Source organism: Peromyscus leucopus, chromosome 2, assembly GCF_004664715.2.
Source record: "Peromyscus leucopus breed LL Stock chromosome 2, UCI_PerLeu_2.1, whole genome shotgun sequence".
Classification (NCBI taxonomy): Eukaryota; Metazoa; Chordata; class Mammalia; order Rodentia; family Cricetidae; genus Peromyscus; species Peromyscus leucopus.
The window spans coordinates 124861918-125006096 of NC_051064.1; positions in this window are offsets into that span (position 1 = coordinate 124861918).

Genomic DNA, 144179 nt, shown 5'->3' on the forward strand with positions numbered 1-144179 from the left:
GTAACTGTAGGCCTCCATCTCACCCATACGTCTGGGTTCGGGACACATTATGCGAGATCCTGGGAACAGATTTTAGAACGAGCAGAGCACAGAAGGGATATCCGGTTAAGGACTAAACATTTCCTCGCTGGAAACGCACTTCCATATCTTGCATTGAAGGCATCACGAAAAAGCGCAGATTCATCAATACACTACAGGGTCTTAACATAGTCATGTCTAAAGCTGCCCTCAGATTGGTGGCTAGCAGGTGGGAAACATCGAAACCACGTCAACCTCTCTTAGCTATAGGAGGGGACCTGAGTGAAGTACTAAAAATTGTTGAATTTTATCATTAAACGCAAATTAATCTTTCTACAAAATATGGAATATAGAGGAGTGGTTTTACAAAATTTTAGAGCCTAGGAATCGTGGCGTAACTATATAATAAGGTAGAGATCAGCGACATCTTTTTCGTTGCTCAATTGCTGAACACCTGCGCAAGTAAAGTGAATAGAGTTCTACAATGAGGACGCTGTCGCTGGATTATCTACGTGAGGCACAATTGTGCTCTCCAGATTTGCATGTGTTATTACATAAAACGGCTTTTAATAAAATGAATATCTTAATTCCACTGCAGGCTCTAATAAGTCCTGCAATTAGGTCTATCGGAGGTAAGAAGGGTCCTCTCTACAACGGTGCCGTAAGGGTGGATTCATTTTTTTTCGCGCGGCACCACCTTCCCGGAAGAGTCACCAGGGGGACAAATATCGAGCTAGATACTCTTTAATCTGGACTTGTCTTCTATCTCTTCCAGGCCTAATAGATTAACGCTGGGTTGTGCGGTGAGTTGTGAAACTGTGGGACTGCCTTCATATGCGCTGAAGGCCTATGGCGATAGTGAATACTCGGGTCTACTTGGGATCCTTCTGCTGGAGCAAATTGGTTCTGGTGGCAACACTCGATCGCACTAGAGTCTTGGATCACTTTCAACACACGCACCCTTGACACATCAATTTATCTCAAGTCCATTATCAGGAGAGTGGTCATTTGTTCCTGGGGGGACAACCGAGTGGAAACTGAGGGCACAACTTTCCACCGACCTGTACATGAGGTCCTCTGTCTGCCAATCTCTCAAGTGAGAAGCAGTTCTTGTACCACTATCTTCCCTCCTATACTATAGGCCAGGTTGAGCTCTGCTGAGATTAGGCTGAGTCATGTAAGACTGGTTCCGGCAGATGCGGTTGGCAGGTGGATATCGAGCTTCCCAGCCATAGTTCTTGTGACAGGAGGGAGGCAGACCATTAAGGCCAGTTAGGATTCTCGGTCAGGGATATGAGCTGCAGGAATCTGTCTTATCATAGTCACTATATGAAATATTATTTGGGCCGGCTGCCCTTCTGTGTGTACAAATTTGAGGGTTTTCCCATTCGTCTGTACCTGGAGACATTGTCTCGGAAAAGAGAACTTAGCCTCGTTGCATTATAATCTCATGGCTGAAGGCGACTCTTCATACTATGAGTGACTATTTGGGCTTTTGTGGGAACTCTTATGAGGAAAACGGCATTAACAACAACAGGGATCAAATATGAATTCACTCTGGGCCTGGTAGCTCTGGTTGAGAACTTAGGTGTGTATCTTAGAGCAACCGATTATAGATAACAAAGAAGCTAAATCTCCTACTCGTGACCGGCCTAAGTAAGGAGAATGGAGAGAGGATTCTTAGGGGAGGGAGAGAGCGACAAGAGCTTGTTGCGATCGATCCGTTAAGGGACATTGAGTTCAAATCTCTAATGCTACCCTCAATATAAGAAGGCTAGGCACGCTGGCCGTTGAAGTCACCTGTGAGAGATAGCGCGCGAGCCTACGAGTATAGGAAGGGACGGTGAATATTTAGTGGGATCTGTATCCAGGTCGGTGGTAGGTAGAATCCGAAAACCTAATGACTTATACAAAGGGTCAGAACACTCTCGCAGGTCTATCTGGGATCCAATATGTTAACAACGGAAATTATAGCTGGGAGAGGTAGATTATGGGAGTCAGACAATCCCAATCAATCTTCTTTTCTGGTGTCTCACAATAGATAAAGCAGCAGGACACACACGGGATCACAGCACACTACACCACCATCACAAACCACACAGCGAGAGGATTAACATGGTAATCGCAACACAACACATGAAGTACATAAAAACTTAATCAACAACACACGAATAACATTTTAAAAAGGCAAGAAATAAGGCAGGCAGTGGTGGCAGCAGCTACGCCTTAGTAATTCACACAAGATTTAGGATCAGTTAGACTGCTTCATCTTGGGATGAATTTGTACAAATGGGACGTAAAGGACATGCTTTCTTTTCTTGTTCTAGACCACACCCGCCAGCAAATACATGCATACTCTCTCTCACACACACACTAACACATGTGCACACTCACATATACTATAGTGAACTAAATGACCACCAAAGATAGAAGATCCTTGCTCCTGGGTCCTCTGAGAGCTATCTATGTGGCAAAGATGGTGCAGATGAGAGTCAGTGACCGATCTTGAAGTGAGGCAGTACTGGATCCCCCGGATGGTCTGGAAATCCCCTAAACAAGGGTCTTTTCTGAGGAGGCAGAGACCTGCCCCACAGGAGGAAGGTCATGTCTGGTACTGTAAATACAATGAGAACCCATGGCTGGGTAGCTCATGTACCCTAGAGGTGAACCCACTACTGTCCTTTGCTAAATGAATGTAACATCAAAGCGCCTTCTAAATATGCATCTCTGTACCTGGAGGTCTGGGCAGCAGTCCTCACCGAAGGCAGTGGGCGGCAGTTAATGCAAAGACTCACAATTGATTAAAAGGCAGAGAACGGGTGTCTGTGGAGTACACAGTCATCAACAGGGCATCTGTACCACACCCCCTCTCTCCAAGGCTCAGAGAAGATCACAGAAGAGGGGGTGCAAAGATGGTAAGAACCAGGGTTTGGAGAGGACCGGAGCAAACACTGGTTTCTGGACATGACCGAACTGCTGCATTCATGAACTAGTGGCGGCTGTGGCTGCCTACAGAAGACTTGTCCAAGATCAAGCCAGCCAGCATTCTAGCATGGATGGGGGCAGGGGGTGGTGGTGGACCACACAGTCCCCAATCCTAGTTAGGAGACACTGACAGTGACAGCCGCTAGAGGAAGGAAAGCCAACTTGCTTTATGGGTGTGGTCTCTGGTAGGCTGACCATGTTCCAGTGGATGGCCCCCTACATGTGCATTAGTAGAACTAATTGGACTCAGTGTGTGTGTGTGTGTGTGTGTGTGTGTGTGTGTGTGTGTGTGTGTGTGAAGATAGAAGTGGAACTGGGCAGGGGGGACCAGGGAGGAGCTGGAGGTGGGGATGGAGGGCAAATATGGTCAAAGTCATCGTATGCATGAATGAAATTCTCAAAGGATAAATACTTTTTAAAAAGAAAAGGTAGAGATGGGAGCTATGAAGCCACAAGCATCCAATATGCTGCCAGCCACCCGGAGTGGGAAGAGGCCAATCCCAAGCCTTAGAAGGATGTGTGGTTCAGCTGGCACACAGCCGTGGACTAATTCCTAGGCTTTAACACTGCAGGATGACACATCGCTGTTGTTTTAAGCCACCAGGTTGTGCGGCTTTGTTATAGCCGCCAAACAAAACTAATACACATTCTCTCCCGTTGGAGCCGCTGATGATTCTTACCCGCTGTCAACTACAAATGAGAAAAAACAAAACAAAACAAAAAAACGAGATGCATACATACCCTGGGAGAGGGGTGGGTGGAGCAGGAAACTAGAAACGGAAGTGGAACAGGTCAGAACTCAGATCTTATTGTTTGAGATCTGCACCACAGTCAAAGCTAAAGGCTGGATCAGACACAATGACTTCAGGGGAGTGGGAGCTCAGAGAAGGCTAGGGTCAAATTAGATTCTGTGAAAAAAAAAAAAAAGGCCCTTTGAAATGAAATGATACTGCTCAGACATGGCTTGGATCCACTTGGTGAGGGTTTTGTTGTGTCCTCTGTCTGGGTAGCTGACAGATCCCATCTGAAGGAGAATTCTGACAAGGGATGAGTAGCTCCCCTGAGAGTTGAACCCAGTCTGTAACCAGGGCTTCTATGAACACTGCAGGTAACTGGTTGGAGGCATGTGCAGAAAGCCTGGGGAGGTTCTCTGATTGGCTAGTTCAAAATTTCTTCCATCACAGCACACCTGGAGAGCCCAGGCAGCTGGTATCCTGACAGCCTCTTGTGTGCATGAGTATGGAGGAGCAGTCCTAGGTGGGAATTGACTCTATTCCAAAGCTCGGCCATCGTCGGAATCATAACTGTGCCAGTGAGGAATCCACTAGTGTAGACCATCATTTATTGCAAACCCCAAATGAGTTCTTTACCCCAGGATCCTCTGAGGACCACAGCTGTATTGATTGAGAGTGATGAACAACCCTCACTAAGAAAGGCTGATGTAAACAATTTATTAGACCTTTAATCCAAGCACATTTATTTCCAGCAATCCCAAGTGGCATATCGTATGGTGTTCTGAGGTTGCAGAGCCTGACTACTTATTTTCAAAGCTTATTAGAGAGCGAATAATAACTAAGACAATGAGGGGTTTGCATAAGGACACACAAAGAAGTCAATGGGGCAGAAGAGAGTCAAGAAAACAGATCTATACAGATGCCTTCAGCTGGGACCGAGGAGACAATTTCGTGGTTAAGAGTGCTTGCTAACCTTTCAGAGGACTGAGACTTGAGTCCCAGCACGTATGTGGGATGACTTAAAAACCACCTGTAACTTCAGTACAGGGGGTCAGATGCCCTCTTCTGGCCTCCACGAGCACCGCACTCATGTGCTCAGACCAACATAAAGACACATTTTTTTTATTTATTTTATTTTATTTTACAATACCATTCAGTTCTACATATCAGCCACGGGTTTCCCCTATTCTCCCCCCTCCCACCCTCTCCCCTTACTCCCAGCCCACCCCCCATTCCCACCTCCTCCAGGGCAAATCCTCCCCAGAGGACTGCGATCAACCTGGTAGACTCAGTCCAGGCAGGTCCAGTCTCTTCCTCCCAGACTGAGCCAAGTGTCCCTACATAAGCTCCATGTTTCAAACAGCCAACTCATGCAATGAGCACAGGACTCGGTCCCACTGCCTAGTTGCCTCCCAAACTGATCAAGCCAATCAACTGAAAGACACATTTTTTAATTAAATTAAAATTTAAAAATATGTTCAGTTGACTTTTGACAAAAGCGCTAGCATGATTAGGTGGAGGAAAGAACAGTCCTTCTCAGCAAACAGAGACGGAATGACTAGGTCTCCTCAGCCTCTGCTTCACACCACAGAGAATAGCCTGAGGGCTCAGAGACCAAAACAGATTTTAAAACTATAAGCCATAAAAAGAGTATAACTGTCTAAAGGACTTCTATGCAGAATATAAAAAGAACACCTGAAACTTAATAAGAAGACAAACTAATTACAAAGAGACAAAATATTTGATCAAATGCTTCACAAATATATATATATATTTAGATTTTTATGTATATATCATACATGTGTGCATATGTATCACTACAAAATTCATCAAAAGACACTCAGCATCATTAGTCACTATCTTAGTCTCAGATTCTACTGCTGTGAAGAGACACCATGACCACAGCAACTCTTATAAAAGAAACATTTAACTGAAGTGGCTAGTTTGCAGTTTAGAGGTTCGGTTCATTATCATGGTGGGGAGCATGGCAGCGTGCAGGCAGATGTGGTGCTGGAGAAGTAGCTGAGAGTCCTACATCTTGCAGGCCACAGGAAGTCAACTGAGACACTGGGTAGTATCCTGAACATAGGAAACCTCAAAGCCCACCTCCATGGTGACACACTTCCTTCAACAAGGCCACACCTACTCCAACAAGGCCACACCTCCTGAAAGTGCCATTCACATTGGGGGTCATTTTCTTTCAAATCACTGTAGTCACTATGGAAATGCAAATTAAAACCTAGGTGAAGGCTGAGCATGGTGTTGTACCTCAGCAATCCCAGTGTTCAGGAAACTAAGGCAAGAGGACATCAAATTTAAAGACAGTCAAGTTCAAAGGTGAGACTTGGACTCAAAAGATAAAAAACAGTGGAAACGACCCGAGTCCATCAGTAGGTGAGTGGTCAAATTGTGATACAATAAACAATAAAATACTACTCAGCAGGAAAAACTGAAATGAGCAAGCATGCTGTAAATACTGTAAATGTGTAGGTGCTGTATTCTAGAACAGATGACATTCGTTTGCAGTGATAGAAATCACATCAGCAGCTGGCTGAGAAAACTGTTTGGATATGACATTTACCCAGGGTAGGGTGTGAGGATACTTTTTGAGGAAATGGAAATGTACTTTATATATCGATTGGGTTGGTGTGTGTGTGTGTGTGTGTGTGTGTGTGTGTGTGTGTGTATTTGCCAAAACTCAGATTGGTTCTTATTGTCATATGTACTCTATTATCTTAATACTGTAAGGAAATTTATTTTTAATATATGAACACTGTGGGGTTTTAATAATTTCCAAATCTTCCCCCAAATAAATTTGTGGAGAAAAATAACATACCTCAGACGACCACCTCAAGACAAATTCACCACCACTGCTGCCGCCGCCACCGCCGCCGCCGCCGCCACCACCACCACCCTCCATCCTTACCGACATGCCACTTCTGAAACCCCTGGCCCTGTTTAGGGCAGATGCTGAGGTTTTCTGTGGGGAGTGAGAGCCGCTTTCTGCTTTGAGTGCAGGATCAGCTGGGCAGGAGTTCCTAGCTCAAGGGGACTGAAGTGGAAATACCAGGCCTGGCTTCTCTAAGGCGGATTGAAGGCACTGAGCAATGGCGAAAAGTCAGGCTCCCTCCTCAGTCTCAGGCCACTTGGCCAGCGTGGGCCAGAGGCAGGCCTGCCCCTCCGGTTAATGGCATGAAGGGAGAAAGGGTGTGGGAGTGATGAGGACCACTGCTCCACAAAAAAAAAAAAAAAAAAGACAGAAAGGAGGAGGAGGAGAGAGGAGGAGGAGGAGGAGGAGGAGGAGGAGGAGGAGGAGGAGGAGGAGGGGGGGGGGGGGGGGGGGGGGAGGAGGAGGAGGAGGAGGAGGAGGAGGAGGAGAAGAAGAAGAAGAAGAAGAAGAAGAAGAAGAAGAAGAAGAAGAAGAAGAAGAAGAAGAAGAAGAAGAAGAAGAAGAAGAAGAAGACGCAGCTAGAAAGGGCTGGGCCATACCCCACACCCACCCTTCCACTTCCCAGTTCCCATCAATGAATTCTGGGAGGGGCAATGTCAGGAACAGGGAGGCCCTGTCACCTGTAAGCCATGAGCAGCTGGAGGGGCAGGAGGCCCTCTTCTAGAGGTTTGCATCTTCAGTACAAGCATGCTCATTCTCTAAGAGTCTGCCTCCCTCCTCTCCAGTCCTTCTCCAACTCCTGCCGGCTCCCGGGTCCTCCCCTTTCTGCTTCTCCCACTGCGTTCCGGATGCCCTTGTCTGGTAGCTCCCAGCTGTCTGTGGTAGCCTTTTGTCAGTACTGAGAAGAGAGTCGCGGGTCAATGCTGTCACCCTCAGTATCTTAAGGAGACTCTCTAGGCCTCTAAGGACCTTAACTCAGACAAACTTGGATTCTTGACTTCGATGGAGAAGAGTTTCAGAACCAACCGGTATGTGACAGAGTAGAGGTTTCATTAAAAGATGTTTTAATATAATCCCTGAGAGAATGAGAGATGTTCAGAAAAATACACCCCGTGCACATGGGTGTGAGCTTCTCGAAGCATCACCCAGCCCTTGTTTGTCATCACAACAGTCACGCATACCTTTTTAGTGAATTCTAAAGCTACTGTCTTTAGAGAGTTGTAAGGAATCTCAATGAGACTGCAGGATGACTCCTGAGGGGCACCTGGCAGGATTATAACCAATGGGATCACAGGAATGCAAGAAGGTAGGATGTCTTCACTGCAAACCAAGCTAACTTCCGGTTTGAGATTCCCAGAAAGCCTTTGGGGAAAGAAATGAAGCCCCACCCAAGGACATATACTCCTTAAGCTGAATTTGTTGTTAATTAAGCACTTAGAAATCCATATAGGAAAAGTATTATTTTGACGTCAGCAATCTTCTCAGCAAGTGTTGGCTGCGCTGGGATCTTGTCCCCCAGCTGGCCAGAGGCCTCCCCATACTCCAGGATGGGTGGTCCACTCCCTCCCCACGTCCCCATCATTTTCATCACTTTCCTGGATCTTCCTGTCCTGCCTCTCATTTGTTGACTTTGTGTCCCTTCTCCGGTCACCCCATGTGGGGCTGCAGCTGGGTGCTCCAGTTCTCCTTCTTCAGGGCTGGGCTGGGCGCCAATTAAGATATGCTGGAACAGGAAGCATCCTGCAGAACAGCGCCCACTGCTCATCAGCACACAGCTGCTTTCTCCTCCTGTGCCCCGTCCATGCCCAGGACCCTGAGAGGTCTTGAGGAACCAAGCAGGCCTTCCCTGGTTCCACCCTCTGGGTAGAAGTGTAGGGAAAGGCTGAAGCATATTAGGTTGTTGCTTAATCCCGGCTCCCCTAGAGCAGAGCCAAATCTAAAGTGAATATTGATGACTTTGCAAAGCCCAGTGTTTGGTATGCTCTGAAAAACCATCGTGTATTCCCTAAATAGTTCGTTTTGTTTTCGAAAGTTCTAAAAAACTCACTGTATTGAAATGCATGTTGTTGCATCGATTTTTCTAAAATACACCTTGTTATCTTTTCTTTGGTAATTGGTGACTGGTAATGACTTTGGCAATTTAACATGTTCTTGCAGACACTTTTCCCATTCCCCTTGATAACTGAAGTCAGGAGCGAGGGCCTGTCTGTCAATCTCTGACGCCTGTCAGCCTGCGTGATTGACGGCTTTTGGTCCCACAATAGAGACCATTTTTGCAGCCCCCATTCTGTTATTTTCCCCTCCTTTAATACTTGTGGGGGATGGTGTTTGCTTTATAATCTGCGTTTAAAATCCAACTTGGAATGAGGCCAGCTCCAGAGAAATTATCACAATGTCTTGTTAGCTTTACATCAGGAAAATTCCCAGGAGAGTTCCTTTAAGCTATGATTCTACCTTCTGAAATTACCTCTGCTCAAAAACCTAAGCTTCAGCCTCTTCATCCTGATCCCTTCAAATTCCAGGAGAAAGGCTGCGGGGTCTGCCCAGCCGTGCTTTAATAGAGGGCAGGACCAGGGGGACACTGTGCATCTGCAGTGAAGCCCAGCCATCCCCCTCCTGGGTCTTCGGTGTGTAAGCCCCCACATAATGAATGTGGTCTGTAAGCAGAAGGGCCAGCATGGTGGCTTTGCTGGGCAATTATATCCCTCAAAATCAGAGCGGGCAGGAACCTCTCCCATCTAAGATCAGCAGGCTCTGTTGGGCTCCAGCCGGTCACGTGATGAGGAGGGGGGAAAGTTCTTGATAAACGAGGAAACAGCAAGATCCACGAGGGGCGAGGATTTAAGTGGTAATGTGTCTCCCTGTAGCTGGGAGCAGTTGGTGGGGGTCACAGTTCCACTTTAAAATCTGATCAGATGTGGTCTCTCTCCCCAGAGCAGTGGTTCTGAACCTTCCTAATGCTGTGACTCTTTAATTCAGTTCCTCATGTTGTAGTGACCCTCAACCACAAAATTATTTTCATTGCTGCTTCTTAATTGTAATTTTGTTATGAATTGTAATGTAAATATCTGATATGCATACTATCTGATATGTGACCCCTGTGAAAGGGTCATTTGACCTCTGGGGATCATGACCCACTGGTTGAGAACCACTGCCCTAGAGGGAGGAAAGTCCTTCTATGAAGAAATCCCCACAAGGTTTCAGGGGATGCCCTGGTCTGTGCTGTAGTAGTGGCAGCTTCATGCCTCTGCAGTGTTGGGTAATGACTTGGAGGCATCTATGGGCAGAGTCTGTTCAAGGCTCTCTGGGACGAGAGCCAGACACCCTTAATGGGAGCTGCCTGTAGGGAGTACCACTGGAGAGGGAGGCTTCTGGTCAGGTCTGTCTAAGCCTGGGACTGTTCTCAGCCAAGTTCCTAGGCAGTAGAGACTCTAGGCAGGTGACAGAGGCTTATCAGACCTAAGAGCACAGGGAATGAAAACTGCAAATTTCATCAAACTGAAAAGCAACCCAGTAACGAGGGACCTGAGAAGAAGAGGCTTGGTGCATCCACGGTGGCCGGTTTTGGAGTCAATTTTATGTGAATTTATGTGACTTTGCCCAGAGCTCTGACACTTGCAAGTCTGCATTCAACAACCCCAGACTCCCTTGTCTATGCTCCTGGCACATCTTGGGAGTCAAAGTTGTTCTTAAAGAGACCCGCATCATTGTAAGAAAAGAAAAAAAGTTCAAACCTTAGTCTCGTTCCCTCCCTGCTCAGAACCCCACAGTACTGCCCACACTGCCACTCTCTCTGTTTTAAAACCTGCCTAATGGAGGCCATTTTCATCTCCGCTGATTCAGAGTCTCAATTTACAGGGCAGGCACCACACTGGGAATTCACATAGGTCATGGCAGGTTATTTTGATCACTCGGGGAGGCAGATGGCTATAATAGGCAGAATAATGGGTCCCTACAGATGTCCACACCCCGATCCTCAGCACTTGGGACTGTGTTACCTCGAACAACAACAGAGGCTTTTCCGATGGGATTGAGTCAAGACCCCGAAGAGGGATGGTGGTCCTGCTTATGTGTCTGGATGGTTCTAGGAGACAGGGAGGAGATCAAGTCCAAGGAATAAGCCAATGGAACAGGTGCAACCAGTGTCAACACAAGCCAGTAAACGCTGGGAGCTGCAAAGAAACAGGAAAGATGGCCTCTCCCCAGAAAGACACCTCAGTCTCAGAGTCAGCGGACCCACTTGGGACTTCTGAGCTGTTCATTCACCATGTTGGTGGCATTTTGGTACAGCCACCTTAAGGAGTGAATACAGCGTGGGTTTCCAGGCTTTTCTACTCAATTACAGATATAGGATCTCATTGAATTGATGTGACTTTGCCCAGAGTTTTGAATTGAATCAAAGTCTGCCTTCAGCAAACCCCTGTCTGGTTCTAGGATGTCAGAGCCTTAACTGTCCAACCACAGGCCTCAGCGGGCCCAGCCACCTCACCAGACTCATGTCTTGCTTCTCTTCCTACCCTTGAATATCTCATTGCAAAACACCCTTTTCTTCCTCTCACATGCCACGTACAACCCCAGAGATGGGCTCCCTACCTGTCTAGAATGGGAAAAAAACCTCAATCAGTCAAGCTATCACAGAAGTAAACAAAAGGAAGTCTTCCTAGAAAGACAACTCCTCTCTTACAGTCTGGGGAGATGGCTCAGTCAGTAAACTGCTGGCCATGGAAGCATGAGGACCTGAGTTCAGATCTCCAGCATCCTTGTAAAAGTATGTGCATCCTTAACCCCAGCACTGGGAAGCCTGAAACAGGAGGATCTCTGGAGCTCATCAGGCATACACAGTCTAGCAATGGGAAATGCTAGGTTCAGTGAGAGATCCTGCATTAAAAATAAGATGGAGCCAGGTAGTGGTGGTGCACATCTTTAATCCCAGCAGAGGCAAATGGATCTCTATGAGTTTGAGGACAACCTGGTCTACAGAGCAAGTTCCAGGACAGCCAGAGCTACAGGAAAAAAACTCTATCTCGAAAACCCCAAAAAGATAAATAAATAAAATAAGATGAGGAGCAACTGAGGAAGATGCTCAACATTGACTGCTGGCCTCCTCACATGTGCAAACACACATGCACTGCACATACACACACACACACACACACACACACACACACACACACACACACACGAGATGAGTTGTGGGGAGAGAACCACACATTCCTGTCTACACTTGCCATTTGCTCAGAATCCCCCTGCTTCCTGCCTCCAAACCATCTACCCTGGGCATAGCTCTAAAAACTGGTTTGAGTTTTTTACTGGACAGTACATTTAAGAACCATTAAGACCGTGGTTTTGTTTGCTTTGTATTCGCCTCCCAGTTAGAATGTGAATTTTACAAGTGTGGTATCTTCCTCTTTAAGTTCTCTGTATTGGCCCACGGTGGTGATTACTTTTGTGAGACAAATCACCCACCTACACAGCCCAGATATTTAGTTTTTACATTTCTATGAGGGCATTTTTGGGGGGGGGTTAACCTTTAAGTCGTTAAATTTAACTTTAAATTGTTCAACTAAACCAGATTCCTGCTGTGGTGGTTTGAAAGAAAATGGTCCCCAAAGAGAGCGGCACTAATGGGAGGTGTGGCCTTTTTGAAGTAGGTGTGGCCTTGTTGAAGAAGTTGACACTGTGGAGGTGGGCTTTGAGGTCTGCTAGGCTGCTCAAGATACAGCCCAGAGTCTCAGTTCACTTCCTGTTGCCTGCAGATCAAGATGTAGAACTCTCAGCTACCTCTCCTGCACCATGTCTACCTGCACGCCTCCCTGTCCCACCATAGTAATGAACTGAACCTCTGAACTGTAAGCCACCCAATTAAATGTTTTCCTTTATAAGAGTTGCCGTGGTCATGGTGTCTCTTCACAGCAATAGAAACTCTAACTAAGACTCTGCACACACCCATGCACACACACATACTCATACACACACACATGCACACACATACCTCTCTCTCTCTCTCTCTCTCTCTCTCTCTCTCTCTTCTCTCTCTCTCCCTGCCTCCCTTCCTCTCCACACAACCGAGAACTATAAAGTCTACACCCTTTGCACGCTGCACACACGCACATCCACACATCTCCTTGGTCCCGTTTCTCTGGAGCACTCCAACTAATGCACTCGTTCCTTAACAAGTGTTTGCTGGATGAGGTCAGAGTGGTGGTGGTCAAAAAAAGCCCTTTAAATAAAAAGCTTAGAACAATGTTCTTTTCAGGCCCAGAGCCCAGCAAAACTTATTCCACAGAAAGAATAGATGACACTTTCCCCAAATCAGGTTTCCTGAGAAAATTATACATGTTTGACTCTGCTTGAAGTTTCCTGGAAATTGCTGGAAACCAAGGTGACCTGGAGATAAGTACTGGGGGAGGGGTGTTAGTCTCCCTGGGGAGCTTCAGGTGTGAACAGGAACTTCTGGTGTGTGTGTGTGTGTGTGTGTGCGTGTGTGCGTGTGCGTGTGCGTGTGCTTGCGTTCACCCTGGAGGGGCATGGAGTGGGGGTTGGAGATGCGGTTGACAACACTCAGATGAATGAACACAAGGACCCCAGCACACAAACCCTGAAAATGTCTTTCAGAGTTTCCAGTGCTGCCGTCGAGTCACTACAGAAAATACTGAGCTGCAAGTACCTACCTGTCAAGGCGTAAGAGTGCTATGGGCAGAGGGGAGGGCAACGGTCCCAAAGCAGTGACACCAGGAAGCTCACAGAGGAGCACGAGACCATGTGGCTAGGGTGTCATAAATGAGTGAGAGCAGGCCAAGAAAAGCTCAGAAGGGTGGGAAGGAGGCAAATCACGGAGGGCCTTCTAGCCCACGTGATCAGATGTCCCAGGCTGCCCGGCATAGCTGTAATTAGTTAGATGATTTTTTTTCTATTGTTGTTTGGTTTTGTTCTGCTGTGTTTTGTTACTGTGACGAGTAGAAAAACAACGTAAGGAAAGAACGAGCTGCTTTAGCTCATGACCCCATTGCTTTAGGCTCGAGGCAGGGTGAGCATCCTGGTGGCGGCAGCCTGGGCAGAGGGGACTGATCATCTCATGGTGTCCAAGAAGCAGAAAGAATGGAACTGAAAAGGGCTGAGGACAAGGCACTTCTTTCCAGGGCACACCCACAGTGACATGTCTGCTCCAACTAGGCTCCACTTTCTGGTTGGGGCCACCTTCCAACAGCACCACCATATAGCACGAAGCCCCCACAGCATTCACTGATTGACAAAGCCAGAGCCCTGAGAATCCAATTACTTCTCCATGACTGGACCACCAGCGGGGCCCAAGCCGTCAATACAGAAGGAGAACACTTTATGTACAGAGCACACCAGCAGTCCTGGTTCAGGCTTCTTGTTCCAGCATGAATAGACATTCGACCTACAGCTACTGTGACGAGCTCAGAGATCTCACAGAGATCTCATGCTGTGCTTTCTCTCCAGCCTCTCCAGTCTCCAAGCCGACTCCTGTGTTCCTCACTCTCCCTTCCGCACTCCACCTAAGTTGAAGAGACAGCTCCTTGCTTTAATGCGTCCCTCTGCTAACAGCACTGTTCATTTCTTTTCATTCTTAGCCACTTTGGAGACAGCTAGGTCTATTCCTTCCATGGTCCCAGACACATCATTATGCCTTCAACTTAACTGCCTGGAATGATCATTCCAAGTCCAGGGTTCTGGGTTCCTGTTCTAAACACATCATGAGCAGCCTGTGAGTTTTCAGGCAGCTTGCTTTCCTTTCTTATGTCCTAAGATCCTAATTTTTCAGGCAGAGATTAAGCATGTATGCTTCACAGGGTGTCACAAAAAAGGAAAAAAACTAAAACAAACAACAGCAATAAAAACAGAAGACTGTACCAACTAAAAGTTTGTTTCAGGGGCAGGAGAGAGGGCTCAGTGGTTAATAATGCTTGCTGTTCTCAACAAAAAAGAGTTCAGTTCCCAGCAACCATGTCAAGTGACTTTAAACTACCTGCAACTCCAGCTCCAGGGGGATCTACTGCCCTTTTCTGGCCCCCACAGGCACCTGTAGATGTATTATGGCATGTGTACGTACACACACACATACGCACACACACGCACACACACACGCACACAAAATTGTTTAAATGAATCTTTTTTTAAAAGAGTTTGTTTCAAAGTCAAGGAAGCATAAAGGAGGAGAAAAATCTTAAATTAAAAAGAAAAAGATGATTGGACACGAATGCCTGATGTTGGGATGGATGAAAGTATTGGAGGTTCATCCTGAAGAGCTTACCATCAAAACAGCTGGCTGCCCAGGGACCAGTCAGGCTGGAGCTCCAGGCAGAGAAGTGGGGATCTGGAGTGGATAATCTCAAATCAATTCTGTTTATTTTCATTACTGAACAAAATAGTGGGTTTCATTGTGACATTTTCATACATATATATTACCATACTTAATTCATATTGCCCCCTTTCCTCCTCTTCCTACTGGTCCCCTTAGATCCTATAAACACATATGTGTCTGTCTGTCTGCCCGTATCTGTACATAAATGTATATGTAGCACGGGCTACTACTTCTGTGTATTAATGAGTCCACATATTCACTCAAACAGACCTGGGTTCAGGTCCCAATCCTCTCACTTGCTGGGCAAAGTACTACCTTGATGTACTCATCCACAGAATGGGAGGCATAATAGTACCTGTTCTTGGAGAGGTTATTGGGAAGTTAAAACAAGAATATGCAAACACAAATTCCTGTTCATCCTCTATGTACTCCAGCTTATTTCCTATGAATGTTGTCAGCTTACTCCTGTTTACAATGTAGGAGGCACGACTCAGACCTTGACAGGGAATATAAATAGGAGTGTGTGGCCATGGTCATGTGGCAGAAGTTAAGTACTGTACATAAGTGTTGTGTAGCTGAACTGAAACACTTCCTTCTGGAGGGAAGAGAGAGGTTTATGAGACTCAGGCTGTGGAGGAAGCTTATTAAGGCTTTGGAAATAAGGAAACTCACAAGGCTCAGAAAGTTCTTGAAACTTACAAAAACCAGAAAGCCCCTCCCTGGTGTTATTTAAACAGTATTTGATTGCTGTGGGTTGGAGGAGCAGACCCTGGTTGGCTGCCTACAAGTTGGGCAGAGTGATTCAGGGGTATGGCTTTTGTGAGTTGTCACCTATGCTGGGTAGATTTTTACAGCAATACAGCTGCCTGTGAGTGACCCGTGTTCCCATAAATAGCCCTTTGCCGACACCCCATAAGTAACTCCGTTACACTAGCTCACTAAGCTATACTTGAGTGGCATAGTTTCCTTGGCCTGTTGTTGGTACCCTCTCTGTAGTGAGCAAACTCTTCTTGTTCATCTCTCTGCAGGAAGAGTCACAACAGTAAACTGTCATCACTCAGATGTACATCAGTCAAAGGAAAACTATCAGCCCAAGACCAAGTTCTCAGCACAAAAGAAATTTGTTTGCCCCAGAGGGATGGCGGACAGAGAATAAGAGACAAAAACAGGAGACAGAGGATATGTGGGAGAAGGGGAAGGGAACAGGGGAGGGAGGGAGCCAGGGAGGGAGGGGTAATTGTCCCAGATATTTGGATAGAGAGGAGACAGACGTGGCACACAGGAAATGGCAGTTTATGAAGGTACAAGGGGAAACCCTGTGTTAGGATGAGCTGTTTAATTTTAATTGGGCAAGTTAATTAGGCTAGCAAAAGGGGGCTTGTGACTTCTGGTCTTCAGCACTTTGGTAACTGGATCTCGGGAGTCAGCCTCAGGAGAAGGAAGTGGACAAACATGGGAATGGACCTTGGTGTCCAGCTTTAGGAATGTAATCTAACAGTTTTTCACCAAGGCAGAGGGAATAGTGAGAAGGGCAAGGCCTGACAGAGCCATGCTCACCACACTTGAGCTGGCCAGAGTCCCTTAAGGGTAGAGACAGGAAGGTGGGTAGCCATGAAGATATGGAAAGAGTCACTATCACCCCTGGTGACATCTCTAACCCTAGTTTCCATTTCCCATTAGATGTGCCTGAGTTAGTTTCTGTGGGACTTCCAAGCCATTACAGTGCCCACTGCTGGCCCCCAGTCTGAGCTGGCTCCTTTATAACTAGTGTTCTCCAAGAAATATAAAAATAATAGAAAATGGCTGGGTGTAGGGAGCTGCAAGGAAGACAAAATGAAGTATTCCCTATAAGTGCTGGGGGCTTGGAGAATAGCTGCTTGCAGCTTGCAGCTTGCAGCTTGCAGCTTGCAGCTTGCAGCTTGCATAAGAATTGGGCCTAAAGATTTGGCAGCCAACCTTCTGTGGAGTCAAGAGCAGTAACAGAGAGTGGACACTGGAAAATGAGGAAGAGGTAAATACATCAGAAATCTGGTACATGAGAGAGAGGGATGCCTCAGGGTTGGAGGGTAAGGAGCAGCCAGGTCCCCTCCTCTCCAGATGGCCGATGGGGGAATAGGGCTTTATGCAGAGAAGCATCACTCAGGTCTTGACACGCAGGAATGACAAGGTCAGGGAAGATGAGCAGCTGGCTGATGAAGAAGATGGCTGTGCCTCCCTGGAAGCAGAGACTGTAGACAAAGGATGCGGGGAGGATGGGCCCAGGACTGGAGTAGGACCAATGAGGATGGGTGGCAGAAACAGATTGGATTAGCCTGGGCCAACAGTAAGGCATGCTGTGGTTGGCCAACTTGGTTAGGTACTTTGCCTGGGTCTGGAGACATTCTGGTGGCCCCACAAGACCACATGGAGCAAGAAGAGAGTGTTCAAAGAACCCAGAAGGAAGTGCTGTCAGACATGAAGCTAGAACAGTCAAATGTAGATCAAGTTCAGAGGTCAATATGGAGGGGAAGGAAAGGGCATAAAATTTCAAAGTCATCGTAGCCTTGTTCTTAGTAGCAATGTGGATACGACCACAATGCTTTGCAACAAAGGACAGACCATACTCCATGAGCGGGACCCTAGTCCGTAAGAAAGACCGGTAGCTTTCTCTCTTTTCTCTTTTAATAAGATCTCATTCTATGGCCTGGCTCTACTCCTGAACTCAGTATATAGACCAGGCTGTCCTCAAACTCTCAGCCATCCTCCTGCCTCTGCCTCCCAAGAGCTAGAATGAAAGTCAGACAGGCATGTGGTCAGCATGCCCAAGTAGGAGTAGTGGCTTTGAATGGCCAGACATGGGGATGTACCTGTGAGTTTGCAGGCTGAGGGGTCGGGGCGGTGGTTCACTAAACAATATGTGTAACCCAATCCTATTTATGTGGAGAGAGGCAGTAAATTCTTTCCTTAAAATTTCAGCAAGGCTGCCTTTTGTAAGACAGCACTCTGGGGGAGCCGCACTTTCTGGAAGATGTTCTTAGGAGGGAGGGCTCCTGTCAATAGAGTTCAGGAGGGCACAGCCCAAAGAAAGCAGAGCTGAGTGGGAGGATGCCGGCAGGGACTTTTAGCAGCTGCTGGGAGTGAGACATGGGGGAGAACAGACGTGTCTCTCCAGACACTGCGAGAAGCCCTGCACCACCTATTTAAAGAAACCAACAATGAAGATTTACATTCTTCTTTAGGCTCCCAGAGTCCCATTCGGGTTATTTTGAATGACTGTGGAGCAGAAAGCCGCCTTGAAGGCTTCTGAGATAGATTTGTATCACATCCATATTATGTGAGTGCTAAAAACAAAAGTGAAAGAATATATACTCATCTGTCAACAGCGGTTATCTCTGAACAACGAAATGTCCAAGGTCAAGGGTCAAGGGGCATTAACTTTCTCTGCATTATTTTTTACTTAATCATACATTATTAGAATAAGCAATACAGAGATAAAGAGAGGACAGGGGAAATCTACTGAACTCAGATGAAGTGCACAGTAAATAAATACATGTTGGCTGTAAGCAGAGTCAGTAAACAGTAATTAAGTGACAAATTAAATAAAACTAGTAACAAAGACTGGAATAAGGAAAATGCAACACAATGGAGGATCTCCCACCTCTGTCCCACCCCCACAGGGCCACAAAGTCCTGCTTGGGAGCAAGGAGGAGCCTTAAATTGGAAAGATTTGGCTCCCAAACTGTGGTTTCTCCCAGAAAGGACTGCTGGGAGAGGAGCCACAGACCAGATCTGTGGGAGTCGGGAGTCAGAACCAGATGTGTGGAGTCCCTGGGCTCCGGTTACTGTGTAGCAAGTAGCCTTGAAAGCTAGAGACAGTTTCTCTCCAGGGCAACAGGGTGGTTGGTAGTCATGGGAGGCCAGAGGTCAGTCTCCCATATCATTCCTTGGGGCTCCATCCCCTTGAGGTTTTTTGGTTTGGTTTTTTTGGTTTTGTTGTTTTGGTTTTTTTTGTTTGTTTGTTTTTTGTTTTAGATAAGGTCTCTAATTTGACCTGAAACTCACCAAATAGGCTAGGCTGACTGGCCAGAGAGCCTCAGAGACCCTCAGGTCTCTGCTGCTCCACCAGGCCTGGCTTGAGGAGCTAGGAAATTGCAGGATCTGGGAATTGAACTCCTGTCTTTCTGCGTGGGCACCAAACATTTTAGCGACTAGTCATCTCCCCTGCCTTCTGGGGCAAATCTTAAGCAGGCTTACTGCTCAGAATTAAAGATTTGAGTTCCTACTGTGAGAGCCTCTGCATGGATGGGCTCTTTAACAGTTTCCCCAAACTTCCATTTCTAGCTTCTGCTGAGAGGCAGGGTGAGGGGAGGAGGTTCATTCACCATAACCGTAGCCATGGGTAGGAAAAAGGGTAAGGTAGACATGGTTTTTTGTTTGGTTTGGTTTTTCCAGAAAAGTCAGTGGGTCATGCTACCTCTTCTCAGTGCTATTAGAGTTTCCACAAGGAAACAATAAAACTCTAAACTGGGAGGGGGGCAGGAGGGGAAATAAAAGATTTGTGTTCTTCAGTGAGGGGTTCCTTTTTATGGTGAGCCCAGTGTTCCTGCTGTGGGTGTCTGTTGGCTCCCCTGCGTCACCCCACAGGAATCCTGTGAACCCTGACACTGTAACTGCTGTTGCCACAGCCATGAAGTCCTTCATCTTTTACCTGACATCACACATCTTCTGTCAACATCCATGATACTCTCGGTAGGCTGGTACCATAGTCTGGAAGCAGAGGGCACCTCAGGCGATTCATAGTCATTGCTGTGTACCCATTCAGAACTATTTATTTTAACTCCACAAAGCCTTAGTCGGTGAGGTATTTCACTCAAGATTCATTGGAGGACAAAAGAAAGCTTTCCTCCCATACCCAACAGAAACCCCCGAGAAGCCTTTCTTCATTTGAGTTGATTGCTTTTCCCCTCACTCTAACAAAGTGCCCAATGGAGACAACTAACGGACTGAGGCTTTATTTGGGATAATGGTTTCGGGGGTTCTGTCCATGACTGTTTGGCTCCATGCACTTGGCCAGAACATCGCAGCAGAGAGAGCGTGTGACAGAGTGACATCCATGGCCAACACGGAGAAGTGAAGGAACAGCAGAGACCCAGGACATGAACCTGTAGGAACTGTTTCACATTCAAACCAGAACATCCACATAGCCTCCTGTGGTGGTTTGGAAGAAAATAAACCCCAAAGGGAGCAGCACTATTAGGAGGTGTGGCCTTGTCGGAGGAAGTGTGTCACTATGGGTGTGGACTTTGAGGTCTCTTTTTCTCAAGCTTCCCTCAGTGTGATGTAGCACTCTCAACTCCAGCACCACATCTGCCTGCACACCGCCATGTTCCCTGTCATGGTTATAATGGACCACCCAATCAAATGCTTTCTTTATAAGCGTTGCAGTGGTCATGGTGTCTCTTCACAGCAATAGTAAAGCCTAACTAAGACACCTCCCGAACTTCTTCTTGGGCCTCCAGCTGTCTTTTGACGTCCTGTCCCCTCTTCAGGCTCTGATGTGTGGCTGCCAACCAGCCCAGATCTGCATGCCCAACCTCAGGCCTTTCTATAGCTCTTCAATGCACATGTCTACCCTGGTTTTTCTAGGCCAACCTCCCCCATACTCTTCCCACAGTACAACAACCAAGAACCCTTAACAGGCTCCACTCTTCTTAGCAGTTGACCGGAGAGATTAAAAAATATTTCCCCAGCACAATCTATACTTGTCATAATGATTTAAAGTAAAGATCCGGCAGGGTGGCACATGACTCTCACCCCAGCATCTAGGGGGCTGAGGGGAGAGCACTGGGAGTCTGGACTATAAAGTAGGAGTCTGTCTCGGCAAAAGAATCCTAAGATGTAGGAGTGTGCTTCGAAGGTAGAAAGAAGAGACAAGTATTCCCAAGGAGGAGACTAATTAAAAGATGAGTTTAGGGAAGATGGACCAGTAGGAAAAGCATCTGCCATGAAAGCATGAGGACATGAGTTCACATCCCCAGTACCCTCATACAAGCCAGGCTCAATGGCATACATCTATAGCCGCAGTCCCGGGATCAAATAGACAGATCCCTCGAACTCCAGGTTCGGTGAGAGACCCGGTTTCAGAAAATAAGGTAGAGAATGATCGAGGAAGATACTCAGTCTAGACTTCTGGCCTCCACACCCATGCGCGCGCACGCGCGCACACACACACACACACACACACACACACACACACACACACACACACAGATGGGTTGTGGGTGCAAACTCAAAGGGCACAGGGGCAATGAAATTTGGAGACTGGATTGCCCGTTGGAGCCATGGTGAAATGCGGCCTGTCTCTGAATGCCAGGCATATCCTTAAATTCACACATGAAATATCAAAGCACAAGGACTTGTAACCAAAGGAAACACCCACTAATCATAGTTTTCGCCAGGAACACCCTAACTGACATTTTAATTAACAAGCTGTTCTCCCCCCACTCCGTTTTTAATATAAGGACTTCTTGTTGCTTTAAATCTAAAATTAATTAAGTGAGAGTTCTCCTCTGGAGGGGAGTGTGCGGCTCCCACTAAATGGACTGGAGTGATAAGGTGAGATATACAGCTGGGAGTGAGAGGGGTGGGTGCTGAAAAATCCCACACCTCTGCAGTGGAGGACCAAACCCCCCAGGCACAGCCCATCCCTTCACCGAAGACGGGGCGATGCTGAGCTTTTCCCAAGAAATCCTCCATTAGAATTGACAGCCCAGCTCAGGCTTGGGATTACAGAAGCTTAAAATGGTGCTACAAGCCCCTGTGAGACCCAGTTCCTGCCTGACTCGAATCTCCGCACACTCCCCCTTGTTCTGAAGCCCGAGTCACGCTTTCTTCCTTGCTGCTTCTGAACATGACAGGCTTATTCCCAGCCATCTGCTCACAGGTCTCAGGAGTCACCCACCTCTCCTGATGTCCGTCCTCATCGCGCCATCTAATGTATTCACTGGCCCCTCTCTCCACCATTACCCTCAGTTGTCCCCTTCTTGGCGAGCATCACTAACTGAAACCCGGTGTCATTCATGTGCCCACCCCGTCTCCCTCCATCACAATGACAACCTCAGGCAGGCAGGGGCCATGCTTTGCTGCTGCTGCTGCTGCAACCCCACACCTAGGACACTGCTGGTGCTCAGCAGCCCTTGGTTGGATCAATGCAAGCTCTTCCTTCCACTTCCCCTTCCCGTTTTCCCCTCCCCGTATCTGTCTGGCTGACTCCTGCACCGCTTCTGCATTAAACATTTCTCAACCCTTCTAGACTGTTCTAGGTTTGTCTTTGATCTCTCCTTTGCCGCATCTGTCATCGCCGAGATAAGCTTGTTCGAACGGTTTATTTAACGTCTTCCTAGGACATACGCTCTGTGAGGGCAGCACACATGATGAAACCATCCTTAGTTAGTAGCTGCATTTCTCATTTTATTTCAGCCATCATCACAATGCAGGGCATACTGACCAAGGAAAACTGAAGGACGACTTACGGAGATAGCCACAGTCGTAGCTTTGTTCTTCTTGGGATGTGTGAAGCCATTTGAGGATAGCAGGCCTGTTAAAGGCTTTGTGTTCTGGGTACCAGGGCAGCACCCTGGGAGATAATGGAAACTTTAAGAGGTGGGGGCTGGTCTGGGCGGTGGTGGCACACACCTTTAATCCCAGCACTTGGGAGGCAGAGGCAGGCGAATCTCTCTGAGTTCGAGGCCAGCCTGGTCTACAGAGCGAGATCCAGGACAGGCACCAAAACTACACAGAGAAACCCTGTCTTGAAAAGCAAAACAAAACAAAAAGAGGTGTGGGCTGTGGGAGAATTTATGTCACGGGGGGGGGGGGGGGGTGAGATTCCAAAGGGAGTTTGGGAGACATGGCTCCTTCCTCCCCTCTCTATTTGCTTCCTCGGTGGTGAGATGAATGATTTTGCTCTGCCATGTGCTCCCATGTGCTCCCATGTGCTCCCATGTGCCGTGTGCTCTTCAGTCAGGATGTGCTGCCAGGCCATAGGCCTACAGCAATGGGGCTGATGTGTCATGGCCCAGAACCCTCAAAGCTGTGAGCTGAAATGAACCATTTCTCAGCATGGGTTGATGAGCTAGGGCATTTGCTATGGTAACGCCTAGGGGCGTGGCCTCGAGGTCTGGGTTCAGTTGGCCATACAGGAGCTCTTGGCAGGAACATCAGAAAGCAATAGAGCCCTGGTCTCTCCCTGCTGTTGAAATCCTCCTTCCAGGCAGTGAGTCAGCTGCCTGAGATTCATTATTTTGAATATAACATATTTTATTCATCTATTCTCCTCTTGATGGACATTTTAGGCTGTTTCTCTTTTTTTGCTGTGACAAATAATTCAGTAATTATCCCTTCAATTTCCCTGCATCATCAGATCTTCTCCTTTCTCCCAGATTGTTCTCACCAGCCAACAAATGCATTGCGATTCCTCTCATCTCGGCAAAAATAGTGGAAAAAAGGGAAAAAATTCAAAGACTCTTTGTCCTCTTACACCGTGTTCCAGCGACTCGTCTACTTCTCTGCCCTTCTTTGCGCTGCATTTATTTATTGGGGGGCGGGCACACAGCACCGCCGCATATGGATGGAAGGCAGAGGACAACTTGCCGGAGTCTGTGCTCTCCCTCCACTGTGTGGGGCCGTGGATCAGCTCAATCAGCTCAGTCAGGCTTCATGGCTGCCACTTTTCCCTGCTGAGTGCTCCATCCTCTCGAAAACAAAGCCACCCAGAGTTGCTTCGGGTCACACCTCCACAGCACCTCGTTCTTACTCTCCCTGACCTGCTTCCAGAAGGTCCTTGCCCAGCACCCCACCAAGACAACACCTACTGAGGTGGCCAGCAACTTCCATGTGGTTTAATCAAAAGTCAGCTCTCAGGCCTCCTCAGTCATCCTCACCCACTACTTTGTGACTCATTGTTAGGCTCATGGGTTCAATCTTTTTATTCAAATATATTATTAATTTTACATAACAATGGGATTCACATCTATGAATGTAATAAGTGTTGATCAAATTCACACACACACACACACACCAGCATCCATGTATACAATGTACTTTGGCTAAATCCACATACACCCAATACCTCTGTCCTCACTATTCCTCCTCTCCCCGATCCTCTTGTTTTTCTCTGGAATAGTTCTTTCTTGGGAGTTTCCATCACATCCCTTCATCTTCATCCTAAGGTAGGCCATTTCTTCTCATCTCTTTTTCTGATTCTCTTTATCTCCCTCTACTCTGAGCTCCAGCAGGTCTCAGGTCTCAGTTCTGAGACTTCGCCTCTTCACCATTTGCTCTCGTTTCCTGGAGTCCATCTGAGCCCACAGCTCTGTACTTCTGTATCTTGCTGACTCCAGGTCCTGTCCACCTACCCTGACCTCATGGGTCCAGCTGACATCTCAGTGTCTTTACTTGCGTGTCCAGTGGACATATTAAATTTAGCATGCTCACACAGCCTGACCTGGATAGTTTTTATTGTCAATTTCACATGAACTTAGAGATACCTGGGGAGAGGGAACCTCAGCTGAAGAATTATCTCAATCAGACAAGCCAGTGACCATGTCTGTGAGACCATTGTCTTGATTGATGATTGATGTGGGAGGGCCCAGCCCACGGTGGGTAGCGTCATCCCTAGGCAGGTGAGTTTATAAGAAAGCTAGCTGAGAATAAACCAGCAAGCTAGTAAACAGCATTCCTCCATTCCTCCTCCTTCAGTTCCTGCCCTGACTTCCCTCAGTGGTGGGCTGTGACCTGAAAAGGTAAGTTGAAATAAGCCTTTTCCTCCCACCCAGTTGTTTTGTGCTGTGGTGTTTACCACCACAGCACAAAGCAAAGTAGGACACACCCCTACTCCTGCAGCCTCCCATTCTCCTCCAGAGTAGGCAATCCCAGTCTCCCCCACGGTCCAGCCTGGGCTCCTCTTCCCACAGCATCTCTCCCCTGAAGATCCGCAGCAGCCCCTCATCTCCAGCTGTATCCTACCCCAGGCTATTTTCAGGGCAGCCAGGGCCGCTAGAACAAGCTCTTTAAAACAACAGAGATCACAGTGCTGCTCCAGCTAATGCTCTCCGAGGCCTCCCCTCTCCCCACGGATGAAAGAAAAATCCCTGAACCCCCCCCCAAATGCTGTCTCCCCCACTGAAACTCTCCTTCCTCTGGGTACGCTGACCTACTTGCCGTTCATCAAATTCATCAGGGCCCCAGTCGCCTCAGGACCTTTGCGTTGACTAGTCACGGTGTCCCAAATCATCCTCTCTCCTCCCATACGCATGCATATCCCTCATGTCTTTATTAAGAGGTTCTCTCTGGCAGGGCTATATGAGTCGGCTTAGGCTGCTGTCATCAGATGTATTCCTCACAGTTCTGGAAGCTTCAAAGTCCAAGATCAGGGTGCCAGCATGGTGGGGTTCTTTGGGAAGGTCCTCATCTGGGTTCCTTCCTCCGGCAGAGAGAATGAGAACAGGTTTCCTCATCCCTTGGCATCAGTCCCATCCTGAGTGCTGGATCACATGATCTCCAAACTTAATTACCTCCCAAAGTCCCACTCCTAACGCCATCACACTGGGGACCAAGGCTTCAACATAAATCAGGGGGTCCGTCAACAGCACGGCCATGCAGAGCACAGGAACCCTCCTCCAGTGTGCCCTTCCTGGCTGGTCTCACTGCACTGTCCTCTGTAGCCTTTCCCATCATCTGACAAGATCAGCATTGGCTGATAGACTGACTATGGCCTGTCTCTCCCCAACTAGAAGGTAAGTGGTGAGAGAAAGGGCCAAGGATGTCTACGGCCACATCACCCAGAGCATGCCCAATCATGTCTGATCCCGGAAACTTAGCAGGGTCAGGCCTGGTTGGTACTGGAACGGGACAAAGGGCTGGGGAGCGCACTGCTTACTGTCAAATCACGTAGTGAACGCAGGCATGGTGAGTATCTGTCAGTGCATGTGCCTCCGTGTGCTAACTCTGTGCACCGTGGACCTCTCCAGGGCAGACACAGGAAGAGAACTGCTCTTTGGCAGTGTGACCTTCTAACGTCCTTAGACAGCTGTAGGAAGCATCTGGGACATGAGCTTCACCTTTTCCCAGATCCTCGCCAACGTGTTCAAGTTCAGCCAGACTGATGGGTGAAGGAGGCAGCCTGCTGTTGAACTGATACATCCCGGTTATGGATGAAGCTGAGCATCTCATTACAGTTTCTTACAAGTCGCCTTCCTTCTTCTGTGCGCATTCCCATTTGGGTGGATCATTCTAGGCCTTGGTATCCTCTCACACTGAAGAAATAGTGGTCTTTAAAGCTATTCACGTGACTGGTTTGTTTGTTTGTTCTTTAACAGCCCCAATGCTTGGTTCTAGACACTAAGGGTGTGTTGGTGATGGGGAGAGATGAAGATTTGCTCTCATGGCGTTTGCCTGCTAGGAAAGCAAGTTTAAAAAATAACCAACACCACAAACAAGGAAATGATATAAATTCAGACCACGCTCCAGTGCCTTGAGGAAGAGAGACAGGGTGGGTGTGTGGTTGCAAAAAGCCTTTCTGAGAAGGTGGAATGTGAGCCGGCAGCTGAATGATGAGATAGAGCCAGCAGCGGGGTGATCTGGGGAGACACGCTGAACACCAGCACCAGGAAATTAGGGGTCCCCAAAGCCAGCTTGGCGATTTTAAGGAAAAGGAAAAAGCCAGGCCAGCTACAATGCAAATTATCTGGAGAACATTCCAGCCTGAAGGAACAGTGGGTACCCAGGCTCTCGGGAGGTGGAGAGACCAGGCTGGCTGAGGGGACCAAGAGGGATACTGAGGGGGAAGAAAGAGGAGAGAAGAGAGAGGCACATCAGGAGGGAGGAACGGCTGAGCCCAGAGCCTGGCAGCACGGGATCCTGGGAGAATGCAAGGGTCTCCTCTGTGAGAGAACAGAGTGCTCACATCTCTTCCTTAGGAGAGGCTGAGGTGACTGCACCAGCGTGGAACAAAAGCTGCTGCCGGGAAATGGGCAAGAGGGCTGGGTGGGGTACTGGACGTGTGTGTGATGCTTAGGCTCTAAAAACCCTCTGAAAATTTGGGGAGCAGCCATCCTTGGGCTCCTAGGAAGAGCAGGGCATGCCCTGTGTGCTAGAAACTAAATGACAAGGACTTGTTTTCTTTTCCCTCCCCAGCCAGGAGGAAGGGGAAGCCAGTCAACTAGCTGTGTCTGCCTGGGATAGGTCTAGAGACCGTGGCACAGAACAAGCAGGTCTGTCGGGAAGTCGTGATGGAGGGGATAGCATCTGGTGTCGTTCACCGTGGCCATCAAAGCGGGTGCTGCCCCGTCCCAAGGCACGGAGGATGAGCAGGACATGAGCTTTTGGGAAAAGTATGAGTCCCATTCAAAGGGTTCAATAGATGCCCAGCCCTTCCCACGAGGGCCAGGCTGACCACAGAACCCACTGTGGCCAGAGCCTCAGATTGTTCAAAAGCAGCTGGAAGGGTACATTTTTTTTAAATGTAAAATCTCTACAATTTTATGCAGATTATAAATTCAAATTGAGGCAGAGGTCAGAGGGAGCTCATCAACCACCAGTTTATAACCTTGCTTCTCATGTCGTATCCTTTTGAGATAAGGAAGTTCTTCCTTACATCTAACAAGGTCAAAGGGGAAGCATCTTAGCAGAAGGTTGGGAAACTGCCCCCTAGAGATGGGAGCATCCTGACCGAAATGAAACAGCCGAACTCCATGGCTGCCCAACGCATAGGTGTCCAAGGGTAGACCGGCTGAGTACGGAGTGCGGGGAGTTGTGATTTCCCTGGATTACAGTGGTTCGAGCTGGGGTGGAGAAGGCTGCAGGTAGGGAAGTTGAGCAAATACGAAGAGAAGCCACCCTCAACTGTAGGTGACCCCCCACCCCACCCCAGAGCACCTCAGTTTCTCTGGAGAGAGAAAGAATAGCATCAAGATGGGAAGCAACAGTCTATGAGACCTGGACTCTGCCCGAAATTCCCAAATGACCCTGGACCCCAAGCCTGCCTACCCTGGTTCCCTGTACCCCGTCTACACTGGGGAGGGATGGGACTAAAAGAACCTTCTGTGTGTAGTCCCTTCGCAGTTCCCCGCTGCTGGCACAGCCTAGGAGAGGCAGCCTTCTTAGAGCTGGCCCATGGGGCTGCTGGGGAAGCACACTGAGACACTTGCCTCCCACCCCCTGCCACACACTAAGCAATCATTTCTGGAATAACTTCAGATTCAAGCAGCTTTTGTAAACTGCCCCGTTTAAATTAAAACAAATCAATATGCTTTCTAAAATTTAGTCTCAGCTAAACAGCTGTGACAGTTCATAGCAACCTGAACTTACAGTGAACCCACCCTACGTATAAATAAAGCCTTTGATGTCTTCATTAGTTTCTCACATGCCATTTTTTCCCAGTCTATCAGGCTAAGTGCTTTGCAACTTATATATATTTTTGCAGGAGGAGTATTTAACCTTCTGATTAGTCACCGCGAGCAGTACAATGACAGAAACCCTGATTTTGCACACAATGAATTTATTGATAGATTTAGCCCATTAGCTGTATTTACCTGTCAGTTCTATGGACACTAATGAGTTGTTTTTCAAGGACTAATGAGAACTGTAATGGCTAATGGATGTTTACAGCTTCACCGTGCCGCACCATGTGATGCCGCGAACACCCGCTCCTGTCCCTCCGAGTCTTTAATTGGCACCATCAGAGGACTCTTTAATTACATTTGAGCAGACAATAAAGATCCTGGCCAAATCAGTGGGAGGAAGCGGCGGGATTCCACAGGAGACCGGACACTCAGATGGGCACCAGCCTGACCTGCCAGCCAGCTCCGAGACTTCCCCAGGACACACTTGAGAGGAAGGGCTGGAGATTGTCCAAGCAGGATACGTATCTACCGGTCCGCCTCCCAGCTCACCCTCCGGACTTTGTAGAGAGGACCGGTGGTCATTGTCCAGAGACAGGGACACAGACTACAAGTGGGGACCACCTCAGGCATCGGAATATGGGTCACCTTTGGACCCTTGGGTTTCCTTCAACTTTTCCATCCTCAAGGTCATGTCTCCCTGTGTGTTAGGTGCAAAAGGAGAGCTGCAGTTAAGGTCAGTGTCAGCCAGAAGTTGGCTTTGGCAAGAGAGTTAGTGGGCTTGCGATGAACTTACAGAGAAAGAAGGCTCTGTGCTCTGCAATACTTTCTCGGCCGTTCATGGATCTGTCCACCCATTCAGCATTTATCGAGGACCCACTGAAGACAAGAAACAAACCACAAACAGCGGAAGCACAGAAGTAGGGAAAAAGACAACTGAATGTATAGTTTTAAATTCTATTCTATCACCTTAAAGACGTGAAAGCGCACTCTTTGTATAAAAACCAGCTGAAGAAATCCTGTTTTGATCCCAAGCCTTCATACTTTCTGGGCCCATTAGACAGCTCTCATCAGAATCCATATGCCAGAGGGCTGAGGAACCCCTCATTCTCTTCAGTAGGTGAAGCCACTGTTCATGGACTCTTCACAGGAGGCCAGAGATCACTAATCAAGCCATCTTCCCTAGAGAGGGTGGTGGTGAGGAGGAGGAGGAGGAGGAGGAGGAGCAGCCTGTGGCCAGTTTAGTCATGGGTGTGGTTATGTGGATGGCAACCCTGAAGAAAAGCAACCCAATGGAATGGCAATGGGGAGTGGGGGTGCTGCTGCTTGTCAACCCCATGGACTCCCACAAAGGTCACTGGGCACAGGACACAGAGGTCAACGAGTTGAACACCCATCTGCTGCAGGATTCCAGTTGCTGATGCGAGTCGGCTTTGACCTTCCCCAGGGCCCTAGCCAGCGCCAGGAGGGAAGCCTGCCCTCTCTCGGCACTTCCTGTGAGCTGTGAACACATCCGATCCAGTGAGGATGCTGCTAGAGAAGTTAGAAGAGCAGTTTCCATAGCGAAGTGGGGGCAGGAGGCAGATTGCACACGGATTAAGGAAGGAGTGGGTGGTGAGGAAGTGGCAGCGGTGACAAGTGAGTGATGGAGACGGATAGAGCAGTCACTCAAGGGGGTCAGGAGGACCTGAACACATTTCGAAGTTTCTAGAAAGATGTCAGCCAAAAAGGAAAGACGGGAAATGAGAGAAAGGGAGGTGACTGATGGAGGAAGGTCTCAGCGGAATCAGGAGCGGGGTGAGCTTAGAATAACAGAGGGGGTGAGGGCAAGGGAGGGGGGTGGGGGCGGGGTGGGCCTTAGAACAAAAGAGACAGTATGCCCAGCATTTGTGACCTGGAACTGAAGGAAACTAAGACCTCGGCACCCCTGATTTTGTTCTCCAAGAAGACCAAGAGATAGCACTTGTCTCTAGTTCTTGGAGGAGAATGGAGAAGGTCAGAGCACTCACACTGGGCTGTCAACAATGTCACTTAGGGCAAAAGGATCTGTGATGGTCCTGACTGGAGCCTCATGGTAACCCCTCAGTAGACACAGTCAGCAAAGCTGTCTGCTCTGCCCAAGAAGAAGCAACCAAGAGGTTTTCCGAGATTAGCAGGGAGCGGCAGGCCCAGGGTGAGGATGCTTAGGGCTTATAAGACATCACCATGGAGGTTGACATTGCCAATCTAGAGAAGGGAGGTGGATGAAGGGGGACATGGGAAGTGGGTGGGCAGTACAGGACTGTTGATGAACACGTGGGGAACGGAACAGAAGGCTACGGGAAAGGCTGCTGCAGTTTCAAAATTCACTCAGCTCAAGGGCTAACAGTACTGCCCTGCCCCAGAGTTGAGTCCCTCATTCCTAAAGGCCATCTTCACTAGACGGGGCGGGGTGGGGGTGTTTTCTCTTCTCAGCGACAGACAGGGCTCAGCCTGAATAGTGCCTACCTCACCAAGCCTCATGTCTGGGGCTCTTCACTTGGCCTTAACCAAAGATCCAAACCCCCACAGCTGGGGCTCTTGTTTGCTAAGTCTCAGGTTTCGTGGAGAGGCACCTTTAGGTGACAATATCCTTAGTTCCACACACCTTTGGAACCCACTGCAGCACCCTGGCTCCCACCCACCTGTGGAAAGATTCAAGCTCCCCAAGCAGTGGCAAAGTACTAGACAGACTGCTTGACCCAGAAACAAAAGTACCATCTTTAGAGGGACACATTCTCAGTCACAGTGGTATGCTCAGACTGGCTGACAACCAAAACCCTTCATCAGGAAGGAAAGAGGGCAGGAAGGGTGGAAAGAAACGAACTTTTTCCCAAGCTGTGTACAGCTCCATGCTGGCTACTTTGAGAATGAGTGTTGATGGTGAGTGGCGGTGCTGTCCTGGCCACAGAGAGAGAAACCCGAGGTCACGGCAGCTCCCAAGCATCTGCAGAGGTGGAAGCGCAGAAGCGCAGACGGGGCGGGCGAGCTGTAAATCCACGCCTTGCTTCCCTGGCAGGCAGGTATCCTCCCACAGCATGCACTGCCTCCCCGAGTTTCTGCCTCCCCCACCCTCTTTCAACAAACTGGGATGCCACGACAGCCAAGCCAAGCTCCTTGCATCCAAGTTGCTCTGTTGAAGACTTCCTCCCTGCCAGGGCCTGTAGAGAAATAGCAGGGCAATCGTGCTGCAAAAGGTAAAAATTTAAATTTGAAAAAAAATAAGAAGGACCAAATTTGGAATCCTCAGACACAGTGAAATTTGTTTCTGGCTTTAAATCCTGCCAGCGATGTGAGCTGGAGATACCACTTCCTGCTGCAAGGCTGTTCCCTCCCCTGCAAACAAGAATTTCCTCCCAGTGGAAACACATGCAAGTAAGAGCAAGCCACAAAGCATTTAACAACTAGCTCTCTCAAAAAAGAAAAAATAAGGCAGGCAGGCAGCACAGCAGGAGGCAGAGCAGGGACGGAGAGGCAGCGGACAGGAGCAGGAAGGCGAAGACAGAGAAAGGAAAAAAAAAAAAAAAAAAAAAAAAAAAAAAAAAAAAAAAAAAAAAAAAAAAAAAAAGGAGGGAAGGCGGAGGGAGGAGAGGAGAGGAGAGGGAGGAGGAAGGAAGGAAGGAAGGAAGGAAGGAAGGAAGGAAGGAAGGAAGGAAGGAAGGAAGTGTTGCTGGAGGGCTTCTCTCCAGGTTCCACCAAGTCCCGCAGTCCCACAATCCATGTATAAAATAATCACTCAGACACTTATATTACTTATAAACTGTATGGCCGTGGCAGGCTTCTTGCTAACTGTTCTTATATCTTAAATTAACCCATTTCTATAAATCTATACCTTGCCACGTGACTGGTGGCTTACCGGCGTCTTTACATGCTGCTTGTCCTGGCGGTGGCTGCAGTGTCTCCTTCCCCTTCTTCCTGTTTCCCCAATTTTCCTCTCTCCTTGTCCCACCTATACTTCCTGTCTGGTCACTGGCCATCAGTGTTTTATTTATATAGAGCGATATCCACAGGAAGGAAGGAAGGAAGGAAGGAAGGAAGGAGGGAAGGAGGAGGAAGGAGGGAGAGAGGAAGGAGGAGGAGGAGGAGGGAGGGAGGGAAAATAGGAAAACAGGACCAGTGAGATGGCTCAGTAGGCAAAGGCTTTTTTGCTGGGCAAGCCTGGCTACCTGAATTCTATCCCAGAAACCAACACAGGGGTAGAAAGGAGAGAACTACCTCTACAAGATTATCCTCAGATTCTCACATGTGCACTGTGACACACACATCCACATGTATTCATGCCTACTCGCACATAATACACAATAATAATAATAATAATAATAATAAAAGTTTAAAGGGCATAAAACAAGAAAGTAATGCTTAGATCTATACAATCTATAACGTTAGCCGATGTCTACAATGTGAATACTTCTGCCTTGGCCGGTTCTGTCTCTGTGCTACCGGCTGCTGGGGTGTGTGCATAGCACACTTCTGTACACCATTCCCTCTCTGCAGACAAAACAGATAGGAACAGCGTTTGGAGAGCCGGCTCTACAGCGTCGTTAGTAAAATGATTAGAAAGTCATGTGCTGCTTTAGTGTTGATTATAAACACAGTTTATACAATTATAATCTTATATAAGTTTATCTTCAGTAATGCCTGGTTCACCAAATCCCTAAGATGTACTTAGCAGTTCTTACAAAGTCACCTCCAGCATACCTCCTGCCATAGTGGATTTGCTGGGATATGAACCCGGGTCTCACAGGCTCCAGAAGACAAAGTATCACCAGCTTCCCACCTGTACTACCAAGTGGAGATGTGGCTACTTAGAACTGCTGTTAGGGGGAGTGGGAGGAGCCCTGAGCCGTAGCATCTGAATAAAGAAAGCTGGTGTGGCAGCCCTCCTCAGTCTACACAGAAGCCACCTGCCCTGCCTCTCCCCCAACCTTTTAATACTGTCACAAAAGCTGTTTCTGAGTCCAAACATTTTATTTTCCCAAGAGCTGGACCACTGATGAAATTCTCCCATCCACTCCTCTCCACCTTTCGGGGCCTCCCTTTCTTTCCTGATTAGAATGAGCGAGGTAGACCAGCTAACCTTGAACAATCCTCTCCCTCCCCGCCCCCCAGATCTGAAGCACTCAGATGTGACTCACCACACAGGCGGTACCAGAGGTGCTGACAGCTCAGAAAGCAGGTGACAGAATCATGGCTGCTGGAGTTGGAGGAGCCGCGGAAGGGGGCTGGATGGGAAGCTGAGGACCACATGGGAAGCAGCTGAGATGTCTCAAAGTAGAACCGAAAAGGTGACGAGAGACCATTTTTTTTATGCACTGTAGAGATGCATGCCTGAGAGAAAGAAAATCAGTTCTGGGTCCCAGACCACACTGTTGTGTACAGCAATAGACCCCTTCTTCCCCTCCACACACCCCTCTTCATCCTCTCCAAAGAGACGGTACTGAACTCTGGGGTGTCTGACTTCCTTCCAATCTGATGGTTTACATTCTCTGTCACACAACTGAAGGCAAGGACAGAGGAAAGGAGGAGGTTATCAGGCAGGTGACAGGCAAGTCCGATGGGACTAAGAGGAGTAGGCAGCACCAATGGCACAGACCTTCAGCCTCAAGGGGGTGCAAATATAGAGGAATTCACATGGGTAGCTAGGTGCACCTGTGTGCGTGCGTAGTGGAGGAAGCTTGTGTGCATGGTGTTAGGAGGGACCTCCCACATGCAAACAATACCCCAGGCCTGGGATGGTCCAGAGGCCTGGACACAGGGTGAGGTGCCACCTGGTGATGCTAGCAGAGTTCAAGGCTGATGCTCCTGGTGTTGCCATGGGAGCCCAAGAATAGTGCAGGCTAGGAAGTGACTGTTGGGTGCAGCTCCCTCTCAAAGGAGCCTGTGTCACGCCTTTGGAACGTCAGGTGGGAGTCTCAGAGCACAATGAGCTATTGTTCTTTAAGGCTTTACGCTAAACCCGTTTCCAAGGTTTTATGAATCATTTTGGTGCTGATCTTAAAAAAAAAAATAATAATATACAAGGCACAGTGGAAGGAATCTTCAGCTTATTTTCTCTGAGAGAGAAACATGAACTTGGAGAGAACTTCTTCCCACCTCTTGCCTTGAGCTGACAGAAAGGCCTCTGTGAAGGTTCTGGTCCTGGCTGTGGCACTGGCCACCCCAGCACTGAGCTGGAGTCCGGAAAGGAAGGTGAGGGTCTTAGAGAGGGAACATATAAGTACCAGGCTTGGGGGCTACCAAGACGAATGAGTGACAGGTAGCTAAACGAAGGCCAAGCAGTTGCTGTGTGACCCAGCAGTCCTCAGTAAGTCTGTGTCCTTAGGAAGTTCCCTCAGTGAGAGCAGCCTGCATGGAGATGTTTGCCTTCGAGGCATGAAATCGGCCTCATTTCTAGGGAGACACATGCCACTCACGGCCTGCAGCTTGTGGCTCTGTCCCTTGCCCATCTACCTTCGAGTGCACTTGGCCTTCTGTGTGCATTCCGGCTGACTGACAGTCCGAAGTTTCCGTCTGAAAACCAGACCACAGAGGAACCTTGGAGTCCAGTTACTAAAAGGTACGATGGCTGTGCCCCTTTAAGCTGTGTTCTCACTCCGAAGGGGGAGTTAAAGCAGTGAGTCCCTGTCACAGCACCTACCCAGCTGGGCCCAGGGCAAGTCTCAGCAACTTGCTGAAACAGCCACTATTCAGACAGAGGACCTACTCCGGACAGTAGTCCGTGGCCTGGACTCATCCATAGCATGGCCTGCATTCTGCATTCTCTGCATTTTGTTGTGTCACGTGGAAAGGGAGTAGCAGGAACCCGCCAGGCACTTCCATCACAATGGGTGTGGACTCAGCTTTGAAATCCCCTAGCTCCAGATGGGTTCCTTCAACTGATTCCGAACCCTGATGTGGTCCAGCTCCTGCTTGGACCTCCCCATGAAAAGCTGAGCCCCGCCTCGGTTTCTCTCATGTCCTCTGGAGCCCTGACTTTGAAATACTTCCTAGCTCCCAGCCAACACTTCCCTTGCCTCCTAGGTCTCAGTTCCCCACCTCCTCCTACTGGCTGGCTCGGATTTACAGATGGTTTCAGCCCCGGTTATTATTTAAACGAGCTGCTTCTGGCTCACATGTTAATTAAAACCCGCTGTCCAAAATCTCCTGGTACAATTTGCAGTGTAATCTGTAGCCTCTAGTGCATCATTGTATCTCTATTAAAAGGGATTCTCTGTAATGATGCGGGGATTTAATTAGTTTCTTTGCCAATGTTGTAAAACACAGTGATAAACGAGCCAACAGGTCCGTGGATCATTATTCTCCTCAAGATGAGCTTATTAGCTGATTATGAATCATTAACAAAGTCTACACGGGATTTTCTTATCTAATTCAACACAATTTTTAACATTCAATGCTCAGCATCCATTCCTTTCAACCAGCAACATTGTGTGGTGATTGCAATCTGTATGTGCGGCTCTCTACTCTGGGCTTAGGTCTTCCCCCTCGTCATCATCATATTTAATTTTAGATGTATGGAGAGAGGAAGCAAGACCAGGGATTGGAGATTACATTGTGATGAGTTCAGAGTTTTGTTTTATGAAGGGAAGCGGCTACTGTGAGATGGGGCTGGAAGTGTATATGTTTGTGCTTGTATGCTTGTACATGGGTGTGTTTGTGTACTAGCACACTTATGGGAGGGTGTGCATGCACTTTGTGCATATGTGTGTTTTAGTAGTAGAGGGACAGTCTGAGGACATATGAGCATCTATGTGCATGGAAATGTGTACACTCTAGTCACATGTGTGTATGGCCCTAGATCTTTATGCAGCTTGTGTATCCTTCTATGTAAGCATGTATGCATATGCACACAAGGACATGAATGTGGGGGAGCTTCATGAGGTATTTATGAAGAGGCTTTCAGACTAATGTCATTCAGTCACTCCCTGAGATGTCTGAATTGCCCAGAGTTTCCCCCAGGCCCTCCTATCTCCCTATCCTAGGATCTTGGAGTTAGTGTGCATACTGAGTCTGCGATTGGTCCGGGCACAGAGCTTCCCACTACTGTCCCATGCACTTCCCCTATTTTAACAGCGGAGCAGATTCCAGAGAAAGTAGATGACTTCCTTAACATTCCCCTACCTCATTGCAAAGCACTTTCTGAAATGCAAGCCTATTCTTAAGCCTTGCTTCCTTCTCAAGAATCCTGTTGTTCCTTGGGCTGACATGGGTTCTGCTCTCCCACCACAGTGCCACCTCCAAGCACACACCACCTGGACTCCAGGCTCCTACAAGTTGAATGTAGGAAGGACAGTTTCTGCATCCAGGACATAGTCTTCTTGGCAAGCAGACTTGCCGACTTCTTGACCCCAGAGATCCACATTCTCTTGTGCTTTGTCATTTAAGCAAGAAAACAGTATCATCTGGTGACCAAAAATATCACTGCCAACAAGTATGACAACCACTAGGTCCAAATGATATGAAGCGAAGAAACTGGACATTATCATCTCAAAGTTGCAACTGCATATAAACATAATTGTCACAGCTAAGATCTGGGCACATGGGTCAGAGACAGACCAAGAAAGCTGGATTTGAGGAGCAACTCCTAATCCCTGCATCTGAAAATGTCACTGAATTTTGAGATGGGGCCTTTATAGAAGTAATTAAGTTAGAATGAAGTCACTAGGATGGGACCAAATCTAACATGGCTGCTGTCATGCAGGAAACTAGTATTCACACATGTAAGTGAAGATGAATGACATGAAGACATGGGGAGATGGTGGCCATCTACAAGCTAAAGGCATCTTAGAAGAAGTCTGCCCCCTAACACCTTGGCCTTGGGGTCCTGACCTCCAGAACGCTGGTGACATAAGCCCGTTGCTATTCAAGTCTAAGGTAGGCTTGCAGAGAATAGTCCTCCATCCAGTTGTCAGGATAATGTCTGAAGGAGGGCCACGAGTGAGTACTTGAGGTCAGTTGTCCACACCTATACAGGTCCCCTGGGGCCAACGGTCAATGCTGGATGATGAGAAATCTCTAGATGAGGTACAGTGGTTCTGAGTGGCCCATCTAGTTGAAGAAGGCACCAGCAAGTAAAAGGCCAAAATGGGTCAGGAGCACAGGCAAGCCAATGGTGTGCAAGGAAAACTCTAGTCCCAGCAAGAATGTGAAGTTATGGACAATGACTGAGAAATAAAATCTTGGGCACACCAACAGGCTGGTATACAGCTCCCCAGAGCTCATAGTATTAAAGTAGGTGACCTACAGAACTTTACTGCATGTTTGGGCATTAAGTAGCTACAAGTTCTATATCAGCTCCTGCTGTATGACAAAACAGCCTGGAACTTAGTAGCTTTAAAAAAAAACACAACTTTCTCACTGCTCAAAAGTCTATAGATCAGCTAGGCTTTCTGTGGATTTTGATCTGTACTCTGCCATTCTGGACCAGGCTGACTGACATTGACTGGGTTTGCTTATGTATCTCCTGTGAATTAGAAGTGATCTGAGGGCCCCCCTGGTCTAAAAGGGCCTCACCTGGAATGAGGAAGCTCTCTTCCTGTGTCTCCTCCACCAGATTAACCTGAACGTCTTCTCACATCATCATTAGCCACCCAAGAGAGAGGCTGGTGTGGGCAAGTTGTTCCAGGAAACACAGCAGTGTGAGAGGCTGCAGGAAGCTATGGCCTTTACACGCATCGCATTTACGAACATCACATTGGTCATAGCAAGTCATGCAGTCAAACCCAAAGTCACAATAGGAGTGAATTATGAAGTCTGAAATCAAAAGATTTACATACCCAGAGGTTATTGACCGGGGCCATTGGTGCTACCAGAATAACCACAGTGAGTGAATCAACAAGCATTTGAAACAGAGGTCACTGGGAACAAAATAAAATAGAGACCTATCTGTGGGTGGGATAAGGCCACTGTTGTGGTTTGAATATGAAATATCCTCTGTGTGGTGGTATTGTGTTTCCAAAATATTGTGTACCTTAATAAACTTATCTGGGGTCAGAGAACAGAAAAGCCACTAGTTAGGCAGTGATAGCACACGCCTTTAATCTTAGCATTCCAGAGGCAGAAGTCCATCTGGATCTCTGTGAGTTCAAGGCCACATTGGAAACAGCCAGGCATGGTGACTCACGCCTTTAATCCCAGGAAGCAAGCCTTTAATCCTAGGGAGTGATGGTAGAAAGCAGAAAGGTATATAAGGCGTGAGGACCAGAAACTAGAGGCATTTGGCTGGTTAAGGATTTGGCTGGTTAAGCATTCAAGCTTTGAAGCAGCAGTTCAGCTGAGAGCCATTGGGATGAGGACACAGAAGCTTCCAGTCTGAGGAAACAGGACCAGCTGAGGAACTTGGCAAGGTGAGATAGCTGTGGCTTGTTCTGTCTCTCTGATCTACCAGCATTGACCCCAATAACTGGCCTCGGGTTTGATTTTATTAATAAGAACTTTTAAGATTCATGCTACACCTCTGTAAGCTCATGTGTTTGGACACTTGGTCCTTACCTGGTGTTGCTGTTCTAGCGGGTTATGGAATCTTCAGGACACAGAACCTTGCTTGAAGAAGGTAGTAATTGGCAGTAGAGGGCATTAGATCCCCTGGGTCTGGAGTTACAGATGGTTGTGAGCTGCCTACGTGGATGCTGAGAACTAAACAGAGATCCTCTGAGATAGCTTGTACTGTTTTTAATGGCTGAGCCATCTCTCCAGGCCCCATAAATCCAATTCTTTCTGTATTGCTCCACTTGGATGTTTCATAGGCCTCCATCATTAAAAAAGTCCATGTTCAAGCTGGGCAGTGGTGGTGCACACACCTTTAAACCCAGCACTCAGGAGGCAGAGAAAGGTGGATCTGTGAGTTCAAGGCCAGCCTGGTCTATAGAGAGAGTCCCAGGACAGCCAGGGCTACAGAGAGACCCTGTCTTAAAAAAAAAAATCATGTTCATTCACACTAAATAGGACCCACTCCCCACCCCACCTCCAAGCCTGGAGTCTGGAAGTCCTCTTGGCTCTTGCTTCTGCCTCACTAACCCAGTCCCATCCACACCAGCATAGTTATCATATTTAGGTCATTTCAACGATCCACAGCAGTCTGAGGGACATATCAACAAATAAATCCAGTCATTACCTACCTTTTACCTCTTCAGCAGCTCCCCAGTATCTGGAGGTTTTTAGATAGCTTACAACCCTCCAGAGGACCCAGCCCCAGCATCGATTTCTGGCGTCAACTCCCTCCCCTCTTCTGTGGGAATGTTCACTTCTTCATCTTGTTCGGTTATTAAATGGCATCTCGACTTCGTTCGAAGGTTTTTGCACACACTGATTCTTCTGGAAGCACTCCTACACACTGCCCATTGCTTGACTGCTCCTTAAGCTACAGACAGCAGAGCAGATGCCTCTTTCGTAGCAAAGGCATCCTCTATCCCCAGAGCGTGGTCTGTGTCTCACCCCACAGTACCCCTTCCATAGCACTTGTCATATTATCTTGTGCCTCTGTACTTATCTGTTCTCCCACACACATTAATCTCTAAGATCCTTCAAAGTAGAATCCATGTCTTGATCCCAGTATAGCCCCAGTACTTGGAAGGATATCAACACAGTGAACACACAATGAAGTATTGTTTAATAAATAAATGAAACCCACATGAGTCACATAGGGTTAATTTACATACCCCAGGGGGAGTTTCCATTCACTCATATTAAATCTGTTTGTCAGATGCCAGGAGGTAGTCACTGTTCACATAGGGATCACAGAAGTTAAAGTTTTCATATTTGTGGTTTTATTTAAACACGGTACTTGATAAACAGAAAGGCAATTAACTAGGAAACTCATTCCTTGCCCTCTTCTGCTCACAGAAGACTCTCACTCCATGCTCAATATCAAACAGGCAAACATCTGGAGAGGTATTGATTAAAAGTTAGATATTGATCTTCTTTTCCCACTCCCCATCACTGTATTGCGAGAGGTCGTTCCATGATGAATCACAGCATCCATCATGACCTACTTACATTTAGTTGTGGTGTTTAAGCTAAAGAAAAAGACAAGCTGTCATCTCTGGCTTCAAGGAATTTTTGGAAGCAGATTTGAATCAGTGTCCTCAGAGGACACCCCAGGACGGGAGAAAGATTTTGGCTGGGGGGGGGGGTTCTCATTAATAAAAAGAGCATAATGGGACGAATTCTAGAATGGAGACAGGCAAAGAGAGATCAAGTGAAAGATGACGCGTGACCGCCCAAGAACAAAACCAATAGATCTGGAAGTAGAAAAGAGCAGTTGGGGGACATGGGGGAGAGACTGGGAAAGGGGTATCATTTCATACCATTCAGAGAAGGGATGCAACATCAGAAGTGGGCTGGAGAGACGGCTCAGTCAGGGAAGGGCTTGCCACTCAAACTCGAGGAGCTGAGCTCAGATCCACAACATCCATATGAAACTAAGCACGGGAGCAGGAGCCTGGAATCGCAGCCCTGGTGGAGCCGAGACAGGAGGGTGCCTGCCAGCCAAGCTGAACTGATCAGCTCCAACTTCAGCGGGAGACGCTGTCTCAAAAAATAAAGTGGAGAGCAGTTGAAGAAAATACTCAGTGTCAGCTTCTGGCCTACACACACACACACCCACCCATGGACACACACACACACACACACACACACACACACACACACGCACGCACGCACGCACGCACGCACGGAGACACACACACACACACTTTTAAAAAGCTATCAGAACTATATATCAAAAATAGACCAAGTGAAGAAAATACTATGCCTAGTGTCATATCTTATAAAACCTATGATGTATAAAGGGAAAACCTCTTTAAATTTTTCCAGAAGAAAAGACAGATAATTTATAAAGGAGTGATAGCACCAAATTGTCAGCAGCAGTAATGGATGCCAAGAGTACAGTAAAGTAATAGTTTCAAAATGTTCAACAAAATAGTTGACAATCTGAAATTTTATACCTAGATAAACTAGTATTCTATAGGGGGTGTTAAAATATATACGGAATTTCTCAAGTTATTAAAAAATAAAATTAATTAGAGTTTTGCATTTTTATATTTGACATGAGTAATAACATGTCCATCCTCACAACAATAAAATTGCTAAATAGGGCTGGGGTGTAGCTTCAATAACAAAACACTTTCTGAGCATGTAGAAGACTAGGGTTCGAACAAACTGAGATTCTGACATCCACTACAGAAATGAGGTAAGAAGGTAAATTGCCACCACAAAATCTGAAGGACAGAGGAACACAGAATCACCATCAATGTCAGCTTGCCCAAATTGGAAGCTGGAACCTGTAAATACAAGTTGAGTGAATTAATTGGGGTAGAGTGCCGACCAAAGTTGCCCACAAAAATACTTCAGAGCTGTGGGCTCAGATACCTAGTATTTGCCTTGACTCTGCCTCCTCGAACCCCATCATAGGGTGAGACATCGAGCAGAAAAGAAATCTCATGTTTCTTGTAGAGGTAGAAGAAAGCTAGCTACATTGAAGTACACCCAGAGCAGTCTCCTTATCACAGGGCTGGTATTCTGTGGGAAAGACCTAATCAGAGCTCCATCTGATGGGGGAGGGGCAACGACCACCCAGCTAGACTTCCTGCATCACCCAAAGGAGGAAAAGTGGAGAAACACTCATGAAGGTCACAGCTCAGGGACAGAAGCCCACTAAAAGACCAAGGTTTGGAGAATTATACAGCCCCATACCTCTACTACCCTCGCTCCATATCTTAGCGCTCCATTAAGAAGGCTCTCGGAGAGCAACAATAGGTTACATCTGCTTTAAGCAGCTTTAAGACTCCAACCCCAGAAAGGGAAAAGCCGAAGGTAACAGGAGAGGTTAGGCCACTGAAAGGGACTGACTTGGAGACCTGCAGTTACAGCCCAACTCCACACAGCCTAGCACAGAGCCTCACACTGACGAGCCCACTACCTCAGCTCCTCCTAGTTGATACACCATGCCTACTTTGAACAAAAAAAAATATTACAAGATATGATAATATTGGGAAAAAATTATCAGGAGAGGTGGTGATTACCAGAGGACAATAATCAAACTCACATCAGGCAGAAGACTTGCAGTTGTCACAAGAATGGAAAAAGAAAGCGACATGAGAGAACAGATGGGTGGTACAAGCTGTATTCTTAACTTTTCTACTGCTGAGATAAAGCGCCGTGACCAGTGCAACTTAGAGAAGAGTTGATTTGGGTGAATGGTTCCAAAGAGTGAGAATCCATGACAGCAGAGCAGAGGCAGCAGAGGATGGAACAGAAAGCCGGGAGCTTGAACCACAAGCAGGAAACAGTGAATTAAAAACGGCATGAGTCCTGAAACTTTCAAAGCATGCCTCCAGTGACATACTTCTCCACCAAGGCCATCTCTCCTCGGCCATCGAATGGGGACCAAGTTTCCAAATGCCTGAAACAATGGGGGACATTTCCTACTCAAACCATCACACAAGCAGAGAGAGAAAATGGAAATAAAACAACATGTACATTGTAACAGCAATGTAGTTTATCCTCTATGGCCATGTTTGTAAAGTGGACAGGGTCAGAAAAGGAATCACTGAAACTGGAAATACATCCAGGGACTGGAAATATGTCCAGGGACATTTTCCAAGTTAAGATGCAAAAAGAAAAAAAAAAGAATAAAAGGAGGAAGGCAGTCTCCAGGAGCTGTGACTATTTTAAAAGTTTTGCGCATGATGGTTTTTGAGATTGTATTTTAATTACAACATTTCTCCCTTCTCTTTCCTCCCTCCAACCTTCCCATACGCCTTCCCTGATCTCCTTCACATTCATGGCCTCCCTTTTCATCAATTGTTACTGCATGCATATTTGTATTTGCATATACAGAGATATAGATATCTCCAAACATAACCTGCTGAGTCCATACAATGTAACTTATATTATACACATGATTTTAATGCCAGGAGAAGAAAAGGGAATAGAGCTGAAGAAATATTTGAAGTAGTAATGGCCAAGGATTTTCCAAAATTAATGACAGACATCAAAACGTAGATCCAGGAGGCCCAGAGCATACTAAGCCCAATGAACACTAAAAACTCAATTCATATACCACATTCAAATCCCACAAAACCAGAGACAGCTCTTCAAAGCAGCAGAGAAGAGTCAAATCACTACTTAAAAAGATAGAAAAAAAAAGGACATTTCATCAGAAACTATGCAAGGTAGAGGACTATAGAGAAAAACATTTTAACACAGAAAGCAAAAAGACCACCAATTTAGAATTATGTAACGAATGGAAATATCCTTAAAAGTAAGAAAAAAATAAAGACTTTCTCAATCAAAAAGAGAGGAAAATTGATGAGGATGTAGCTCATTGGTAGAACACTTGCCTTGAATGTAGAAGGCCATGGGCAAGTTCCAAATAGGAAAGGGAGGGAGAGGGAAGGGAGGGAGGGAGGGAGGGAGGGAGGGAGGGAGGGAGGGAGGGAGGGAGGAAAAGAGGGGGGAGGGAAGGAGAGAGGGGGCATGAAGGAAGGAAGGAAGGAAGGAAGGAAGGAAGGAAGGAAGGAAGGAAGGAAGGAAGGAAGGAAGGACAGACAGGTCAAAAACCTGAATCTGCAGGAAAGGAAAAAACATCCAAGAAGGACGGGATAATAGAAATTGTGTAGATGATTTCAGTGCATGGATAAGTGACGTGAATGATGTCAGTATAATAAGAGACAAGAGCGAGGCGTTGGGAGCACTCTCATGTAAGTTACCTTTACTAATTGTAAAACAACATGGTACTTCAGAGTATGGGCTCAGACTAGACAGAAATGCATATTGAAAACTCCAGGGAAAACACTAAAACATCTTAAAAGAAGTGCAATTGATATGTTGAGAGGAAAGAAAATTGAATCATATAAAATACTCAAAACCAAAGAAGACATAACAGCTCTTTATATAGATGTACCTTACAACACTGCATCAAAATATGTCACGCAAAATCCAATAGAACTGCCAGGAAAACCAGAAAAACCCACCATTATCATTTGAGGCTTCAACTCTCCTTCTTCAGTAATTGATAGATCAAGTAGGCAGAAAATCAGTATTAAAATAGTTGAACTCAACAGCACCATCAATCAACCAGATGTCATTGAGATCCATCAACTGTTTCAACAACAGCAATATGTGCATTCTTCTTCAGCTCACGTGGTCATCAAGAGAGAGTACATCCTGGGCCATAGAGCACAAAGTTAAAGAACAGAAATAATAGGTGGTTGTCCTCAGACCACAACATAACTGAATGAGAAATCAGCAAGATGGATTGCTCTAAAGAACTTGGAAATTAAGCAACATAGTTCTGAACAACACATGGGTCAAAGAAGAAATCCCAAGGCAAATATTATATATTTTTAACTGAATTAAAATGAAACACAACTTATCCAAACCTGTGGGATGTCGCAAAAGTTGTGCTTAGAGGGAAAGTTATGGTATTGGGTACATCCATAAGGAAAAACAGAAAGATCTAAAATATCAGAAATTCAAAGTTTAGAAATTAGTTAAAGAAGGTACATTTAAATCTAAACACCAGTATAAGAAAAAAATTTCTTAGCCGAGCAGTGGTGGCGCACGCCTTTAATCCCAGCACTCGGGAGGCAGAGGCAGGTGGATCTCTGTGAGTTCAAAACCAGCCTGGTCTACAGAGTGAGTTCCAGGAAAGGCACAAAGCTACACAAAGAAACTCTGTCTCAAAAAACCAAAAAAAAAAAAAAAAAAAAAGATTTCTTTCTCAAAGACTTTCAAAATAAACAAAACTGAAGGTGAGAAACAGAAGAATCTACAAAACCAAGTACTGCTCCTTAGAGAAGATCAATAAAGCTCCATGAAGACTAACCAAGAAAACAGGAGACAGAAAGAAACTATCAACATCAGAAATGGAGGAGTCATCACTACCAATCCTATGGACATCAAAAGAATAATAAAAAAAATCATATTAAAAAGTCTGTGACCAGAAACTTGATGACTACTTACAGATGAAATAGACAAACACTTTGAGAGATGTGAATTGACAAGGCTCAAAAGAGATCAGACAATCTGCACAGATTTACATCCATTAGAGAAATTAAATCAATAATGAAGTTCCTTTCAAGGAAAAAGAAAGCACCAGGTAGGGGTGTGGCTCTGCTGGTATAGTGCTTGCCCGGTGCACATAAAACCCTCGGGTTCAAAGAACATTTGACAACTTGAACATTCACTATTGGTTTATTTTAAAGAAGCTAATAAACAAAAGAGAACTTTGACTTAAAAAAAAACTATATAGCTAACATCATACATAATGGTGAAAAATAAATAAATGTTCTCCCCTAAGATTTAGGAAAGGGCAAGGTTGCCCCCTCTTACCACTCCTACACAGCACTAGGGGCTCTAGATAATACGCCCAAGCTCACAAAGCAAGAAAAGGAAATAAATGTATATAAAGTGGGAAGGAATAAAATTATCTTTCTTTACAGATGGCATGACTGTCTGTGTAGGAACTCTCAAAAAATTAGGAGAGAATGTTAACAAATTACTATGGCAAAGTTGTAGGATGCAGAGTTTATGTGCAGAAGTCAATAACTTACATATATCACTAATGACATCTTAGTATTTGATTTTTGAAATAATATAATGTACAATAGCAGAAACATGTTCAGTTATAAACCTAACAGGGACCTTTATAAGGAAAACTACAAAAGTCTGAAAATAATCTACACAGAGAATAAAGATAGCCCATGCTCATGGACAACAAGACTCAGTTACTAAAATGATGATCTTTCCAACTTGGTTTGTAGATTCAAAAACACAATCCAGTCAAGATCCTAGTAAGACACTATGGTAGTTTGAATAAAAATAGGCTCATAGAGCATGGCACCATTAGGAGATGTGGCCTTGTTGGAAGAGGTGTGGCTTGTTGGATGAAGTATGTCCCTGGGGATGGGCTTTGAGGTTTCAAATGTTCTAGCCAGGCCCAGTGTTTCTCTCTCTTGACTGGGAGAAAAACTTTGCAAAACACATAGTTGAACAAAGGCACCTAGAGTTTAACCACACACACACACACACACACACACACACACACACACACACACACACTGAATGGAGCAAAAGATATGAACAGATAGATACCTCTCCGTAAGTGAAAAATCAGTCTGTAAAGATATTACAGTATCATTGTTCACCAGAGACTCACAAAGTAAAACAAAGGGACACCACCTTTCCCTCGTCACTCTGACTAAAATTAGAGCGACAGCAAGTCTTCTTCGTTGATCAGGTGGTGTGCAAGGTGAGATACCCTCACCTTGGAGGACAGTTTGGCGGTGCCTTGCAATGATAAACACAGCCTTAGCACAGAAAGCCAACAGTTAACTGATGTGAAAATTATGTTCATGTAACAATTTGCATGTGGGTGTTTATAGAGGATTTAGGATATAGAGGATCTCCAAAAACTAGAACCAAAATGCCCTTCAGCAGGTGAAGATACAACCACACAAGGAAGAATTACATCACAATTAAAATAAACAAGCTATTAAACTACAAAGAGTCAGACTCATATGACTGGATTAAAAAGAAAAAAGGCAATTGTGTGCTCCCAATTTATATGACTAACATGGCTTTGGATATGAGACGTAGTGAAGGCCTAGTCCCAGCTGCAATGTTTTGGGGTGGAGATTTGGGGAGATGATTGGACCCTGGAGGCTGTGATATAATCAGTGGATAAATTTATCACTGCATTGATAACATAAAGGCTCTACCAGGAGGCGGGGGCAACAACCCAGAAGTGAAGTCGGAGCAAGCAGGTCACAGATTTCCTTTGCAGGTTGTCTCGTTCCAGCCTCTGCCTCTCTGCCTGCATCCTAGCTGCCATAAATTCAGAGCTTTCCAGTGCTACATCCTTGCCTCGATGCTCTATCTCACCACAGGTCCAGAAATGATGGCTCCAAAGTGACCACCAACTAAGACCTCTGAGACCATGAGTCAAGCTCTTCTTCCCTTACATCACTTCTCTTGGGTACTTTGTCACAGCAATAAAACCCTGACTGATCCCATGGCATCCAGAACTCCATGCTAGGAGCATGGAGTTTTGGTTACAGGTGGAGGTGAAGCAGAGGGAACATGTTAGAGCCATGAGGCTTTAATGATAAGATACTGTCACGACATGTTAAAATGTGCACTTGTCAAACACGTAGAATTTTTACAATAAGAAGAGTGAAGTTGTATGTAAAATTTTCGAAAACCACATGGGAGGTCGTGTATCCCAGGAGGGAATGCAGATTGCGATAAAGGACCCAGCAGCGTGACAGATGCAGGAAACAGCCTCACTCAAGATGGTGAGGGAGCAACATGCTGAACCAAAATACCTCCGGGAATCGGGGAATCTCTAAGACTAAAGACAACAGGAGCTGCATTGAATCACTCTAATTGATTAAGCTATTGCTTCTCACAGGGGTCTGGGTCAACAATCCTGACCCCACCGGGCATGTATTTTGGAACTTGACAGCCAAGAATATAGGCCATCAATGTTGGGGACCAGGTTTCTCACTTTGAGGTGGGAATTTACAGATACAGGGATGAGGGCAGAATAATCTAAGAATGGGGGTGGAGATGCCCATATCAGTTCATGGTTAATTTAATATAGATACAAGTGGTAGGCCCAGAAATTGTATTGGTAAATTGAAACGGCCAATTTTGTGTGTCAACCTGACTGAGCTATGGATAGCCAGGATGTATTAGCATGTTTCTGGATGAGACAAACATTAGAACCAGTAAACTGGATGAAGGAGACAGGCTCCTCTGTGTGGGCAGGCTTTAACTGGTCTCCTGGAAACCTGAACAATAGAAGGTGGCATAAGAAGGAGTCCTTTCTCTCTGCCTATCTTTGAATGGAGATACTGGTCTTCTCATGCATTCAAATTTGGACTGTAACTTAGCCATCAGCTCTCTTGATTTTCCATCTTATCAAGGCAGATCTGGGTCCTCTTGTCTCCTATGATCACATGAGCCGGTTCCTTACGGTAAAAATACACAGTACACAAACCATATTATAGCATCTAATGCTAACACTACACACGGGGCTTGGGGGAGAAGGAGAGATAGGAGAGATAGGAGAGAGAGAGAAAGAGAGAGAGAGAGTCTCATTGGTTCTGACTCTCTAGAGCACAAGACTAGCATGTGGATCTAAAGACATATAATTTTTTTCCGCCTGATGGAAAGAAACGGCCCCTTAGTATCAGTGCGTACACAGAACATCCAGATGTTGACATCTAATTCCATTCTCCAACAAGAAGTGGCACACATCCCTAGAGAAGTGTCTGCTCCATGGACTGAGGAGGCAGGAAACATACAAGATGATCCTGGAACTTTCTATAGGGCTGCAAAGCAAAACAGTGCTCCGGACAGTGTACTGATGGGAATGGGAATTATCAAAAGAGTGCCAGGGCCAATGACCTCAGAGGAAGAGGTAAAAGGCAAACCCAGTAAGACAGTGTGAGATTATAATCCAGAGTATAAAACAAACATCAATAAACAGATGTTTAACTAAGTAAATGAATTAAGTAATAAACTGCTGATGAGACTCAACTGTCCCGGGCAGAAGAATTCCAAACACCGCATGTTAATACTCCACTCCTAGTTACTGGAGGGGAGAACCACTTCCCACTCCTCAGATGTGGGTTGCAGGTAGAGCTCCCTTCCAAATGCACTCTGTGGAAGGGTGGGGAGAGTAACTTCACAATAGAGAAGGCTGACAAATACTTCCTCAGCCAGGTGGCCAGGGCCAACATCAACACTCACAAGTCAATGCTGACACAGCGGCGCAACGAGGATGGCCTTGGATGCTGGGTGTGGTGGCGCACACCTGTAACCTCAGGACTCCGGAGGTAGAGGTGGGAGGATCACTGGAAGTCTGAGGCCAGCCTGGTCTACATAGAGAGCTATAGGCAAGCCTGGGCAGCAGAGTGAAACCCTGTATTAAAAAAGAAAGGAAGGAAGGAAGAGAGGGAGGGAGGTAAGGAGTCAGGGGGGAAAGGAAAGGAAAAGAGAAGAGAGAGGAGAGGAGAGGAGAGGAGAGGAGAGGAGAGGAGAGGAGAGGAGAGAGAGGAGAGGAGAGGAGAGGAGAGGAGAGGAGAGGAGAGGAGAGGAGAGGAGAGGTAATCCAGTCTTACCATGAAAAAACCAAATCCCTATAGTAAGACACTTTACAAAATACAAAAATCTTTTGAAAACTGTCCAGGCCATCAAAAACAAGGAAAGTAGGAAGGCTAGAGACATGCCTCAGAGGTTAAGAGCACTTGTTGCTCTTGCAGAGCGAGGACCTGGGTTAGTTTCTAGCACCCACGTGGTGCCTCACAACCATCTGTAACTCCAGTTCCAGGGGATCCAGTGTTTTCTTCTCCATGGGCACCAGGCACATGGTGCACATACATGCAGGCAAAACACTTGTACACACAAAATCAAATCAATAAATTCAAACAAAATGTTTTTAAAACAAGGAAAATCAGAGAATGTCACAGTCAAAGGATGCCTGAAGAGACATGCTGTCTCTGTCTGTATGGTGTGAGTCCTGGGTAAGGTACTGGGACAGAAGGACATTAGATTCAAAACTAAAGAAGTCTGAACAAAGTGGTTTTATTTTAGTTAGCACCGATGTATCAATATCAGTTCCTCAAGTGTGTCATTCTATGCTACATGTGTGACATGTTAGCAGCAAGTGTGGCTGTGTGACACGCATGGGAAACCCTCACGCCACCTTCTCAACTTCTGTATACCTAAAAGGCACAATGCACGTCTTAGAAAGGCAAAGATGAAAGAGATCTATTAAAGAGTGTGCCTCAAGAAAGGTAGATTCAGAGGGAAGTCCACAGGCTCAGGGATAAAATGGATGGGTAGATTTAGTTACTTGCTAACTAAAGAGGAATAGACAATTGTTTTCAATAAAACTGTGATTACAGACAGGCAGTAGTGGCACATGTCTTTAATTCCAGCTCTCGGAAGGCAGAGACAGGCAGATCTCTGAGTTCAAGGACAGCCTGGACTACCAAGAGAGTTCCAGGACAGCCAGAGCTACATAGAGAAACACTGTCTCGAAAAAACACAAAAAAAGAAGAAGGAGGGAGGAGGGAGGGAGGGAGGAGGGAGGAGGGAGGGAGGGAAGGAAGGGAAGGGAAGGGAAGGGAAGGGAAGGGAAGGGAAGGGAAGGGAAGGGAAGGGAAGGGAAGGGAAGGGAAGGAAGAAACCAATCAGAAATGAAAATGAACTACAAATGAAAGGCATTCAGTGAGTTAAGGACTGAAAGTCTGGGCCGGGCTTAAGAAGATGAGAACACCAAACAACTTAAATCTATGAGCAAAGCGTGTTCCTGAGATGTGTGTCGTAAAGCATAGACAACTCAAAGGATAAACACAAGTCTAAAAATACAGTTTATTTCCCAAATTGCCTAAGGGAGAAATGGCAAGAAGGATATGGGATAGATGTGGGAAATTTCTCAGTTCAACAGAAGGTAAGAAAGAGAAAATAATGAAGACAAAAGGTGAGAAATACAAAATAAGGCAGCCAACACATAAATACAAGTGTATAATCATAATAATGTGAATCAAGATGCGCCTTCTACATATCCTCAACTCTCTTGGCCTCTCCTGTCTCCCAGACGCTCCACCCCTTGATCCTGGCAGCCACTGCCAAGTGACAATCAGCCCGTGTGTCTAGCTCGAGGCCTCTGCCCACCATCTATCTGCCTCCTCCCACTCAGCTGGCACTTTACGCCACAGAGTGTGGACCAGGTAACTCCAAGTGAAGTTCAGAGGAGTTAAACCCCAAGGAGCAATCCTTGACTAATTAGACAGGAGGTAGGAAGCAGCCACAGATAAATGCCTTTGCTTTAATTTGCTCTTTCAAGGCAGGAGTGTGTCTATCCAGCCTCTGTGGAGATGGGCCAAGAGGCTAAGTGCGTCTATCCATCAAGGACTAGCTTTGCCTCTCAGCTTCCAGGCTCTGCTGCCTCTCTTCCTTTCTCTTTCTCTTAATGCCTGGAATAGCTTCAGGCTCTGCTGTTAAGACAAATGAGAAAAGGAAAAAAAAAATCATGTCTACTCACTAAGATACAGAGACGGTGAGATTAGATTTATTATTTTTGTAGTGGTATATTCTTATTTATGTTAGTGTGTATACAATATTAATATTAGACAGAATAATATCGGACCAAATAAACTATAATGATAAATGTGTATATGTAATTTATATGTAATATAATACATTATATGTAATATGTATTGTATACACTTGTGTAAAGGAAGCAGTCCACCAAGAAATATAATAAAACTGCTTCAAGAAACAGAGATTAAAAAAAATTACTAATATAGAAGCTTAACAGGAGGACTTGTGGGTTACAAGGGGTAGGCTAGAAGCTGCCTGTGTTTTGATGACAGTCAGAATAAGAAAACCTGTCTTTATCCCCAAGAGAGAATTAGAGGAAAGGCTTTGGAAATCCACAAGGCTTGAAAAAGCACAGGCAAGGGTCAGAGGCAAAGTTGGGCACTAGGAAAATAGGTAGGCAGAGAAATGGGTGGAACATGGCTTCTGCCATGCCGCTCTCTAGCTAGAGAGAAGACACTTCCAAAAGCAGTTCATTTCCTCCTCACCAAGTGGTACTGGGAACGTAGCCTTCCAGAGTCAACTATGCAATAACAAGAAACCCCCCAAAATCCAGAGGAGATATCCAAACCAACAGACACCTAAATCACAGCACAGAACAGCAAGAAACATGAAGGATCACGGAACCGGCTCCTCCATAAGACCGTAACTCCCCGGGCAGAGCTCTGGTGTACTGAAATAGGGAAAGTGCCAGATGAAGATTTCCGAAGTTGTCCAATTAAAAAGGTTAATGGCCTGAAAGAAGACACAAATAAACAGACAGATTCAATCCAGTTTCCAGAGACTAAAGTCAGCAATACAAAGGGGAAAAAAATTGGCAAACCATGCAACAAAGTCAGCGACATGAATGAGAAAATAAAAAACATAGAAGAGATTCAGAAACAGATGGGAAGAGAGATTAGAAATGTTGGAAACAAAAACCTCAAAGGATCAAATAGAAAGCATCATGAACAGGTAGCACGAATGGACTCGAGACCAAGCTGAAGGAAGACTATCAGGGATGGAGGAGAAGGCTGAAGAAATGCTGTAACAAACTTCAATAAGGAAAGAAGAATAAAGCAGCATGGCCATGACACGCAAGCACTCTGGGATATGATCAAGACACCATACCTAAGAGCCTGCAGGACAGGAGACAGCTGAGCTAAAGGGCAGAGAGGTGTAACCAATGAAGTTAGCAAACCATTTCCCAAAGCTACAGAAAAGAAACAGACACCAAGTAGGCATGAGCAGAGAACTTCTCTTTAACATATTACAGTCACAATGTCACACACACAAAGCAAAGATATTAAAAGCTGTAAGGGGAGAATGCTACCTCATCTACAGAGGCAGAAACATCAGAATAACATTGGCTCTCTCCATAACCCTAAAATCCAGGGCAGCATCGAATGATATCCAAGCCCTAAAAACAAATAACTGCTAGGTAGGATTGTTAGATCCTTCCAAGCTGTCTTTTTTAAAACTGAGGGAACAATAGAGACATTTCAGAACAATCACACAGGCAACCCATAATGAGCAAGCCAGCAGCGCACACTGCAGAAGACATGTAAAAGGGTGTGATAGACAGAGGAGGTGGAAAGTCCATGAGAGGAATGGCTGGGCAAAGGAGGGGCAGGAAGGAACCCACCGTGTCCAACACAGTGACCCATCAAACCCCTGATACTAATGAAGAAAAAGAACATAGCAATTAACCGAGTGACCTGGGAAGTAAACAACAGAGTCACAGGAATACACAAACAGCTCTCGGTAATAACCTCGAATGTAAATGGCCTCAACTTACCAATAAAGAGACCCAGACTGGTAAACTGAATTAAAAAAAAAAAAAAAATAGACTGGGGACTAGAGACGGCTCAGGGGACAAGAACACAGACAATTCTTACCTGATCATGGTGGCTCACACCTTTAGTCCCAGCACTCAGGAGGCAGTGGCAGGCGGATTTCTGAGTTCAAGGCTAGCCTGGTCCTACAAAGTGAGTTCCAGGACAGCCAGGGCTACACCAAGAAACTCTGTCTTGAAAAAACAAAAGCAAACAAACATAAAAACAAAATAGATACAGCTCTTGCAGAGGACCTGCATTCAGTTCCCAGCGCTTATGGTGGGAGCCTCACAACCACTAGTAACTCCAGCTCCGGGGGACCTGACACCTCCTCTGGCCTCTGTTAACACCTGTACTCACATATCCATCCACAAACATGCAAATACACATAACTTAAAAAAATAAGTAAATCTTTAAAAATAAAAACTAGACCCAACTTTCTGTTGTGTCCAAGAAGATACTTTATTAGTAAAGACACAGACTGTCAAAGGATTGAAAAAATATTTTTTTATGACACACAATGTCTTACTATGTAGACCAGGCTGGCCTTGAACTCACAGAGATTCAATTACCTGTGTGTCTTGTGCTACAGTGCACAAGAGGACTAAAAACTTTAAAAAAAAAAAAAAAAAAAAAAAAAAAAAAAAAAAAAAAAAAACTGAAACCAAAACCAAGCTATTATAGCAATTCTGGTTTCTGATAAAGTAAACTTCAACCCAGAATCAATCCAAAGAAATAAAAAGGTCACTATTTTTATTTTTGTTTTTTTTTGTTTTTTTTTTTTGTTTTTCCGAGACAGGGTTTCTCTGTATAGTTTTGATACCTGTCCTGGATCTCGCTCTGTAGACCAGGCTCGCCTCAAACTCACAGAGATACACCTGACTCTGCCTCTCAGGTGCTGGGATTAAAGGCATACGCCACCACTGCCTAGTGGTCTATTTTTAATAAAGGCAATAACTCATTCAGAAGGTAAAACAAATGTAAATATATTTGCATCACACACTGGGGTCCATGTACACATTGGGGTCCATGTACACACACACAACACACACACACACACACACACACATACACATGCATGCTTACTTCATGCACACTTTTATACACACATACATATACATACAGATAGACAGAAAGATGGATGGATGGATAGATAGATAGATAGATAGATAGATAGATAGATAGATAGATAGATAGATAGATGGATAGACAGATAAATAGATAGATAGACAGATATCCTCCCTTACTTAGAAGCTTGATGTTGACAGATGTCCACAAGTCAGCAGGGAGGGAATGGTCTCATTCACAGACAATGCTGCAGCAATAACCATCCTCACTGAAAACAATACAAATCAATGGTTATGTTTTTCACCATAAGAAAAAAAAATCATTCCAATTGACTAAAACTCTAAATAGCAAAAACAAAACTTTAAAACATTGAGGAAACTATCTTCAGAGTAGAAAAGGATTTCTTATTTAAGACACTGTAAGAAATAAACACAACAACAAAAATTTGACAGATTTGACTTTTGGTTGACTAATTTGGCAATAGCTAGTGTAAGCACAGGGTAAGGCAAGCCACAGCAACCACTTTGGAACAGAGTTCCATACAGGCTCCCGGAGCTGAAACTGTGCATTCCTCATGATTAGGAAACTCCCCTCCAAGGTAGTGCCTCCAGAGAAACTCACCCACGTATGTACCAGGGGACACGTGCAAGAATGTTCAGTGTGGTGTTGACTGAATATTTAAAAACTTGAGGGGAAAAAAAAATCAGATCAACAGTAAGATGCATTCACAAGCAATGAAATGTTCATTTGATTAAAAAAATAAAGTCACTAGTGAAAACGAAGGATTGGAGTCCAAGCCATGACAAGGGTTACTCCTACAGACAGGCTGAGTCACAGCAGCCAGACAGAGTCTATGGATACGAAGCTCAAAGCAGGCAACTAAGCACTGGGGCTGTGAATGCCTGAGCAACAGCTTAGTCACACAGAAAGGCAAAGAAAATGCTGGCGAGACGGCTCAGCAGCTCAAGTTCACACTGCTCGGGCAGAGGACCTAGGTTCAGTTCCCGGCACCCACATCAGGCAGCTCAAAAATGCCTCAAACTCCAGTTCCAGGCCAATTGATGCCCTCTTCAATCACAACACTGGGTCAAAGCCAGCCTATCCACTTCATGGCCAGGAAATAAAGAAAAGAAAACCATGGGGTCTCACAATCCCTTTAAAGATAGAAACCCACCCCCGCCCCCGTGAGCTGGAGACTGTCTGGTAGGCCCCACCTCTTCATGGTTCTACCAAGCTGGAGACAATTTACCTAAGGGACCTTTGCAACGCTCAGGATGCAGGCATCTTGCCACGTGTTTTTGTTGGAAGATAACAAGGGAGCAAAGATTCGAAATAGATGAGGGCACTCTTCTGGCCTCCATGGGCGTGCGGCACACACACACACACTCATTACAGGCACACACACACACACTCATGCAGGCACACACATACACTCATGCGGGCATACACAAACTCATGCAGGCACACACATACACTCAGGCAGGCACACACACACACTCTGGCGGGCACACACACATACATTTAAAAAAAAAAAAACAACTTTTAAAGAATTCCTAAACACAAAAAATGTGACCAATAAAAACAATCAAGATGGTGGTTTTATTAGAAGAAAAGTCAATGTGATTCAAAATGGATCCACAAGAAGGTTCTGGAACATGATGCTTCCTGCTTCTCCAGCTAATCATGGTTTCCATGGCTGTTCACTTTGTAACTAACACCTAGCTCTTCAGCCCTTTGCTAAATGGGAATTTCCTTTCCTAGTTTGAAAGACTGAAAGAAAAATCCATAGGCTAAAAGACTCCATCATGACAATGTGTGTAACTAATAAGTCACTGATATATAGAGCATAAATTGTTTCAGTCTTCAAATCAACAAGAAGAGGACAAACCATACCAATAGCCAGGTCTGGAGATGCCGGCCTGTAACCCCAGCTACTTTAGAGACCAAGACAAGCCGGAACTGCAGAATGAGACCCTGTCTCTGAATAAATAAATAAATTGAAGACTGCATCTGTATCTCAGTGGTAGAACATTTGTCTAGCAGAATTGAGGCCCTAGGTTTAACCCCAAGCATCATACCGGCATGGATGTGCACACATTCATACACAGAGGGAAAGACAGAGCACATGCAAAATGTTATAACTATGTACATATGAGGTTCTCCACCTCGTTACTAAGTCGGGGGACTAATTCAAATGAAAACAATGATGGAGTGTCATTTTATACCCACCAACCAAAGTAGTAGTGAAAATAAACGAACAAACAAGCAGATCTCGAATTCTACTCTGGAAGTGAGCCCTAGAAGCAACTTGACCATATTCAACACCATGGGAGAGGGGGGGGACACACACACCTGGCCCACCAAGGCAGTTTTACACTGCACACACAAAAAAAGTGTCTACTACAAAATATATGTCTGTGCTGTTGGCTGCAGCAGCTAAACATTTCTTAAAGTTTCCTGTTTCCAAACAAAAGAATGAATAAATACATTGTAGCAGAGTAACAACCCAGTGTCACTGTGAAGTAGAGCGGTAATATCGGAACGGAAAAGCAAATTGTGGGATGTGCGTGGTGAGGCTCCATTTATATAAACTCCAGAACAGCACCACGCGTTGTTTATGATACATGCATATGTAGCGATGGCATGAAAATATGCGTGAGAATCGTAAGCACTGAATTTAGGGCGGTGTCTGCTGCAAGAGGGGTGGAGGGAGGGGAGGGTGGGAGCAAGCAGGCTTTGGTCACAGCTGAAACACGGTACGGGACTTTCAAAGGACCGGTGCAGGAGGGAAAGAAGATCCACCTTTTTAATTCACCAGACGAACAAGAGAAAGCCAGGAAACCATGGAAAGGTCTTAGTAGGTTTGGAAAAAGCATTTGCTGAAATTCATCGACATTAATGTGTGATTGTAGAAAAGCATCCTACCCTGGGAGGAGGCCTTTTACCTGAAAAGAGATGCGAGGCCTCGCATAGTGCTGAAATATGAGTGCATGTTTGTGGGTCCAAGTGCATGTAGATGTGTGTGTGTGTGTGTGTGTGTGTGTGTGTGTGTGTGTGTGTGTGTGTGTAGGCCAGAGGCCGATGTTGGAGATTCTTCCCCTGTCTCTCACATCTTACTTGAGATAGGATCTCTCACTGAAGCCCAGAGCTCACTAATTGGTTAGACTCAATGGCTGGAGAACTCTGGGGATCCAACTTTCTCTGGGATCTGAACTCGGGTCCTTCTTGTGTTTGCTCAAGAGGCAGTTTCCCAACCAAGGCATTTCTCCAGTCCAGGAAAAAAAAAAAAAAAACTTCTTTTAAAGTTAAGAACAGCCGGGCGGTGGTGGCGCACGCGTTTAATCCCAGCACTCGGGAGGCAGAGCCAGGCGGATCTCTGTGAGTTCGAGGCCAGCCTGGGCTACCGAGTGAACTCCAGGAAAGGCGCAAAGCTACACAGAGAAACCCTGTCTCGAAAAACCAAAAAAAAAAAAATAAATAAAGTTAAGAACAGACAGGATGTGTGGAGCTCCTCGACAGTGAGGTAAGAAAGACAGCATGGGACTCAGTGAGGAAGACAGGAGACTAGGAGAGGAGGGGGAAGAAAGGCACAGAGAGAGGAAGGGAGGGAAGGAAGGGAGAGGAGAAGAGAAGAAGGGAGAAATAAATGTAAGGAACACTGAGGTACTTATCAGATTGGAAAAATTACAGAGGCAGATAACACTGCGTATTCAGAAGACAGGAGCGCCTTCGAGTTAGTGGGCTCTCCCGGGCACACCTCTTGGAGGAGCGAACTGCCAGTCCCTGGGAAGGTAGTGATGTGCATGTCCCATGACCCAGATATCCCAATTTAAGATACAGCAACCAAGAAAAGTTGAGAAGCAACCAAGATGTCCACAAAGCGAGAATAAATAAATCATGTGTGTGGCTCACTCAGACGATGAACAACTATACCGGTGTTGAAATAAACGAACTGAATTCCCATACATCGACATGGCTGAGTTTCAAGGCATCATGTTGAATGAGGAGCATCAGCTCTGAAGGGCACAGTTAGCACCCTGATGGTCGTTTTCAGAGCACACAAGGCAATGCACTGTTTGCGGCTTTACGTCAGATAAGTGAGAACTGGTACTTGCAACTTGAACATCTTAGAGCTGGTGGTTGTTTTTTTTGGAGAAGGAAAGCAAGCAAGAAGGCCTTAGCTTTATCTGGGGGTCGCCCTCTCTGGGTGGTGGGAGAGGGTGGAGAAGAAGGGGGTCTGCAAAGCACAGGAAAAGTTAACCTCCTGAATCTGGGCTTGAGTCTCTATCATGTCGCTCAACCCTTATTTCTGCATCCTTTGGAAGACAGGTATTTCAGGGGCCAGTGAGACGGTTCCATGTGTGAAAGTGCCTGCCTCTGAACCAGACAAACTGAGTTCAATCCCCAGGACCCACATGACAGAAGGGGAAAACCAACTCCTAAAGTTTGTCTTCTGACCTCCTTATAGACACCACGGCACACGTGTGCACAAGCATGCACAAGCATGCACAAGCATGCACATACGCACACAAACACAGCTACCAGAGAAATGAAAGGTAATACAAAAACTTTACATCTCTATGTTTGCAGCTTAAATGATTTCTCTTACTGGGCATGGTGACACACATGTAAATTCAGCAGCTGCAAGACTAAGGCAGAAGGCTCAGGAGTTCAAGGCCAGCTTGAGCTGCATAGGGAGACCCTGTCAGAGAGAGACAGACAGACAGACAGACAGACAGACAGACAGAGAGACAGAGAGACAGAGAGAGGGGGAGAGATAGCACGACTCCTTGCCTGGCAAGACTACCTTTCAGACAACTGGAAAATACAGTTAAGAAACAGAAAGGCCTGACAGGTCAGCGGAGAACAAGAACAAGCAGGCTCCCCTGGTGAGGCTGATCCCTAGGTTCCGATCAGCTCCTGCACCTCGGGCCCAGGGTAGCTGGTAACTCAATGGAGATGGGGGTGGAGACGATATTTCCAGTTACCTTGTCACTACGCTTTTAAGGGAGCCTGGGGAGGAAGTTCCTTCCACCTGCTCCTCTTCCTAGTGAAACCTTCTACATGAGCGGTTCTCAACCTGTGGGCCATGACTCCCTTACAGGGGCTGCCTAAGACCATCAGAAAACAGATAGCTGCATTATTATCCATAACAGTAGCAAAATTACAGTTATGACGTAGCAATGAAAGTAGCTTTATGGTTGGAGGTCACCACAGCATGAGGTATTAAAGGGCTGCAGCGTTAGGAAGGTTGGGAACCATCGCTTTGCATCATTCAAGACCCAAAGAATTCTGTAAACGCAACAGCAAGCACTACCATTTCTTAACAGCCAGCACACACCTCATCGGAATCCTCTTCACACCAGCCTCTCCTTGAATTTTAGCATCACTGGACACCATGGCACGACAAGGGTGCACATCATGCTGGCCCTCCATTGGGCTGGACACTTCACACACACTTCTTCAGACGGAGACGATCATGAATGTCCGTTCTACGGAAGAGGACACGAAGGCTCAGTGAGGTTGAGTCACGTACCAGAGCTCACACAGCAAGATGTGAGCAGAGCCGGTTTGAATTCATACCGTCTAAATCTAGAACCGGTTTCTTTTTCCTAGGCTCCAAGTCATGGTTGAGTTGTTTACACACACATCTTATCACCCCCACTAATTTATCCGTTTTTGTAACCTGCCTTTCCCTCACTTAACACGTTATCATGTACATCTTTCCATGCCATTAAATATTATATTCTACAACATTATTTTTTAATGGCTGCCCTAGTAATCCGCTGTGATGTATACGCAGCCCGGGTGTCAGACATCCAAGTGCTTTTCGCTTTTTTCACTACCATCAACAATGTTTTGGTAAATACACTTATAATTAAATCGCGGCATACATCCTTGACTGTGTCTTTAGGATCTGGTCCAGAAGGAACTGCTGGATCAAAGCAAACTTCTAAGATGTCTGATACTTATTGCCAAATTACCCCCTGGAAAGATTTCCCGGCAGTGAATGGGAGAACCTGTTCCCCGGGGTCCTGGCCAACCCAGCCACAGTCACACAAGGGAGGCGGGACAGGAAAAGGCATGGTCGCTTTCAGTCATGTTAGTTTTATTACTAATGAGGCCCTTTTTAAATTTCCTTATTGGTTATTTTTATTTCTGTTTTTGTGGCTGGCCTTTGCTTGTTACTCAAATAAATATGCTTTCTGCTCCCACCTGGTCCCCCCACCACCACCACCGGTTTGGGGTTTGCAAGAAGAAAAGGAGAGGCAGGGAGAGGAAAACCACTCAGAAAGTAAGGTCCTGAGGTCTGCCCCTCCTCTGCAGACAGAAATAGGAGCTGATAACGCAGTGCGTAGACTTTACCGAAAGCTTTAGCAAAAGTAAACCTCAAGGACATAACTTGATGGAGTGCTTGTGTGGTATACACAAAGCCTTGGGTTCCATCCCCAGCACCACATAACCCCAACAGGGTGGTGTACCCCTGAAATCCCAGTGTATGCCTGTAATCCTAGCCCACTGGAGAGGGAGGCAGAGGGATCAGACATTCAGAGTCCCTCTCACACAAAGCCAAGTTTGAGGCCACGCTGAACTAGAGGCCTTGTCTTTACTCTTTTTTTTTTTTTTTTTTTTTAATAGACTTCAACCATTTTCTGGCCTCCATCAGCTCTCAGAAACTGAGAGGCAGAAACACCCTTTCCTGTACCATTCTCAGCAGACAGAGCTACACATGGGCACCCACGTGCCCAGACGCAGAGGTTAGACCACTACCTGGGCCAAATCCCTGTTCTCCTGCTCACAACCACGAACATGCCTCCTGCCTCTGGTCTCCATTTGTGGAATGGGAAGGATGTTTTAGTTGGCTGTTTGAGGCCAGGTGAGTTCACCACAGAGATTATTCCTATACCACCTCACACGTACCCTGTAGCTCTTGGCTTGTACTGTCTTGTTCGGGGCTTGTTCTGGATAGAGCTACTCTGCTACATCTTGAAAGAGGACTCCTCTATTTTTTCCCTGTGGAGAAATAAAAACCATCTCAGCTCTTCATCCATTCAGCACAATTAAGCTCTACTGTGCAAGGGGACCTGTGCTGGGTATTGAGGGAAATCATAAGCCCTACCTTCAAGGAACCTCTTAATGAGAAAAACAAAAATTAAGAGTAGACAGAGGGAGAGTGGCTGCGATCTGGAGCCCTCTTACGCAAGGAGGAAAGCACCCTGGTATCTCCGTCACTCCAGCCACTGCCAGGTGACTAACTCTGCTCAGGCTTTGATCAGCTTCCTGCAGGTGAACCCATCAAAGCCGTGCCTGAACCCTGACGCATGCGCCTCACTTCCCACCTCGGGCCCCTCAGAGTCTGAGGGACACACCCAGCCCACCCCACCCCCCAGTGCACACACGCAGTCCAGAAAGGAGAGTAAGGAGCACCCACAGGGCCACCGTGTCCTCCTCCAGGCAGACAATCTGAAGCCTTCAAGTGGTGACCAATTTAGTCCTCCGTCCTCACATCGGCGGTCTCCTCTTCTGCGTCACCTCCTGGGTCCTGACTCTTGCTCCCTGGCTTCACTTCCCAAATCCACTGTGCATCACTCTCTCGCGGTGAGCTCAAGGACCCAGAAAGCACCCATCCAGGCTCGATACCAGAATAATGTGACTCACTGGCTGAGCGGCTGAAGGACGCTTTCTTTTCGGGAGGGAGTGACTATAACAAGGTCGGCTCTCCCATCCCAGGGTGTTGCCGTTTCTGCCCACCCTAAGACTGTTCTAAAGAACAGCAGGTCAGGAAAGGGGCGCTCATCTCTGAGCTACGTTTTTGTTGCTGAGATGAAATGCCTGACCAGAGCCACTTGAGGAGGGAAGAGGTTGCCCGGGTCCACAGTTGAGGGTACAGTGCCCCGTGGCAGGGAGGGTGTGATGGGAAGGCCAGCTCCAGCTGTGGTGGCAGCTGGTTAACTGCATCCACAGTCGGGAAGCAGAGACATTGTTGCTTCTGTCGTTTTTTCTTCTTGTGAAGCCCAGGACCCCAGCTGGTGGGATGGTGCCCATGGTACTGTTAGTTAGGGTTCTGTCGCTGTGAAGAGACACCATGACCACGGCAACTCTTACAAAGGAAAACATTTAACTGGGGTGACTTATAGTTTCAGAGGCTCAGTCCATTATCATCATGCTGGGACACGGCAGTGTGCAGGCAGACAGGGTGCTGGAGAAGGAGCTGAGAGATCTACGTCTTGATCTGCAGGGAACAGGAAGTGAACTGTGTACCACCCTGGGCATAGCTTGAGCAAAGGAGACCTCAAAGCCCACCCCCACAGTGACACACTCCCTCCCACAAGGCCACACCCACTCCAACAAAGCCACACCTCCTAATAGCGCCACTCCTTATGGGGGCCATTTTCTTTCAAACCACCACAGACATTGAGGATGGGCCTTTCGACTCCAGTTAACTCAGTCTACAAACTCACACATACATTCACCCAGGGTTGTCCTGAGTCTAGATCCTGTCAGTGTGACACTATTAACCACCACAGGCTTGGTCCAAGCCCATGGCAAGAACTGTCCTTTGGGGGTACATCAGCTACAGGTGGCTTCTCTGGGATGTCAAGGCACCAGGGCTGAGGGACAGAGAAACACCTACTCTGTTTAATATACTTTGTCAAAGACCATCATTTACCTATTTGAATTAAGATGAATTAAGATGATTAAGTAAAGAAATCATTCTGCAACCCAGTACACAAGCCTCAGCCCAGCTAGACTATTGAATTAGTACTTTGTCTTCTCTTTTCTTTTCTTTTTCTTTTCTTTCAGACAGGATCCCACTATCTGGCTGTCCTGAAACTTACTCTGTAGACCAGGCTGGCCTTGAGCCTCAGAGATCCTCCTGCCTCTGCCTTCCAAGTACAGGGATTAAAGGCACATGACACCATGCCCAGCTTTGAACTGATACTTTCAATGACGATGTAAACTGACAAGATGACAGCCAGACTGTGAGCTTCTGGGATACACAGGTATGGTGATATTTTATTTGAACTGAATTGTGATTTTATTTGTATGTTAATAAATAAAGTTGCCTGGGGGTCAGAGCTAATAGTAAGCCATAGCGGAGCTGGGTGTTCGTGGTGCACGCCTTTAATCCCAGCACTTGGTAGGCAGAGCTAGGTAGATCTCTGTGTGTTCAAGGATACAGCCAGCATTGGAGACACACGCCTTTAATCTCAATACCAACCATAGAAGACCTGGAGGTCTGTACAGACAGGCACTGACAAGGCAGTCATATGGTTGGGTTTACAACCAATGAGAAGGCAGAACAGGAAGTCTATATAAAGACAAACACACAGGAAGTAGGTCTCTCTTGGCTGAAGAGGATTGCTGAAACAGGAAGGGTAAGGCTCTTAGCTCTGACCTCTTGGGCTTTTATCTTTACATTGGCTCTGTGTTTCTTATTATCAATAAGATGGTTACTTCTACACACAGGGCCTGGGTGGCTTCACAGACACGGTATGAGACCTGTGTGGCCAGGAAATTCATTTCAACAAATATCTGTTGAGATGGCACAGTCGATTGGGCTGTTAACACTAGCTGCTGTAACAAGCATCTCAAATAATCAGTGTCTTAAGACAGAGTGAGGATCTACTCTACACACAGAACATGTTCCCTTCAGGCTCTATCCCAGGAAGCGAGGCTCCAGTGACAATGAGAGAACTCAAGGTGCTTCTGTCCCTTAGAGCCTTTCACCGGGTCCTTTGTGTCTGGCTAAAGAATGGAAGGTGGAAGAGCAGGGTCCTCGGTTTCACTTTGGTCCAGCGGGGATGCAGGCCACTGTCACTCATATTCTAAAGCAAACGGCCATCCCAAGAATACAAAGCCATGCTGGAAACTGCAGTCCCGAGCAAGGAGACCGTGATTCTTCGGCATTTGGCTGTCTGTATCGTGAGCAGTGCCACCATGGCCACCCTCTGCTGGAGCACTTAGACAAGGCCTATACGAAGAAAGTGAGGGGACAGTGCCGTGAGGACAGGTGGGCCTCAGGACACGTGCCTGGGAAAGGCTTCTCGAGAGAAGAGACAACTGGGCAGAGCTCATCAGGAGGAGGTGAAAGACACCGAGGAAACAGTATGCACGGAAGACCCGGAAGAAACAATTGCTAGTCTAGAACCCAAAGACATCCAGTCAAATCGATGAGAAGGGGGAGCAAGAACTGGATCTGGAGATGCCGGCAGGGCAGAGAACCCTTGGCTGCTTTTGTTCACTCTGTGGACAGGCGTCCACTAATGCCTTGTGTGTGCCAGGCACTGTTCTACACAGCTAAGTGAGCCACACAGACAAGACAGACCGCGCCCCATGAAGGGTGAGAGGGCCTTCTGAGCCAGGGCCAGGAGACTCCCTCACAGAATCCTGATGACAAAGTTGTTGGGGAGGGATGGGCTATCCCATACCAGTCCTCCCTGGCCACCCTCAGAACACCACGGCGCCATCAGGGCCGCGGTCTGGAATTGGCAGACGTGCGTGGCTACAATTTCCGGCTTTGGGGCAGATGCCCTTTGCTGCAGATGGATGTTTACTCCGCCATTTGTTGTAATCACTTCTGATCTTTTGCTTATTGTGTCAAAGATAAACACCGCTTGGCTGTTCCCCTGGGAGCAGGACGCCTGTTCCTCGAGGCTCTGTGAGCCGGCGCTTCGCACTTGAAACAACCTGTTATTTCCTTCTCTTGAAAGAGGCTCATAAAATGATAGATGAATCTCCAGTAACTATAATACCTTCCTAATGGTAAGAGAAACTGGAGCCATCTAGCAAGAGTGCAGTCTAGAAGAAAAATAGGAGACTTAGGGAGACAAGCTTTAAAATGTAATGGTGTCGTAATGGGCAAAATGAAGCAGGCGCTGCTGTTAGAATTCTGCCCGGTGCATCTTAAGCACACTGCTTGCCATGGAGTGGGCCTTTCTGCCACGAGCCCCCTTTTTCCCTGGGGTGGATGCTGGAATAGTGTTCGTTGAGTAGCTGAACAATGATGTGTTGGATGACAAAAATCAGCAAATATTGTCTGCTGTGCCCACTGATAGGCAGACTCCTAAATGTAGCCTTGAGCCTCCTGAAGGCGCTGGTGAAATGTGTGCTGGTTAAATAAAAACATGACCCTAAATGCCCACCTCTCGGGGCACCTGAGAACTACAGCCATTTACCACGTCTCTCACTTGTGCTGGTTGCTCCAGAGAAGCACTGATCTCCAAAGCCAAACGACTAGTGGGTATCGTCTTTATACTGGATAATACAAAGATAACCCAAGTCCTGCCTGGAGATGTAGCTCTGCAGTCAGAGTGCTTTCCTAGCATCCACGAAGTTTTGGGTTTGAACCTCAGCACCACGTGAACTAGTCCTAGTATGGGAGATGATCCTAGCACTAGGGAAGTTCGGAAGTTCAAAGGCATCCTTAGCTACATAGTGATTTCAAGGCCAGTGTGGACCACAAGAGATGCTGCCTAAAAAAAAAAAAAAAAAAAAAAAAAAAAAAAAAAAAAATGTGTCTATGCAAAATCAAACAAGAAAACCCGAATTATTTCCCCATCTGCAATAGCTCCTTTGTGTCTGGGATAATGACTGCAAGGTAACCCTTTGAGTTCTTATTTCAGGTGTGGCAGATAGCATTTCCAAAACAAGATGACCATAGATAGCCACATCTCACCTCCCACACACTTTTCCTCAGGGTGACCTCGGGGTGGACCCTGATTCCCCGGCTGGCCCAGGTCTGGCTGAGCTGGGACTCTAACCAGTGACAGTATCAGGATCCTACCCCACTGCCTCGCCAACTAGAACATTCGCTCTTGGACCTCCTCAGATGTAAAGCAAGAAGCCCAAACTTGGCCGGGTGGCACAGTCCTGTAACCTCAGCTACTCAGAGGCAGAGGCAGGGGGATCAGAAGTTCAAGGCCAGCTCAAAATGGAAAAAAAAAAAAGAAAGAAAGAAAGAAAGAAAGGAAGGAAGGAAGGAAGGAAGGAAGGAAGGAAGGAAGAAAGAAAGAAAGAAAGAAAGAAAGAAAGAAAGAAAGAAAGAAAGAAAGAAAGAAAGAAAGAAAGAAAGGGCTGAGGATACAGTTCAGCACAGAGCACTCGCTTAGCGTGTGCCAAGCACTAGGGTCAGTCCTCAGTACTGGGGACTTGGGAAACATTCCAAGCCCTCCATGTGCAGAAGTCAAGTCACAAAAGAAGGAGTGTCAATCATCACCCGAGATTTGTGTCATCCCAAGCCACAAGCCACCTACCAGGCCCTTGAGCCAAAGAACCCTCAGAGGACTCAACACTATCTTGTGATCTTTCCTGGCCAAGGACCACACATCAAAGGGCAGCAGCCAGCCACCCCTCGTGTCCTGTCCACAGCCTGACCTTCAGGATTCATGTGCGTAATAGCCTATCTTAGGTCGCAACAGGGGTGTTTTCATTACGGTGTTATGGACACAACTGAGTCTGTCGAAAAATTCTTAGGCTGAAGTCCGAATTCCACTGCCTCAGAAAATGACTGCATTTAGAGATGGAATTTCAAAAACATGGCTAAGGTGGAAGGAGGTTGCTCTGATGGATGGCTCCTAATCCAACACAAATAGTGTCTTTAGAAAATATGCAAGTGCACACGGGTGTGTGTGTGTGTGTGTGTGCAAATGCATGCACACATGACACAGTGTAAGTGTGGAGGTCAGAGGACAACTTGCCTGACTCAGTTCTCCTTTTCCACCATGTGAGTCTCGGGGATGGAACTCGGCAGCAGGCACCATGGAGTCATCTTGCTGGCCCGCAGCTGGTCTCTTCACAAGAAGGGATTTGGGTGGAGATAAGCAGGGGGCAGCCTTGTGAAGGCCCAGGCATCTGAAGCCGAGGGAAGGCTGCTGACTGTGGACCTCGGTCACAGCAGCACTGCACACATGAATGGCAACTGGGACATCAGTCCACAGTGCCTCCTGGTCCCTGCATGCCAGGCCCTGGGCCGGGACCTGGGATGCTCCCTGACCTCAGAAACTGTCAGTGGGAAAGGAAAAGAGACTTACAAAACAAAGTGTAGGGATTGGCTCTCATCCAGTGCCTAGAGAAAAAAGTGCTTTGGGGAAGGGTCCCCTCTGAACTGGGCTTAATAGATAGATAAGGGGGTTCACTAAGCAGAGAAGAGAGGAGGGAGCCCCAGATGGAGGTAGGCGGAGCAAATGCACAGGAGCAGAAGAAGTCTGGAGGATGAAAGAAACGAAGCTCCAGATGCAAGCATTCCCCTGGGGGGGCGGGGCGGGGTCTGCTCACAAAGGGCCCAGAACGCTGTGTCTAGCATCTGCCAGATCCCCAAAGAATATAGAGTGCTGGGAACAGAGGAAGACTTGGGTTGGAAATCGAAGAAGGCGGGACATAAGCAGCATCAACCTGCCTCTGGAGAAGCCTGCCGTGGGAGAACCCGTGCTTGCAGATCAAATGTACCAGAGGGCTGGTCAGAGGGCTGGTGGGGTGCCTGGGGGTTGGAGAGGGTGGGCAGACATGGAGTCCCATGAATATACATGATCCTGCCCTGGAAGCCGGCTTCCTGCGGTGCATTTTTGCCAAGCTCTATCTTGACAAGGTGATGTCCTTCAGTAAAGGACATGATAGGGCTGTTAGTTCAGCACTTCTGTCAAGTCCGAGCAGGCTTTGATTTCGCTTCATACATATGCTTAGGTGCTGAGAAAAGCCTGTGCTGAGAGGAGCAGGGAGGCCAGGGAGGAAGGTCAGCCCCAAGGAGGAAGACACTGGCCCTCCTCGGGCTCCCCGGCTCGGGCTGCCCCCCCCCCCATGCTTGCTCTGACTTACAGTTGACTTTGGCCCTGCTGCCCGTGGGCTGCATTTTAACACTATGCACAGCAAGCCAGGGCCATGGGCCAGCGGGGGAGTCTCCTTCTTTCTTTTAATTCTGTCATTCATGCTGGGTGACCCTAGTGGAGTCTCTTTCCCTCTCTGGGTCACAGGTGTCTCCTCTGACAAATGAGGGAATGCCACCAGTGGTCAGCAAGTTTTGGTTTTTTTTTTTTTTTTTTTAAATTCTAAAGCAACTGAACCCTGATTTCAGACACAGCTTAAGCAGATCATCGTACAATGGCTCTGTCTGGAACAAGAGGCCTAGAAACCTCCCTCCCTGACCTCTCCACAGTTTCTGAGGCATCCCTGACAGAGCTCTGGTGGGGATCCCCTGCATTCACCTGTGCGCTCTTTGTGAACGTTTGGGGCACATGCAACCCCCTTGTTCATTTCAGAATGCCTCACTGACTGCCCCGACCCCAGGAAGCAGTTGCACTTTTAATCTCCCATGATGGGGAACGCTAATATTCGTGTTTGGCTGCACTTGGCAATACTTCAAGTCCATTTGTATTCTGATTGTCACCGCTATCGGAATTCTAGGGCAACAGCTCCCGGGAGTCACAGGTATATCTCTTCCGCCCACCGTGACACCTGATAGAGTGTGTTTCTAGAACACAAGCCCTGCTAGGAGACTGGCTGTAGCTGAGCTGGTGTTAGATCTGCCCAGCAATGTGCCTGATCAATCTAGTTCCCTTTCAGAGCCAAAGGGAACTTTCAGTGCATGATCTGATGGTCAGATGGGAGTCCCAGGCCCAAATGTCTAACATTTTAAAAACTTGCATTTATTGGGTGGGTATGGGTAGGTAGGTGTGTTGTTGTGGGTGGGTTTGGGTGTGGGGAGTGTAGGGGGGTGGGAGGGGGTAGGTGTGAAGTGGGTGTTGATGTGTGTGTGTGTGTGTGTGTGTGTGTGTGTGTGTGTGTGTGTGTGTTGTGGGTGGATGGGTGGGGGTGTGGATGGGTGGAGGTGGGGGTGTACAGGTCAGAGGACAACTTTCAGGGGGTTCCTCTCTCCTTCCACCTTATTTTTCAGGAAGGGTCTCTCATGCACTGGGTACTCCAGGTGGTCTGGCCTTTGAGCTTCCAGCCAGTTCTCTGGGTCTCCACCTTGCCCTAGGAGTGCTGGGGTTACAAGTGCAGGCCGATGCAGCTTGCTTTCAGGGTTTCCAGTGCTCAGACTTGCAGAGCAAACACTTCTACCCAGGGAACCATCTTCCCAGCCCCCGGTCCTGAATTTTAAAGAAGCCCTTTGGGTGACTCTGGTCAGGCATTTGGGCACAAACGGTTGACAAATGCTAGGCTGGAGGCTATGATGAAGGACAAAGGATACAACATGCGTTGATTAAATAAGACCAGGAAACTGCATAGTCTTTACTACACAGCTCTTAACAACCAGTTCTAGAATATTCCTTAAGAAGTGCTGGCTTCTCTACAAGGTTTGAGGACTTATGTATTCATAGTGGATCCTCTGTGAGATTTTTTTTGGCTAATTCAATGGTTAATTCTCTCTTTCTGTTAGCTTTTGGAAGCAGAGGACAGCTCATGGAGCAGGGACAAGTCCACTTTCCTGGCTTCTTCCTCCAACAGTCCTTGCTGAGGATCAGGGCATCCATGGGATCCATAAATCCTTTTACATCCTTACCTGACTTAGACCCATGAGAAAAGCACGTGGAAAAGGCTCTTTTTTTTTTTTTTTTTTTAAGTATGGATGTGGGTGCTCAGTCACAGCAATGGATCACAAGTGCTTTGTAACCTAACAGACTGGAGTTTGAATCTCAGTCCTCACGTAATACCACAGTGAGACAGACAGGACACGAGGGCTGCCTGGCCCCCACCCCCGTTTCCTTGTCTGTAAAATGCATGTGATAATCTAGTTCACCATCCTGTCGTGCAGATCAAACAAGAAAATGGAAGCAAAGCAGCCGGCACCGTGCCCAGGGCTCCCCAAGTCCACCGTGTGGGCAATCCTGAGAGTCCGTGGGCACATGAGGGCCGGCTCCAGCAAAGGTAAACCTAACAAAGGCTGTGGGAAAAACGGCCCTGCAGCGTGTTCGTACTTCCTTGGGCTTTCTGCGTCTACCCTATTTGTTTTCAAACCTTAGCTGGTAGACCCAGCTGTCTCCTAGACCAATTAAATCAGAACCTCTGGAGTGGAGCCCAAACTTCGGAGGTTTTTAAATCTCCAGCCTGAGTTACTGAGAACCAGGCCTGTACATCTCCTTGTCTATTTCAGATCCTTTACTGTGACTGTCTGGTCCTCTGCCAGTGTCCCTGATCCTGGTGAATGGCTACCAGCCAGCCTGATCATAAAGCACAGGATTGGCTTCCTCCATCCTCCCTTCTAATCCCCAGAACCTGGTAAAGATCAAGTCTTTCCAGGTCATTCTGTTCTCACCTTATCCACCATCCAGCACAAGCTATCAGCAGCCTCCCTGTGCCCTGGCAACCACCTCCTGATTCATTTACATGTGTCCTTTCAGATCCTTGACAAAAATTCAAATGTGTGTCTGTGCACACACACACATATACACACACACACAGAGAGAGAATTCTACCTCCCATTCTTTTTTTTTTTAAAGATTTATTTTTATTTTTATTTATAAGTATGTATGTCTGTGTACCACATACATGCCTGGCGTCCAAAGAGGCCAAAAGGGGGCATCAGATCCCCTGGAACTGGAATTACCGATGGTTGTGAGCCACCACGTGGGTGCTGGGAACCAAATCCTAAGTCCTCTGCAAGAGCATCCAGTGCTCTTTCCTCTGAGCCACAGGGAAGGGGCTCCTCACACCACACAGTACTTCGCTCCCTGTTGTATTGCTGGCCACACCCCTCCCACCCTCACCCCGCATAGCTTTGCAGATGCTGTTCCCTACTTGGAGCACCTTGTCCTCACCACTGCCCCACCTTCCCTACAACGCTCCTGCTGAACCTTCAGAATCCAGTTCAAGCAGCCACTCTGACCCTTAGACCAGGCCCGACCTCCTTACCCTGCCAGCACTTCCCTGCCTGTCTCTGCACCCATCCGAGTCCCAGGCAACGTTCACCGGCATGACTGATTAACCCCCACAGCAGCACCACCAGACTCCAAGTTCCCTGAAGGCAGGGCCCAGTTCTGCTTGGTTTGCTATTGTTTAAGAACACAGTAGACACCGATGAAATAAATGTGTAAGTGCCATCCAGGCCACTCCACCACAGACTGCCTTCCGGGGACTTCCCTGTCTGCCTTTTTACTGGTGGGCTTTAATGAGGATTCCCAAAGCACGTGGAGTCATAGGTATGAGTTTAATTAACTCCAATAGGCATTTAATGTAGATTTAATAAGACAGTTATTGTATGTTAATTAAATGTCAACTGATTGCTAAAAGGTTTTTGCAATTATTGAAGTTTACTAATTATCTAATAGATAAATCAGTTTCCCATGTAAATAACTAGCATCTACATAAGCAATAAATATGTCATTAGTTTCCACACATTAACATATTGAAATGAGAGGTTAGCCCCTCAGGGAATTCTTGAAAGTGGTGTCCGATTGAGGGAGGGGAGGTACCCCACATCTTGCTGTCCTATGCCCCATTCTTGCAGGGAGGTGAAGAAGGGTCCAGAAGACGTCTGCTACCTGATCCCATTTTCCCAAAGCAGCCAGCTGGCCCCAGAGGATCCACTAGGAAGATGTTGTGTGTCTTGGGAGCTCTGACTTCTCACTTGTAAAACAGAGCTGTGCAAGGTTCCCTTCAGAGGTGTGCAAGGCTCCCTACCCTTATGGCGGGTGTCTGTAACCACTACACAGTCAATATCCATGCACAGCTCGTAAGGGATGTAAGATGGGAGTCCTCTCTCCCCTTGTGCGTAACACACGGCCCCAGACTGGCTCTTTCCCTGATGACTGCGTAACCATGGGAAAGCCTACATCCCTCAGAAAGCCTCGGTTTTCCACAGTGGCGAATCTCCCTCCCATGGGCGTGCAGGGTAAATAAAACAAGTACCTGTGAGTCTGAGTGAGGAGTAGACACAGGAGGGGAGAGCAACAGAAAGAAACCGGATGCTTCCACAGAAAGTCCAGAAAACATGCTGGCTGGTGTGGCATGGTGGACATCATCAGACACCTGTCTACATAATCCTCAGCTTCTAGGCTCACCTCCAGTGGGAGACCTGGAAAGGAACACAGAGAGGCTGAGGAATTTGCAAAAGATAGCACAGCGAGAGGATCTCAACTTCGCTGTTCAGTGTCTCTCTGACCTAGCCCTGCAGACACCTAGGTATATGGAGGTTAGGTGAGCTCTAAATCCAGCCCTTTTAAAGCAGGGATGAGAGCCCAATCCAATCCTTTCTAAGCATCCTGGCTGGACACTACCTAGTCTTGCAACACCCCTGGAGAGCTGTGTATTTTACAGATGAAGGAATAGGGAGCATAGAGAGGTTTAGGAATTTCCTAAACCTTCTTAATGTGCCTTCTTAATGGGAGATGGCCCAGGGGAGAAGACATCTGGTGAGGGATCCCTGGTGTCCCAAGAACCTGGAACATCTTCATCTACACAAAAAGCAGAGTTCCAGGCCTACCTATTCCAGAAACAAGGAGTCCTCGTTTCAGAGGAGGGTGTGGCCAGAGGAAGGATACAGAGAAACTCAGACGGGGCCTCCCTACCTCAGAGCAGAGGGCCACAACTCAAGGGTACAACCACATCTTTGAGAAATCATTTTTGACCAAGAAGCCAGATGGGTCTTTCCAATGAACGAAACCCACAGGAAACCCAGGCGATCTGACTCCATATCCATTCCACTAGAAAGCCCTGGGAGGTGGCTCAGCCTGTGTCTGACATCCTCTCTCTTCTGAAGAATGAGCCAGAAATGAAGGCATCAAGGCACTCTGCCCTCACCCTTCCCCACGCTAATCTATTGAGCGACTCCCCTCAGCCACCTGGCTCCCGCAGCTTCCTTCGTCATGAGATGGGGCGGGGGCGAGCGGACGGGGGGTTGCAGCTCAAAGACTGAATATAATGTTGGTAGAGCACTGAGTGTGGGGCTGGGCACACAGTAGGTTCTCAGGGAATGTCGCATCCATGTCTAGCTTTGATAGGACCACCAAGGGCCTGCCTCACACTGCAGCAAGTTCTCTGGCCCTGAGATGCATTGTTTTCTGTCTCCAACAAGATTCCCCAGGACTCTCACAGGCCACAGGCCTCCCAAGCCAGCTCCAAGACCTCCCAGCCACATCACAGCCAGGCGGGCCAGCCATGTGGGCACCTCCTCAGCCTCCAGGGGGCCTGGAGTCCCGTTTCCAGAAACTCTCTTCCATCCAGAGAAAGCCCCCGTCTTTGGGAAATCTTCCTTTTGGTGATCAGGAGGCCAGAGGGGCCTTCCAACCAATGAGAACTCACGGAGCAAATAAAGAGACACAAGACCCCCAAAGAGCTCCCAGGACCCCTGGGGTCAGAAGCCAGGAACTGCATTTATGTGCAAATGGAGCCGGATTAGGGATTAGGGATTATCAGAGTCCCGAATTACGTGCAGCTGTCAGGTCTCTTTGTCCAGAGGGATCAGGGAGATTTCTTGCTCCCCCTCCCACCTCCTCTACTGAGCTGTCGGAGGCAGAAGGTAAGAGGGTCCCACACTGCCTACTGGGGGAGCACCGGGGGGAGGGCTGAGGAGAGGCCAGCCTTTAATCGATAGGCAGCCCGCCCGGCCCCTCCCAACGGCGATCGATGCCTCTTCCTGCTGATTCCTGATTCCAGAGCATCGTGTGTGTGTGTGTGCGTGTGTGTGTGTGTGTGTGTGTGTGTGTGTGTGTGTGTGTGTGTGTGAGACGGGGGAGAGAACTTAAGACCACAACCCCTAGCCTCAATTTTTGCTCAAGGCACCTGGCCCGAGAAGAACCTCAGTGAAACAGACCTGTCTTTAAGTACAGCAGTCAACACTATCCCATTCCCCATCAGACAAACTCTAGCAGCTTTTCTACCATCTAAAGAGCTCTAGTGGCCCCACCCAAGGGAACTGAGTCTCAAAAGCAGGTGGCCCAACTAAGTTTTCCACCTTTTAGGCCAGGCTATGTTTTGTATTGTGAACCAGAAACTCTGATGCGAGCTGTAACGGCCTCAGCAGCACAGCCCCCACCCCACCCCTCGCTCCCTCTCTCTGCCTTTCTCTTTCTCTTCCTCCCTCTGTCTCTCTCCTTTCTGTCTCTCTGTGCATCTCTGTCTCCCTCTCTCTCTCTCTCTCTCTCTCTCTCTCTCTCTCTCTCTCTCTCTCTCCTACATACACAAAATGATGTTACATGAAACTCTTGAAACAGTGCTCACAGCTAATTACAGTCAGCCCATTTGAAAGCCAAGACTGCTGAAATGTAGAGGCGTTTGGTAGCAGCCACATGGTCACTCAGCAAAGATGGCTGCATGGGAAAGAGAAGTTCGGACTGACTGCCTATCCCCCACCACCACCACCACCGAGGACCTTGGGATCAGGGCTCCGCAGCCCTGGCCAAAAGACTGAAGGGCAGCATTACAGTAGCGACCATGTCAGGAGCTGCATGAGCCCTGGATGCAATACCCAGAAACACACACAGCAGCTGGACCATGTGCCCAGGGTCACTGACTGCTAGAACAATTCCTTGGCTTCTGTCTGTAACTCACCCCAATAGTCAAGGCCTATTTGCTGTCTCTATTCAAAGGGCAAGAAGGCTAGGGCATGGATCACTGAGGCCAAAGAATCTGGGGCTCTTCAGAGGGGATTGGCCTGCTTTCTGACCCCAGGAGGTGGAGATTACAGATCCTGCTGAGGCCTGCAGAGAGGGGGGCCTGTTTACTCCTGGTGCTTAAATGCAGGCAACACACCACCAACGCTGAGGCCGGAGAACAGGCTGCACCAGGCATTTAGTGGGCAAAGGCCTAACAGGAAATATTTCATACAGTTCAGACTGTGTCTTACGACTCTATCCCAGACTCCTGTGTGTGTGTGTGTGTGTGTGTGTGTGTGTGTGTGTGTGTGTGTGTGTGTGTGTTTCAAATGTAAAAAGCAGACTTGGCAGAGAGGGTCAGGCTGTGAGCTGGAATTGACCCACAGGCCCAACAGTTTGCTACCCACTGGTCTGACTAGTCCCCTGGGGCTAAGGGAAAAGGTGTTTGGCATCTCTAAAGAAGAGGGTGGGTTAGGATGGAAATATTTGAACTGAGCACTCGGCTTCTCCAAGCCGAAGGGTAGGGTGGGCGCACAGGGACCAAGCTGGAGCCAGAAAGCAGCCTAAGAACCGAGACGTCAATTGCAGCCGAAGCTGGGATTGCCTCGGACAGGAAAGCTGGGCTGGGAGGGAGGCTGGGCAGGGCCTAGGTGCAGCTGTGAGGGAGCCAGGCCAGATCCCCACATTCCCCCCTCAGCGAGAATCAATAACGATTTGAATTTCTTTCATCTGAGCAGGGATAGCCACACATGCAAACACAGAGAAGGGAAAGCCATTGATTCCTCCCAGCTGCTGCCAAGCCCTCCTCACCATCCTCAACACCCCCCTGCCATCTGGCCTCCCCTCCCCCAGACCCCTCACTCAGCATCCGCTCCCTGTCCGCATCACTCCGAAACCACTCTGCAAAACCCTGGGGACACCGGAGGCAGGGAGTCGTGCCAGGCCATTGCAATCCCCCACGAATACATCATCAAGACCCCACTGAGTTAAACCCCCTCCCCCAGAATGGGACAAGCCTGAGCTCCCCTTGGGGGACCTGCACCTCCTGAGGATACCTGAGCTCTATCCCTGATGCCCACTCCCCCACCCGCCACCCTGCTGGTTTCAGGAATCCGTTTTCGTATTCATGCATCTGAGAGACAAAGCAGGTATGTCAGGATTGGCTTCTCCACAGAGTGTGATTTTGGATTCCGCCAACATCGGAGTGGTTCCCTGAGGTGTTAGATAATGGATTTCATGGGGAGAAACAGGAGGCAGGTGTGTGGTTAGAAGAATAAGGTGGTGCAAGCCTAAAATGGGGTGCAAAAGAGAAGGTGAAGAGGAGGAAAGCAAAGGTCCCCTTCCTGCCCATCATAAAGGTCATGACCGGCACCCCAGAGCAAAACACCGGATAACAGAGAAGAGCATCACAAACTGACTGACTTGCAGGTTTATGTGACTCGGAGCCCTTCCGAGTGAAGACCCAAAAAGCCTTGTTTATGCCTAGCTTCAAGGAAGCGGGCATGGATGGCCTGTGGGAGATGTGGCTCGGTGAAAACTGTGGCCCGGGGCTCAGAGGGCGCTCAGCAGATTCTTCTGCCCCCTCCATTGTGGAATTTCCTCCTCCAAGGTATGGGGCAGAGAACGAGAAGGAAATGAGAGAACGAATCTCTTTCTGGCCAGCTCTTATATATAAAGATGGGCAGGTTAGAAAAGGACTTTTTATGCTTGGCTTTGGAAGACCGAGTTCTGGTTACACACACACACACACACACACACACACACACACACACACACACCTTGAAGAAGAGGAGTTTGTGTGTGTGTGTGTGTGTGTGTGTGTGTGTGTGTGTGTGTGTGTAGACCAGGAAGTTGACCGCAGGTAGGAGCCCTCCCCTGTCGCTCTCCACCTTACCGTATGAGACAGCCTCACACTGAACCTGGAACTCACCATCTGGCTAGACTGGATGGAACCTCAGGAGCCTGCCTCCTCCTAGCTGGGGTTACAGGGCACGCCGCCCAACCTAGCTTTTTACATGGCTGCCAGGGATCCAGACTGTGTCTTCACGCAGCCACTTAGCTGAGCCGTGTTCAGTTTTAGCACCTGACCTTGCAGGAGAGGGACCATGAGGAGCAGGCAGAAGACTGGCTGGAAAGTTCCTGTTGCGGCAGCTTCTGAGGCCTTGTTGTTAGTTCCTGCCCTGGCAGCAAGCAGCCTGCCTCGGCCTGCTTTATAGCATCACCTGTCACCATGCGCTCCCCTTAGAAGTGTCTTGCCTTGCCTGTCTCTCGCCTCTTCTCTCGCCTTTCTTGTCTGTCTGTCTGTCTGTCTGCCTCTCTCATGTGCCCCCTCTGACACGGTCTTTCACTCTCCCCCCCTCCCCCAGTAAACCTCCCACGCTAACTCTGTTGCACGTGGCATGTTCGCTCAGTGGCGTTCCTGTTCCTCGGCAGGGCCTGCTGAGCGGTACCCACTTGGCCTTTTTTTCAGTCCTTTCACTTATTTTGGGATGTTTTCCCCTGAAACCCGATGGGGGATGAATGGAAACATATCCGTGATATGAAGTGAATAGGCATGAGGGGTGGGCAGAGGGAATAATGCGCAAACTCCGGGACCAGGACTAGGGCTTGGATCGGTCGGTGGTAGATCACTTAATAAGAGAGGCGAGTAGCAGAAGAGTAGGGTCTACAGAGGGGTACAGTGAACTGGTCTCATGCCAGGGCCTTGTAGAATGAAGGTCCAGGTGAGCTAAGTCTCAAGGAGCACCACGGACTATAAATATGAAGTCAGCCATCTTGGTCTCTCTTCCTTATGAAACCTCAGGCTCCTGGATGACCCTTGCCATTGGGCCTCACTGCCCTGCTTGTTTGGACCCTGCAGACTGTTCTTTCTCACTTTGGGGTCACTGGAGTTTTAGCACCCCAGTCTTCCCAACTCCATTCATTCTACGTGTCTTAAGAGTGCAGATGGAGAACCGTCCCACGCCCAGCTTCTCCCTCCTCAGCCTCCCTAACCTCCAGTTCACTGTCTCCCACACTTGAGACTTTATCACCACCAAAAGTTCTACCACCTCCCAAACCCCCACTTAAAAATGTCTTCTCTCCAATCATCCCCCATTTAAACATGTCTTCTCTCCAATCAAAAACTCTCATCTTTCTACCTCCCCCACTGTCTTGCTTCTTTGACCTCGTCGAGACCCCAAGCCGTAATCCTGCTCCTTCTGCTCCTTAACCCTTCTGCATGACTAGAACTCTCTTTAACAAGACACAGCAGACAGCTGCCAGGAGACCCCCAGCTCCCTCCCCCGGCTTCCTGGCCACGTTTGGAGGCACTCTCCCAATAGTCAAGTGCACTACTGTTATGATTTGGATCTGCAGTGTCACCCAAAGGTCATGTGTGAACGGCTTGGTCCCCAGTTGATGGCTGTGTTGGAAGGGGCAGAAGCATGGTGAGCCCTGGTCAAGGAAAGAACTCACTGAAGGAGTGCTCTTGGAGAGGGGTATATTGAGAGAGAGAGAGAGAGAGAGAGAGAGAGAGAGAGAGAGAGAGGGAGCGCATCTGTCTCTGTCTTTCCGTCTCTCCCTCTTCCTGTTTCCCTCTTTTCCAATCATGAGCAAAACAGCGTGGTGCTGATACATGCACAGGGCCAATGGGACCATGCGCTGAAACCTCTAAACCCATGAGTCAAAATAAACCCTTTCTCTTTTAAATTCATTTCCTCGGGAGTTTTGCCACTGCAACCGAAAGTTAACACTCACCTCCTTATAGCCATGCTTTTCTATTATTTCGGACTCTACAGCTTTCCCACTTAAGGGAGGGCGTTTAGCCACACTGGCCAGCAGCCTGAGGCAGACAGTGTCTGTGTGCTGGTCCAAGCCCAAGCTTTAGAAGGCATGACACATTGCCACTGGCTGCCACTAGAAGAGCACACCCCAGAGGGAAGATGAGACATAAACAGTGAGGCCTCAGCTGCCATAGCACAAAGCAAAGCTGAACAGCCTGGCCCGGGCGAGACTGCTGAATTGCAGCCAACAGGGAGATTCCTGGTGCATAGCGTTTGGGGCGGTTTGTTTTGCAGCATTTCTGTGGCAAGAGTCAATGGATGCCCATAATCTCAGAAAGCAGCCTCCCTCCCATCTCTCTGTCTCATTCCAGACACTAAGAAGGACAAAGAGCAGAAGGCATGTCCCAGATGGCTTTTCTCTTTAATTAGCCTTCATAGATGCCTCACCCAGCAATTGCCTTTTATATCTCCTCTGCCAGAGCCATTGCCATGTCCACTCTGAGGATGCAGTAAGGCATGTATTTTTAACTGAGCTGCCCCAAGCCAAATCTAGGTTTTTATTTGGCTAGACACAGACAGAAATAGAAAACAAACACACAAGAAAGAGATCGTTTTTAAGTACCACCAATAAGTGCTACAAGTGAGATAAAAATAGAAAGAATAGGTTAGAGGCTAATTAGTGCTAAGGCCTGTATTAGCTCAGAGGACCACAGAAGGCCTCCTGAAACAGGTGGCATTGGAAGTAAAACCAGAACCACACAAGAGAACTGGGCACTCGAGGAAAAACAAGGTGAAAGTCCCAGGTCGGAGGTGTGTCCAGCATATTTGAGAACCAACAGGAAATGATCCAGCAGTTGAGATGCAGCAGAAGAGGGGGAGGAAGCAGAGAGGAGAGCAGCTGTGATTAGAAGCCTGAGTTTATTCTAATTGATCTACAAAGATCACTTCAGATGGTCTGTGCAGGGAGCATCATAAAGACAGGAGCAGACCAACACACCAGGAAGGAGACAGCAGCTGTGTGCAAACAAGGGCAGCATCAAAAGTGGCTTGTATTATTCAACACTGAATTAGAAACACTAGACAGTGTAATAAGATAAGAAAAAACATCAAGAAAAAGCAGGCAGAATAAAAAGGCCAAAACAAGCCTGTCTCTATGGGTGGATGACACAATTTTCAACATAGAAAAAATCACATAAATTGCAAAGAAACTACACTAAAGCTACTAGATAAATAGGAAGATGTAAGTATACAAAATCAACAATGACCTATATACCAGCAATGAACAATTAAAGTTTTGAAGGCCTCAAAACTTCATGTTATAAATCTACCAAAACAAGTGGAATGTCTACATTTTAACAAATATAAAAACATAAAAAAAAATATTTGGGTAGAACCTACATCAACAGAAAGACATAGTATAAATAGACACTTAACTTTCCACAAACTGATCTGCAGGTTCAGATCACTTTCTATCCAAATACACAGCAGGATTTAAAGGTAGAATTCAACAGACTGATTCTAAACTTTGTATGTAGCAACAAAGTAGCAATGTTGAAAAAGCAACAAAGTTGGAGAGCTCACGCTGACTGAGGATAAGATTTCCTCCAAAGCTAGACTAATCCTGATGTGTGTGGTGTCGGTACAGAATAAACATCATGTGTAGTGGTCAACAGAAAAGAACATCGCCAGACAATGGGGTCCTACATGAGCAATGAACTGATCTGCAGCCAAGGTGCAAAGGCAATGGAGTGGTGCAGGGATGGCCTTTGCAACAAGTAGCAGGAAACAACTGTGCATCCATAAACCAAAGAAAGGAGGGAGGGAGGGAGGGAGGGAGGGAAGGAGGGAGGGAGGGAGGGAGGGAGGGAAAAAGGGAAAAAAGAAACAAACCAAAAGAAGAAATTTGACCCATACCAGGAACACTAAAAACATGATTCACAAAAAATTGATAAATTGGACATCAACACAGTTAAAACCTTCCACTGTCTAAGGGACACTGTTAGACAGTTACAAGGTAAGCCACAGACTGGGGGGAAATATTTGCAAACCGTATGTTTGATAAAGAATATATAAAGAACTTAAAACTCGATAATAAGAAAATGTGACCCAAATTAAAAGCAAGCAAAATTCTAGACAGATACTTCACAAAAGAGGATATGTAGAGGATGGAAAATAATAATTAAGGAGTCCAGCGTTATCAATCATTAGGGAAATGTGAATTAAAACCATCGTGAGACACTCTAACATACTCATTGGGATGGCTAAAAACAAGAAAACTGAAGCAGGTAGTACCAAGCCCTGGCAAAAACACAGCACGACTGGGACGCTCATACATTGCCATGGAAACACTAGTGGGATAATGACTTTGGGAAACAATTTGGCACCTTCTTACAGGTTTAAATATGACTTGCCTATGTGGGGCTGGGGAGATGGCTCCGCAGTGACTAGCTCCCTCCACTCCTGCAGAGGACCTGGGTTCAGTTCCCAGCACCCACGTCAGGTGGCTCACAACCTCCTGTAACTCCAGCTCCCCCGGGGGGATCTGATGTCCTCTTCTGGCCACTGTGGGCACACTCATATGTACAGACATACACACAAGCACACACATAACACATAATTTAAAAGTCATAAAATAATAAAATAATAACTTGCCTTATGAACCAGCAATCTCGTTATTAGGTATATAAAAAAAAAAAACTTGCCTTATGAACCAGCAATCTCATTATTAGGTATTTACTTAGGAAAAAAAAAAAAAAGAACATACATTCACACAAAAACCTGTATACATTTACAGCCATTTTACTCATTCAAAAATTAAAGTGCTAAAAGGTGGAAACAACCCAGTGTCCCTCAATGGGTTAAATAGTACATCCAAATATTACTCGGCAAGGGAAGCCCCTCCTGCTGACCCATGACACTCCAAAGATGAATCTGGAATGGAATGTAAGGAGCCAGACCCTAGAAGCTCAAGCTGTTTGGTTCCATTCCTATTCATTTGCAAAAAGGGAAAACTGTGAGGAAAAAAAAGCAGATCAGTAGCTCTCAAGAAGCAGGGATACGGTCCTGGAGAGATGACTGAGCAGTTGAGAACACTGGCTGTTCTTCCTGCTCTTACAGAGGACATGGGTTCAATTCCCAGCACCCACATGGCAACTCACAACTGTCTGCAACTCCAGTTCCAGGGGATTTGGAACCCTCACGTAGACATGCATGAAGGAAAAACACCAATGCACATAAAATAAAAATAAATATAATCTTAAAAGAAGAAGGAGCTAGGATAAGGAGTATGTTTAACCACAAGCGGCTGAGGGAACCTGGCAAAGGCTATAGATGTTTTGGCCCATCGCAGTGGTTTAGTGTGCACCTACATGAGAGTGTCGCCGTTCCATGAGGATGAGGGGGAATGTGGTGGCACACACCTTCAATTCCAGCACTCAGGAGGGAGAGACAGACAGATCTCTGTGAGTTTGAGGCCAGCCAGAACTAAATAGTAGGACTCCCAACTTCAAAAAAGAAGGAAGGAAGGAAGGAAGGAAGGAAGGAAGGAAGGAAGGAGGAGAGGAAGAAGAAAGAAGAGAGAAGAAAGAAAGAAAGAAAGAAAGAAAGAAAGAAAGAAAGAAAAAAAAAGAAAAAAAAAGAAAAAAGTGAACAAAGTCAATAAACCTGATTTCAGTTCATCTCAACCCAGTCCAAGCATCCAACAGAAGTTGGGTTCATGAGAAAGACGGGGAAGGGAAAAGCAGGGAGGGAAAGGGAAAACAATACATAAGTAAATAGGAGAACTGGCGGGGGGGGGGTGGGGGGGTGCCTAGTTGAAGAGCTGACCAGTTGGCTGTTCAGACAGATGGACTTCCGTCAGAGTGGAGGCCTGAGCTGGGCCAGACAGGACAGGGGCCTGCTGAGGACGAGCAGCAGGACCCAGCCACACCGCTGAGCTTCCACCTGGCCAGAGTGAGGCCTAGGCAGCCTCTTTGTACCCCAGTCCCCCAACGAGGAGGTCGTGGCACTCCGATGTTAGGTTGAACTGGAGAAAATGACTGATTCATGGACACTTCTGACTTACAAACTTCACATTTTTGTCAATTGGACCTAATAACGCTATTACTGACCACTCTGTCCTGTCGGCCAGCACTCCCCTCAGTACTACATGCTCTCTAATTTTTCATTCTCAAAGGGACCAGTGAGATGGCTCGGTGAATAAAGGTGACTGACCACGTCAGATGACCTGAGAGCGATCCCTAGGACCCACATGGTGGAGGAGTTGTCTGTTCTGATGGAAACTCCACCTCAGCCCCTGGCACCCTGGTACCCATACACCCAAAGATTCTGGAACATTCTGGTGGAAGGCCCCACCTCTCTACCCAGACCCTGCCCCTCAGAAAGCCCCTCCAAACACAGCTCCTCCCCCACAGATGCTCAAGACCATCCCACAGGGTATTTAAACTGCACCCCCAGAAAACAGACACATTTATTTTTCCAGTCTCTCTTCCCTGACTCCTCTCTGGGGGGCTGGAAAATCACCCGGGAGCACTTTACCCATAAAATGGGGCTTTTTCTAATTCAGTCTGATTTTTGGATTGCGGTGTTGGTGGAGAGGCTTATCGGGGTGCAGAAACCTTTCATTATCCTCTGACCAGAACACACATACAGAAGGGCACACATGAAATAAAATTTTTAAAAAAGAAGAAGAATTAAGCCCTCTAAGTAGTGTCTTGGTCCCCTAGATGAAGCTGCTTCCTGGCAGAGAGTAAGGATCTTGGGTGAGACAGGATGCCACCCATGAAGGGACGCATAGAGCACCTCTGTCCTCTGCTGGGGACAAGCCAGGTGCCAGTCTCACCTTCCAGGAATGCTATTTCTGTCCCTGCATCTACCCTATCCCCTTCCATCAGCCCACAGAGCCCACAGGAGAAGGAGACGTACCGGGAAGCTACTGGGTTCCTCCTGAGTTCCGGAGCTTTTCAATTCCTTGGACTGACAGACCCTCCCTTCCCTCCTCCCCATCCTCTCTCCCACTTCCTCCAGGGTCCTCCCAAGTTCAGGCCCCTCTGCCATCTTGATTACAAATGATATAAACAGCTGGTAACTGTGTTTTAGCAGCTGGGTGTCCCCAAAGCCTGGCCAGCTCCCCAGTCCCTGGCTGGCCCCTAGCTCAGCTTCAGATGAGGACACAGGAAGGCAGCCCGGATGACTGGCAACTTCTTGTTCCTTTCTGGGGCCTCAATGACTCAGACCCCCCACGTCCAAGGCTGACCTCTGCTGCCAGCTTCTCAGGGCCTGAACCCAGACCCAGCTGGGCTGCTGTCCTGGATGAGTGGAGGAAGTGGCTGCTATGGCAACGAGGCTTTGCACTGTCTGCCCAGAACAAAGGGGGCTTTCTTGGCCCTCCTTGGGTCCCAGGGTGGTGTGGAGAGCAGCTGCTGTAGGGCAGAGGCTGGGCGGATGCTCCAGGGTGTCCCTCAAACCCTGTGGCCAGCAGGCTGTGAACATCAGCGTCTGAGCTAAGACTGCAGCATCCCAATCACCTAGCCCCACACTCTCTCACTCGCTCCTATGGCAGACATCTAGGTGGCGTTTTTCCATCTGGAGCCTGGGGTGCCCTGTTTCTAAGGGAGATGGATGAAAAAGGATAAAGACGAAAAAGAAAGCAGTCCAGCGAATCAAAGATGTGTGCCCCACAGAGCCTATATTAGTAACTTTTCTAGTCACTATGGCAAAATACCTTAGAGGGGTAATTTATGAGAAAAAGATTTCTTTTGGCTCCATTTTAGGAGATTCAGCTCATCATGTATGGGGAGGCATGGTATGGGAAGGGGGCATGAAGGAAGACATGGTACAGGGGGGAAAGCAGGTATGGAGGAAAGGCATGGTACGTGGGGGAGGCGTGGTATGGGGGAAGGAATATGAGGGAAAAGCATGATACAGGGGGAAGGCATGGTACAGGTGACGGGCTTTCAGCACAGGATGTTAATAGCACTAAAGAGAAAACACAGAGCTCAAGCTGGGCCCAGGTTCAGCTATAAACCTGAAGCCTTGGCCTTACAGACTTATGTCTGCCAGGTAGTAAGGTCCAGAGGGTTCTATAGCCGCCCAGAACAGCACCATCATTTGAGGACCGAGAGTTGCAAGCACATGAGCCTGTCGGGGGGCATTTTATACTCAAACCACAGCAGCACCCTGGCCCCTCGCACTTAACATTCCGACAGACAGGTGGGAATTGTCCTCGGGTCACAAGCTTGGGTTCAGCTCAGATGGAACTGGCAGCTTTCTCCCATTCTCAGTCTGGGCCTCAGCCAGGCTCTTACTCTCCCTGCAAGCACAGAAGGCTGTGTTTCAGCCCCTCATACCTTAGCTGGCGGCACTAGTGGACAAGTGGTTTCCAGACACCCATCCCGCCACCACCGGACCCGAGAGGCTTACACCGAAGGCCATGTAGGCAGTGATGGTCTTCACACAGCTAGCCCAGAGCAAGCTTTGGAAACTCCTCAAGGCTCGGTAAACAGCTGGGAAGTTCTTGGTACAAAAGGAGATCACCAAGTTGGGAAAGTCAAGGATATGATTCAAACTTAGAACTGAGGGTGGGCAAAGGGATCCGATGCATGAATGGGGTGAAGACAGACATCCTGGCAGAATCCAGAACAACCATGGATCTGAGGCAGGCTCTGCTTTCTCCAGGCTTCCAGGATCCTATAGCTGCCCCGCTCCAGCCACTGATGGGCACTGCTGCTCCCTTTGGCATCGATGGAGAGTGCTCTGCAGGAAGCCCCTGTAAGTCTAATCTGGAATGCATCCTCGGGAATTGATCCTCTCCTGCCATGTTGCTCGTTGTGTTTAAGCAAACTGCACAGTGAGGATTTTTGCTGTGCTCACTCACAGGCAGACCCACTGCGGTGAAGCAGGAGTTCCCAGTTCCTGCTGCATCCTGGCAGTCCTAACCCCTGTAGCCGCTCTGCTCACTTGCTCAGGGACTTGACACAATTCTCCTTCCAACTCGGACATTCTGAGGGAAAGATAACTCCAATTGATTTGAAAATTACTTGAGATGGCACCGGGGAGATGGCCCAGTCAGTAAAGTCTCACAAGCATGAGGACCTGAGTTTTGGTCCCGGACACACATGTAAAAGCTGGATACAGTGACCTACACCTGGAACCTCAGCATAGGCGGCACTTCCTGGAGCCCACTGCCCAGGCAACCTGGCCAAATGGATGCTTCAAGTTCAGTGATAGACCCTGCCTCGGAAAAGAAGATGAAAGGAGCTGGAGAGATGGCTCTGTGCTTAAGAGCACTGACTGCTCTTCCAGAGGACCCAAGTTCAATTCCTAGCACCCACATGGCAGCTCACAATTGTCTGTAATTCCAGTTCCAGGGGACTCAACACCCATGGCAAAATAACAATGCACATTAAATTAAAAAAAAAAGAGAGAGAGAGAAGAAGAAAAGAGGATGGAAAGAGCTCAAGGCAGCTTTGACTTGACTACCACTGACTCCACCTCCACAGGAACCCGAATTATGTACATCCACTCCCACACATGTATCCTCTCCCACACATGCATCCACTCCTACACATGCATCCACTCACACACATGCATCCACTCACACACATGCATCCACTCCTACACATGCATCCACTCACACACATGCATCCTCTCCCACACATGCATCCTCTCCCACACATGCATCCACTCACACACATGCATCTACTCACACACATGAATCCTCTCACACACATGCATCCACTCACACACATGCACCTACTCACACACATGTATCCACTCCTACACATGCATTCACTCACACACATGCATCCTCTCCCACACATGCATCCACTCCTACACATGCATCCACTCACACACATGCATCCACTCCTACACATGCATCCACTTCCACACATGCATCCTCTCCCACACATGTATCCTCTCCCACACATGCATCCACTCACACACATGCATCTACTCACACACATGCATCCTCTCACACACATGCATCCACTCACACACATGCATCTACTCACACACATGCATCCACTCCTACACATGCATTCACTCACACACATGCATCCTCTCCCACACATGCATCCACTCCTACACATGCAACCACTCACACACATGCATCCACTCACACACATGCATCCACTCGCAATGATTTCAGTTTGAAAACCAGTGTATTAGTATCAGCAAGGCTTTGAGGGAGAGAATTCTCTCTCTCTCTCTCTCTCTCTCTCTCTCTCTCTCTCTCTCTCTCTCTCTCTCTCTCTCTCTCTCTCTCTCTCCACATCTTTCCTTTAAGAGCCAGTAGCCCAGAGCCCATCTCCTGACTTGCTTTCTGGTTGACCTTAGACAAAGCACTTTCTGGGCATCTCTAAGCCTTGATTTCCTCCTCTCAGAGAAGGAAACTAATAGCAGTATTTATGTCACTTCCTGGCCCTGCCTTCAATGCAAAACACACATAATGTTCTCAGCCATTGTTTGGCAGATAGCAAATGATAAGGAGTGGAATGTGATAATTGATATGTGTTAAATAAGTATATGAATGAATAAATGAGTCAAGAGAGAAAGACATAGTGCATATTTTCTTTCATGTGTGGAATCGGGGAGTGTGTGTGTGTGTGTGTGTGTGTGTGTGTGTGTGTGTGTGTGTGTGTGTTTTCAAAGAAGGAGTGACTATCCAGGACAGAGGGAATCAGTGGGGGATGGGCATGGGGAATAATGGAGTTGAATATGAACAAAGTACAATGATATATATATATGGATTTTTTTATATTTATATGCTAACTTTAGGTGGGACATGGCAGCATACACCTGCAACTGCAGCATTCAGGAGGCTGAGGCAGGAAGACTGCTACATGTTGAAGACCAGACTGACCTAAATAGCGAGTTCAAGGCTAGCCTGGGTTACATAGCAAAAGCTGTCTCAAAATTAACAAAGAAAGGGTGATTGAATTTTTTTTTTAACCAAAGAGTAACCTGCGTTGGGGGTACTTTGCCCCAACTCTACACTTCAGCTTGCCTCAAGTAAGTGTGACCGGGGGGTGTAACTTCCATTAACTTCTACCCCAGATGACCCCTCTGAGATCAACCTGAAGATTTTTCTAGAATCATTTAGTGACCAGCAGGCCTCCTCCTCTTTCTTGTCCTGTTTCTCCCCTTTCTTTATTAATTCACCCGTCCCACAAGCCTCTGGTGTGCTTTGTCTCAGAAGCCACGTCTTGATTCTCCAAGACTCCTGAAGCGGGACTGGAGATGCACTCCAGCTTGCAGTCCCTGCCCACTGCGAGTAAAGGGCCACACCCAAGTAAGAGCCAGGAAGTGGGGACATCCAACAGCGAGCCTTGACCAACGAATCATGTGGGACCGAGGTTACGGAAGTCCAAGTAGGAAAACTAGGCCCTATTTTCTGGGGGGTGTTCCTTACCTTACTAGTGGACTGCAGTCCAGGATAGGGGACTCTGGAGTCCAAAGTCAGCAAATAAAAAGCCTCACAGTGTAGACAAGGATGCAGGAGGTGCTCCTGAGCCAAGAGGAAGGGTGGACAGCAGTCAGAATGGTCAATACGGACATAGGAATGAGACCGTCCCCTGACAGGCCTGGGAAGAAATACCTGTCTCCCAAAAGAGCTGGTACTGGACCTGGGAGAGCTTGGCAAGTTCCATGGCCATAGGATAGTGTATGGGGGCTTTTTCTGCCTCTAGGTCCTTACAGATCTATCTTTGGCACAGCCAGGAGCAGAGTTGAGCCCGTGTCTGTAGGCAGAGGATCCCAGACATAAAGAGGAGTCTCTGAGGGCTAGGACCGTTGGGGAGACTGGGGTCCACCCTGGTCAGACCAGATAGCCTGGCTGCCCCACTTCAGGCTGCCCCCTCCCCAGCCCTCCAAGGTCCTCAGTCCAACAGCCTCAAATTATCCTGCCATTAGTGGTGATCCATCCCTTCTGAGCTCCGTGCCATTTCATCACACCGTCTCAGCATCCAACATTAGGAGATAACTGCGCTCACAACATATGTCATTTCTCATTAAGGGACTTTTTCTGGATTATGGCTGGGGCTTAATGACTTGTTAAAGATGTTTAACACTTACAATTTTGTTTTTAATTTAGGAAGCAGCATGATCAAACTGCGCCCTGAGACTCTCTCCTCGATTTGGTGAAATCTGGAGATGGGCCGGCTCCGCGGCTGTCGGTGCAGGGGAGGTGATCCTTAAATTGAATTGCAGCCCTCGGAGGGGTGTTTGCCCGTCAGCGGCTGCCAGGATCTGACATGTTAATGGGGCTGAGGAAACAATGGGTTTCAGAGGTAATTGCTGAAGCAATGACTTCCAGGCAACATTTGACTTAAAAGAAGTGCTGGTGCTGCGGGGAGGGGCCGCTCTCCTCCAGAACTCCAGCCTGGGCTAACGCACAGCTCAGGTGGGCCTGCACCCTGCAGTCCCACATGCTGACAGGTCCCTGCCCTTTGTTGCGCCAGTCACCTACAGGGGGACTCGCTTGGGTAGATGAGGTTAGGGGGGTGCTGCTGGGAAAGGGGCTGGAAGATGAGGTGCCCCGTTAAGCATTTGGTAAGGTAGATTCCAGTGGCAGAAGGGGCTGAGACTCCTCACACCCCACTGCACGGGGGGCCTCCTCTGATTTGACGTACGCCATCCCTTGAGACCTCTGTGGTCTTGTACATAGGGCGCGGTGGGTTTGGTGTGAAAATTCTGTGAGAGGCTCCAGTGAAATGTTGAGATCTGGGCCGGAGACAGTGTGCACCCTCCAGCTCCCGAAGTCCCTTCAAAGGACCTGGCACATAGGAACTCACTGAGTCAACTGCCAAATAGCTCTCTGGAGTAGCAAATGCTGTGCCCATTGTACAGATAAGGAAGCTAAAGGTCGCAGACACTACAGTGCTAGAGTCAGATTCCAGACTCAGGCATCTGACTCCACAGTAAGCCAGACATGGAAACAAGATGAGCAGCCACTGATTACTGCGGCTCGGGGCACATCACCCTCTACCTACTGGGCCAATGCTTTTGCTACTCTGGTCCTCCTCAATGTCAGACTTCACTTAGACATCTCACAGGGTTCCCAGCCTGCTAGGAAGGCTGGGCCTTTCGATACCAAAGGGAAATCCAGGCTCTCATAAGCCTCATAGCCCACTAAGGAAAAACCTGGTGAACCACATAAGAAACAGTGTCCTAATGCCTGCTGCAGGAGAGAGGTCCTGGGTGCACTGTGAGGGTGAATGAGTTTGACATCAGCTTTGAATAGAGGGGTGGAGAGAGCGGACAGATGCTGAGCAACCCAGAAAAGCAGCCTATGCTGCTGAGTCATTGTCCCAGTCGCTACTGCTCTAACAAAGACCATGGCCACAGGCAACTTGGGAGCAAAGATTTATTTGGCATAATCCTGATCAGAGTCGTCACTGAGGGAAGTCAGGGCAGGAACTCAGGCAGGAACCTGGAAGCAGGAACTGGAGCAGAGATCACGGGGAGTGCTCCTGACTGGCTTGCTCTCCGTAGCTCACTCAGCCTGTTTTCTTATACCATCCAGGACCACCTACCCAAGGATGGCACCCCCCAGAGTGGGCTGGACTATCCAACATCAATCATTAATCAAGAAAATGCCCCACAGGCTTGTCTCTAGGCCAGTTTGATAGGGCGTTTTCTCAAATGAGGTTCCCCATTCTCAAATGACCATAGCTTGTGCTGGGTTGACATAAACTAACCAGCCAGTCACCGTAAAGGCTCCGTGGAGGAACTGGAGCAAATGTCGTACGTCGTTCATTTACTCAGTTAGTCATTTAGTCATTCAACACATCTTTCCTAAGATCAACTGTGTGTGAGAGACTCTATGGGACAAGAGAGAAAAGACAGAGGCCCTTGAAAATCAAGTCTATTGTCCCCAGCCACCAGAGCTTGTTAAGGCCACTTTAGCTCTTTCCAGCCCTTGCTTCTGAGCCTTCCAGGGCCATCACTGTCACAATGGCCATAGATTGTGCTGGTCACCCTTGCTGCCTCAAAAAAGAAGCCATCTCCCTTGTCTCTCAGTCCTGATTTGCTCTCTGGAGGACCAGGACTGCAGGCGCGCACCGCCACACCTGGTTCAGTGGCTCCCAGGTTCAGAACCCTGGCAGCAGCTGTCCAGACCCCCACAGTGCCAGCTCAAGGAGGAAGGCAGGCCACCCAGGGCCATCCATCATACGGAAGCTGCTGATAGTGGACAAGACGCAGATCCCGTCCCAGAGGTCTTGGAGGGTGCTGGGCTTTGCCCCTTCTGGGGCTTGCATTTTGGTGGGGTGATCTCATGCCCCTTAAGGATCAAGGTCCACCAAGAAAATCCAGCTCCTTGACTATGGACACTGTGACCTATTAATGAATCCAATGAAATTCTCCCACGTCTCCTAGTGACAAGAGGTATGGGTGGATTTCATGTGTCCCAAAAGTGCTGAGCACCCAGCATATTGTACACAGCAGCCCAAGGAAAAAGATGCCCAGGAGAGGAGAGATCCCTTCCCTGTTGAGTTAGGAATTGAGTCATGGCTGGTGCCCTTTCCTTCCCAAACCAAGGTCTCCAAAGATGAGCGGCCCTCCACACCAAGACTTCATTTCCCTAATGGGGAGGTTACTGCAGGGGATTCCTACAGAGCAGAGCACCCCAAGACAGAGGGCAGGGCAGCCTTCCCTAGCCCCACCCACCCAGACACACGCTGACCTCAGCACCTTTGTAGTGCTCTTCTTCTTCCTAGAAAGCTTTGCTCACACGCCACCCATGCATCCCTCCAGGCCTGCCCTCCTCCTGGCCTTCACAGAGCCTTGCCCAGGCATCTCTCACGGGACAGAGTGGCTCACAGGCACATTCTTCTATGGGACCAAAAGATCTGAGCTAGCTTGACCTGTATCGTATAAGGCAGTTAGGAAGAGTCTGCCATATACAGGAAAAAGAGAGAGGAAAGGAGAGAGAAGGAAGGGGGAATGAGAGGGAGGGAGGGAAGGGTGGAAGGGAAGGGAGAGGAAAGGGAAGTAGGAAGGGGTGAGAAGAGAAGGAAAGGGAAAAGGAAGGGAAGGACAGGAAAGCATGAGCAGCTTTTTTCACGGGTCCAGTTCTACCTCAGGTGACTCCTGCTCACTGCTCAGCTTTAGGAAATTTTGCTCTGGATTTATTGTCCACCTTGATGGAAATAGATTGTACTGTCACAGAACAGCAGTCCTGTCTCACTGGCTCTGTGTGTGTGTGTGTGTGTGTGTGTGTGTACATATGTTCACACGTGTGTGTCAGTGTGGTGGGAGAGTTTGTGTAAACGGTATGCACAGACCTCAAAGAACTGAAGGCTAAGTCCTTGGGAAGTGGGGCTGTGTTCCCAAGCTCTGTGGTGGAGTAAATGGTGAGCCTTGGCGACCCTCATTCTCCTTTGCTGTTGATATTGTTTGGTTCACTGTTCAGGAGGCTAGGAGGCTTCTCTTTGGTTCTGTGACTTTTCCTTTACAGTCTCAGTCTCTCTCTCTCTCTCATTGTTTGTTTGTTTGTTGTTTTGTTGTTATTTGATTGTTTGTTGGTTTGTTTGTTTTTCCCTCTGAGAATCTACAAGGCAGGAGAACCTGGGCTTCCCCACATCTTGGTCTAATGCTGTGTCAGTAGCTTGAGGGACCCAACAAGCAAGTCCTTGTCATAGGATCCTGTCACAGGGCTGTGATGGACAAGCAGGAGGCTCCTAGAGAGACTGGAAGCCTCACCCAATGTCCTCCTGAAGCCATAACAGTTCAAGCAGCAGCAGCAGTGTCAAAAACGATGCAGCCATCTTGTAAGTCACTCTGGAAGGGGAAATGCGGTGGCTGAGCCCTCTATATTATCGGGACCTCCAGGGGGTAAATTACTGTAGAGAGCAGACTTTGTAAATTTCATTGCCGGAATCAAACATCAAAAAGAGGAAGGGCTTTTTATTTTTTACTCACAACTCAAGAGGATACAGGTCCTCTTGTGGGTAAGACATGGCAACAGGGGTGTGAGGGGCTTGTCACATTTTACCCAGGATCCAGAATCAGAAAGAGGACAGGAAGTGTGGCCAAGCTAAGAAACGTCAAAGCCTGTCTACCACCAGTGACCCTGCTTCGTTCAGGTAGGCTCCACCTTCAGGCCTGCCTTTATGACCCACTTCCTCTAGACTCCACCTCCAGCCTCCCTCCCAGCTAGGGACTAAGTGTTGAGCCCTGTGTGAGGGACATTTCATATCCAGACCACTACAGATGTGCTCCACCCAAATCCCTACCCTCCTGCTCACTAGGATGAGCATCCTTGGGCAGGTTGCTTCAGCAATCTGGGTTCTCTTGAATAGTTCCAGGTACACAGTGAATACTGAAAACCCAAGTATTCATCAGAGCTATGAGAGTCACAGTATAAGAATAGTGTTGTTCCCACACACACACTATGAGCATTCCCTCCTGTTGACATTCCCCACTATGGACACCCCCCATGGTGGGCATCCTCTATTATAGACATTTCTCATGGTGGGTGTCCCCCACTATGGGAATCCTCAGGTCTGACTCTTTCTGCTCTCCTTAGTGCTCTTCCTAGTGACTCCACAGGTCACCCTTGGAGAACGCCTTGGCCAGGAGATGTTTCCTGTTCTAAGCAAGGTTAAGGCCACTTCATAGTGACAGGGAAACCCAGAGGGACCATAGAGAGCTCTGTTCAGAATCATGCCTGGCCTGCCACTCTAGGAATGAAGGCAATGAGTGTCCCTCACGTGCATTTTCTGAAGGGGATAAAGACAGAGGGACCTTGAACTCTTGTTCCCAAAGGCATGACACACTGAGGTGTACTCCAGGAATTATTCTGACTGCAAGCAGTGGATTGATGGTCCATGTTTCTGAGAAATGTAAATAGCAAGTATTATTCTTAGCCTCAGAGCTGTGGATAGGGATGTGGATGGGGGTGTGGATAGGGGTATGAGTAGAGGTGTGGGTAGGGGTACACGGAGGTGTGTATGTTCACATATATACATCTCTGCATATACACACACATACGACTATTCCCATGTACCTTGGGGGAAAGCACACACATGTACGCCACGTGCCCTGTCAAACTACTCCTTTCCCTGGCTGCAGTCTACAGACATGATAGGGAAAATCCATAGGTCTGAAGGCCCCACCCAGGAGGAGCAATCTGGGTGTGGAGGGTGATGTGGCTTTACCAGCTGGACAAGTCCTCTACATCACACACAGGAATGTTCTAGTCAGAACTGCCCCACTACCAGCCCCTGTCCACTTCAGAGGGGGACCCTCAGTTGGATTAGTGGAAGTCCTGGCTTCAGCTAGCTGGCAGCCAAGGCCACTGAGGTAGGGACAGCATCCATCCCGACCAGACAGGAGCTTGCTGTGCCTCCCCCTGTGACAGACAAAAGTCACAGCTCCCACCTTCTGCCCTAGGAGTTGAATCACTTAGGATTCCCCTTTCATCCCAGAGCCTGAGAGCAGCCCAAAGCCATGGGCATGTCTCCCTAGGTAGAATTTAAGGCAGCTGCAAAATGCCTTGATATTTTCAGAGGCCTTATTGTGCTTAAACTCGTTAGAGAGGCCACGGAGTTAATTAGTATATAGATTTTCCCATAGAAAGCTAATTTTCAGAATGATTTGCAGTCACTGGGTCTGTAACAGACTGCAATCTATTTTCTTCTCATTTTTTTTTTTCACCAAAAGTCCAAATTACAATGACCAGATGACTTCCATGCATGGGTCTCAGTCCATCCACCTCCTCTGAGTCCCCAAGTACAACAGCTGCTTCCCCACAATCCCACCCAATACTACTGGGTGCCCACCCCTCCCCATTTCCACAGACACTAGGACCAGCTGGCTTAGCCAGGTTTTGAGTAAAGAACAGGCAATACAAGGACTGTGCTGGCTGCTCTCCATTGTATAATACAGAACCTGGAGACAGAAAGGCCGGGGACCAGCCCTCCTCTGACCTCTTGGAAGGTTAAGCTCTAAACTTCTTGTACCTCATCAGAATGGGCCTCATTGCCTCCCAAAAAATGCTGAAAGAACCTTTTGGTTTTCTTTGAGGCAGAGTCCCTAGCCAACATTAACTTCAAATTCTCTGTGTAGCCAAGAATTACCTAAAATGTTTCTTTCTTTGTTTGGGGGGTATGTGTGTGCTACTGTGCACATGTGCAGGTCATAACCTCGGACGTCGGTCCTTACCTTCCGCTTTGTTTGAGTCAGGGTCTCGTTGCTCAGTTTAGCTAGCTCACAAGTTTCCAGACCTTCTCCCGCCTCCACTGTCCTTTTCCTCACGGGAGTGCTGGGTTTGCAGACAAGCGTGCTGCCATGTCTGGATGGTTTTAGATGGCTTCTAGGGATCGGAACCGTCTCCCCATGCCCTGACTTTGAACTCTGAGGCTCCTGCCTCCACTTCTCTGGGATTATAGGCACGTGCCACCTCAGCCAGTTTATGCAATGCTTGGGGACTGAACCCAGAGTCTCATGCAAGCTAGGCAAGTGCGCTGAGCTACACCCCCAGCTTAGAAAGATCATTAACACTGAGTTCTAAAGAGGCAACCCTTACCGGCACACCCAGGGTTCTAAATCTTGTGCTGGAAGGATTTTGTATACTTTTATTCCATCACTGTCATGTGTCTATTTCATGCAAAGAGACCGAAAACCAAAGAGATAAAATAACTTGTTCGAGATGATGTCACTAGGGAGTGAGACAACAGGATTTTTAAACTCAGCTCTGCCTGATTCCAGAGCTGCCCAAATGTAAGTATCCAAGGATACACTGTGACCACCATGCCTTTGAATACAGCCTCTCTTGTATTTTTCCTGGAGGGCTGTGGCTGTAGCTTGGTTGGCTGAGGGCTTACCTCGTATGCACAAGGCCCTGAGTTTGATACCCAGCACCCCATAAACCAGACGTGGTAGTACATGGATATGCAGGGGATCACCATAATAGGCAGATATCTGTGGTATTCTCGACTCCAAAGGGTTGGAATCCAGGTCCTCTAGGAGACACAGCGCTTCCCACCATGTCCTGTTCGATGCCCAGCGCTGGACATGAAGCTCAGTCCTCTCCCTGTGGGAGTTTACGGTATATTCAGGAAGGAAGACATGGCCATGTTAACTAAATACCCTGGGAGCTGCTGGTTAGCCAGCTGGTTTATAAAGATTCCTAGAGCTTGGCTTGGTGGTGCACACCTGTAATCCAAGCACTTGGGAGACAGAGGCAGAAAGATCACAAGTTCAAGACCAGCCTAGCTACACAATGAGCTCTTGGTTAGGATTATATTTCGACCAGCAAATAAGCAGATAAAGACCTGTAGGGTTCAAGATACACCCAAGGTTGCTGTATGGCACTAGTCGAGGCTTCCTGGGTGGGGAGCCTCTGAAGTCAGCCCTGAAGGATGTGTTGGACTTTCACAGGCAGAAAGGAAAGGAAAAGTAGCCCAGGAAGTGGGCACCACTAGAGCAGAGCAAAGAGGACTTGGCACACTTGGGAAATGGTCAAGTGAGCAGTGAGGGGAGGGGAGAAGGGGAGGGGAGGGAGGGGAGGGGAGGGGAGGGGAGGGGAGGGGAGGAGATACCAGGAGACAGCAAGAGAAGGCCAAGACCTTACCAGAAGGAGTCCATCAGTATGCAGAAGAACCTAGAGGGGCCAGCAGGGAGGGAACCCACCCTACTCTAACAATACAAGCTCCATCTTTATTTCATATACTAGGTGTATATGTAAGACTCCCAAAAACCAGATTTCTCAGGATGGAAGGAATGAAAAAGAAGAGAAGAGATGGGGAGGGAGGGAGGGAAGAGGGGGAGAAATGGAAGTTAAGGAGAGCAGAGGAAAAGATGGGAGGGAAGAGGCTGGAGAGTGAAGGAGAACGAAAAGAAGGAGGGAGGGAGCGAGGGAGGGAGGAGAAAGAGGAAAAAAAGAGGAAAAAATAGGCCAAATTCCAAAGCCTGGACAGAAGAGGCTCCAAGGGTGGAGCCTGCGGACCTGCAAGCATCCAGGTTCTGCCTCAGTACCTGCCTTTGAGTCTGTCCATGGGTGGAACCCAAGAGAAACGTCTGCTGACCACAGATTCCCCACAGTCTATCAAAATGCCACAATGACCACCTCCCCAAATCCCAGAAAATGCTAAGCTGCTGCTGCTGATTCCCAGTCACAGCCCTGAACTCTCCTACCTTCACTGGCCTTCCGTCTTCTCTTGGGCAGGCCTGGTTGAGGGCCCATGCTTGAGTGTTCCTGGTGTGTGAGGGGGACCCATCTAGCAACCCTGCCACTTCCCTGTGAGACGTCTTCTGCAAGGGGAGGAGACACAGTGTCCAAGCTCACACTTCCAGCAGTGGCAGAGCCAAGGCTAGATGCCAGGTCTGCTGGCTTAACCCCAGGTTAGTCGAATTTGCCAGTCAGTATGAGAGGTACAGCTGAGGGATCTCAATTATGTTATGAATATGCCTTGACCTTGTTGCTCAATGGGCCTCAGTGTAGGCACATTCTCAGTCCAGGCCTGGACCACACACAGGAGCACTCCAGGCAGGCTGTGTTTGGATCTGCCTTGGGTTTGATAGTCTGGGGTAATTTGCTTTTCATTTATTTGGGGCAAAGCTAAACCCAGCCTGATGAAGAGTGGAGAAGGAGACACTCTGTGCCCCCTCCTTGAGAGTCTTCCTCACAGGTTTAGCAATGCAGCAGTGCCCCAAACTTGGGTACCCCCATTCAGCAAAGGGAAAGCCCCTCATCTCACGGAATCATTCTTCTTAGATGAGGCCACCTGGTCCTTCCTTTGGTGTCAGGAGGTTGGTACATGAAGCCCCTTCTCCCCACTCCCTGTCCCCAAAGAAGCTTCCCTTCTGCGACATCCAGTGTCCTCTCTTGACAAGTTCCAGCAAACAAAAATGTCTCCTCGTTATTACATCTACAGGACATTCGGTGACCTAGTCTTGACTGGCACTGCTACCACAGTGAGATGACTCAACCCTGACCTCGGGAACGAGCATGCCTCAGCACCAACTGAGTACCAGGCACCCGTTGACTTTCCTGTCAGTTTTCTAACCAAACCTTCACAGTGGCCCCAAGATTTAGGAACTGTTCACCCTCAGCTTACAGATACAGAAGCCAAGATCAAGCCTACAATCTCAGTCCCTTCCTGAGGCTCCACAGCTCAAGACCTGGGCTTATCCTCAGTTCTGTCCTTTCTTAGTCCACGCTGCCTCGGAGATCAGCTTCCCTGCCCCTCTCCATCGGGACCACTCCTTGGGGGGTGCAAACGAGATTCCCAGAAGTAGACCCAAACATGGCCACTCAGAAAGCCCATGACTCTTCCCAGGGTCCCTCAGGAAGTCTGGGGTTGGGACTCAGCCCTGGCACCTGCAATCTAAGTGGGCTTCCTGGGGTCCCTTGTCCTGCAAATCCTGGCTCCACACTTGCATCTCTCAGAGACTGTCCCCCCACCTTCTTATAGTGCTCTTCGGCACCAATTCCCATGAAGGGTTAAAGATGAGAACCAAATAATTTACTTGGAGATCTTCAAAAAACAAATTCAAATTTTTTTTAATTATGTCAAATTAAGGCCATTAAAAGTTAAGCTGTGTACCAAGAGCATTTTCCTGAGAAAGGTGCTGGAACGTCATTATTTCTCCCCAAAACGCACTTACTGTACATTTCTCAAAGCCATCAGCCTTGATTGAAGGCTAATGAAAAAGCTGTCCTACGTCGGTTTATTCCTTGTATCCATTAAGAATAATTACGGCTGAACAATTTTTGATGCCTGTAACCTTCGAAAGCGTTGCTAATGGCATTATAAATTGCTTCTTGTCCAATGACTACGGCGGGATGCTTAATTCAAAGGCGCTCTGTCAACAGGACTGATTTGTGTGGCTAATGAGCACATTTAAAACAACAGCCTCAGCTCATGCATCCGAATGTCAATAAGAGGACGAGGTTCAATAAGGAGGCTTGTCCGTAATAATTAGTAGGGACAAGCACTCTAGATCAGGCCGACTGTGGCTTTCACAGCCCTGCTGGAGACATCACTGGTCTCCCCGGGGCCCATCCAGTACCAGTCTCCATTGCTGGGCTAGGGTTAGAACCCAGGCAGTCAACCAGGGCAGGAGCCAGTGGCAGAGCGAGGAGACGTTGAGCAGGGTGTACAAGACAGTGACGAGACTAGCTACTATTTATCAAGCACTTAGTCGTTCATTCCATGGACATTTACGGAGCACCTGTTGTATGCAGAAGGTGCCGTGGTAAGCAGGACAAACACAGACCTGGACTGTGGGGTCAGCAAATCGTGCCCTAAGCCGTAGCCAGGGAACCTGACAAGTCACACGAGGGGAAGGGGAGGCCCTGAGAACAGCAAGCAGGGGCCCAGAGCCAGCGTGGGGCAGTGGAAGGGAGGCTTAAGGTGAGTGTAAAGAGGACTTGGGAGCTAGCCAGTCCTTGACAGAGAAAGAAAGTCCCATCTGCCTGGATGCAGGGGATGGCAAAGGCCTCCATCCAGAGTGGGCATGGAGGGGCCTGTGGGAGAGGGATGTTTGGGATGCCTCAAAGCACTTTCAAGTGTTGTTCTCTCCTTAGCCTCAGAGTACTTTCTCCAATCCCAGCTCTTAAAGACTTGGTGCAGATGCCCCCTCCCTCAGGAGTCAACCTTGATTTCTCCTTGCTTTCTTGGTTGGGCTACAGATCCTGGCTGGTGTCAAGGCAAAACTGGTTAGTATCTGCCACTTCTGCAAGTCCAGGGACTCGATGCCTTCACCTCAAAGGGCCAACCACAAAGTCAGCACATAGGTGGCCCTTGGTCAGGGCTGGACAGCTGCCCCATTGACTTTTCCTGGCATTTCCACTGCCCGAATCAGCTGCTTAGGACGTGAGCATTCCCTGGATATTAGGATGGGAGAGGCGTGAGATGTGGCGGGAAGATGGAGTTGGAGGAAGTGCTTGGATATAAAGCAATATGGTGCCTCAGGACCTCCGCCTTTGTCCTGGACATGGGCACACACGGCACGCTGGCTCAATTCAACAGCCTACCTACCAGTCACCGGGCCTGAGAGCGAGGCCAAGAAGTGAGGGCTTGAAGGTCCAGCAAAGGCGTTTTCCTTTCACACAGCTAAAGGAAAACCAGCCACTGCTTGAAGCCGGGCATAGGCAGCTATGTGACTGAAGGAGCTGCCTGGTGAGGACTGGGCTGGAAAAGGAAATCAGAGGAGAAAGTGGCTGAGAGCTCAGGCTCCAACTGTCGGGGTTCAAATCCCAGCTCTTCCAGACAGAGGCTATGAGGCTTGAGCAACGGAACTTCCCCTTGACACCGCAGCTCCCCTCTATGTGAGATGGGAATAAGGATAAGACCCAGCCTGGAGCGCCGTGGCGAGGGTCAGGTGAGTGAGCACCTGCGTGTAGAGGGTCACACATGGTCCCCAGCTCTCTGGGTCCTTGTTCGGTCAGAAAGAAAGCAAAGTTGCCGATGGAAGCTGACGGCACAGGGTGCCTGGGCTAGCTCTCCTAAAGTGTGAGAATTAGTCTCAACAGGAGCACTTTCCCCTGTTCCGCCCACTCACCGTGAGTGCAGCAGCCCAGGATGCACACGGGTGTGCACATCTGTGTCTTCAGGAGGTGGGATGCATGGCATGAGGATGGATTGGTGCAGCCACACAGATCTGTGTCTGAATGGGGGGCCAGGCTGTCCTGGGACAGCCCTGGGCCTGCTGGGAGGCTCCAGGTGTTTGCCCGCAGGAGCCCAGGGGTAGCAGACACACTGGGGGGGCCACTCCCTCAACTGCGTTCCCGCCAGAGCCCTGTCACCTCCAGGGTTCTCCAGGTGCAGGCTGACAGGATCTGTCTCCCCACTTCTGGTGACAAGGCTCAGATTTCTATCTCAGGGAGAGGCGCTCGGGAAATCCCAGGATGAATTGATAAACAGAATTTGCCCCGTTGGTCTCCAAAGAGTGTGTTTCGAAAGCCCTTCAATTCTTTTTTTTTTTTTTAAGAACGTTTACAATAACATCTCTATAGCTATTCATGCATATGAATTATACATATCAAGGAACTTTGTAGTGACATTCACATGATACATGTAATATATCATGCTTTGATTGCTCCCTCTAACTACCCTAACTTACTCACCTCCTCACCCTCCTCCCCTCCCCTCCCCTGTACTATCTCTGCTACTTCCAGGTCATCTGTTATTGTTATCATTAGCTTCACATGAGAAAACACAACACTAGTATTTTTGTGTCTGATTCATTTTGCTGAACATAATGTCTCCCAGTTCCATCCATTCCAATGGCATGATCCCATTATTCTTTATGGCTGAATAGTACTCCATTGTGTGCATGCATACGTGTGTGTGTGTGTGTGTGTGTGTGTGTGTGTGTGTGTGTGTGAGAGAGAGAGAGAGAGAGAGAGGAGAGAGAGAGAGAGAGAGATTCTCTTTGTCCATTCATCTATTGATGGACTCCTAAGCTGATTCGTGGCTTGGCTATAGTGATTGATGCTGCAATAAATGTGTGTGTGTGTGTGTCTCTATTGCAGTCTGCCTGTCTTGGCGGGTTATACTCAAGAGTGGTACACTAGGATAGTATGTTCATTCTCTTCCGGTTTCTCAAGGAGTTTCCGTACTACATCTCACAGGGGCTGGACCGATTTTACATTCCCACCAGCAGCACAGAAGCATCGTCCCACTACCCCCGCCCCCATATGTTCTCCAGCATTTGCTCTATTCCTGGTTTGAGCTTAGGTCACTTTGGCCTGTGGTCTGCTGACTAAAGCCCCTCGCCCCTCTTTCTGCCAGGAGATAGTGAAGGAGTCAGTTGTTTGATCTGAGCTTCCAGCCTCCATTTTCTTCAGGGCAATGGGTTTTGGGGATGATCAATCTCTCTGATTTGAGCCTGATTTCAATCCCTGTGGCAGGAACCCTCTGCAGCGGGTGGCACGCCCAGCCTGTTACCACACAACTGTCTCTGGCTTCATGACAACTGTAGCACAAATCCTAATTGGTCTTCATAATAAAAATCTAGAACCAGATCCCGGGAAATGCTGAAAGATCAGTAAAGGAACCAGCCGCTAGAGAGGCTTCTTACCTCTCCAACTCCTCAGCCTGAAAGAGACCGAGCTCCGGTCTCCTCCTGCCTTGTATTTCGCTCTCCACCCAGCCATATCACTTCCTGTCTCCAGCTCCCTAGTGCTGGAACTGAAGTCGTGAGATCCCAAATACTGGGATTAAATGTGTGTGCCACCGTTGCCTGGTTCTGGTTCTCTTTTAGACTGGGTCAATCTTGTGTAGCCCAGGCTGGCCTCGAACTCACAGAGATCCGCCTGCCTCTGCCTCCCGAGTGCTGGGATTAAAGGTGTGCGCCACCACTGCCTGGCCTCTATGGCTAACGAGTGGCCTAGCTCTGCACTCTGACCTTCAGGCAGGCTTTATTTGTCAGATCCCAAACAAAATATCACCACAGACAGCGCTTGTAGTTTCCTCTAGAAGCATGGGTCTTTTCTTCACTTGCCTTTGTCTCAGCCGACCCCCTTCTTCCTGCTGCCATGTTGACTGAGCCTCCCCGCCACCACCCCGTAACCTTGAACCCCGTCAAGCTTCTTCCTGACCGAGTCCACCTTCTCATGGCTTTGTCCAGGGTACCAACCCGACTCTCTCTCGGCCACTAAGCCAGATCTACGTAGACCGATGCCCTTTGAACATGTCTTTTCAGACAGTGCACAGGGGTCAAGGGTCAGCACAGCTAAAGCAAATGTCACCTTGGGCCTCCCCGTGCACTGCCTCTCAAAACTCTACCATCTGTCTACCCAACGGACCAAGCCAGAAATTGAAAAGGAAGTCTCAGTTTAAATCCTGCCACCTGTGGGACTACAGCAAGTTATTTCATCTCTCCGACCCTTAGTTTCCCCATCTGCAAAATGGAGATAATAATCGCTCTCACTTCAAAGGTTGCTATGAACCATGAGGGGTTAATATGTGTCAAGTCAGTAGAGTTAAACCCCACGTGCAGTTCACTGCCTGTTGGATCCTTTCAGCCCTCCACCTGTTTCCTGATTCTTCTGCCTAGCTGCCATCATTTTGCCGATGCTTATGGTAAGTTCAGAACTGCAAAAATCCCGCCCACATTTTTCCTGATCTTGTCACCATCACTGCGCAACTAGCGTGATCCTGGAAGGTAACTGAGATGGTGACCTCTCCTGACAGTGAGGTGTCTAGAGCTGGTCTCATAAATGAGGCCCTTCAAGGCTTCCAGGCTTCCAGTGAGGCTGGCAGACAGAACTCCCTGCCTTGGAACTGCGTGGGGGAGAACCCCACTCACCCCAGAGCCCAGGGGGGAATGGGAAGGAAGAAGGGACTGGGGTCCCACATTCCCCTCTGTAGACAATGGCCTAAAAACCTCTCTCTAGATTCCATCTCTGAAAGGCTCTATCACCCCTCAATAGCATCGTGGGGACCAAATCTTCAACACTTGGGACTTGAGAGGATAGTCAGGATCTAAACTACATCAGCATTCATCCCCCAGATTCTGGGAGCAGGTCCCTTGGGGTTATGCCTTCTCCCCAGGCAGCCTGGTCCAAAGACTGTGTAGTGTGAGGTATAAAAGCTCACCTCCCTTACCTCATTCCTAGACCACTCTGGCTTTCCCCTGTGGATCTGCTGAAGCTCTAGTGTAGGTGCACGGTAGCCGAGTCTCTCCCTCCAGCCTGCATCCCTGGACTCCCACAGGTGTGGTTCTCCAGATGACTCACAGAAATGCCCCCCACCTCCATCCCTGTCCCCTACCTCCACCCCCATCCTCCACCCTCGACCCTGTTGATCTTGAGCTTAGTTCACCTCCAGGGAGCCTGACCTAAGATGGCTGTCTTCCCTGTGCCAGATTGGGTATTCATTCTTGGTACCTTCACCCCTGGCACACTTTTTTCAGACTCTCCTACAGACCTGGGTAAGATTCCCAGGTTCCTTGCCCCTCGCCCTGGTGGAGTAGAAGCCATCCAAGATGGACCACCTGACTCACCTCGGTCTGCGGCACCTGTTTGGTGCCCGAAATCATCCCATGATGCTTGGACTCAGAGGTTTCTATGGAGCCATCCCAAGAGGGGCTTTCGATGTGGCTTATAAAACATGTCATGGGTACGGTGCACAGTCAAGAGCTCCATTCCCTGAGAAGGAAGGCTGGGAAGAGACTGAGGAAAGATGGGAGAGACCTGGGGTTTGTAGAGGAGAGGAGGTTCAGCGGGGTGTGTTTGGAAGTCCCCCAATGTAGCAACACCAAGTATTGACCATCACATGGATACCACTTAAGTAACAGCCGTATCAAATACACCAAACACATGCTTTAGCTTAGCATGCTCTAGAGACCCCTGTGTGTCCATTTGGTGGCTAGTCAGGACATAGCCCAGGCTGTTTAGCCAGTCTCACGAAAGCCTGACACCAGCCCCCGTTGACCTGCTCTCCTGGCCTCCTCTCTTCCTGTGACCACTTGCGTGTGTCCTGCTCCAGGACCCTCCTTGAGCATGCTTGTTCCACTCTCATCCTCTTGCCCACTGGGGCAGCTGGCCAGACACAGGCTTACCCACCTTTGCAGCCCAGGCCCCCTATCCAAATGAAGCCCTTCCTGGCTTCTGGTTTTTACAGCAGGGCGTCTCTTATTCTCTTCTTTCTTTGTTTGTTTTATTTTTGTTTGTTGTTGTTTTTCATTTAGTTGTTTTGGAGACAGGGTGTCACTATGTTGCTCTGGCTGGCCTAGAACTCACAGTGATCCACCTGCCTCTGCCTCCTGAGTGCTGGGTCTTTTTATTATTGTTATTTTATTTTTAATCATTTCAGTAACTTATGGAAGTGTTCTTTGTCTGTTACTGTCATCCCGACACTCTCTAATCTCCCATCAACCCCACATTCATATCTTTTGGTTCTGTTTTAGGACCCACCGAGTAGAACTAGGGCTGTCTAAGCAACCACAGGTTTGGAACTGTTCGCTGGAGCCTGGTGGGCTCCCCAGCAGGCATGCAACTGAAGACAATGGTTTCTCCTCCCCCAGAACCCATCAGTAGCCAATTGTTCAGCAGTGAGGAATGGGGCCACTGAGAGCCCTTCCCTGATCCATCACTGACTATTGACAGGTCCCATTTTGTACAGGCCGGTGCAGGCAATCACGGCTCCCGTGAGATCATGTTTACAATGGCTGTGTCCTGCCCCGAGAAAAGGGTTTTGTAGCTCTTCACCCTATCTCCCAGCTTTTACGTTCTTTCCACCCTTCTTCCAAGATGTTCCCTGAGTCTCAGAGGGGCTGGAATAAATGTCCCAACTAAGACTGAGCACTCGCTGGGGGGAGGTGGCGCACGCCTTTAATCCCAGCACTCGAGAGGCAGAGGCAGGCGGATCTCTGTGAGTTCGAGGCCAGCCTGGTCTACAGAGTGAGATCCAGGATGAGGCACCAAAACTACACAGAGAAACTCTGTCTCAAAAAACAAAACAAAACAAAACAAGACTGAGTAGTCAGTCATCATTATTCTCAGTACCATGCACAGCCACTGGTCTCTGTCTTTCATTACAAAGGGAAGTCTCTCAATTAAGGATGAGACCAGCGCTTGTCAGTGCTGAGTGACTGGGTGTGGGAGTCCCGGCAGGCCACTTAAACATTTTTTTCAGAGTATCATACTTGTGTACAATGCACTGTGATAATATTCACCCCACTACCCTCCCCCATCCCTTCCCACTCACTCCAACTTCCTCTTCCCAACTCGTCCCCATCCCACCCATGTGTCCCTCCCCCTCCACCCTTTCTGGCTGTCACAGCTGCTGTGTGTCCATGACTGTAATAGAAATGTCATATCCAAATGACAGCATCCTACCCCACTCCTCCATCCTTCAGCGACCTTGGTTGTAGCAGGAATCTTGGAAGGCCTTATTAATAAAATCAAACCTGTGCCAGGTATTGGGGTGAACTGGAAGATCAGAGAGACAGAACAAGCCACAGCTAACCTCACCTGGCCAACTTCTCAGCTGATCTTTATTCCTCAGACTGGAAGCCTCTGTGCCTTCATATCCGAATGGCTCTCAGCTGAACTGTGCTGCTCAAAAGCCTGAAAGCTTAACCAGCCAAATGCTGCTAGTTTCTGATCTTCACACCTTATATATCTTTCCTTTCTACCGTCACTCCTTGGGATTAAAGGCGTGAAGAGTCACCCACCATGCTTGGCTGTATCCTTGAACACATGGATTTCTGCCTCTGGAATGCTAGAATTAAAGGCGTGTGCTACCACTGTCTATCTAGTGGCTTTTCTGTTCTCTGACCCCAGATAAGTTTATTAGTGTACACAATATTTTGGGGAACACAATACCACCACACTTGGTCCTTCCACCACCCCCTCAACAATATCCCCTCAACCTCAGAGGGGGTGACATAGGTGTCTCATCTGGGGCTCGTCCTTTTGTGTTTGTACGTTTGTGCGTGTTCATGAAGGTGTGCATATGAGTGAGCTCACATGCGTGTATGTCTACATGTATGTGGAGGCCAGAAGACAACCTTAGGTGTGCCATCCTCAGGAACACTTGCTTTGAGACAAGGTCACCAACTGGGCTTATTGGCTGGCCGGTGAGTCCCAGGGATCCTCCTCTCTGCATCTCTCCAGCCCAGGATCACAAGTGTACACCACTACACCCGGTGTTTGCACTTGTTCTGGGACCAAACGCAGGTCCCCGCACTTCCGTTCTTCTCACAGCCCCTTACGTCGGTCATCTGTTGTGGCCACCCCCAAACAAACTGGATTCTGTGCAGCCGGAGGTGTCCACTCCGCCTCTGTCCTCAGCATAGATAGCCCTTCACCTAACTCCGAGCAGAGCTGCCTGAGAAGGGACAATGTAGTCTCTGCATCTGAGCCAACGCAGGACATACTCTTGGCCATGATCCTTAGCTTCTGGGTTCATGGCTGGAGAAGCTGAGAGTATCCTGGCTTCTCTGGAAAGCATGAAGTAGGAGGCCTGGCTCCCCAACTTAGCTTTGACCACAAGCTCCAGAGACCTACCTGTCCCCATCTCCCCAACACTGGGATTACAGATGTGTGCCACCTTGCCCAGCATTTATGAAGGGTGTTGGAAATCCAAACTCAGGCCTTCACACTCGTGTGGCAAACACTTGATGAGTCAAGCCATTCCCTCAGCCTGTAATTACTTTAAAAAAATTTTTTTATTCTAGAAAAATCTCAAGCTTACCAGAATTTGAGGCAAAAAGACTAAATGATCAAGACAGTTTCAAAGTTTGTGGATTTTTTTTTCAAGCCAGAGTATATATTAACATATTTTCATTCAAAAAATATCTGTGGGTGCTGGGTTTAGGGTGTGTGTGTGTGTGTGTGTGTGTGTGTGTGTGTGTGTGTGTATCCCATAGCTGTCATGTCTAAATTTTAAGTTCCCCAAGGACAGAGACAGTGTCTTCTGGCTTGTCCCCCATGCAGAGCCTGGCGCATGACTGATGCCCAATAATTACTTGTTGAGTGAAAGAAAGTGAAGACAGCCCAGTCAATAAGAAAGAGCTGATGTGGCAGCCTTCCCCTGGGCAGCGTCATGACTGGCCGTGACCTTCTGTCAGTTACCAGCAGAAGGAAGGGGCACGGGGAAGAAGGGACTGAATGGCTAATGCAGGAATCTGCAAAGCACTGGGAATTATTACTCGGGGTTGTCACGGCCTCCCCACCCCATCAGAGGCTGACTTCCTTCTCCATTCGCACATCCAGATCACACACACACACACACACACACACACACACACACACACATACACACACACACCTCTGAGGGCTTCAGCCACCAATATGGTCATTTTTTTTTTTTTTTTATCGCCTGTTGTGTTTGTGTGTGATTGGGTCTGTGTGCGTGTGTATGTGTGTGCGTGTGGAGGCTGGCGGTTGACATTAGGTGTCTTCCTCCGTCACCTCTCCACCTTATTTGGGACAGGGTCTCTCACTGAATCTGGAGCTCACCAGCACAGCTAGCCTGGCTGGCCAGAGGGTCAGAGGGTCCCTCAGAGCCCTGTCTCTGTCCCTCCGGCACGGGGATTATAGACACACGCCGCTGTGTCCAGGTTTTTCCATGGGTCCCAGGGATCCAAACTCAGGGCCTCACTGCAAGCTCTTCACTCACTGAGGCGTCTCTTCAGCCCCTGAGAAGGTCACCTTCACGGCTCTTGTCATTTCTTCTCCCTCTTTAAAGACCTTCACACGTGTCTGTGTCCTCTAAGACTCGCTGAGGGACTACCTGACCCCCGAGGCCTCAGCATCAGTACACTGGAAAATGGGTACCTCGAGGCTCCGTACCCCAGGACAGAGGGTCTCTCTTTCTCTTCCTTTTGTTTTTAGGTGGCTTTCAGACTCACTGTGGCTGAGGGAAAGAGGCAGAAGTGAGACCACACACATTCTCAACTGAGCTGGCCTGGTTAGTGACCACACGATGTCTGGTCACCCTCAGCTCAGTCCATGGCCAGCCCACCCCTAAACTCGAGTGATGCTGAGACTAGCCAGCTCCAAGCAACGCTCCAGCATACCTCAGATGCAGAAGTGAGCCTAGCCAAGATCAGCTGAGCCCCGAACCATCCAACTGGTGCTAGATCTGGGAACAATGGAGGACAGAGGTTGCTTCAAGCTTCTGGGTCTTTGGATGCATTGGGGCACATCCCTGCTCTTCCCGCTCTGCACTGTTGTTTTGGGCAATGACACCCAGAAAACAGGCAGTCTCTCCCCACCCATTCTCTCAACTAAGCCCAGAGTCCGCTGCTCCCTTACTGCCTGTCTGTCTGATTTTGAGACAGAGTCTCACTATGTAGCCCTAGCTGGCCCAAACTTGCTCTGTAGGTCAGGTTGGCCTTGAACTCATAGATACGGCTGCTTCTGCCTCAACAGTGCTGGGACTGCCCACGTGCACCACCACATCCCTCTTCCTCACTGTCTTACCCACAGCACCGGCTCTTCACTTCCACAACATTGCCGGCTGTTTCTTCCCCACCTCTTCCTGCTCGGCCCTCCCTGCCTCTCCTTGTCCTCCAGTTCCATCGAGGACCCCACCAGCAGTCCCCTGTCCTCTCTTTGATACCCTTGACCCTCATCCTTCCATCACACCCTGAAAGAAGCCCACTCCTGGTGACCCGGTGTCCACCTTCTTAGTTCCCACGCTTTCCCAAAGGTGCTTCCAGAAATTGTCTAACCTGAGTAGGTGGCTTTCTCACAAGTTCATGGTCATGGGGGGTGGGGTGCTGTCTAGATGGCCCTCTGAGACCTGTCCAGACCTTCATCTCTCCTCTCTCTCACTAATGACCATCACGCCCAACAAGCGGGCAACCTTACTTCCTATTTTATTAGGAAACGGGGTCATCAACATCCTGTGGCTGCCTCTCAACCAGCCCTCCTCCCTGATCCCTCTGAAGCGTGGCTGAGAAATGGCCTAGGGTGCCCCCTCCCTTTCTTATAAAGAATGGAAAGACCTGAGCAAAAACATGCTTTCTTGGGAGAGCCATACAAACGCTCAGCTCTGCAAAGGGAGGCCATCCGTCCAGGTGACCCTGACTCAAGCACCCTCCCCCACCCCCATTGGCTGTCCCTATCATGGCTTCACCCCCTCAGCACACTTCTTACCAAGAGAGTAATCTCTCCGGGTTCCAACAGACTCTCCCTGCTCTCTAGACAAAGGTCACAGGCACTGGGATCTCCGGCCCACCGGGTTCACAGGCTCATGTCACCTTCTGCTTCTTAGATGATCCCAAACAAGTCCTTGCTCCCTTGGATCTTCGTCAGTAATGTTGAAGTCCTACCCTGCACCCGGTGTCAGAGTCAAATGGATCAGCTGAGAACATCTAATTGAGAAGACCACGATCAGAACAGCACACACACATGACCTGTCCAGGCCACCCAGGAGATAACCCAGCCACTCGGCCAACCCAGTTGCTAGTTGCTCCCATACCCTGCTCACTGTCTCATACTCCTCACCCTTGTTCTCTTTGGGCAAGATTCACCTAGAGAGATGCCCAGGACCCAGTGAGGAAGCAGACATTCCAGGAGCATCTCAGAGATCTGCTCCAGGCTAGAGCCCTTTGCCAGACCTGTGCCAGGGCAGAGCTGCAGGAAACACACAGTGACAGGCAGAAGCCCAGGAGTGCTGACGCCATTTCACCCAGGAAACTGAATCTGGAGCCTGCCAACTGGGAGGGGCATTTAACCGGGGACTTTGACCTAGACCCCAAGCATCTAACAACGTCCAAGAGGGAGCAGGCTGATGACTGGAGGAAGGAGGAGGAACCTCTCTGAGCGGGGAAACCTACCCACCCCATGCCAGTGCTGCACCCAGGCCAACAGCTCCACAAACAACAAAAGCGAGCAGCCAGCTGCCTGGGGTCTGGCAGGGGCAGAAGGCCTGAGACAAGTGTGAGGAGGGAAACGGTTCTGTCCATAAACATCTCAATAGCGTGATTAACTGAGCATCGCAAATTGTAACCCTTTCTTTAATGCACTTTCCCTGAATTACCGCAGGAGCCGGCGGCCGAGGAGCCCCGTACAAATTGCTGGAATGGGCAGTTAAGCGGGGAGGTCGGAGGTTAAATGAACACGGTTGTTTATGAAGACACAGCCCGAATCCATTTGCATTTTAATATTCTCTCAGTGAGACGGAAAGCCACTTTGAGGACAGCTTGTTTGGAAATCCCATTAACGGGTTATTTATGGGGCTCGTGGCTGCGTGACCCTTGCCCTTGTTTTGTTAAACATGAACCAGACATGAATCAGACGGGCAGCAGGCTAGCTGCTATTGTTTCCTGTAGCAGGAAATGTCATCGGATTCGATTATTCTGAGGCTGACACCTACTGAATTATCGCCCTCATAATGCTCAATTTTCCCTTTTTTCCCCTTTGGTCAACCTGATTATTTCTGTCTTTGTAGAAAGCCGACTCTCGGAGAAGCCATTTCCCTGCCTTTGGCCGTCAAGAAGGCTGGATGAGGCCCTGAGAGGCGGCTGGCTTGGCGGACGCAGAGGCACAGGTAGTGTTCAGGAGGGACAGCATCCTGGACAGCTGGTGGCTTCTGCATCCCACTTCTGGAGACGGGCTCCAGGGCTCTACCATCTAAATCTTCTGATCAATATTAAAATTTATTTATCTTTAAAAAAAATGACTTGGAAAATTACTGTAAAGGCGGGGGGGGGGGGTCGGGGAGTGAGTGCATGTCAGGGAATGTTCTGGCACTGTGGGTTTCTCCATGAGAAGGTCTGCAAACTAAGAAGGTGGATTTTTAACTGCAGGATAAAATAGAGCAGGGAGGGCTAAGGAAGTGAAGAAGTGTCCTGCCTTATGTACAAATGTTTGCCATATGGAAATAAACTCATCGGGTTTGGGACGGATTCACCTTAAGATAGACATCATCCTAAAAATAAAACAAGATTCTGATGTGGGGCTAAGGCCTGAGGCCATCTCTCTTCCTGATACCTGCTCACCACTCACAGGCTCAGAAAAGCCACTCCACAGGCCGACTTCCCCAGGCTTCTCTTCAGCTCAGAAGCCGGGTTGTTGACCAATCTATCTCCCCAGATTGCTGCTTCTTGGCCCCCAAGTTCAGCTCTATTCATAAAGCATGACTGAGTCTGTAGGCCTGGGAGCCTCGGCTGAGACCTGGAAAAGCCAGAGAATCAGACGGAGCCTGCCCCTCTTCCCTCTCCTCCTCTGCCATCTACAGCATCATTCCAGTGTAAACTTCAGAAAATTCTCCCCAGATACCCAGAAACCCAAAGAGAGACACGCGAGCTTAAGGTGGCAGTCTGCTGGGAAAGGAGCTAGCACTAAAACTCAGAGCTCTCAGTGACACAGGACAGACATGGCACCTGTCAGCTAGACCCCAAGAAAGACCCTGTGGCTGGAGCTGGGATAAGAGCAGCCCAGCACCCCTTCCCTGAACCTCTTTCCAGGAGCCTAACTCTCCATCTGCTCTCGGCCGGCCGCACCGCCCTCCACACCATCAAGGTAAAGTCAAAAAGGAAATCCGCGTGGGGCAGCCTTCCTCAAAGGCTTTGGGATGGGTGCGACAGCAGCCGGGATCCTTTGACCTGGGACTTGACTCTAGAACACATGATCCATGCAGCAGGACCCCGGGTTGCCTGGTGGGGCAAAGCAGCAGCTGCCTAGAGAGGGAGCTGGCCTGCCGCAGCCTGGGGTGGCTGCTTTTCCTTCAGCATCCCACATCCTCGCCCCCTCCTTCACCTCCCAAGTGTGCTGTTTGTTCTTGAATCCTCCTCCTGGGGGTGGAGGGGGGCACCTGACCTCAGCCGTCGAACCACTCAAGGCAGTACCCAGAGGGGGTCAACCCCGGCTCCGAGGCCTGAGCAGGCCCTGGGCTCCCTGCTCAGGTGCAGAGCCTGCTGGGAGAACACCTGCTTCTCCTTGGGAACTCTCTTCCCACCACTTTCTGCAAAAGCCTTTTTGACCAAGTTTAAAATAGATCTCTCCTTATGAATTGGCCGTCTGAGGAATTCTCCTCCAGTGGTTAATTCAATCTTAATAGACGCTGATTTTTTTTCTCCCAGAAGAAAAGGGAACAATACATCTTTAGAAAGGGTTTATAAGTGTCATGATTTTTCTACTAATTTACGCTGCATTCTCTGCTTTAAAATGTGAAATTACCTCATTGTGTCTCTGAATATCCTCCATGCTTGGGCCTGAAATTAAGCTCGCCGTAGAGGAGCCTAAATGACCACAATTTGCTGTGTGAAATGCCCTGATTGCAAGAGCAATCCCAAGCAATCCCCAGCCCCAGCGCAGCCCAGCTCACTTGAGCTGATTGGCCTTTCCTCCTGGCTTTGCCAAATACAGCTGGTGCTACCTGCTGCGGGGGAGGGGTGGCAGAGAAGTCACCCGCCAGGCCTATCCATCTCTGGTCCCCACAAGCAGACACTGTCTTCCAGCTCACCTCCCAGGGACCAAAGAGCATACACTTCTTGCTCGGCCACCCAAACTCCTGTCGAATAAACGGCATCCACAGACACATTCAGCCTGCAATCAGCAGGACACTTTGAACGAAGCCTCCAGTGACATCATGATCACCCCTCGTTCTTTCAGAGGACTGTGTGACGTCATTTCATCTCCCAGGTCTTAGTCTATCATGAAGTACAGTCCCCTGCATGCTAGGTCCTTGGACAGCAGCTTTTGGTTAGTTACTTCAGCATCTGTAATCAGACTCTCCAAGTTCAAATGCAAGCACCACCACGTACTATCTGTGTGACTGAGTAAATTAGGCCGCTTCCCGGTGTCTCCTCATTTTTCCTCCTCTGTAAATGGAGACACTCAGAAACAGGAGGGTCAGCAGGATTGATTGAATGAAGGCAACACAGAGCTTAACGGTTTGGTGGGTCTGTGTTCCACATCCCCAGATGTAGGAGGATTCTAACGTTATTTCCGTGACACACCCTCCAAGCAGAAAAGTCTTCTTATAATGAGAAGTGTGTGTGTGTGTGTGTGTGTGTGTGTGTGTGTGTTTGTGTGTGTGTGAAGAGCCCAGAGGACAACCTATGCGTTGCTCCTCAGGAGCCATCCGTATTTTTGAGACAGGCTCCATCATTGAACTGGGGCTCCCCAGTTAGCCTAGGCTAGACTGGCCAGCGAACCCTAGGAATCTGCTTCTTTTCCAGAGCTAGGATTACCAGCACATGCGAACCACGCCCAGCTTCTTACAGTTGTGCTGAGGATCAAACTTGAGTCACGTTTGTACAAGCACTTTATAGACTGAGCCATCTCCCCAGTCCAGAGAGAATGATTTTTGTTTGGGAGAAAAAGAAAAGAATTGACTTGGAAGGATGGAGAAACGGCGGCTGTGTCCCATCAGCACAGGACAGACATACCTGATTTTTTTTTTTTTTTTTTTTTACTTAGGTTCCTATGTCAGAGATCCTGGTCCTCAGCCTTGAACCACGGACCCTAAACCCAACACCAGAGCTCTGCCGAGGCACGTCTGCTTTGGATGTCATCCATCCTTTACCCAGTTGTCGCCAGAGTCTAGCAGCTTCCTCCAGAATCCTGGGCCCTTTCAGCCATTTTCATAGAGTGATAGAGATAGCCAGTGGCTTCTGTCCCCATGTGCCGTCAGTCTGGCTCTCATCTTCCAAGCTTTCCAAGAGCAGCGAGCAGCAGAAACCACCCACCCCCCACCCCCCCCCCCCCCCCTGGCCCTGCGCTGGCTGTGCCATTCTTGCTGGCCCCTATGCTACATCCTAGACTAGAACTCAGGGAGGCTCTCAGGGAGTGTGGCTCCAGCCAGTGCCCTAGCTTCCTGGAACCGATATGACAAAGCACCCAGCTGGAGCAGCTTGAACGGCAGCTTCTAGAGGCCAAAGTTCCAGACCAAGGTTTTGGAGGATGGTAAGGGAGCCCTTGGGGCAGCTTCCAGGCCTCTTCCCACCTGCTTCTGGTAGTTTGTGGCAATCTTGAGCAATGTTAGGCTTCCCCGCACATCACCCTAACCTCTGCCTTCATCTTCATACAAGATTCGGGTGTGTTTCTGTCTCTCCAGATTGCCTCCTTTTTATCAGGACACTGGTCGTCCTAGATTAAGGCTGACCCTGGCAATGTCATTTACACTTGATTACCCCTGAAAAGACCCAAGGTTCCAGTAAGGACACAGTCTAAGATACTTGGGACTAGAATTTCAACAAACAAATTTCAGGGAGCCACATTTCAATCCGTAACAGCCAGGTACCCCTTATTCCATAGCCGGAGGCTGCTGAAGGCCAAAGAGGAAAAGATTTGCATAGTTCAGCCAGCAACTGAGTCACAGAAGTAGAATTCCAACTCGGGACCCTCATACTTACATTATCTCGGAACTCTTGAAAGTCTGAGTTTAGTCAGGGTTGGAGGGACCTAAAGGAGGTGATAACTTGGTCATAACCAATAGGGATGCTAGTGACAGTATCCCTGACAAGTCCCAACCAGCCACAGAATCTGCCGCTCACGCTGAGCACTAATGATCAATCAGACCACACCAAAGAGCTTTTTAACAAACATCATTCATCTCAGTCCGCAGTGCCAGCAACAAGACTGGCTCACACACAGGGAATCCGAAGCCTAAATGCAGCATTAAAATCATTTTAATGTTCACCTTCAAGTGCCAACGCTTGGGTCTCCCATCCCGTGTGTACAGCCCATCTCTCCAACGTGGAAGTTAGGAGCCTGAAAGCCAATTTTGTTAATGCTACTGGGAGGAGCAAGCAGGTCTGGAAGCTCATCCATCATCTTAACACGCTCCGGGATGGACTTGGAAGATAAAGCTTTCATCTTCTTTGCCGGGTGGAGCCTCTTCAATTAGGCAGGGAAAGGGGTGAGTGGGGAGCAGAGACAGGCACCCTGAGGAGAGAAGGAAGGAGAGAGAGAAAGCCATCCTGTGTAGAAGAGCCTGGAGAGACTGGGGAAAGGCAGCTGCTCCATCCTGTAAAGTTAAGACGTGAAGGGCGCCTAGCTGGGGGTGGTTCCCAGGCAGGCCCTGGGAGAATAGGCAGAGAAGGCAGGAAATGGTGCTCTCGGGAGCCGTCCTAGGCTGAGTGCTTCCTCCTCAGTGAGGAGGGGGACAGCAGTGCCCTACCCTTTGGCTGGAGAGAGAAGAACACTTAAGCCACTGGAATAGGGGTAGAGAAGGGAAGGTTTATAACCACGAGGCTCAACTAAGTGTCCCCTGGTCCCCATGTCATCCCCACTCAGCTCATACTCACAAAGAACCTGCAATGACCAGGCCAAGTCTTTAGGTCCTAGAAAGCAGAGGGGACCATGCAGTTCCATTGAGACTCCCCAATACAGGCACCGGAACTGACATCCGGCCCTTCTGTGCAGCAACGCTCTCCCCTTGTGTCGGGGAGGCAGCCTCCCCTCCAGGATACGGACAGAGAGAAGGAAGGACTAGAATCCTAACCTAGTGTGGGTCGTCTGCCAGTGATCCTGGAGGAAGCCAGAGGACCACCCAGAGCAATCAAAAGCAGAGATGGCCCGAATTGGTACTTGGGGTACCGTTCATCCCTGCTACCACGTCTCCTCCTTCCTGACAGATTGTCACCTGCTCCGGCTGGACTCTCCCTGCATCGACTGATTATTGATCATCCTGCCAATAAGTCAATGGGGGATTTACTGAGCCATATCCACTAGGTCCTCAGTGGGCGTTGCCCTCTGCCTGCCAGCCAAGAAGCATTTGCTGACAGGCTAGCTAGTCATCATGATACAGCAGAACAGCGGTGGCAATGCCCCTTACTGTGCACTAACTGTACGTCCCAGAAGCCATACCCCCATACTCGTGCTAACTTGTTGCCTTACATGTGCTAACTTGTTGCCTTTTTTTTTTCCTTTCTGTTTCAGCTTCTATTTCTTTCTGCCTCCAGCCTTGCGCTCCTAACACCCACCTGCCCACCATGGAGTTTCATATCTCACGCCCATGTTGTTTTCTTGCCCAGAGCGTCCTGCCTAGCCTTCTTCAGCTAACTCGTTCTATGGATGTCCACTGAGGGGTCTCTTCCCCCGGAAACCCACCAGAGCCCCAGCCTGATCTCAGAGTTCCTCCTGCCTGTTCTCCACAGCGCCAGGCTGAGAAGACAAATGGAGTTCTGACGTTCCCCTGGCTTCACCCATGGCAGACATCATTAATGGATCCCAATGTGATTCAGAGAACTTTACTGGGCTTAGACAGAACTGCCTGCCTTGACAGCATAAAGTGGGTGATTAAGTCAGACAGCAGATCACGGAGCTCAGCATAATACCTAGCATGTTCATCACTGCCGCCTTACAAGGTCCCTAGCCTGTCCAGCCCATGGCCCACCCTGGTCCACATCCTGTCACCATTGAGAATGGAACAAGAAGGCAAGGTGCCATTTCTAGCAAAGGCCATGACCCGACAAGGGAACATGTGACCCCTCTCTTCTGCCCACAGCCAGGCTGCATGGGAAAAGAACTAGAGGTCCTGGAAGGCCAGTGGGCCAAGCATCTGTCCACTTTCCCCGTTTCCACCACCTCAGCAATGCTCAGCCTGACAGGTCCTTCTCATGCACACAGCCCTGTGCAGGGCACCATGCTCTTCATGGCCCCTCTTCCAAACTCAAGGCAGGTCAGACTGTCACCCCCACTTTTCACGGGGAAATGACGCCATTTGCCAAATGTCCACATGTCCTACTCTGCAGCTCAACAAGGGTTAAGTTCTGAAATTCTAAAAGGGATTCAGGCTATGAAGGCTCTTCGCTCAGAGGCTCCACTTTCCCAAAGTGCATCCTACCTTTCTGCCGCCTTGGCTGTCGGCTAGTCATTAGAATAAAAACTAGATGGTGTGTGTGTGTGTGTGTGTGTGTGTTGTGTGTGTGTGTGTGTGTGTGTGTGTGTGTGTGTGTGTGTGTGTGTGTGTGTGTGTGTGGTGGGGGGTAACAGTGCAAGCTGGGGACTGGGCAGAATTTTAAACACAAGTCCTAAAGATTTCACAATGACATATATAGATCAAAAATAAACTACTCTAAAACAACAACTACAAGGTAGATAGTCGGAACTAGATAGTAGGTGCTTGCCCAGCACCTTACCACATACCCCAACCTGATTTCTGACCTTCCATCTCTCGGCTTCTGTTACACACACACACACCCACACCACACACACACACCCTTCAGAAATGCCTAGGAGAAGGGAGGGGCAGGAGGCGCCCTCACCTCAGGGTCTTCTGCTCTGGAGTCTCCTCTTTTTCTGAAGACAGAGCAGTTTTCCTGGTGCTCTATGTAAATGAACTGTTGGTGAATATGTGCATCTGTAATGGTGGAGCTGTCACGTTGGGCTGAGGGGGGGGTTGGCTGGGATGGAGGAGGACAATAGATTCTGTGCTCTGAGGTCAGGCGTGGGGGGAGGGGACTGCTGGCTCTGGAAGCTTGCGGGAGGCGGGGGAAGGGGCACAGATGCGGGGTCGGAGACAGCAAGCAAGGATGAGGCCCAGGCTCCAGTCTTGCTGAGACCCGGGCCTCAGGCACTGAGGTGGTAAAGGGCCGGGAGCCTGTGGTGACAGCTGGGGTCGGGGGGAGTGCCATGTGCCAGGGTGAGGAAGGGAAGCCTGGGGCACTGGGGCAGCTGGGGCACACCCTGGGTGCCAGGAAGAAGCCAAGGCAGCCTAGGAGCTGCTGCTTTGGAAATCAGGGAAGACTCCTCTAGCCAGGGCTGTGTGTTAGCCGCGGGTGCTGTGAGGGACCCGGTTGCCCTGTGCAGGGACTCTCTGCAGGATGGGACCCACTCCGGTCTCACAGAGCACCAAGCTCAGAGCAGCACATCATGTATTCAGATGGATGGTAGTGTTACAATCTAAGAATTCAATTGAAGCCAAAACAAAAACCACTTCATTCAGCCTGGGTTAAAAACTGGGTAGGGGTAATGCAAGTACCTGGAATGTATGATCAGAACCCCAGGGAACTGGGGAGCCAGGACAAACTTCTCTCCATCCTGAGCAGGCTTCACTGAAGTGCCTCTGAAGACCAGCTCCGCCCTAAATCTACAGATCCAAAGGCAACCTCACCAGCCCTGAAGGCTGCTGCCAAATGTCCCTGGAAATGCAAGGAGCCCGATGGAAACTCCAGTACTCTCTGGTCTCCTCAGCGCAGCTCCGGGCCTGGGGCTTGTGTGGCAGCTCTTGGTTCCCTCACATCACCGGCTCATTCAATTCAGACTTGTGAAGTGCCCGCTCTGCCCTAGGCAGTGAGAGGGTAACCAGAGCCTTTGCCCTCCAAAGCTTTACCCTACCTGAGAGAGACAGACAAGCAGTGGATCCCAAACACTGGCTGTCAGGACAGCAAGAGGTGTGGCAAAGGGAAAGAGTGTCATGTCAGATGGAGACAGGAATGAATGACCTTCTTATAAGGTAGCTGGAGAAGGCCTCCCACTTGACAGGCCCTCTGAAGCAAACGAAGACGATGGACGCTCAGGTATGAAAGGGAAGAACGCCTCAGGCAGAGGAGAAGCAGTTCCCAAGAAAGAATCCCACAGCCAGGCTGAGGCTTTCCAGGCCTTGGTGGCCTTGACACGGGTGGGTGCCAGAAGCTCACGGTCACACAAACTTCCCTGGAGTCAGTGGCTTCGTGTTCTTGTCTCACAGAGTGAAATTCTAAAACAGGTGGGAACTTGAGAGAAGGGAAGAGGGCGGAGCCCCTGTGTGTGAGGAGCAGGGTGCAGGAAACAGGGTACCATCAAGGGTCCCCACCTAAGGGTTAGTAAGGCTTTAGCTGAACGGAGGCATGGTGAGCATGGAGGATGAACTGGTTGGTCCAGTCACAAGGTGTCCTGGTGTTTCTCCATGCTGTCACATCCTCAACCCAGGCAGGGGAGCTCATTAGGTTGTACCAAAGGAGAAGAAAAATGACAGGAAACCAGACCAGGAACCAAAGGTGCTTCCTGGCATTCTTGGCCTTGGGCCAAGACAAAACCAAGGACACTTCTGGCTTCTGACCGAAGACAAGAATCAGGGGTTTATTTTCTTTGTATATGTGTATATGGGTGGGAAGGCTGTGCACATGTGAGCGCAGATGCTTGAGGACTCCAGAAGGACGCCAGGAGCGCATGTGCATGGGGGGGGGGGACAGACACAGATAGATCGCCCCACATAGGTGATAGGAACCGAATTTGGGTCCTCTACAGAGGCAGTATTTGCTCTTAGTCTCTGAGCTGTGTGTCTCCAGCCCCTGAGGAAAAAAATTACAACTGCTGGCTTTGGGGGTCCTTGCTGTAAAACTGCTTGAGCAGTTTCTACCCCTGTTCTCCATCCCTGGCTGAAAGGATGGAAGAGGTTGTGGGAAAGCGGGGCTCTGGAAAAACCTGGTCTTGTTGAGAGTAGAATGGTTATCGAAGTAAAGGGGACCAGACTAGGCTGGGGCTGTGGGCTCCTGGGAAGTGAGAGGTTGTAGCTTTGGACCAGGCAATGCTATATGACCCCTCCTGCACAGGATGTCCTAAACATCACGTTCCCTGGGTCCCACTCCTGTTTCATGTTGACAGACTCCAAGTGAGCGGCACCCCAGCCACAGCTATGGGGACTCTGCAATCACTAAATGAATTGAGTGACACCATCCACAAGTGCAGGAGAGCTGGTATGCCACGGGGCAGGCTTTCCCAGATAAGCGAAAACCTGGGGCTAAGGCCTGTCTACAACATGCCCTGTCACTAACTCATTACTGATCTTTTCTGGTGCCCTGCTCCTGGAAGATGTGCTGAGACCAAGGCTTTGGCTACACTTATTACAAAATCGTGTGTTAACCCAGCTCAGTATTGTGCTCCTCCCATGTGTTCACCTGCTCTCCCTCCCTCACTCCCCTCCATCTCACTACCCCAGGTTACACACTCCACTAATCATGGAACACTTACATGGGTTATGTAAGTGTTCGGCTGGGAACTGCCAGCTCGCTCCTGCGCTCCTGTGGAAGTCCCATTCCTCTCTCTCCAAACCCCGCCCTCTCAGAGAATCTCCAACAAAGAAAAAGCACCAAAAGCCCAGTTCCGAATTCTTGGCTGCCGAAGCTCTTCACCTGAGGTTGCCAGCAGCCCAAGACCCTACCTAAAGAATACCATACTTGGGCACAAACCCAGCTTATGGAGGACACGCCATCACCTCTCACCTACAGGGTACTTAAACTGCCTGCTTTAGTTCAGACACGTTATTTCTCCTGTCCCTTCTACCGCCTGGATCTCCGGGAGCTGGAGGACTCACCTGGGAGTTACTTTGCTCAAAATAAACCTCTTCTTTTACTTTTTTAAATTCTGCTTGATCTGGCTTACTGTAAGAAACCTACTATCAAGGTCCTGAAAACCTATTAGTAAGTCAAACCACTGGATCTCTTTTCTGGGAATCATGATTAATGCAGTTGATAGTAAGCAGGGTCCTAGAGATAGGGTTTAGGAATTTCATTGCCCATCCATCTAAAGACAAAAGGGACCTCATTGCTGGTGGATCGTGGAACAGTGACTGCCTATGGGATGCAGTTTTACAAATACTTAGCTGTGGTTCATTCGGTACAGGAGGGCCATGATTTAAATACGACATGTCTCCCCACAGGTTCTCATGTTAATGGCTTGGTCTCTAACTGGTTAAGTCACTGGGAGCATGTCTTCAGGAACAATATCCTGACCCCTGCTAGTCCCCATGCCTGCTTCCTGGCCACCATGGAGGACCATTTCCACGCCACTAAACCCTCCCCACCCAGGGTGTCTGTCTCAGGAAGGGCCCACATGATGATGTGAAACTTCTGAGAGTATGAGCCGAACTTAACCTTTTCCTCCAAAAGTGTTCCTCTCTGGCACAGTGATGACGAAGCTGATTAGCATTTGGAGGGAGATGAGACAATGAGCTGGCAGAGGCTGAATGTACCAGGCTTTTTCTTTTGGGTCACCAACCAGCTCCCAAATCATGACACAGAGACCTCTTATTAGTTATGAATGCTCGACCTAGCTTACACTCATTTCTGGCTAGCTCTTATAACTTAAATTAACCCGTTTCTCTTTATTTAGTTTTTGCCTCAGGGCTTTTTTGCTTTTCTTTCTGTATATCTTACTTTCCCACGGTCTCTATGTCTGGCTGGCTGGTGGCTTCCTGGCTTCTGGCCCTGGCTGTCTCCCTCATTCTCTCCTCCTCTTTCTTTCATTTCTCCCAAGTCTAGATTTCTCCTCCCATTTATTCTCTCTGCCCATCAGCCCTGCCTATTCCTCTCCTGCCTCGCTATTGGCTGTTCAGCTCTTTATTAGACCAATCAGGTGCCTTAGGCAGGCAAGATGAAACAAATGTAACACATCTTTACACAGTTAAAGTAATATTCCACAGCATAAACAAATGTAATACACCTTTGCCTAGTTAAACTAATATTTCCACAACAGCTGAAGGGCTTCATTGGTTTGGAAGAAATTATAAGGATTATGGGGGGAGAGGGGGGATGGCTGCTTTTGATAGCCTTAAAAGCCCTGCAAAAATAAAAATGGTGGATGCAGGGAAGTTTCTTAGGAGGCCAGAGAAGGATCCCATGACATTTTAAAAAGAAACACACTAGCAGCCATAAGATAGGTTGTGCTGAGAATTGGACCAAGAATCTAATTATAAAGGGTGGACCAACAAAGCAAATGAATGCATAGTCTCTCAAATGTTTTGTAGACTCTGCCAGGTACTGAGACCCTGACACAGTACACGAGGACACTCAGGTAGAGAGGCCTTGAACTTCAGGTCCCTCTTAAGCCCTGTTTGGCGAAAGAGGCAGTCCTTCCCCTTTGCCAACAGAGAACAGCCTCCCAGAGACAGTGCAATGATACCACCCACAGCAGAGACTGCTGTCCCTGAGGAACATTCAGAAAGTAGAACACTTGACACCTGAGAGTCACTTAGTGATCAGCACTGATGTGTGACCTAGGGAATGAAAGGTAAAGAGGAGGCAACCTGGGACACCAGGGAAGTGAGACTCAAGGCTATGAGAAGGATTACATCTCCATCTACGGAAACCACCAGGAACGGGGCCGGAGTAGTGTTGGAAAAAGAGTTCCCAGAACTTAAGCATCTTCAGGAGAAGTAGAGGAGAGTGGCTGGAGGTCTGTAAGTGCTAGGATAGGAAGCCTCAAAGGGTCTGATGGCTACAAAGCAGTGGTTCGGGAGGATGCACGTGAATGAGTGTCGTGAGAGCGTCAAGGAGGAGGGAGGAGACACCAGGCCCACCCTCCCAAGCCTAGTGGTTCAGAGGCCGGAGAAACAAGAGCAGCCACTACTTGAGAAAGCATGGGTAGACAACATCTTGGGGGGTGGGGGAGCTATGTTTCCAGAAGAGCAAGCAGGCTCAGATGAGCGCAAGGGTTGAGGATGTAAGGTATTTTGCTATTGATTAACAGTAGAAAATTCTTGTAAGTAGGAAAAGGATACTGGTGGTATCCTCCCAGGAGCATCCAGGGCCAAATAAGGACTAAAGAGGAGAAAGGATATCCTGCAAGGGAGAAATAAATGAATAAATAAACAAATAGATGTAGATAGATAGATAGATAGATAGATAGATAGATAGATAGATAACGTGCCTGCTGAGCTTAGTCTGGAAGACCTCCCAGGCAGATGGCGGGGGAAGCGGGGAATGCTGGGAAAGAACCTTGATGAACCTGTGGCTCAAGCTCCCCTCTTTACTCTTGCCAAATGTACATAGACTTTGTGGCTACAGTCTAACCAGGATCAGAGAGAAGAGGTGGCAGGTCCAGGGTGAACTGCTGGTAATTCTGAGCTGACACTAGCCCCAGAAGTCAGACCTGAATCTACATCCTTGCCTGGGCAGCCGAGGCTCTCTAAGCTTAGCGGAGCGTTGATCTTCCTTCATGGAATTATCGTGAGACTCAAGATGAGGAGAGCAGGGCACAGGGCATGGGGCACCACCCCTGCCAAGAATTCCTCATGTCAGACTCTTGAGAACATGACCCACTCCATCTGACCCAAAACCTTGACAGCAGAGTTCAGAAGATCTGCCCTGTTCTGACCCGTGTTTCTTCAACAATGTCTGATGGGGTTCTCTGGACTCTGAACATTTATTTTGCTGCTTATTTATTCATTTATGTTTAAAATATGGTTATGGGGTAGTGAGTCGCATTGTGTGTCCATGCATGTGTATGCAGACGGGCACAGGGAGTCACTGAGTATCTTTCTCTATCATTTTCCACCTAACTGCCTTGTGATGCCAGTCTCTGACTAAACATGAAGCTCACCGTCTTGGCTAGCCTGGCTGGCCAAGCAAGCTCCCAGGATCCATCTGTATGGCACCCCAAAGACAACAATTGGGACCAAAAGTATGCATCACCATGCCTCGCTTTTATGTGGGATTTGAACTCAGGTCCTCTCGCTTGCAGAGCAAGTGCTTTTACACAGTGCGCCATCTCCCCAGCCCCTGAATATTTATTTCTTTAAATGCTTAAGCTGGGAAAGAATGAAACCCACATCTGGAAGGAACTACACAGGGGTTTCTATGTTAATATAGACAGGACACACTCTCCAAATGATGCGTCTGAAGAGTGCACCTGCCCCTTCCCGCTGCGGCTTTAGTAAACCACCAGCCAGGGATGATGGAGGTCACCGTTTCCAGCTTCTGAGGAGGCTCCTATGTATTCAATAGAGGTTCAGTCTAGTCCAGTCGGTTCCTTGTGCTCAAGCTTGTTCATGCAGTCACAGCAGTTAGTGCCCCCGCGAGGGAGACACGATTGGAGACCCCCAGTGAAGATTCGAAACTGCAGATGGCACCGAACCCTGTGTACCCTGTGCGGCTGCATCTATGTGACTAATGGCCCCTCCTTCGTAGCTGAGTGCGCATCATGCGGAGGCTGTAGGAGTTCTGACAGAGAGGCCAGGACAAGCCTCTTTTCTCTCTTCACAGTTTCGCGGATAGCAGACTCCTTACCACTTCAGATCACCACAGCAGCAGTGTGGAATTTTTCACAGTAGAAAACGTTTACCTTCTTACTTAGAGCGCTTTATCACACCCCTCTGGCGTGCTGAATCGCCAGCATCCTCACTCCTGCACTCCGGGACAGTGATCAGGGGAAAAAGGCCTCCCTGGCTGTGAGCTCAGCAGTAAGTGGGAAACGGCGGGTGGGTAGCATATACAGTATGGACACACAGAACTAAAGTGTGACTCCCAGCCCGAGTGAGGACAGAGCTGGGTCGAGCATGATGTCATCACACTGCTGAGAACATCTTATATCCTGAAATTTAAGAGCTAAAAAATGAATAAATAAATAAATACATCGTAAGTTGCTTATTTCTGGAATTTCCCATCTACTCTTCAGACTGTGTTTGAGCACATGGACAGGAAAGGTGTAGGTCAAAGGAAACTTCTATAAAATATCTATTGAGTACCAACTATGTGCCAGGACTTATTTCAGACAATTCCGTCTGGAAAACAGAAACTATGGCCCCAGCTCTAAGGAGGAAGCGACTGACCTAAAATAGAAGATCAAAGGACATACATGAATGCAATCCATTGCTATATCGTAAGAAGCTGCATTCAAAGAAATCACCCAAAAGGCTGTAGTTTCCTCCAGGAATAAGGAGAATGATTTTCAGGAAATCTCCCAGTGGCTGTGACATGGCCCCTGCATCAGCCCATTGCTGTTGGAGACAACCATAGCACAGATCCTGACTCCAAACTGGGTAACCATGTGACTGCAAAATCAAAGGAGAGGCTTTGAGAAGGTAGCTCTCAGGCTCCAGCCCCTGGGATACACGAATGTGCAAAGGACATCGATGCTGAGCTTCTGACTGCCAGCCCAGCCTAACTCTATCCTTAGGTGCACGAGACTCTAGAAAAGAAACATTTTAGCTGGGTGGAGTGGTGCATGCCTTTAATCCAGCACTCAGGAGGCAGAGGCAGATGAATCTCTGTGAGTTCAAGGCCAGCCTGGTCTACAGAGTGAGTTCCAGGACAGCCAGGGCTACACAGAGAAACCCTGTCTCAAAAAAAAAAAAAAAAAAAAAAAAAAAAAAAAAAAAAAAAAAAAAAAAAAGAAAGAAAAAAAAAAAAAAAAAAAAAAAAAAAAAAGAAAGAAAGAAAGAAAAGGAAAGAAAAGAGAAAAGAAACAGCTTTCTTGGAGATAGTATGCTAACAGGGGAGGTAGGTGATAAAAAACATTTAGTATGCTTAATGTCGTTAATGAGTGTTAAGACAATGAATGAGTCTGAGTAAAGAGTTGGGGACAGAAGGGACTGGGGTGATCTCTTAGGTATGATGCTAAGACTTGAATGGAGGGAGGAAGCTTGTGGGTGTCTAGAGGTGTGTTGGTCAGCTTCCTGTCACTATAATAAATACGGATAGAAAAGACTTATTTTGGCTCACAGTTCCAGATTTCAGTTTGTGCTTGGTGGACCTATGCTTGTAGGCCTCTGGTGGGCATGCAGGGTATCAACAGTAGGAAAACCTGGTACCCTAGAACTCCGGACTCCAAGAAACTACATTTCCCAAGCTTCCTCATCCTCTAGCTCTCTGCTATGTTAGTCAATGAAAGGTGCCTCTAGAAGACTGTCATGGGAGAAAGGAAGTCAAGGTATTTCTCTTCCTCTTGCATTCTGGCTATGGATGATCTCTGGCAGCGATTATATCTCCCTTAGAACTCCTGATAGATTGTGTTCACCTGTGAGCTCCCGTGAGACTCATCTTCTATCATTAGCCATGGTTTCTAGGCTTTGGATACCATACCTCCTCCCACTGTCCCTGTGTCTTTGGGAACGACAGCAGCTTCTGGTTCTTGCTTATCTCTAGAACACAGCCCCTTGTTTGGCTCCCCCCACTCATGTATCTCCACTGAAAAGACCTAGAATAATTTGTCTTCTAGACTAGACTGTAATGGACATAGAGCCTTTGGCAAAATCTTGGCAGCAAGTGTCATCTCCAAATGGCTCCTCCTCCTGACCATTTTATTTCGCTTTGCTCTTATGGGTACAGAGCAGGAAAAAAGACACTAGACCATGTAGACTGTGGAATGACCTCTAAGTTAACAGAGAACAGTCTCCCTTGCCATGCACAAGTCACAGACTTTCCCGTGTTATCCTAGCTCCACCTTACCTGGTTTTGAACCACCTCCTGCCTTCCCAGCATTCTACTAGGCAGTGTAGCAAACAGAATCCAAGAACCCTTGCCTGCAATATTTATTGAGTGTAATAGCCCTGAACCTGGGCTCTGTGGTGATATATTGTGCACCCTAATAAAGCTTGCCTGAGAATCAGAGGACAGAGCCAGCCACTAGATTAGACATAGAGGCCAGCTAGAGGTGGCACACACCCTTAATCCTATCACTCAGGAGGCAGAGATCGATCTGGAGTTCAAGGCCACACTGGAAACAGAGTCAGGCAGTGGTGGCACACACCTTTAATCCCAGCACTGGGCACACCTTTAATCCCAGTACTGGGAAGCACACAGGCCTTTAATCCCAGGAAGTGACAGCAAGGAGGAGAAAGGTCTATAAGGCGTGAGGAGACAGGAACTAAAGCAGTTCTGCTGAGACTCTTTCGGTGAGGACTCAGAGGCTTTCAGTCTGAGGATTCATGGAAACAGGATCGGCTGAGGAGTTGGTGAGTGAGGTTGGCTGTGGCTTGCTCTGCTTCTCTGATCTTTCAGCTTTCACCCTGATATGTGGCTCTGGGTTTTATATTAAAAGACTTCATTTAAGATTTGAACAACAGGGCTGCTTGTATATCTATAAAATGCATGTCAGGGTCTCTGCTATAGTGCTGGGCAGTTGGATGTGATAATGGGTAGGAAAGCTTTGGGTGATTGGCATAGAGAGGCATGCAGATATTCTCCACAGTGGATAACACCCCCCCCACACACACACACACACACACACACACACACACACACACACACACACTGCTCAGTGTTCACCACCACCCCTTTGCTGATTCATTCATTCTCACTCATTCAGTAAGTCTACAAGCATTTTGTGTACATCTAGTCTGCACCAAACAGTACTATGGGAGATATTCAAAAAGACTTGATCTGGCCTGCAGGGATCTAGAGGAGATTCAATGTGTCCATTAGTGACCATGATACAGTAGAATGAAGCACAGGAAAAATGTCAACTGGGCCGACAGGAATCAAGAAGAACCAAGAACTCTGGGACGTGTCAGAGAAGCTCCGGGCAGGGGTTCTTGGTGTTTTTATGCCACAAGGTCCAATGGTACCTGAGACTCGGGGTGTTTTAAAATGTAGAAAATGAGATCTCTAGGATTACAGAAAGAGACAACCGCTTTTGAAATCCAAGTAGCAAACTATAAAGAATCGAGTCTGTGCTATGCACGGTGGCTCACATCTATAAACCCAGCACATGGGAAACAGAGTTCAGGGCCAATCCAGGATTCAGAGTGAGACGTTTGCTCTCTCAAAAAATGGTAAGTGAGTGGGAGAGCCTAGAGTGCCCCAAATTCTGGGTTTGATCCCAATTTCACAAAAAGAAAAGTCTGTAAAAGAAAAAGGCAAGATAGCTTTCTTACCACACTAAGCAGCACAAACTAGCAGTGTTCTTGACAACTGTGACTTCTGGGGAGTACAGACTGACCCCAAAGCCCCCAATCTGAAATACCCAACAATCTGAACACATCTACTCCCAAACATTTCAGATTAGGGATCACAAATCGTACTGTGAGATATTTGTAACAACTATGATACCCCTGCTCTCTACTGTTGACAAATTGCGGAATGACTAATTCTACGGTAGTGTGTTGCCTACATTCATAATGCAAGGAAGCGCTGCACTCAGGGTGGAGGCTGCTGAAATTAAAGATACTGTTGTTTTGTCCGTTCCCATTCAGAAGCCTCTGCATTTCCTCATGGATCCTTCTGTATCCACAGGGCCCACATGAAGAAGCCCTGTGCAGAGTGGAACATGAAACTGCGAAACCTGAACTTTGGGATCAGAAGCCTGACTTCCAGTCCAGGCACTATCACTCACTGGCCTTGTGACCTTTACGGGTGACAGACTCCGTCTGGAAAATGGGAAGTCTGTGACATTGCTCAGGAGTCCCGGGGATTAAAGGTATGTTTAGTTGGCCAACCCCTTTACACAGTGCCTAAAATCTAGTATATGCAGGATGGGCAGTGATTCTGTCAATGTGAAAACTGGTCATGCTGAGTCTGTCTGTGCTGCCAACCTGATTCCAAGCCCAGAAGGACCCATCCTGTTTCCACAGGTCAGAAGGATTCCTAGGCTACTTCATACTCAGAGGCGGTCTCCTCGTTCTGAATGCTGAGGTCACCAGGAGTCCACCTCCACTTTGGGGAGGGAGAGCCAAAGGGTGTTGGCCAAAGGGTGGGGATCTGTAAAAACCTTCAAGAGCTAGAACTAGCCAGCTCTGAGGGCTTGCACAGAGTACCCACCTGCACAGGTGTGCACCAGGGAGGGCTTGCAGAGAAGTAGAGACTGAGGCCAGCTGACAAGCGAGTTGTTCCCTGTTTTCAATGCTTCGCAGTTAATCCTAACTGCTCCCCTTCTGTCCACTCCCTGACATGACGTCTACTGGACAGATACTCAGGTCTCTTCTCATCAGGCATCTGCCTACCTTGCCAGCCTCTCTCTCATAATTAACCCGGTCTCTGTTTCTGTAAAAGGGACCACATCCAGAATTTTCAGCTCTGACCCTTTCCATCACTGGTTTCTGCCTGATAGCCCTGGGCCCTCTCCAGGCCATATCCTTCCCAGCTCATCCGAACGACCCTGTCCCAGGATTGACCTGCTTACCTCTAAGCTCCCAGGCAGGCCTGAAGCCCTTGACTTCACTCTGCATCTACCCCATCAGCAGCCATGTGGTGGTGTGAATGAGACTGGCCTTCACAGGCTCACACACTGACTGCTTGGTCTCCAGTTGGTGGAACTGTTTTGGGAAGAGTTAGAAGGCGTGATCTTGTTGGAGGAGGTGTGTCACTGGGGGTGGGCTTTGAGATTTCAAGAGCCCATGCCATTCCCAGCTAATTCTCTCTCTCTCTCTCTCTCTCTCTCTCTCTCTCTCTCTCTCTCTCTCTCTCTCTCTCCCCACCCACCCCTTGTGGTTGTTGTTTCAAGAAGTAAGCTCTCAACTACAGCTCTAGTACTTGTCTGCCTGCCTGCTGTCAGGCTCCCCATCATAACGGTCATAGACGCTAACCTTTCTGGAACCATGAGCCCTAAATTAAAATCTTTCTTTCAGAAGTTGACTTGGTCATGGTGTCTTATCACAGTGGTAGAAAGTGACTAGGACACACTGACTTCCCGACTCAAGTGAACAGCCCCTTGGAGTGAGACCATCGGGCCTCAGATCTCTGCCATTGCTAGTTCCATACCCACGAACGGAAAAGAGGACTGGACCTCAGCCCTCTTCAAATGGCCTTAAACGAATAGATATCTGATTGGTCCTGGGAGCCTAAGCATTTCCCATCCAAGGGCCTCTCAGGCGTCTGCCCATTTATATATTCACTCAACAAGTACTTGCTGCAGGCTAACTTATGCTCGAGGCATTGATCTAGGAGCTAGAGCAGCAGTCAGAACTGGTGAGGAGCCTGTGTTACTGGAACATACGCTCTAATGAGGACAGGACAGAAGCAGAAGGAAACGTGTGGACCATGTAGTGTGCCCAATGTCTATCACGGTCTCTGGAGATCAGAAAATCAGAGACCAGGGAGGAGGAGGCCCAGCGTTCTTTCTCTCCTTAATGAGGCACTTAGAGAAAGCCTCATTAAGGTGACAAGTCAAAGATAACGGAGGTAAGGGACAGCCACTCAGTTATCGGGGAGGAGCATTTCAGACAAAGGGAGCCCTCAGTGAGTTCATGTTGCTGCTGTGGAAGAAATGAGCCCCAATGCAGTGACTTCAGGCAGCGCTCTTGCAGTTCTGCGGGCCAGAGTCTCTCAATGGTAAAACCGCACCTCCCGCTTGACATTCCTTAGCCCTAGGCTCTACCATCACAACTTTGGTCTCCAATGTCACAAGCCTTCTCTTTTATCAAGCCTCCTTCTTCCTCTTTCCTGTGAAGACACTTGTGATGCCATCGACCTACTCAGCTCAACCAGAATCATGTCCCATCTCAAAATCCCTAACTTAACCATACCTGCAAAGTCTCTCCCACGGTCCTGGGTGATATCCACAGGTGCCTGGAATTAGGACTGGGAGATCTTGTGGCATGGAGGGCCTCACATTGAACTTGCCACAAGCACCAAGCACAATGGCAGAGGCACGGCCACATCTGGGCATTTGAAGAAGGGAAGGAGTGTTGCAGAGAGGGTGTAGGGCTGGGCGGAGGAGGATGTGGTCCGAGCTATGGACCAGGGTGGGCGGGGCCAGGTTTTAACATTAGCTTCGATGTTACCCATTCCTCTAGAATCTCAGAATCATAGGGTTCAAGGCTGTCCACCTCGTACTCTATTGAAGTCCAATTCTTCTAAGTAGCTCTCAGATCTTTCAGGCTTAGATGCTCCCTGGGGACTTTGAATCAAGCAGGAGAGAAACATCAAGCATTTTGCTAGGGATGTAGGCCCAGGTCGGGAAGGTGTAGACATCACTGCTACCTACTTCTGATGCTCAGAACTAGTCACATGCTCCTCCCTATACATAGGGACCACATTTAGAGTCCTCCTTTGTGCCGTAGGGAGAAAATGAAAGCATTTTGCAAACCCACAACAGCCTCTCTTTTGTCATGACCCTGGGAGACCCCGTAAGAATGCTGACTGTCACTTAAGAGAGATGGGAGGAAGCCCTTTGAATGAGTTGGGCAGAAGAGTGGCATGATTTGATTTAAAGTTTATTAAACACACACACACACACACACACACACACACACACTATAGCTCAACTGCAGCAGTGAACCTGACTGTTTGCATTTGTCAAAACTCACTGAATTGTACCTTTAAAAATCTGAGAATTTTATTGTATGTAAATTGTATCTCAATAGAGCTGATTTTTTAAAAAGAATCACAGATTGTTATTTTTAGAAGAAACTGGGGTACAGAAGGGGTAGAGAAAGCAAGAATAAATGTGGGAGAAACTAACTCAAAGATTCTTGGAAGACTCTGGACTCAGAGTTGTAGTCATGGAGGTGACAAGGAGTTGGGTTTGAGGTGGGTTTGCAGGTGAAGGTGAATGGGTCTTGCTGATGTGAGGTGGGGTTGCAGGTGAAGGTGAATGGGTCTTGCTGAGTGAGGTGGGGTTGCAGGTGAAGGTGAATGAATGGGTCTTGCTGATGTGAGGTGGGGTTGCAGGTGAAGGTGAATGGACGGAGCTTCCTGACATAACAGGCATAGTAAACAGGGTTAACACCTGGGATTTAGATTTAGGCTTCTCGGTGCCAAATCGTGCTCCACTGTTTACTTACCTTAGGTAAGCAGCTTCATAAATAAAAGCCTGGGTTTCTGTCTCTGCTAAATGCAGATGCCAATAATAATAGAAATGATCTCATGGGGTGCTAGGAGGTGGGATGGTGGTGTCTTAGGGTTTCTATTGTGTAGCTTGAGGAGGCAAGGGTTTATTTCAGCTTACACTTTCAAGTGACAATCCATCGCTGAGGGAAGTCAAGGCAGGAGCCTGGAGGCGGGAGCTGATGCAGAAGCCAAAGAGGAGTAGTACTTACTGCTTGCTCCTCATGGCTTGCTCAGTCTGCCTTCTTATGCCCAGGGATGGCACCATCCACAATGGGCTGGGCTCTCTCCCATTGATCACTAATTAAGAAAATGCCCTACAGCTGGATCTCATGGAGGCATTTTCCCAATTGAGACTCCCTCCTCTCTGATGACTCTAGCTTGTGTCAAATTGACATAAAACTAGCCAGGACAGGCGTGATGTATGACAAATACTGACCTAGGCTCTGACCTCTTTGAAAGATGGCTGATCTGAACCCTCATTATCCATGTCACCTCCTTCTCTGGTCATGGTTGAACACCTCCAGGGAGGGTGTTCTGGCTTTCCTGAGGCAATCCAGCCATCGTGCAGCTAACTCTGGTGTTTCAAAGGTCCTTCCTGGGACTGGGAGAGAGCTCAGTCAGAAAAGTATTTGTCGAGTCATGCAGTGGTGGCGCATGCCTTTAATCCCAGCACTCGGGAGACAGAGGCAGGCAGATCTCTGTGAGTTCGAGGCCAACCTGGTCTACAAAGTGAGTCCCAAAACAGTCAGAGTTCTTATACAGAGAAACTCTGTCTGGAAAACAAAATTGAAATTATTTGTCTTAAAAACATGAAGACTGGCCGGGCGTTGGTGGCGCACCCCTTTAATCCCAGCACTCGAGAGGCAGAGCCAGGCGGATCTCTGTGAGTTCGAGGCCACCTGGCTACAAGTGAGCTCAGGAAAGGCGCAAAGCTACACAGAGAAACCCTGTCTCGAAAAACAAAAAAAAAAACAACAACAAAAAAAAAAAAACATGAAGACTCGAATTCAAGACCCAGAACCCACATAAAAAGGGCAGCATGATGGTATGCATTTGTAATCCCAGCACCAAGGTAGTGGAGACAGGATATGCTGTAGGCAAAAGAGGCTTTGTCTTAAGAAACAGGGTGGAGGCTGGAGAGATGGCTCAGAGGTTAAGAACATTGACTGCTCTTCCAGAGGACCTAAGTTCAATCCCCAGCACCCACATGGAGGCTCACAACCATCTACAATAAGATCTGAAGCCCTCTTCTGGTGTGCAGGCAAAACATGGAGACAGAATACTGTACACATAACAAATAAATAAATCTTATATTTGAAAAAAAGACTAAGAAATAAGGTGGATATTACCTGAGGAACAACACCCAGGACTGTCCTCTGGCCTCCATACTTACACAAAGCCTCTTCCTTAAACTAATGTCATTCCAATCAAATCATTTAAGATCATCACAAGATCCAGTGTCTTAAACGGTGTAGAAGGCACTCAAAGCCAGCAAAAGGCTAGAATTTCAGCCCCCTTCTAACCTTTGGTTCTTCCTGTTAGACTACAGGTCCATTCCATCAGAGAAATGAGTTCCACGTACGGTGGTTTCTCTACCTTTGGTGAGGTTATACCCCAGTAAGTCCATCATAAACTGAGAATGTTGCAAAATGGGCTGGTTAGTTTTTGTCAAATAGCTACAAACAAGAGCCTCCTCAGAAGAGGAAACATAGACAAATCGCCTCCATCAGGTTGACCTGCGAGCATTTCTATGGGGCATTTTCTTGGTTAATGGTTGATGTAGAAGAGCCCAGCCTATTCTAGGTGGTGCCATCCTGGGCTGGCGGTCTTCGCTGTCTAAGAAAGCATGCTGAGGGCTAGAGAGATGGCTCAGTGGTTAAGAGCAGTGGCTGCTCTTCCAGAGGGCCTGGGTTCAATCCCCACCACCCACATGGCAGCTCACAACTGTCTGTAACTCCAGGATCCAACACCCTCACACAGACTTACATGCAGGCAGAACACCAATGCACATAGAATAAAAATTAAAATTAAAAAAGAAAGAAAGCAGGCTGAACAAGTATGGTGAGCAAGCCAGGAGGCAGTATTCCTTGGGTTTCTGCATCAGCTCCTGTCTAGAGTTCCTGCCTTGACCTCAGGGATGGACTGGAACCTGTCAGATGAAATTAACCCCTTCCTCCCCAAGCTGTTTTTGCTCATGACGTTTTATCACAGCAACAGGAAGCAAACTAGAGCACAAATCATCACCATATTTAACATAACCTACTGAGTGTCATTTACTGCAGCACACTGAAGAGTGGGACTCATTATCCCATCATCCCAGGGACAACCAGGAGTTGAAGCACCCTGCGTCATGACAGAATAAGTAACTATGTGTCACCAGCCCAGGAAAAGATAGGAATGCAAAATCTAAAGTGTGGTTTATACTGGAAATGTATCACTCTTGCAGCATTAGGAAGTTAAAAAATGTAGTCAAGCCATTGCAAGCTGGGGGTATGTGTGCATTGTTTGCCATAACTGAGAAGTATACAGTGTATTTGAAGAAGGTTTTATCGTCTAAAACTAGTACAAGTTTATGGTTTTGATGCTAATAATAAGAGTAAAACATTTAAGCAAGGCATGGTGGTACATGCCTGTAATGCAAGCACTTGGGAGGTAGAGGCAAGAGAGTCAGGAACTCATCCTGGACTCATAACACATTTGAGGCTAGCCAGGGCTACCTAAGTTCTTGTGTCAGTAAAACAGACCAAATAAACCAAACCAAAAAGAGTAAAACATTTGCTATTGGTAAAGCTTGCCTCATGACTTGTTAAAACGTAAAACAGGACCAGGGAGATGGCTCAGTGGATAAAGGAGCCTGATGACCTGAGTCCCATTCCCAGAACAAAGGTAAAAGGCCAGAAAGCTGAGTGATAAGCATCTGCAATCCCAGCATTCCTATGGAAATGAAGTAAAGATGGAAAATGGGAGGTAGAGATAGGGAGAATCAGCCAGAAGGTCTCAGGGAAGCTAAACTGGAGTGCACTATGCCTCAGGTAGAAATGCCCTGCTTCAACTCACACACACACACACACACACACACACTTAGTTCAAAGAAAGCATAAGGGCTGGGCTGTTAATCTCTGGATTTGAGATGCTGAGGCAGAAGGATCCCAAGTTTGAAGTCAACCTGGAATAAGCAAAAGACCCTACTTCAAATGGCCAAACACTAAAATAATAACAGTAACACAACAACAACAACAACAATAATAATAATAAAGATGACTCAGTGGGTGAAGGCACCTGCCACCAAGTCACCCCCAAGATCCACATGATGGAAGGAGAGAACTGACTACCACAGTTGTTACGTGACTTCCAAATGAACTCCATGGTACTTGTATAAGTAAATAAGAAAATATTTTTTAAAATAAAATGCAAATGTCAGATGTGATGGGAATGGACAGGTAGGTCAAGACCTAGGATTGGGTGGCCAGACAGACTTGGTGCTGTCCCACTGGAAACTCTGACAATTATCTTCTAGAAACCTCAGCTTTGTGACCTGCAAAGAGACCACTGATGGGCTGACCCCACAAGGGTCACCGAACATGGGACTGCTGTGTTGAGACACAACTTGGGTCTAGCACTCAGCCTGGGCATGAAGGCCCACTTGATAGATCTTTGCTATTATTATAACTAAAAATACACTAGGTGGCTTTCTCTGTGTTCTTTTCCTTCTCTGTTCCTTCCTCCCTTCCTTCCTTTCTCTCAAGTTGGCATGAAAATCATTTTCCGTTTCCTCACCTCCAATTAGATATTGATCAGAGCATCTGATTGAGAATGAGCACTTAATAAAAGTAAATAAGTTCTGACATTTTATTTTTACTCTTGAATAAAAATGCTCACCACCGTCCTGAAAATGAGCCGTCACATTTTATTTAACAGCAGAAAAAGATTTGTACATTTGGCCCTGCAGGAGCCCAGGAATCTATTTTCATTATAACAAACATTGATTTTGCATTAAAAAGTCTCATTATTTGAGATAATGACTGCTGGGCTCCTTAGTTATTCTTTTGGTTCCTAAATCATTAAAACTCTAACATTTAAAGAGCAAGTGGGACAAACCTCAGTGACTCCCAAATTGTCACCAATGAGTGGTTCCCTGGATGCCCTCCTGACGGACAAGATACAGGATGCCTGGAGGCATCTGAAGCCACACGGTTAAGCCTAGCTCGGTGTCTTGTGCTTCCACAGCTCCACGTTCAAAAATGGACCTAATTCTTTAACCATCAGTTTGCAAAGAGAAAGAAATGGAGCAGGGCATTGGGGGCTCTGTTTTCCATGTTCCCATTCAATCTGTTCTTTAAACAAGTCTTAAGTTTAAAGGGGCAGGAAAGAGGACAGAAGCAGAGTTTGTCCCCTGGCTGGGCGTTGATGGCCCATCAGTGATCAGGTGGTATATATAGTAAGAGGTACTTGGCTGGGCCAACCTCCCGTCCTCAGCCACATAAATGATTGACTCCCGCAGTGCACCTCCTGGGTGGGTTTCTACTGTTATTCTCTCTCTTCCAGGGCATTTATGCTGCCAGAGACCTGGCTGGACATCTCATTGGCAAGCCACAAGTGACACAGGCGAGGTTTGCAGAATCTCAACCGCGTGCGCCGATTTGGATAATGTATTCATTCAGGAGCCAGAGCTGAGCTTTAAACAAAGCATAATCCTGCCTGCATATCAATTTCCCCAGGCTGGCGAAGGGGGAAAGGAAAAACTCCAGAACTACAGTGCTTTCTGCAGCCGCATCTCCACGTGGGGTTTAGCAGTGGGGACGTCCGAGCGGTGTTCGCAGTCTCCTGGTTCATTAACAGGAGCACAAGGCAAGCAGGGGGAAAGGTGGGGAGTGAGTCATAAAATATGAAAGGACTTCCCTGGAAATTGGCATTGGTGTGATTTATTCTATCCAGACCCTGGCTCAACTATTTGAAAATAATTGAATAGTTGATACCCACTGCCACTTCTAAATGATGGGAACATGGGCTGGGCTGGGATGAAGGACGCACTAGGAAGAATTTGAGATGCCCCATCCTTCTGGAAGAGGTGAGAGAATTCTCCCTGGGCACCTGCTGTAGCTTCCGCTCTCTTCTCCTAGGATGCTCCCTCACTGGCTTCCTGCTTCTGCCAAGTCATGACCACTGTATGTAACACTTCAAATCCTACCATTTGTCCTTGGCATTGCGTGCTAAACATTCTTTGTAGAAGTCATAGATGTAAAAATTTAGATAAACCAAACGTGCTCGTGGTAAGAAATGCAAGCTTAGAAATATAAGGAACTTGTCCCCTCTCTGCATAGACATGTATCCCTAAGATTGCTACCACTAACAGTTTAAAGTTTGTCCTTTGGAGATCTTTCTGTATCTGTAAACACACACATACTCAGACACACACACACACACACACACACACACACACACACACACACACACATTTATATAGACTTTAAAGCTTTTTAAAAACGTCTCACTGGACATAGTGGCACAAACCTGTAATCCCAGTACTTAGAAGGCTGAGGTAGAAGATCTTGAAATTAGCTAGTGCACACTTTTAATTCCAGCACTCCAAAAACAGAGGCAGGCAGATCTCTGTGAGTTCCAGGACAGCTAGGGCTACACAAAGAAACCCTGTCTCCAAACACAAAAAGAAAAAGAAAAGGAAAAAAAGAACTTGAATGTAAATCCAGGCTGAGCTACAGTGAGAACCTGACCTGAAAAAAAAATGTATATATGAGCCAGGCCTGGTAGCATATGCCTTTAATCCTAATACTCAGGAAGCAGAGACAGGTATTTCTCTGAATTTGAGACCAGTCTGGTCTACATGGGGAGTTCGAAGACAGCCAGAGTTACATGGAGAGATCCTGTCTCTCTCTTTCTCATACACACACACACACACACACACACACACAAATGTATATGTGTATTTGTGGGGGGTATACATACACACATAATCTATTTGCAATTTTTTCAGCTAACAATGTTGTGAATATCTTCTTAGGTCAGCATATACAAGTGTATTATCTACATATTCTGAGGATTATTTCACTTCTCTCTCTACTGCTGGGAATTATGGTATATCCCATGTTTATCGAGGCACTGTGACTGTGCCACCATGTACATAAACAGCACGTGATCAATGTGTCTACAGAATTCCCAGCAATGTCAACACAAAATGAGGATATGTGACCTGTAAGGGTTTTCTGTACTGTTGTAAGTATCTCAATTATCACACTTACTATTCACAGACTCATCTGGTGATTACAACTTGTGTAGCAGGAAGAAAAATAAATCTATACAAAGTTATTCCATATGAGGCTGGGTATTTTTGTGTGATCCTTTTCCTGTGGAGACATGAGCAAATGTCTGCTCACCCTACACAGGGCACCAAGAACCAACTGAAGAACCCCACCCAAGTGCAGCTTATGAACCAATGTGTCTATGGGGTTATTTAGAGGAGCACAGGTGAGGGGTTACTTCCAGGAGCACAGATGATTGAAAGGCATTTGTGGGATTTGGAGAGATGGCTCAGCAGTTAAGAGCACTCACTGTTCCTTCCCAAGGACCTGGGTTCAATTCCCAACATCTCACAGCTGTCTATAACTCAGTTCCAGGGGGGAAAGAAGTTAAGTAAGTCAAAGGCATCTGTGTCACAAGAAAGCCTGCTCCAGTCTAGGTCTCTCTGACTCGTGAAAACTGTATCCCTAGCACTCCTAGAACTTGGAGGAAGTACTACTGAAAGCCTCCCCTGTCCATCATTTTTTTCTTTCTTTCTTTCTTTTTTTTTTTTTTTTTCTTTTTTTTTTTTTTTTTTTTTTTTTTTTTTTTTTTGGTGCAATGGTGTTTTTGTCTCCATGTATGTCTGTGTGAGGGTGTCAGCTCTTGGAGTTACAGTCAGTTGTTAGCTGCCATGTGGGTGCTGGGAATTGAACCCAGGTCCTCTGGAAGAGCAGTCAGTGCTCTTAACTGCTGAGCCATCTCTCCAGCCTCTTTTCTTTCTTTTATAAAGTTGGAGCTAGATTTTGTTGAGCCTGTAAGTTTCAGGAACTTCCTGAGTCTTCGGAGAGTCCTTCCCTTCAGGAGGGAATGTTTCAATTCAGAGGAAGTGGCTACACAATAGCCTTCAGAGAGAAAGGGGGCACCAGTCCTGTTTGGTATCTAATGGGCCTGGAAAGGGATACTAACGCCAAGAAAGGACTGCATGGAGCTTAGAATTTGGAGTTTCCGGAGGACCTGGGAGAGATGGGAACAGACCAGGAGTTCTGGGAAGAGGAAAATGGTAACAATGTGGCAGAAGATGGAGGGGGTTTGTGATGAGTTCACAGGACCAGACTTTAGATCTTCACTTACGAAGTGTAGGGAAATCCATTGTAGTTTTGCTGATTTGTGTGGGACAAACAGTCAGCTTTAGCTACCTGGAAATACTCCTGGATGGTCCTAGCCACTGATTAAAAAACAGAAACAAAAACAAAACCTGGCTCTCCTGACAGCAGAGACCAGAGGACTCCCCCTGAGCAGACTTAATCAGAGAGGTCCATCCTGGAGCTCAAGAACCATCAAATGAGGATGAGTGCTCCCAGACCTCCAAGCAGGTTCAGAAATACGCAGTATAGACAGAAAATGAGGACAGGAATCCCCGGGGAGCCCACAGAAACACTTAGAGGGAACCGCCCCCCCTCCCTGCTGCGTAGACAGCGTCTCCCATTTGGTCCCGCCCCCAGTTTTGTAGTCTTGGGCCTCACTGGTTGCTGTCCCAGCACCACAGCAAGCTAACTCTTTGCCACACCCCTCCCCCACTTGCTCTACACACAGAAGATCACTGTGGCGGTCCCTGCCCAGGACCCTACCACACACTGCAGCAGGGCAGTCCTTCTCTCTCTCTGCATGTCCTGCCCCCACCATCTAAGATCATTCCTCAGGAACAGATTCTCAGCAGAATCTGTCCCCCTGCCTCCCCAGGTCTCCATACCATTAACCAGCTGATCCCTCACAGTCTAGACAGCTCCCAGAGGAAGAGACCATCATCCTCCTAACCTCAGACAGGCAGCAGTTTTCGAAAAGCTGACCTTGAGCTAGAAAGCCTGCTGAGCACACTGAGCCCTGTCCTAGTCCTGACAACATCCATGTGGTGGTCGTGGGGGTCCTGGGCACTTGCAGGTTTATTTCAAGGAGACCACATGTCCACCATTTGCATACAAAGGGGAGGGGAGGGAGGTCACTGTGGCTATTAGCCTCTGTAGTGGTGGTTGTTTCTTTTTACATTTTTCATTTTGTTTTCCTGTTTGATATTTTTTTGTTGTTGTTGTTGTGGTAGCGAGCTGCTTTTGTTTGTTTGTTTAATTTTTATTTGGTGAGGTTCTTTTTTCTTGTTTTGATTTTTTTTATTTTGTTGTTGTAATTTATTTATTTTTAATATTTATTTACTTATTCATTTTTGGTTTTTCAAGACAGGGTTTCTCTGTGTAACAGCTCTAGCTGTCCCAGAACTCACTTTGTAGACCAGGCTGGCCTCAAATTCACAGAGATCCGCCTGCCTCTGCCCTTCTGAGTGCTAGGATTAAAGGTGTGTGCCACCACCGCCTGGCTGTTTATTACTTTTATAATATAGACTCTCTCTACCCACATCTTGCTTGCCTCAAACTTGTTCTGTAGATCAATTTGATCTCAAACTTGCAATCATCCTCCTGCCTCTGCTTCCTCAGTGCCGAAACTAGACTAAGCAACACTATGCTAGGACATTTTGGGGTTTTCGTTTTTTGTTTTTCAATTTGCTTTTAGCATTGAAATAGGACTTGCTGTGAACTCTATTCCTCACATTACAGATAAGGTAACTGAGACTCATAGGTCTAGGACTTGGCCACATTACACAGTGGCTCATTAAGCCAAGTTAAAACTACATTTCCCAGGGTTCTCTTCACCATGAAGTCCCGATTAAGGTAGACACCAGAGGCAGGCATGGAAGACCGGGAAAATGGACGTGGAGCACAGCCTTGTGCTCTCAGTCTACATGGGCTCAGATGAGGCCACACTGTGCCTGTGGGTATAGCCCAGCTGCTGACTTACCTGTGAGAAGACCCTCCTGGATGTTCCTTCTCTGGCCTCTCCAAACTTGGGGCCAGGTGGGCATGCCGTTCCAGGATGAAGCAGCCAGTTTTTCTATGTATTGTCTTATGATCTGCTGGAGCACAGAGGCAGCAGAAGGCTGACGAGCCCAGCATGCAGCTGCTATGAGTCCTGACAGGTCTACTTTGGTCTCGCGCCTCCTGAGCAAACCATCCTTCCAAGTCTGTTTGTACTTACTCTCCCCCTCTCTCTGGTCACCTTCACTCACAGATTGGGCCTTCCCCAGACCAAGCACATTGTCCCCAGCAGGCCCCAGGGACACTTCAATCTGCCTGCTCCACACACACGCTCAGTGGACTACAAGGCAGGCATCTTGTCTGGGATCCGCAGTTCCCCTGGAGAAACCCATATTTCTCCTGGTCCCTAGGCCCTTAACCTCAGAGCTGTCGTTTATGCCTATGGTCCAGAGGACTCTATTAATCAGACAGTAAACATGTCACAACGCCAGCTCAGGCCATCGCCCAGGCAAGCCTCAAGCCAGTCCTTCCTCACACTCACTGGCACCTCCATACTGAGCTAAGACTTATTGCTGCTCACCATGACCGGTATCCCTGTCATCCATAGCAGTAAGGGGTGGCCACACCTGGAGGACTGAACAGGGACTTTCAGGACCTACTTACCCCTTCCCCTCACTCACTTCCCTTCCTGTGGAAGGCTCAAAAGTTCCTTCTGAGAAAAAGGCGATAGTGAGACTGTGGAAACAGATGGATCTGGGTTCTAGTTTCTTGTTCACCACTTACTAGTTCTATGACCATGAAGAAGTTACATACTCTCTCCAAGCTTTAGGCACTGGTTTGAACGAAACTGGTCACCATAGGCACATAGGTAGCGGTACTGTTATGACTTGTCGCCTTATTGAACTAAGTGTTGCCTTGCTGGAGGAAGCGTGTCACTGGGGGCAGGCTTTGGGGTCTCAGATGCTCAAACCAAGGCCCAGTGTCTGTCTCACTCTCTCTTCCTGCTGCCTTTGGATCTGAACGTAGAACTCTCAGCTACCTCTCCAGCACCATGTCTGCCTTCACACGGTCATGCTTCCCACCATGATGATAATGGAGCAATCCTCTGATCTTTAAGCCAGCCCCAATTAAATGTTTTCCTTTATAAGAAAACCCTGTGGTCACAGCGTCTCTTCACAGCAATAAAACCCTAAGGCAGACACTTCAACTCTAAAATAAGGATATTAATATTAACCCAGTAGGTATGCTGTGAAGATTCAGTAAAGTATCGTGTGTGAAATGCAAAGCCCGGGAATCTGACACGTTATGGTGTGCCTTTTAAACGGCAGCCATTATTCTTGTCATTAATATTGCTGTTGGGGTTTTTAAAAAAATCATTATGGCCACTAACCTATGTGCTCCGTATGGGCAGGGACTGTGTCTGACTTGTTTTCTCTACTACACGTGTTTAGCGTATGATAACACTCAATGCCTTCTTGTTAAATGAATGAACACAGGTTTAACTGCTGGGCTGGGGAGATGACTCAGTGGGTAAAGTCCTTGCTGTGCAAGCATCAGAAGTCGGGTTTAGATCCCCAACATCTACTAAAAGGCCACCGCAGTAGCATGTGCCTGTAATATGGCACAGAGAGACAGAGGCAGGAGGTCGTAGGGGCTAGCTGGCTAGCCAGTCTAGTCCATCAGTGTGCTCTAGGTTCAATGAGAGACACTGTCTCAAAAAATATGGTGGAGGGCAATAGAGGAAGACATCTGATGTTGACCCCTGACCTCCACATGTATACACGTAGGCATATTCACCCACCCACACATGCACACACACCAGTCTATAACTAAGAACCCATCCTGCACAATGTGTGTTATGGATAAAGTAGGCATAGCTGAGGAACAATCAGAGAATTCTGTAGGTCAGGTCCTGTTAGAAACCTTTCCACTTATCTATGCCTTTAATCCCAGCACTCAGGCAGCAGAGGCGGGCGGATCTCTGTGAGTTCAAGGACAGCCTGGTCTACAAAGCAGATGTCAGGATAGCCAGGGCTATTACACAGAGAAACCCTGTCTCAAAAAACCACAAAAGGCCGGGTGGTGGTGTGGTGGTGGTGGTGGTGGGCGGCGGCGGCGGCAGCACACACCATTAATCCCCCAGCACTTGGGAGGCAGAGGCAGGTGGATCTCTGTGAGTTCAAGGCCAACCTAGGCTACAGAGTGAGTTCCAGGACAGGCTCCAAAGCTACACAGAGAAACCCTGTCTCGAAAAAAAAGAAAGAAAGAAAGAAAGAAGGAGAGAAAAAAAAAAAAGAAAGAAAGAAAGAAAGAAAGAAAAACAGAGAGAGAGAAACCTTCCCATCAAGACTGTTCTCAAGACTGTTCTGTGACCTCTTCAAAGTTTTTCTTTGACCATCTGCCAACTACTGACCACAGACATAACTGTGCTGTGATTCTTCCATGTGCCAAGGACATCCACATCTGCCAGGTACCAAACCACACCTCTAAGCACTACACTCACCTTTGGACAGCTCTGTCCAGCACACGTCCCTCCTTCACCACAGAACTTTACAAATAGGATTCAGCCTGATTCAAAAGCCCACTTTAAAAAGTGAAGAAAACGAGGCACACGAGTTTAAGTCACTTTCTTGTGGTCTCAAACTTAGCTTACCTCATGCCTGCCATGTACAGATCATAGACAACTCATACACTCTGCAAGGCAGCTCTTAGCATCTACGTACACTGCTGAGGCTCAGAATGAGTATCTTGCCTAAAAGCACACTGCTAATACAATTTTATAATGCACAGTAGATTCTGAAATTGGTACAAAAGTTACGTTGAGTTCAACTTCAATTGCCTCTGAGCTGCTTTGCATGTTGCCCAGCACAGTCATTTTTGCCTAACTAACACTTGAGTCTGAGAACTGATGTCAGGACATGAAATCATTCCACTACTTAGCTTGTAGGTCTTCAGTTGCCCCTTGGCCCAACAGAAGCAGGAGAGAGGATTTGGAGCATCCACATAATAGCAATTTCTTGGCAGTATCTACTGGCTTCATATGTGAGCAGATATCATTGTGGGGCTGGTTTAATGAATAGCATGTATAAAGCCTTGTGCACATGGACAGGCATGCAGCAGGTCACAATGTGTGTGTCAGATTTAAATCTGAAAGAACTAATTCCATAATACACATCACACAAGAATCAGGGAACCTCAGTGATGGGACAGATAGAATCCAGGCTCCTACCATCTGATGTACAGGTCAAGGAAATATACAATGAGCAGGTAAGCTAATAGTCAGTATACAATAAGAGGTAATGCTGTGTGGTGGGAAGAAAAAAAAAAAACAGATTAGAGAGTGGGAGATGGTTTCCAGATAAGCTTCTTTGCAGGAAGATGTCTCAAAGGACATGGTGACCTTTCAGCAAAGAACTGGTCTAGCCTAGGAAAACGGGTTCACATGCCAACAGAGGGATGAGGTAAAAGCTGCTAGTGTCAGTGTTCAGATTTAAACCAATTCTGCTGTGACAGCTGACTAGAGCTCAGAATCCAGTCCACCTAGTTCATGGTCTGTGTGCCCCAACACAGCGTATATGATAGGAAAAAATCCAACCAGACCTGAGGTAACAGAGC